Genomic DNA, 144179 nt, shown 5'->3' on the forward strand with positions numbered 1-144179 from the left:
AGAAATGGACCCTCAACTCTATGGTCAACTAATTTGCAACAAAGCAGGAAAAAATATCCAATAGAAAAAAAAAATGACAGTCTCTTCAATAAATGGTACTGGAAAAATTGGACAGATGCATGCAGAAGAACAAAACTGGACCACTTCCTTACACCATACCCAAAGATAAATTCAAAATGGATGAAAGACCTAAATGTGAGGCAGGAATCCACCAAAATCCTGAAAGAGAAAACAGCAGCAACTTCTTTGACCTCAACCACAGCAACTTCTTGCAAGACACGTCTCTAAAAGCAAGAGAAACAAAACCAAAAATGAACTATTGGGACTTCATCAAGATAAAAATCTTCTGCCCAGCAAAGGAAACAGTCAAGAGAACTAAAAGACAACCTACAGAATGGGAGAAGATATTTGCAAATGACATATCAGATAAAGGGCTAGTATCCAAGATCTATAAAGAACTTATCAAACTCAACTCCCCAAAAACAAATAATCCACTTAAAAATGGACAGAAGACATGAGCAGATATTTCTCCAAAGAAGATGTACAAATGGCTAACAGACCTATGAAAAAATGCTCCATATCACTTGACATCAGGGAAATACTGATCAAAACTACAGTGATAGACAACCTCGCACCAGTCAGAATGGCTAAAATTAACAAATCAGGAAACAACAAATGTTGATGAGGATGTGGAGAAAAGGGAACCCTTTTACACTGTTGGTGGGAATGTGAGCTGGTACAGCCATTCTGGGAAACAATATGGCAGTTCCTCAAGAAGTTAAAAATTGAGCTACCCTATGACCAGCAATTACACTACTGGGTATTTCCACAGAGATACCGATGTAGTGAAAAGAAAAGGCACCTGCACCCCAATGTTCATAGCAGCAATGTCCACGACAGCCAAATTATGGAAAGAGCCAAGATGTCCATCGATAAATGAATGGATAAAGAAGATGTGGTTTATATATACAATAGAGTATTACTCATCCATCAGGAAGGATGAATATTTACCATTTACATTGATGTGGATGGAACTGGAGAGTATTATGTTAAGTGAAATAAGTCAATCAGAGTAAGACAATTATCATATGATCTCAGTCATATGTGGATTTTAAGAAATAGAGTAGAGGATCATAAGGGAAGGGAGGGAAAATGGAATGGGAAGTCATCAAAGAGGGAGACAACCCATGAGAGAGTCTTAACTACAGGAAACAGACAGGGTTGCTGAAGGAGAGGTGGAGGGAAATGGGGTAACTGGATGATGGACATCAAGGAGGGAATGTGATGGGATGAGCACTAGGTATGATACACAACTGATGAATCATTGGACTCTACATCTGAAACTAATGATGTTCTATATGTTGGCTAATGAATTTTAATTTAAAAAATAATGTGATATTAAAAATGCAACTCCTCATCTCACTAACCACACATCTAGTGCTTAACAATCACACCTATATGATAGAACATTTTCATCATAACAGAAAGTTCTACTCCACAGTGCTAATCTAGAACATTCCCCTTGCTCTGAGCACACTCACTCTCTCCTTTTTTATATTTAATATTGATCTGTTGAAAGGATATGGCCAGTTGTTACTTGGAATGCCCACCTTCTGGACTCATCTGACTGTTTCTTTGTGCTGTCATTTAATTCATTTCTTTCCCCTCTGTATTGCTTATAAACTCTAAGTTAGAGCTAAAGTCTTTGTTAAATTTAATTATTAGATCAAGAGAAAGCAGCAAGTGTTGTTTCGGGTGGAAGGGTGGTTTCTCCTTAAAATGTGTGCTAGCAGAATTGTGAGATAGTCAAGAGCTCTCACCTCCACACTGAACTTGCCAGTAAAGGCATACACTATCCTGGCTTTATGGTTTTAGGATTCAAGTTGTTTATTCTGTTGCACATAGCATTTTGACTGCTTCATAAAATTTAGCACCTTCTACAAAATCCTAATTTGGCTCAGCAGTATGCTTCTACTATCTCCATCCATCAGGGGAAGGCTGGGCAGTAAGAGAGCCAAAGCCAGGAGGCAGGCTCCCCACAGCAGTGAGAGACACTTGCATGAGGGCTAGGGTCACATGTAACAAGCCCAGCAGTGAGCATTCTCATGTGATGGCAACTTGAAACATCCTGTGCACCCTCAGATTTTTTTAAATGCCTCATTTAAGGAACTCTGACAAACAAAAATCAAAAATTTTAAGACACTCATTTGTTTTGTTTCTTAAATTCCGCATATGAGTGAAATCATATATTTGTCTTTCTCAGACTTATTTCACTTAGCATTATACTCTCTAGTTCCATCCATGTTATTGCAAATGGCAAGATTTCATTCTTTTTTATGGCTGAGTAATATTCCATTGTGTATATATACCACACCTTTAACCATTCATCAGTCAATGGATATTTGGACTCTGTCCATAATTTTGCTATTGTAGATAATGTTGTCATAAACATCAAGGTGCATATATCCCTTTGAATTAGTATTTTTGTATTCTTTGGGTAAATACCTAGCAGGGAAATTGCTGGATCATAGGATATCAAACAAACAAAACAAATGAGCATAGAGAAAAAGAGAGAGACAAACCAAGAAAAAGACTCTTAACTGTAGAGAACAAACATGGTTACCAGAGGGGAGGCGGGAGGTGGGGGGGATAGGTGAAATAGGTGATAGAGATTAAGGATGGCACTTGTGATGAGCACCAGGCGTTTCTATACCTGAAACTAATATTACACTGTATATTAACTAATTGATATTAAAGGGAGAACTTTAAGAATTTTTAAGATAAACCATGAGGGGGATTTTTTTTATTTGAATTCCTCACCTTAAAAATTTATTACAATGACGTGAAAGGTAGAAATTATAAGAGAAAAGTCTCTATAAGGCTTAAACCAGTGCAGGGAAGTGACTGAATAAACTATGTTTCAGCCACACAAGGGAGTACTAAGCAGCTATAACTAGAAATGGGAAATATCTCTGTACACTGATAGGGAGAATAAATAAGGCAAAAGAAGTAAGCAAGCAGAGCAGTGGTTATAATATGATACCTTTTATGGAAGAAAGGGGGGAAACGAGATAGAAACATAGATAGATCATTTACTTATAGTATCATAAGAAACAATGGAAGGATAAACCAAAAACCAATATTTTTAAATGGTTTTTGAGGGAAAAAAAAAGAATGAAGAGGATAGCTATAAAGACAAGACTTCTGTGGATGTAATTGTTAGATGCTTTTTATTTTGGACTGTAAAAGTCTTAAATAATTTTTTTAAAGTTTAGACAAAAGAAAAACAAACAATCCCTTAAAATCTGAAAGTACACCTAAATGAAGGAGACTAACTGCATATAAAGTATGTGACAGAGCCACATAAAGAAAACAATTACTTGAAGTAGTTTTAAAACACAGCGTTTTGACTCTGCATCTCAATTTGGAGATATTGTATAGATAATAAAAAAGGAAACAAATGATAAACTACATTCACTAGCCATGTGATTAGTATTGATATTTGTTATTAAATGACTATGTTGCCATCATTAGTTACCATAATTTTCAGCATAAAAATGATACAGTACAAAATCAAGGAAGTTAAGTAAAAGTCCTACAATCTTAAAAATCAATCAGAAATAGCATTATGAACTCATGTTGTATTTTTCTCTTTAAAAATACATGTGTCCAACTCTGTTCACTGCAAGGCTAGAAGCAATAACCACCTAATAACAATGAGTAACTCTTAGAGCCAGGCTGTGCTCTCTAGATACCATTTACCGGGGAAATGGGCTAATTCCAGGTCTAGGGCAAAAAATGTACAAAATGAGAATGAGTCATCTTGTACCAGAGAGCCAGGAAGCTATCCAGAGACTGATGAGGTCATACAGAAGTGATACAGGACAGCACCTGCGGCTTGTAGCAGCTGCTCAGTAATGGAGGGACTCCACGGCGGCAAGACTCATCTGAGACAGGCGTGAGGACTGCAGGCTGGGAGTGAGACAAGGAGGAGTCCCAGCACCACTAGGGTGGGCCTGGGTAGGCACAGCAGGGAGAGTAGAATGGAAACTCAGCCCTAACAGGGAACAGAACAAGAATGAGGATGCAAGAACTTTGGTATCTCAGGGGACCCCACCAACCCCCGACTCTGGGCAAGGAATAGTGGCAGGGACCGGAGAAACCATTTGAAAAAAGAGCTCCTGATACCCAGGAGGAGCTGTAGTAAGGGGTGACGGGATCCTGGGCACTAGACTCAACCTGCAGGAACACCAAGAGCAGGTTTGGTACAAGAACCGGAAGACCTGGCGGGCAGGGGTACAGGGCGGGCCTGGGTGACTCAGTTGGTTAAGCAGCTGCCTTCTGCTCAGGTCATGATCCCAGGGTCCTCAGAGCCTGCATGCAGCTCCACTCAGTGGGGAGTTTACTTCTCCCTCTCCCTTTGCCCCTCCCACCCCATGCTCAATCGCTCACTCTCTCTCTCTCTCTCTCTCTCTCTCAAATAAATAAATAAAATCTTTTTTAAAAAAGAACCTCAGGACCAAATGCTCTTAAAAGCAGGGGCCATCATGGCAGCCAGGCCAATGGCCCAGAGCCTGTGTGTGCACACACATTGTCTGAGTCCCTGAATCTGCAGACCTCTGTTCCCCAGGGTCCCAGGTGTCTGCAGCACCCCTGTCCTACCCCTCCTTCCACTCCAGGGCCAGCTCCCCAGTAGCAAAACCCACTCTCTCCAGCCCTAGCCTGGGTTCAGGAGCCTTCTGCTTGGGATCCATACCAGAGTCAGTGTCATTCCTTGACCTGGCAGGGCTCCTCTCACCCAAAACCCCTTGGGGGAATCCTCCTTGTCCCCCAGGATGTCTAGATACTATAGGGAAGTTGGCCTAGTGGCTGGAAGGACTCCCCCAAACAGGACGTTTACTGAATTTCTGGAGGAGTCTCCTTGCACCACCCTGCGTGTGCTCCGGGAGCCCCAGGGGACCAGGTGCCCTCCCCCCCGCAACCTATGCCCAGAAGTGCCTGAGGCTGTGGTTGGTGGTCTTCTCCGTTCTTTACTCTTCCACAGCATAAGAGCACCTACCTTTATCCATCCAACCTGAGGAAGGTGAGCATTGCTTGTTTTTACTACGCAGCCGTAAGTGATGCTGCTAGGCGTGTCCCGCCTCATCATCCGGGGTCTTTTGGGTCCTACGAGAGCATTTGTGTTGGCAGCCAGCGCTTGCATTCAGCTGGGGTGTGGATATTTATATGGAGGGGAAGCTGCAGAGCTCTCGGGAGAGCTTGACAGCCTCACTGTCCCATCCGCCGGGTTTTCAGAGGGCACGGGATGCTCTGCCTCCTCCCTGACACCTTTGGGGGACTTTTCAACTTTTGCTATCTGCGGACTGCCTTCCTGGTGGATTTAGCGTTCATGTCCCGGAAGACAGAGAGGCTGGCCAGTTCTCACGTTTTGATCCGGCATTAGAAATCCTCATGCAGTGTGTGTTCACGGTTTTCTGCCCATCTTTCTTGATTTTTTGAATTGATTCTTATAGTGTCTTGGCACCTAATGTATTGTAAAAACTTTTTCCATTTATGAGGTTTTTTTCATTAGTGGAATTTCTTGATTTCTTGATTTTTGTGTTATTTATTTCAGTGTTTTCAAATTATCTGTGGTGACAGATCAGTTACTTTTTCTTTTTCTTTTTTTTTTTTTTCATTTCCAACAGTGGCAGACCAATAAAAAATAAAATAAAATAGTCAATACAAATTTTAAAATGACATTCACAATCTAAGATAGATAGGTAGATGATAGATAGGTAGACAAAGTGGGCTTCTAAGTCAACAAAATGAGACAAAATAGAATCATCAAAAATATGATGACAGGAAAAGATTTTTATTAAAGAGAAAATAGAAATAAAATTTTAATTACAGATGAAGCAGATATAAAGTATACTGTCAAAATGAAATCAATGTTTCTGAAAGCTGACTTCCAGTTTGTCTACTTGTCCAATCACAAACTAAAACCAGAATTTACAGATGCCAGCAGCCTGAGGTTTTCCACCTACTATGTTGAAAATAGCACAGTTTATGTTTCCCCTCTAGCATTAATGCTTCTTTCTTGTTTAAGAAATCTTTCAGGGGTGCTTGGGTGGCTCAATTGGTTAAGTGTCTACCTTCGGCTCAGGCCATGATCCCAGAGTCCTGGGATCCAGCCCCTCATGGGGCTCCCTGCTCAACCTCCTTCTCCTTCTTCCTCTACCCCTCCCTACTACTCTGCTCACTCTCTTTCTCTCTCTCTCCCTCTGACAAATAAATAAATAAAATCTCAAAAAAAAAAAAAAGAAAAAGAAAAGAAAAGAAAAAGAAGGGGTACCTGGGTGGCATAGTTGGGTTGAGCCTCTGCTTTCAGCTCAGGTCATGATCTCAGGGTCCTGGGATAGAGCCCCACATCGGGCGCTCTGCTCAGCAGGGAGCCTGCTTCCCTTCCTCTCTCTCTGTCTGCCTGCTTTTCTGCTTACTTGTGATCTCTCTCTCTGTCAAATAAATAAATAAAATCTTTAAAAATAAAAAAAGAAATCTTTCACTATCTCAAGGTCATGAAGATATTCTATTTTAGTTTCTAAGAATTTTTGTATAGCTTTACTCTCCATATTTAGGTATTTAAGACATCTAGAAGAGATTATGTATTGTGCAAGGTAGAGATTCCATTTTATTTTTTTTCTCATTGATTTCTACTTGTCACTTTATTGAGACATTAATAATTCATATTATCATAAATCAAAGGTCTATGAATGTTTGGGTCTGTATATTTGGGTCAATGGTCTAGATGTCTATTCTTTCACCAATAACATGTTGCCTCAGTTACAACAGCTTTACAATAGGTCTTGGTATCTGGAAGCTGAAGTCTTCCTACACTGTTCTTTTTAAATAGTGTCTTTGTTTGGCCTTTGCATTCCCATATAAATTTTTAAGTGAATCCAACCAGTTCTCCCAAGAAGTTTATTGGAATTTTAATTAAAATTTCATTAAATCTATAAATATATTTGAAGAAAATGACACATTTAACACTACTGAGTCTTCCAATCCATGAACATAGTTTATCTCTTCATTCATTTAGGTCTTTTTTTTTTTTAAAGTAGCCTCCACAACCAGCATGGAGCCCAAGGTGGGACTTGAACTCACAACCCTAGGGAAAGCAAGACCTGAGCTGAGATCAAAAGCAAGACCTGAGCTGAGATCTAACCATCAGAGCCAAGTGTTATAATCTGAAAAGAAAGAAGAGATGCAGTAGTCAATTTTAAAAGGCTACACTGGCTTAAGATGGGACCATTTGAGCACAAGTGAAGTGATTGTCATGGAATGAAACACAACAAATATATAAAAGTTCATGAGTCTATAAAACATTTTTAAAAACTCTTCAGTCAGGGAGCCTGGGTGTCCCAGTCCATTAAGCATCTGCCTTTGGCTCAGGTCATGATCCCAGAGTCCTGTGATGGAGTCCCACATTGGGGGGGGTGGGTCCCTGCTCAGCGGGGTGTCTGCTTCTCCTTCTGCCTGTCCACCACTGCCCCCAGCTTGTGCACTCTCTCTCACTCGGTCTCTCTCTCAAATAAATAAATAAGATCTTTTTTAAAAATAAAAATAAAAACTCTTCAATCATCATAGCAAATTGTTAGAACATCAATAAATAAATAAATTACATCAAGTAAATTACTCTGAAAATTGAAAAATTGATAAAGGGGCAAAATCAAACATCCACCTTTCTCTTATGAACTATATTCCAGAGGAACCAATGAATTTATTAGGTGAAACTTTGATGGAGAACTTTATAACAGAAGGAACAGGTTGACCCCACTTGAACCTGTGATCAATCTTATCATTACTAAAAGGACAACAGATATAATGAGCCTCCCAGCACACCACCACAGTGAGATGCGATAGAAAGCCACAGCACCATCTGTAAAAAGGGTTTTTGCCTTAAAAAGGAACTCTAACTTAATCAAGTCTCTGGATCCAACCACCATTTTATAAGAAATACGGGAGACAGAAGTTAAAGAGGCCCTCTATGCAACAATCAGCCAAGTCTAGGGTACAAGAGAGTCTAGAAATCCAATGAGCTAGTTTTTCTGACAAATCAATAACATTTTCAGTAATGATAATAATAATAATAACAAATTAAGTGAAAAGAACAAAGAATATTTAAGATCTATCCCAAAGTGATATGTGGGTCTTCTTTGGATCCTGATTCAGACAAATCAACTCTAAAAGATAATTTGTGGGAATGTGACCCTTACCTATGTACTACATGATATCAAGGAACTATGGTTTATTTAATTTGATAGGTGTGATAATACCTATCAAATGGGTTTTTTCAATGTTCTTGTTAGAGATGCATACTGTAGTATTTAGAGGTAAAATTACATGCTGTCTTGAATTTGCTTTAAACAATTCCAATTTTTTAAAATGATGTGAGAGAAGTGGTAGCTCAAATATAGATGGCAAAATAGTGACAATTATTGAAATTGATGTATGGGGACATAAGAATTCTTCATTATATTGTCCTCCTTACTTTCGTGTATGCCTAAAATTTCTAAGCAAATGTCTATTATCTGTGTAAGTTAAAGACATTCAATAAATTCAAAAACCAAGTAAGAAACTAGGACAAATATTTGCAATTTATATGATAGTCAAAAAGTCAATATACGTCCTAGATAAACAGTTGTTATAACATGTTAAAAGTGAGCTCTCTAATAAAAAGATAAGTTAAGGATAATGAAAAAGCATTTACCTAATTACAAATGCCTTGTAAACTTACAAAAATTAGAGAAAGTCACTAATTATCAAAGGAATTAAATTAAAAGTGATGAAATACTATTTTTCAATATTGTTTTAAGTCATCGCAGTGTGCTGAGAAACAAACATGTTCCTGGGTAGATTATAAATTGCGTAAACCTTCTAGCAGATAATTGGGCAACATGTATTAAAGACCCTTAAAAATGTGTGCCCAGGCACCTCAGAGAAATGGCTGTTTCTTTAACTGGGGCAAGAGATATTCAAGATGAGCTTGGAGCAAAGTGACGAAGAAAAAACAAAAAACCCCATCCAACAAAATAAAGTAGCATTGGGTAGTAACCCAAAGTATAAAATCAATATCCATGAGTCCATTCTGATATAAATGAGTGCATAAGTAGTTAAGTTAATGGGGAGAACAGGAAAATCTCCCATGCATCCCAAATTCCAATTCCTATGTAGTACTCCCCACCCAATGATGTAGAGCATAATTCCCCAACTCTTTTTTTAATTAAGATTCATTTATTTATTTATTTATTTATTTATTTGAGAGAGAGAGAGGGAGCATGCAAGATGGGAGGAGAGAAATGAGGGGAGGAGCAGAGGGGGGAAAAACAGAGGAAAGAATCTCAAGTAGACTCCAAGCTGAGTCCAAAACCCTTCGCATGGCGCAATCCCATGACCCTGAGATCATCATGTGAGCTGAACAAGAGACTGTCACTTAACTGCCTAGCCACCCAGGCACCCCATAAATCCCCACCTCTTAAGTGGAAGGATGTTCATAGTGACTTCCTTCCAGAGACCACAAAAAAAAGAGGGAAAAGAGTAATTTTACAGTGTTGAAACCTAACAAACACTACCTGTAGACAGTTATTAGACATATGAAGGGTGTTTCAGATATGCAGGTAGTTGATATTCTCCATATTTCATTTTAATTGCAAATAACAGATAGTATTAATCCATATTTGAAAGTAGAGATGTAGTGAAATACAGATAAATAGAAAAACCTCAAAGTATATGCACAAAATATTAATTGAAGCTGTATTCCTTTGGAGCATTTTCTGATTCTTCTATCAGCAAGTTGAAATTTCCATGAAAGAGCTGGGTTGGCCAAAATGATCTAATGGGTCCCTAACCTACATCCATTCTCATCTGTCAGCACAGGGACTTAATTGTCACTGTCTGTGCCATTTGGTCATTAAAAAGGTTTTAAGTCACTTCTGGAAGAAAAATAGTATATTTACTTTTGAACTACCATGATGTTCAATTCTGTATAAACTCTAATACATTCAAAATAAAATTTTATTTGTGAACAGTCTGTTCAACTTTCCAGAAAAATGAAGGGAATAGGGGGACACTTTACCTTCCTGAAGGAACCCAGCAAGCCCATGTCCTTAGCTGGTGTCCCCCTCCCAACTCAGCCCCCTTCATAACCCCACCCTCCCAACACTTACTTCTCTTTCCCAGGAAGAAAGGAAGGTAACTCAGAGAAGCCAGGGCATGAGCCAAGTCTGGACAATGCCCGAGAGTATACCTCCTTCCTGCCTGAAAACATTGTGGAACACCTGATGACTCCTAGCCACTGGACTTGACCAGCAGTTGTCATTTACCTGGCCTCCCCTCTGTGACAGGTACACTTCTTCATCCTTCTATCAGGAAACATACTGGAAGGGAAAAAAGATTACAGGTATCCTTTCAATGGAATGCTGGCTAGCAAACCCTCCAGGAACTGTCTGATTCTATGAGGATGTGTGCCTTTGGTTGTTTTTAGTTGGGCTGTTTAGCAAGCCTATAGAGAAATTAACTTTTGGAGGGTTGATGGTGATGGAAGACTTTTTTGTCCATAGCAATGCAAATGAATTGAATCCAGTGGAGAATATAATCTCTGTAAACCCAATTGTCATTTGAACTGGCTCCCTTGTTCACTAGTAGTTAAATAAAATCTTCCATGTATTTATATATGTATGAGAGTCGTAATTTCGCCTCTTTGAATATTATCCTATAGTAGTTTCACAGGTGCTATGAGATACCCAGTGGACTCACTGGACAGAGCCAGGTAAACAACATGCTGGAGAGGACCTTTCCTGGGCTACTGAGCTCTGAAATAGCCCTTCAAGACCGCCAGAGTGAGTCTCAATCAGCAACAGAACTTTGGCTTTGCTCATTCATCCTCTGCTTCTCTGGTTCTGTTTTAATCTTAACTGAATTTATGTTTGTGTTTTTAGTTCTGGTTCTTGCATGACTGCTAAGTTATTCTCCATTCTTGGCTATGGTGGTTGAAAGTTTGTTTTTACAGTTTGACCATTTGGTGACCTCTGTAGACAGATGATAAAGATCTATCCACTTTTGCATGAGAAACAACAGAAAATACAGCTTGTTGGTCTTTGTTTGTCTATTTGAGGATCAGTCCATTAAGAATTTAGTGCCCCCTGGGAAGAATATCTTTTTGAGATCTAGGATTGGTAAAAGTCTTTGTTTATTTTTGGCCTGTGGCTGAAACTGTGGAACTGAAGTCAAAATCTCTCAAAGTATCAGTCCATCCCTGTGTCTATGAGCCTACTGTGAGAAAGGCCTTGACCTCTTGGTGTACGAGTGTACAATACATTAGATTATTATGTCTCTTAAATCAAAGGAGCTCTATTCTGATTCTTTTATAGAAAAAAAATAAGCACTTATTAAATCTAATATTCCTAACCTGTAATACTTACAAATGTTAGGCTTTGAAAAAATATCCATCATAAAAATCTGCTAACTTAAAAAATGTTTTCTAAATCCATATACAGAGGGACCTGGGTGGCTCAGTTGGTTAAGGGACTGTCTTCAGTTCAGGTCATAATCCTGGGGTCCTGGGATCGAGTCCTGCATTGGGCTCCTTGCTCGGTGGGTTGTCCACTTCTCCCTCTCCCTCTGCCTGTCTGCCGTACCACCTGCCTGTGCCCTCTCTCTCTCTATCTCTCTATCTCTTTTTCATTGTCATTGTCGTTGTCAAGTATAATGCAAGTACACATTTCTTTTGGTTTGCTTTATCATGAAGAAAATAGTCCATTTGAACTTCCCAGATAGTTACTGATAAAAGATCAAAAAGCTAGCCTTACTCTTACATGGTACAATGAAAACCATAAATTAACGTTCTTCTAAATTGAATGGTTATTCAGACAAACTTATCATCTGTTTTGTAGTGTATCCAACTGAGTAAATTTCCAATATCTTCAGATAACTTAAAACCCTAAGCTGAGGTTGAATGGAGCTAATTGATGGATAATCATTGGCTACCTAGGTAATTTCTAAGATATCACACTACAATATAATTACTAAGCACAACTTTATGTTAGTTTGCTCTTATTTTTATATGCTACTGAAACACCATGTATTTAGGTCATGTTGATAAATGTATTCATGTTTGCCACTTTAAGAGGAGGTAAAATGGATGCTCGTGGCTGCCAAAATGTGTGCGTGTGTACTCACGCACACTGCTCACCTGCACACAGGCTGGCTGGAGATGGACCTCAATTTTCCACCCACCTCCCGGATTTTTTCTGTATAACAGAAGTTGGTTACTTCAGAAAACAGTTGTCTTTAATAAGATAGTTGATGCTATACACAAAGCAATAGTATCAAAGAAATAGAACTGTGTATGTGCTTTTGTTCTGTGAGGGAGTAAAGGGCAGTTTCCTTCCCAAAATGTAAGAGAGAACAGCAAAGGACAAACTGAAAAAGTACGTTTTATTTGTCTTGGTTTATAATACCTGGGTCTGAAATGAATCCATGAAATATGTTAAAGATTTGGCAAAACTCATTCGTTGTTGATGGGTTTGTTGCCTTTGTTCATGGATAAGTGCCTTTGTCTACTATGCGGAAGCGATTCTTCACTTTCATGTAATTTGCCCCCGTAGTAGATACTTTGTGTCCTACCATAAAAATTGCTGTGCTTTCTGTTGACTTTATTACATCCCTGATTATTAAAAAACAAAATACACACAAAACCTCACTTGTAAAAGAGATGCTGATCTTCAAAATTATATCACCTTCTATGTTCGCTTTACAATTTTCCTTTTTCTCTTTTTATTATTTAAGTTTTTATTTTAATTCCAGTTAGTGAACATACAGTGTTATAGGAGTTTCAGGTGTGACTCAATATAGTGACTCAACACTTGCATACATCACCCAGTGCACATCACAGCAAGTGCCACCTTAATCCCCATCACCTATTTCACCCATCCCCCACCCACCCACCTCCTCTCTAGTAACCATCAGTGTGTTTTCTTTCTTTTTTTTTTTAAGATGTTATTTATTTATTAGAGAGCAAGAGCCCAAGTGGAGGGGAAGGGAAAAGCAGGTACCCTGTTGATCAGGGAGCCCAACACGGGGCTCTATCCCAGGACCCCAGGACCATGACCTGAGTCTAAGGAAGTTGCTTAACTGACTGAGCCGCCCAGGTGGCCCCATCAGTGTGTTTTCTATAGTTAAGAGTCTGTTTCTTGGTGGTCTCTCTCTATCTTTTATTTTTTCTGTCTGCTTGTTTTGTTTCTTAAATTCCACGTATGAGTGAAATCATATGGTATTTGTCTTCCTCTGACTGATTTATTTTGCTTAGTGATACACTCTCTGGCTCCATCCATGTCCTTGCAAATGGCAATGATCTCATTCTCATTTTATGGCTGAGTATATTCTATTGCACATATGTACCACTTCTTTATCTATTCTTCAGCTGATGGACACGGGCTGCTTCCATATTGTGGCTACTGTAAATAATGCTGCTATAAACATGGGGTGCATGTATGCCTTTGAATTAAAGCTCTTCTATTCTTGGGTAAATACTCAGTAGTATGATTGCCAGGTCATAAGGTAGGTCTATTTTTAACTCTTTGCAGAAACTCCATACCGTTTTTCAGAGTGGCTCTACCAGTTTGCATTCCCACCAACAGTGCACAAATGTTCCTTTTATTCCACAACCTCACCAGTACTTATTGTTTCTTGTGTTTTTTATTTTAGCCATTCTGACAAGTGTGAGGTGATATCTCATGGTAGTTTTGATTTGTATTTCTCTGATAATAAGATGATGAGCACCTTTTCATGTGTCTGTTGGCCATCTCTAGGTCTTCTTTAGATAAATGTCTATTCATGTCTTCTGTCCATTTTTAAGTGGATTATTTTTTGGGGGGGTGTGGAGTTTGATAAGTTCTTTATATATTTTGGATCTTAACTCTTTGTCAGATACGTCATTTGCAAATATCTTCTCCCATCCCATAGACGGCCTTTTAGTTCTCTTGACTGTTTCCTTCACTGTGCAGAAGCTTTTTATCTTGGTGAAGTCCTAATAGTTCATTTTTGCTTTTGTTTCCCTTGCATTTAAAGACATGTCTTAACAAGAAGTTGCTGCAGTTGAGATCAAAGAGGTTGCTGCCTGTGTTCTCCTCTAGGATTTTGATGGAGTCCTGCCTCACACTTAGATCTTTCATCCATTCTGAGTTTATCTTTGTGTATGATGTAAGAGAATGATCCAGTTTCATTCTTCTGCATGTGGCTGTCCAATTTTCCCATCACCATTTATTAAAGAGACTGTATTTTTTTCTATTGGATAGTCTTTCCTGCTTTGTTGAAGATTATTTGACCGTATAATTGTGCATCGATTTCTGGGTTTTCTGTTTTGTTCTATTGATCTCTGTGTCTGTTTTTGTGCCAGTACCACATTGTTTTGATGATTACAGCTTTGTAATGTATGTGGTTTGAAGTCTGGAATTGTGATGCCTCTAGCTTTGCTTTTCTTTTTCAAGATTGCTTTGGCTACTCAGAGTCTTTTGTGTGAAAAATGCTATTGGCATTTTTTTGCCAGCAAAGTTTGCTTTGGGAGCTAAAAATACATTATATGTTTACAAAGATTGCTTTGGGTAGTATAGACATTGTAATGATATTTGTCTTCCAATCCATGAGCACAGAATGTCTTTCTATTTCTTTGTGTCATTTTTTATTTCTTTCATCAATATTTTATAGTTTTCAGAGTACAAATCTTTCACCTCTTTGGTTAGATTTATTCCTTAGTATCTTATTGTTTTTGGTGTGACTGTAAATGGAGTTTTTTTTCTTAATTTCTCTTTCTGCTGCTTCATTATTGGTGTATATAAATGCAACAGATTTCTGCACATTGATTTTGTATCCTGCAACTTTACTGAATTCATGTATCAGTTCTAGCCATTTTTTGCTGGTGTCTTTTTCAGGTTTTCTATAGATAGTACCATGTCATTTGCAAATAATGAAAGTTTGACTTCTTCCTTGCTGATTGGAATGCCTTCTATTTCTTTTTGTCATCTGATTGCTGTGGTTGGGACTTCCAGTACTGTGCTGAATGAAGTGGTGAGAGTGGACATCCTCATTTGTTCCTGATCTTAGAGGAAAAGCTCTCAGTTTTTCCCCATTGAGGATGAGGTTTGCTGTGGGTTTCTCATATATGGTGTTTGTCATGTTGAGGTATGTTCCCTCCAGACCTACTTTTTTTTTTTTTTTAAGATTTTATTTATTTATTTGACAGATGGAGATCACAAGTAGGCAGAGAGGCAGGCAGAGAGAGAGAGAGAAGAGGAAGCAGGCTCCCTGCGGAGCAGACAGCCCGATGTGGGGCTCGATCCCAGGACCCTGGGATCGTGACCTGAGCCGAAGGCAGAGGCTTTAACCCACTGAGCTACCCAGGCGCCCCCAGACCTACTTTATTGAGGGCTTTTATCATGAATGAGTGCAGTACTTTGTCAGATGCTCTTTCTGCATCTATCGAGAGGATCGTTTGGTTCTTATCCTTTCCTTTATTAATGTGACTTATCACATCAATTGATTTACAAATACTGATCCAATCTTGCAACCTATAATTTCCTTTAGTACTAAGTAGGTGACCAAGGATTATTTCTGGGGACCCATGATACCTTCTTAATCAAGCACCCAAATATTCTCTGACAACTCTTTTGATTTCTCCTTAGGAACAGATCCTGAATACAGAAAAAATAAAAACAAAACTTTCAGATATCTTCAGCTAAAACTTTCTTTGAAACTTCCCAGAAAGCCCCTGGAAACTCACAAGGATTTGTTCCTTCACCTTATAAAATGAGGACGAGAGATGCTAAGTCATTATGTTTGTTTACTGGGTTCCATCTTCCTTTATCAGTGCTGCATTGGAAGCGTTGTCACATCAGAAGAGACTCTCGGCCTTCCCTAGGTTAAGTTTGTCTCCGTGAATGTCATCGGCCTGACTATTACAGACACTGTATGCTTTACATGAAGGCCCCGAAGGCTTGTCAGTGCCCTCCCAGCGGAGTAGAGTATTTTACTCTCTTCTGTCTTTGTATTACTGGCTGCTGTAAAAAAAAAAAAAAAGAAAAAAATAGCCACGGTTCTGTCACAGGTTGTTCTTATTTAACTCTGTTTGTCTGGAAGCTCTGCCGTCAACTACAGGCCAGGCACGGTGTATGTGCCCACAAGAAGGGCAGCCTGAGTGCCTCAGGAAGAGACTTTACCAAGTGGCTCCAAACACCAACACTGGAGTGAGTCACCTCTGGGGACAGCCTGCTTAGCTGACCTCACCTGGACCAACTTTAGGTCACACCAATGGACAGATCAGGACCTGTAGGACACAGTTCAGAGCAGAAGCTTTCTGAAAGCCAACGACAAATGAGAATTAATTCAGATTGAATGAGATCATTTTACTGTGGTTGTTTTTTGGAACATTTTTGATATTGCTTTAGTTATCTTTCATTTACAGATCCATGAGGATGCCCTTTCTCTTCCTTCTTTTTTTTTTTTAAAGATTTTATTTATATATTTGACAGAAAGAGATCACAAGTAGGCAGAGAGGCAGGCAGAGAGAGAGGAGGAAGCAGGCTCCCTGCTGAGCAGAGAGCCCGATGCGGGGCTCGATCCCAGGATCCTGAGATCATGACCTGAGCTGAAGGCAGAGGCTTAACCCACTGAGCCACCCAGGTGCCTCCCTTTCTCTTCCTTCTTAACCTGCAATTTTATAGACTTTGCTTTTGTATATTGAAAAGAAACATTTTTTTTCCCCAGAAATTACTAAAGTCTCTGGGTGCCTTTTCTCCCATATACCTCCTTCCACAGAAGTGGCTATTCATCTGAATTTAATATTTATTATCCCCATGCATTTTTGAACACTTTGTTATAGATAGACATCCCTTAGTAATAGATGGCATAGTTTTCAAGCTTTTAATCTTCATAAAATTGGAAGCATGTTCTAACTCTCCCCCTGTAGTTTTCTCTTCTGGGAAGAAGGTGGTGAACATTGTTTCTGAAATTTGTCCATATTGATATATGTAGTTCTTGCTCTTCACTTTCCCATCGAGTGACTAGAGTCTATCCATTTCCTGTTGGTGGACATTTAGGTCTTTGCCGTTGTTTGTTTACAAATGACGCCGCACTAAACATCTTGTACAGGTCCGATGACCTACTTACTGAGTATTAGAACCTGCAGTGGAAAACTGGCACTGGTTTTAGCTGTTAAACAGCTCATAGCTGAGCACGAGAAGAAACATTTTCATCTGATTCCCACTGACCCGCCAGAATTCAGAATTACTTCGTTCTTTCAGCTTTTCATGGAAGTGTAGTTATCGTCATAGATTCAATGACAGGAGAAACTGTCCTCCTTTTTACTGAAATGTAATTGGATTGTGCATTTGGGATGCCATGCCTGGGGATAATTCTCATCTAACCAGGTGTGATGAGTCACTTTATGTACAGAATCAGTGCTGCCAAGTCCTCCGCAGAGAGTCTACCGGGTGCTGGTGGCAAATAAGGTGGCTTCCTGCAGGGCAGGACCATTCCCTTGGCTTAGGAACTTCGGTAAGAGAGGAAATCATCCAGTCACCTGGTGTGGACAGTTTGTAGGCTCCGTTTCCTAGCAAAAAACAGAAACTTTTAAAAATCCAGGCTGAGGGCCCTTATGAAAACTTCCCGACAGAAGCTAATTCCAGGGCCTTTGCAATCGCTCGATGATGCTGCATGGCTCCCTAGATTTGAAAACAAACTCAAGGAGGCCTGTAAATTAATGAACATTAATTTACTTACTGCACCTATGAAAATAATCAGGCCAAGCCTGATCAGACCCATTGGTTGGGATCAAGAATAATTTTTGGAGATTATTATGACCCTGGGTGGGTTGGAGACTGTCTTTTTTAAAAAATGTGAAAGACTTTAAATAAGCGAAAGAATTACTGTGTGTCTCTTCGCTAGAAATCTGGACATGACCTAGTGGACTCTGCGGTTGTCTGATTCTGTGGGATGCATGCCTTTGAGTGTCTGGGGTCGGGCTGTTTTGTAAAGACAGAGTGAGCTAATGCGGGCTGACAGAGATGCAAATAAGTATTGTCCAGGAGAAACTATAAATCTCTGTAAATCCTGTTCTCATGTACGATGCCTGTAGCAGCTCACCAGCTCCTCATTAATTAGTTAAATAAATATGTTGCATTTTTATTTCTATGAGACATATGTGGACATGTATGCCTGGCTTTACTTTTTTAAAATATTCTGTAATACTTCGAGGTGCCTGGGTGGCTCAGTGAGTTAAGCAGCTGACTTCGGCTCAGACCATGATCTCAGGGTCCTGGGATTAAATCCCACTCCATGCTCAGTGGGGTGTCTGCTTCTCCCTCCCCCTCAGCCCCTCCCCCTCCCCCTGATCATGCTCACTTTCTCAAATAAAATAAATAAATAAATTATTCTGCAGTACTTCTTAATTCCCACAACCACTCTGTGAATGAAGTGTTATCACCACAAACTGAGACCCAAGGCTGGGTCACACCATCAAGGCTAGATGCATCCAGTGTGAGAGCCCAGTTCTTAAGCACCCCCAGGCCTGTTTGCAGGTGCCTGGATACAGTCTGAACATCCATCTTGTCAGTGCTCTGCACCCTTGTTCCCGCAGGAATCAACCTTTCCTCTGCTCCTGAGTCAAGCAACTCACTGTCCCTTCCCTACATATTTTGAAAATCTTATTTCCTTCCAGCTATCTCCTAGGGCTTCCTTTGGGCAGAGGACTTGTGGGGGGAGAGGAGTGGCCTTTGTTCCATGCATAGCTCTGTGGGTCCTCTGCTCCCAGCGAGACTTCTGTCCCCGGTGGCCCCCCTCTCAGCCCTGGATCAGTTCTTGCCTGCAACTCAGCCCTGCTCCTTGGTTTCCTCAAAGCAACAATGACACAACTAAAGGTATAGGATTAAAGGTGGGATTTTCAGCCCAGAACAGAATTAGAAACAACTTAAATTGAATATTAGTCTTCAGTGTCTTACAAACACCAGGTGTTTGCCACCAGACATACAACTCACCTTTGCTCCTTGCCTGGCTCACTGCTCCCTCCTCAGGTCCCTGTCTTCTTCCAGACTCCATCTCTCCCTACCCTGCCCCTGGTAACATCCTCCACCAACCTCCCTCACCCCCCACAGGCAGAGGCAAAACTCCTTTATCATGAAGAACAACTCTCTTCTTTGGCTTCTGCTATCCAGGCCATGTGGGAAAGAGAGAAAGAATCATGTTTCAGAAGTAAACATGATCTTAGGGTTGTTGGTTTCTTCAGCCCAACAAATGACCTTTTGACTCTGTTAGAGGAGTTTTTTGTTTCCTGCTGGCCCGATCCTTTCCAACTTTAAACTGTGGGCAACTTTTCTAATAGAAATTGTTTTCTACCTATTACACAAAAATCGAATTCCGCGACAGAAGGTGATAATCTGTCAGCATGGAATGCACCCAAACAATGTTGCCACCGGCCTGCAGACACTTGGAGAGGAAATTCTAGAATGTGCTGAGCAACTGCAGTCTTTTGTTTGAATAAGGACACATACGCACACTATTTTGAAAGATCTTAAATGTAAATCTTGCCTATGGTCTTTCAAAAAATTCATGTGAACAAAACAGAGAAAGGTTTGCAGCTCACAGAACAGTGGGGCAGGGGGTGGATGTCACACTGGGGAAACCAACATTTCAGAAGAGACTATGAGCAAGTGTGAGTCTATGGTGGTGTGCCTTGGGGCTCACAAAATCTCAGTGACTGTCTTACAACTAATCATAGCATTGTTCTCCTGTCCACCATCGGGCCACCACCCTGGGTGCTAGGCTTCAGCCAAGACTGGACCCAGGCTGAGACGGAAGTCGGCTGTGACAGACGCAGAGCCCACACAGACTGCTGACAAGGTTCAGTCTTCAGGTCAAATTAAACAGGCAAATGCAGCCAGGTGAAGCCCCGGTCTGCCTTTGAGTATTTGAAAACCACACTCCCAGACAGGCAAAAACAAAACAGATTGCTGGGTTGGGGTGATGGGACTGGTGCTCCTTTGCTCCAGTTTCCAGCAAACAAGGCTCCCTGGCTTCTGCAATTAGCTGTGGTGGCCAGAGGGCAGGGTCCAAGAAGAGCATGGTGGAGCACCCGAGGCAGGATGCTGACCTGGATGGAGCCAGGGGACCCAGAGAGTTCCTGCTGCAGGGGGAGCTCAGGGGAGGGAACAGCTAAGCTCAACCCACTATATGCAGCATGACAAATGCCAGGACAGACAGAGGGACTGATGGGGGCGAGCTCAGAGGAGGTGGCTGACTCCCGGGGCTGGGCACTCTGCTCTAAAGGGGAGTGGGTGTCACTAGGAGAGGAGAGGGCCTGTCACTGAGGGCACTTGGCCACAGCACAGCAAAGAAAAGTAGGACAGCGAGAAGAGGCCAGGTGGCTCAACTATGTCACCAAGATAGTAGATTTGAGACAGGGAGTAGAGGAAGATGGGGTAGAGAGATGGTTGGGGGCCAGCTCCTGAAGGGTCTGGCTAAGGGATTTGGCTTCTGTGGGAAAACATAGGAGCCATGTGTTCAGGAATGAGTCTGAAAATTGCTTTGGCAGCCATAGTCCACTCCAGAGATGGACTTGGGGGAGATGCCAGAGGGCAGCAAGACCCACCAGAACACTGCAGCTTAAGTGCAGGAGGAGGTGACAGGACCTGAGCCAGAAGGAAGGGGAGATGGGCAGGAAGAAACCAATTATGAACATTTTAGGAGGCCAGAGGACTCGTGGCAGACCTGGGAGCTTGAAGTAATCAAGAACGCTTCAGGTAATGGAAACCCCCACAGATGTGATGGGTTTATTTGTTTCACATGCCACGTCAGGAAAAGACAGGCGGGTTGGAAATGAACACAGTTCTAGGAGGCTATCCCTCCACCTTTCCATTCCGCCATCCTCAGTGAGTCCTCCTCTGTTCTTATTCATGTGGCCTCAGGCTCTTAAGACAGCTGCTGTACCTCCAGCTTTCCTTCTAGACAGGGAAGGAGGCAAGGAACTTTCCGTTGAAAGAGCTTCGACTTTTTATTTGGGAAGGGATGCCATCCTTCATGCCATTGGCCAGGACGGCATCATACAGCCACCCATAACTGCAAGGAAGGCTGAGTGACTTTAGTGGAGCTCTTTGGTACCCTGAGTTTGGTTAGGGAGGAGAAACAGAAGAGTATTGGCTGGGTGCCTAGCAGTGTCTGCCCCTGGGGGAGGTGGCAGATGTCTAGGGGATACCACGGGTTTGACAAGACTAGCCTAGAGGCATAAACAGTTTGAGGTGCCCATTGACTTCCAGCGAAGATGGGCAATTAGATACACCCACCCAAAGCTTCAGTGAGGACCCTGACCTGAAGCCATAAACTTGAAGTCACCAGCGCATAATGACGGAGGATCCTCCCAGCCTCTTCCGCAACTCTGCTCTATAGAAACCACGAATCCTCCAGGACAACCAAAGTAAGAATGACAGTGTCATATCAGGCTTCTAGAGGAAGGAACCCCATGGCCTTGCCTCTAGGGCGGTTTCTGTGTAAGAATCTTGGCCCACCGTGCACTTATCATCTCCTTGGGGAAGAGCTGCACCTCCTTCCTGGTCGCCTCCAGACATTCATACAGAGCTGGGCACATCGAGGACAGGAGATAAACGCTGGAGGCTGACAGGCTGGCGGCCGGGACCTCTGCCACCCTGAGACTTGAACAAAGTGTTTCCTTGAGCAAGACTCAATGTCCCTCTTTGTCACTGTGTGTTGACCTTGGCCGGCTGGGACAGGGAATCTCCCCCCCCCTCCCGCCGCAGCCGGGGTCCTCATCTGTAATCAGGGCTGTTAGAAAGGCTGCTTCCTTGCTTGCTAATTATCCTTTCTAATTATGCTGAGAAGGGCCCTTCCTCAGTGATTTGCTCTTCCGCAGCCAGAGCTGGGCCTGGGATGCTGCTGGCAGCTGCCTGCCCTGTCTGCCAACAGGCTCACAGGGCCCCTCTTAGGAGCCCCAGCCTGAGAGCAGGCCAGGCAGGCTGTCTTGACTGCCTTGCCCCTCTCTGGCCTCGTGGACCATAAATGGCTTCTGAATGGGGCTTTTCTTATAGGGAGGTGTTTCTCAATTCCTCAGCAGTCCTGCCTCAAAACCTCTTCCTTCCCTCCTGACATCGGTGGTCAGGCCGCCCAGAGGCCCTCCTCCTGCCTCCTCTACAAACTCCCCCACGTGCCCTCATCGCTTCCTTCAGTGACCCTCAGCCTCAACCTCTCCCCTGAGCTCCAGGCTCCCCAGCGAGGCCCTGAACCCCCACATGCCTCTTCAGCCGACCCCCTCCTCTTGCCCAGGCTTGCCTCCTCTTCCACTTGCTTCTCCCTGTGTGGGCTGGCACCTGCCTGTTTCAGCTCCCAGAGACGCCTATCACCTTGACAGGCTCAGCAGAGACTCCTCCTCCCATGGGAAGCCAGGGTGCTAGCTCCTTTTTGTCCCCAGAGCCTTGAAGACACAATCACAATAGTCCCTCCTGTGGTCCTTTCTTGCCTGCTTGGCTGTGAGTGCATCAGAGGTAGGAACCACACTTCTCTGTAATCTCTGTAATCTCAGGGACTGTGCGGGAGATGGCTGGTGAGTGAGTGAATGAATGAATGAATGAATGAGCAAGTGAATGAATGCTCAGGAGACTGGATCTATACAGACTCAGGTGTATCCTCAACCACACAGGCTGAGGAAGACAACACACTGTCTACACCATCTCCCGTAGTGGGACAAGTTCTGGGGTGAGGCCTGCTGGAACATGGAGGAACACCCCCACATGAGTTATATTTCCTGATCACATACTGACCCTCTTGAGGTGAGTAATGCAAGGGTCTACCCAGTCTCACACACGTTTGCACTCCCAAACACATACACACACACACACACACACACACACACACCCTACTGGTAGCCTCCATCCAGTCACATTCCCTGGTCTCGTGGCCCCTTCTAGAAGACACCATGCAGTGCACACTCACTGGTTTGAGTTCCAAGAACCCATCCCCCATATCCTTGGAAACCATGACCAAATTTGTGCTCAGGTGTCCACCCTCTTTCACTCAGCTCAGCCCCACCTCTGGCTCAAGGCCTTGTAACTTTGGGGGCTGATCAGAGGCACCACCACCAGCCACAGAAACTGACTCAGCACTGGGGACTCAGGCCAATGAGACAAAACTTTGCTGAGGGGCTTCTGGAAAGGAAGACTCGTGTCCCTCTGTGGAGGTCTCTTCTGCACATTGCAAGTGACAGACATCAAACCTGAAACTTTGAGAACCTGTCCAAAGATGAAGCCAACCCCAGGCAAGAGGGGACCCAAGAGCATCACAGAAGGCCTAAGCTATAGCCTGAGTGCCCACTTACTTTAGATGCCAAGAATGCCCAGCCAAGTCTTGCTGAGCAAATGAACCCAAAGTTTGGTCACAGTGTCTCCGTTCAGACCTGGTATTTGGGAATGGGTGACACTAGGGGTGTGAATACTTAAATTCCCAGAGGCAAAAACCACAGGTGATGTCAGGGTTGGTGGGACTAAGAGAAGCAATGCCAGTGTGGTCTCCAAATCCAACCAAGGATGAGGAACAAGAGGCCAGCCAGAGCTGACCAGTGTCTGAGTCGCTGTGGAAGAGCTTGGGAGCTGGCAGGAAGGAGGGGAGACCAGGGGGACTTCCCAGGGATGGTCACTGTTTGTGCAGAGTCTGTGGCCTTGAGCAAGGAGAGGGGCCATTAGCCATGACAAGGTATGTGTTGTTCACCTCTAAAATTTTGAATTCCTCTCAAACAGACACAAACCTGGTAGTGTCCCAGCTCCCAGACACTCGGCTGCAGGCCAACTGCCTACCATTTGGGCAGGGGTACCACACCCAGGCTCCCTCCCTCTGGGAGCTATCTGTGCAGGGTCAGCTTCCTCCACCGCCTACACAGAGCTCCCTGCAGGCGCCACCCCTGGGAGACGGAGCAGGGCTTTTCCTGCTGAATGCAGCCCCACCGCAAGGGGCAGGACCTCCTTGAGGGTCAGGGGATGAAGCTCAAAGCCACCGTTTGATACATCCATGAATCTCATACTGAGACAAACCTAAGGCAAATGTTTTGTCCTGCACAATGTGTTTAAATTTCTCACCATGAAATAAAACGGAAGATTCTCACGGCACACCCCCGACCCCAGGTTCTGAAGCACGGTGGAGGGGACCAAGCCTGAACTTCAAGCCCACCTCTGCCAGCATGAGTGGTCAACGTAGGAGGAATGGACAAATGAATGAAGAGCTAAAGCTTCCGAAGCAGGGGTAACTGGAAATGAGCTCAGTGTGCCCCGCCCCCACCGTGCTCACGGAAACCATGGTGGGCAGAGCCAACACGGTCAGCCACAGACAAGGAAAGGCCACAGCAGTGATTATCCCCCCTGAAGCAAAGCTCAGGGGTTTTACCCAAAAATAAATCTAAGACTCTGACGTTCATCTCCTTCACTGGCTTTTCTCCACTATCCAAAGTTATGTAGGGAGACGTCCCTTCCACCTGGAAGTCCAGCGGGTCCCCAGGCCCGCGAGCATAGCTCCAGACCCAGGCCACCGCTGTGTATGTCACAGGCTTGTTCACAGCGGCCCAAGCTCACTGAGCAGCGGAAGAGCTGGGCCGCATGCAGTGGGGACCTTCGTGCTGGAAAGCGAGGCAGGTGGTGTGAACAGGGAGAAGCTGGCCCGGCTGTGCTTGTCCTTCCTGGCACCAGGCTCAGGCCTTTCCCATGCCCCTGAGGCCAACTGTGCAGATTCACAATCCTGTCCCACTACTCACCAGCTAGCCACCCACCCTCCTTGGGCCTCCACTTCCACATCTGGGAAATGGAGTCCTGGCACCTGAGCCCACAGTCCTCACACATATTAAATAATGTCACTTAGGGCGGCACCTAGCTGGCTCTTCCAGCTCCTTCCCTGCCTGTCTCTTGGCCCCCATCACCTACACCCCAACCGACCACCAGTCTAACGGCCAGGGTGCAGGGGCTGAAGCATTCAGTGGGGCCCAGAGCAACTCCATAGGCGATGGTGAGCACACCGCAGCTGGTGGGGCAGCTGGAAGAATGGAGCTGCCCGGGCAGAGGGTCAGTGGGGCGGACTGCCTCGGTAGAAAACCCACTGATAATCACAGTGTGGTCGCACTGCAGACAGGAACGGAGTGAGGACAAATAAATGAACACAAGTTTTCTGCGTGTCTTTGTCAGTTGGTTTCATTTTGTTTGGAACACTAAGGTTTATTTTCAAACAGCACACAGACGTTCTGCAGGGCAGGACCAGGCCAGGCCGATGTCTGGGTCCTGAGGTCTTTGGAGAGACCCGACCCCACCCACAGCAGCTGCCAGGAAAAAGAGGACCCTTGCCCGGGCTGCTCAGCCGAAGCTTCAGGCAAGCGTGGTGGCTCGGCAGTCCCCAGGCCCCGCCCTGTGGCCGGGCACACATGCGGGCACAGTGTGGGGGCGGGGGAGACCGGGGTGGCCAGGAACCTAACTAGGGGACACAGCAGCTTCAGGAACACTGGTGATTCCACTGGACTTGCCGAAAACAGGCTCTTTGGAAAACAACCTAATCTTTGGGAGAACACCTCTTGACTTGGGTCTCTCCTCTCAATTTCCCTTTTCTTTTCAAAAGTTTAAAAACAAAATCAGGAAAGAAAAAAAAAAAAAAAAGCCCACACATTTTTCAGGAAAAGGTGTTCTTCACACGCCCAGAGAGCTGGTGGCTGCTGCCCTCACTGAACCCGCTCGGTGAAGTTCTCGGGAAAGACGCCCCGGCATTTCTCCAGCTCCTTGTGCTGGTTCCAGTCACTCTCCTTCACGCCCATGAGCCAGCCTTCATCCTGAGAGTGAAGCGGAGCACCCAGGTCACACAGGGAAGGGGACAGAGGGCACTCAAACCCTGCAGGGCATGGGTCACACTGGAGACCTGCTGGGAGGATATCCCCTCATCAGGAAGACCTGATCATTTCCTCCAGCCTATCACACCCACCTGAAAGAATGCCTCCTCCAGGCAGCATTCCCAGCTACCCCAGATTCAAACCAGCCCAGGCTAGGAGCCATCTGCCTTTTATTTAGCAGGTGGATTTAACTCTGGCATTTGGGCGAGTCCTCCTCTCTCTAGAAAGGCAGCCTAACTGCTGCACTGGTCTGAATGTATCTGAACACCCTCAATCCCAAGCCAGGAGCTTCCCACTCTCTGGTGCCCACAGAGCACATCAGGGGTTCTTCCAGACTTCTACGGACCCAGAAATTTCTGGTGAGCATTGACCAGTTAAAGTTTCTCAAGTGACTCAAGGCCACCCCCTCAAGCCCTTTACCACACACCTGGCCTTTGCTTTCAAACTGACCCCTCACAGGGACCACCTACCCAAGCCCTGACAAGATCCCTAGCCCCAGACCCTGACCCCTGGGCCCACAGGAGCCATACATCCCTGCCCAAGGTGGAGGCCATCACTGACCCCACTAAGCCTGGGATCTCCCTCGGTCTTCGTTATGTCATGGCCTACCAGTCACAGAGCCTATGTATGTTCTCTGACCCATGTCCACCCACCCACATGACTCCCACTGCGGGCTGGGGGCCAGGATTCTGCTTCTTAAAATCCCACCCAGTCCAGGGCTGGCCCTGGGAGGACATGAGTGGAGAGCCGGGTTGAGAGGAATTGGCATGTTTAGCACTGGGCCCAGTTTAGCACTGGGCTAGGAGGTTTGTTACTCAAACCTCCTAGCCCTTGTGGCCTCAGTCGATACCTACTACACTCAAGTCTCAGCACCCACAGTGAGCTTCCTGCTAAGAACCCACAGTTACCCAAAGCAAGCAGCCTGTGGGAATTTAGGAGGGCAGTCCCTACTCTGTGCCAGGCCCAGTCTCCACTAGGAGCTCACTCTGAGATAGACTAACGAGGAGAAGCCACCGCAGGGAAAGGTATCTGGCCTGGGAAGCAGCTGGGGACACAGCTGGGGGTGTTTGGGGGTCCTGCAGGAAACCACACACTGTCCCTGTGGGCAGGGGGCAAGGCCAGCCTGGAAGAGGCAGCCCAACATGAGGCTGACGAGAGGACACCTCACCGGCTCGCTGCTGGGCCAAAGGTTTCACGGAGAGGTGGCCAGGGATCCTGTCCTAGGAGGGGAAGGAGACTTTGAAGGGTAGGGGAGGAGGAGGGGAGAAAGACACCTAGATGCAAAAAACCTGAGAGAAAGGCAGAGCCAAGAAGGGAGGAAGCCAGAAGGAAAGCTGACAGCCCGAGGAAATGGACAGAGGGGACACGAAGACCCAGGGAAATGTGACAGCACGGGAGGAGACACCAAAGGGAAGGGAGAGACAAGGGAGAGAGGTGAAGGGAGGGGGAAATGAGCAAGGGGAGAAGAGAAAAAGAAAGAGAAGGAGGGGTGAGCAGCTGCTCACTGGTGGGTCTCTGCTGCCCCCTGCTGGCCACTCCTGCCCCTTACCTGCTCCTCAGGGTTCTGGAAGGGGATCACCAGCACCACGTCACCAGCCTTGAGCTGCAGCTCATCCGTGTCGGTGGCCACATAGTCATGCTGGGCCTGCACCTGCAGAGATTGGGGGAGAACTCAACACCCCATCCTCCGAAGCCTCTGGTCCCACCTGCAACCTAGCGCAGAGCACCAGTCCTTGTGGTAGCTTCAGTGTGCCCTGGAAACATGGTGACTGGAAACACGGGAAAGCAACAGGACCAGGGCTCAAGATGCCACCTCGCAGACTGGGTAGCAGGGGTAGTGGGGGCAGGGGAACTTTGGGCAAACGCACGTAGCGTCCTTGCTCAGTGCCCTCATCTGTAAAAGGGCACTGTCGGGTCAGATGATGGCAGAGGCTGTGGGGTCAGCTGGCCAAGGCTTACCTTGAACATGAACCCCGGGGGCAGGTCCAAGCGTCCCGCCCCGCTGCCACCCTCCACGGTGCCGTTCACAGTTGCTGAGAAGGTCTCTACCACCACCGCAGGGAGAGAGCTCTGGGGGATGGAAACACAGTCAGCATGGGCAGGAAGCTGGTCCCAAGAGAGCAGGGGCCACAGGGGCAAGGGAAGGGGAGGGTCTCTGTGACCGATGCCAGACTGGTCTGCCTCCGGGTTCCTCGATAGGAACTGTAACCTGGACCAGCACAGAGCAAGGAGCATAGGCAAGACACAGGGCTGGGGAGCCACGAACGGGAGGGCAGGTGGACAGCAGGAAAGAAAAGACAGGGCCTTGGCCCCTGTCGTCTTACGGAGGCCGCTTCACTTGCTGCTGTCTCCCCGGGCTCCTGGGCTCCAGCCGCAGGTTGGGTCCCACCCGCCACCTCCGAGGCCTCCGCTGGCTGCAACATAAATGCCGGCATGGGGTCAGACACAGGACAGACGCTGTAACCAGGACAAGGAAGGGGGGCATGGAGGGCAGTACCCCAAGTGGTGTCTAGAGATCGCCAGTGCTACTGTGTGGTACAGGGAGCCCCTGGAGGAAAGGCCAGCTTCCTGCCCCGGGAAACAGCTGGAGAAGCAGCTGGAGAAGCAGCTGGAGAAGGTGCTGGCAGCACAGAGATGCCAAGTGACCTGCCACACAAGCCCTTGGGTGCCACCAAGACCCTCCCTCACAGGCCCTGCCCTCTATGCCCAAGACCTGGTCAACTCTCAGCTTTTTCCCACCTTCCTGGCCTGGTGGTTGAGCCAGTAGATCCCACACTCGGGGACAACAGTAAGCACCTGTTCCAGCCCCAACAACCCAGGGCAGGACAAGCAAACCCCAAGAAGGGGACAGCAGAGAGCTGGGCACCATGGTGGGGGCCCAGCCAAGGCAGAGTGGACACTGCCCAGGCTCAGTCAGGCTGACCTGGGTCAACACTCACACTCAGCCAGTTCCAAGCTCTGGGAGCAATCACTCAAGCTTCCTAGCCCCCACCTTCCTCATCTGTAAAAGGAGGAAATGTCTAGGTTAGGGAGAAAATTAAATGAGAAAATTCTGGAAAGTGCCTGCCATAGGTCAGTAGATGCTCTGACCACACCTGCCTCCATCTGCGGGAGGACTAAATTGGGAGGCTGGGGCTGGCGAGGAGGAGAAGGGCCCGTCTGGCCTGAATCACTGCAACCAGGAGTGACAAGCCCCATCGTGGGGCCTCCTGGCTCATGGCCCTGGCCTCACCATCAGGCCCAGAGGCCTTGTCCATCCTGTGCCCCCTCCTCGGGGCTCTTCCTCACTGCTACACCCCCAGAGACTGGGGACAGGTGGAGGCTGGCAGGTGGACACTTACTTGGGCAGGCCCCGGCTCGACTGTCTGGCTGGGCCAGGCCACAGCAAAGGTGCCCTCGGCAGCGCTGGGCTCCCTGGAAGGCAGGCTGCCAGCTGGACTCTCTGTGGGCTAGTGACGGGCCACCAGGGAGAATAGGGTCGTGGGGGGAGGGGGGAGACCAGGGAGGAGAGGTTTTGGGCAAGGGCACGAGACAAGAGAAGAGAGTCGTGAGCAGCCCAGTGTTGGCAGAAGGGAGACTGGGTACCTGTGGCAGGCAGCCTGGCCCAGCGGCGGACAGACATGGAACCCGTAAAGAGAAAACCACACCCACTTCCTTGCTCCTAGCACTGCCAAGGGGACGAGCAGGTGCAAATGAGCCGCACACAGCTCAGCGCCCACCAAAACCCACTTATCAAGGTGGCTGCCCACACCAGGCTTTCTCTGGCCTCCCCCAGAGTAAGGTTATGTGGAGCCTTGGAGCTGGCGAGAGACTGTGCTACCAGCAATTCCACACCAGCTGCCCCTGATCCTGCAGAAGCCGCACCGTGTTTGCTGATGATGTCCCATGCCCTTCCTGAGCCGCATACCCGAGCCACCCAGTGATGATGACACCCACCCAGCAGACCTGCTCACACAAGGACACCTGGGCTCACCCTGTTCATCCTGTATCTCAAGCCGCCCTCCCTCTCCCCTCTGTCCCAGCAGCTCCCTGATGCCACTGCCCTGTAGGGCCCCCACAGATAGACAACTCCTCAAGGACAAAGACCCTCCACCCCAAGGCCCCCCTCACAGGCCTCAGCCCAGCAGGACACCACATCCCTCCCAGGCAACTGCTCACAGACCCTGACTACGGAGCTGAACCACAGACCCTCTTCTCCAGCTAAGCTGAGGAGCCCCTTCCCCACAGGGCTTGGCTGAGAGGAGCTTCTCCAGACGGGAAGCCATGGGACAGCTGGAGACAAGCAGCGGCAGCCCACGCCCTGTGCGCACAAGCACTGGCCTGTGCGGGCATGTGCATGCACCTGTGAAAAGGCCAGGGCGGGACCGGACACACATAGAGAGCAGCCCCTCCCCCCAGGGGTGGGCACAGAGCAAACACCGCTTACCTCCCAGAGGTCCCATGGAATTGACTAAACGCAGCAGAGAGGGAGAAGGAGAGAGTTAGTACAGAGGTTAGTCGGGGAGAGGAGGGAAGCTGTCCCCAGTGACCCCCAACCCAGGTCCCTACAGCTCAGCAGGGACAGGGCAGCATGGAACCAGGCTCCTGGGTCTCCAGAGGGTCAAGTCCTGGATGCCAGCCAGGGGGAGGAGACCCCAGGCCAGCGAGCACCCAGACGTGGGCCTGCTGCAAGGAGAGGGGAAGGACGCTGACAGGGCCCCTAAGTTATCGAGTGAGTGTTCAGTTGACCCTCCTCTTGAGGGCCTTCTCCCTGACCTGTGTGTGCTCTTACCCTCCTCCTGCTCAAGGCTGGAGGAGATGACAAGAGCTGGGGGCCAGGGGAAGGGCAGTGAGTGTGAAGAGAGCCTGTTGACCCCACGACCCCAAAGGCCTGGCTCAGATGGGCACACATGGCCAGACCTGAGCCCATCACCCAGTGCCCCATAGACCCATGGGCCCACAGGTGCTGGTGGACTCAGACCAACCTGACCAGAGGGTGTGGGTGCCTTCACAGGGCTCGCCACAGGTGGGAGGGGGTCAAAGTCCAGGTCCAGCAGACTGGCCTGCTCCGAGAAAGGCCCCGGGGCCTCAAACTTGGCAGCAGTGGCAGAGGAAAAAGGCAGTTAGTGACCAGCTGGGAGCATTCCATGGGGTACACACGGCAGATGCACACACTCACAGACACCTCCGCCTCACACACAAAGGAGCACGGCCTGTGCACAACCCTGGCATGAGCTCCTCGCACACAAAAACAGCACCCACCACCCACCTCAGACACCAGCAACAGACCCACCAGGGCAGCCACTCACCAGCACCAGCCCCGACTCTGTCCTGCAGGCCGAGACGGTCTCCCAGCGCCTGCTCCTCCTCTCTGCTCCCCACATCCTCGGGCTCTTCCAGCCTCCCCACCCCCACCCCAGAAGCAGCACAGTCCACCACCCTGGGCTGGACAAGACCACACACACTCCCTCTAACTGAGAGGGGGCCCCTAGGACAGACCCTGGCCAACCCTTGCTATCCCTAGACAGACAGGTCATCTGCAGGGACACCCACCTGCCCATCAGCTCCTCAGAGTGAGGACAGGGCTGAACCAGAGCACACTGACTAGGAGCCCAATCTTAAGTGTGGGTTCCCCAACACTGGGGGCACCTATGCTCAAACTACAGGTCCTACCCCCAGCCACCCCCAGAGACTCCCATTCAGGGGGCCTGAGTGCAGCCTAGGAATATGCTTGTAACAGGAAACTGTGTTCACACTGAGAAGCTGGGCCAGACAACGCAGGGAAAGCTGCCCTTGAGGAGATTAGGCTGGGTCAGGCGGGGCCTGCTCAGGGGCACCTCCCGTTCACGCACAGGGTTGCCCTTTGGGGGTCAGGGAACACTTTGCCTGAGAGAAAAGGGCCCTGGCTTGGCCCTGGGTCCTCCTGCCCTACTTCATGCGTGCCAAGAGGGCCAGCCCAGCTTCCCATGTCTACTCGTTCTTGATGGCGCCCAGTGCCGAGAGAAGCACCTTTCCTGCCTGTGTCCACCTGAAGTCTTCCATCAACAAGGACCCAAGGCTTTGGTCCTAGGGAAACGGTCTCCCCAGAAAGACCTTCACACCTGAGCTGTGGCCTGCCAGGAGAGACCCAAGACTCTTAATTCTGAGAACCCAAAGTACCAGCTGTCCCATGGCTCGGAGGATAAGGCATCCACTCTGGGCCAAGCCACAGACAGAGCCCAGGCCAAGTGGTCTCACTTCCTCAACATGGGTCCCAATCTTCAAGCCTCTGCCCTAGGCTCACCCCTAGCCACTAACTTTCCTTAGGTTGGTCCTTATCTAATGGGCCAGGGCTGGGGTGGGTGGGGGGAGGGGGTGTCACTGCTCTGACCCCCAAACCCTGCCCTCTCTAAGCGAGAGAGCGCTCAAGACTCCATGAGTGCATGGTTTTAGGTGGCCTCCCACTTGATGGCAGCAGCATTTCCCTCCCCCAGGTAGCCCCAGCACCAGCCCCTTGTCAGAAGTCCATCAAGACCAGACAGCTGCCCTCTCATGCTCCAAGGGGACAAGGTCGCCAGGCCAAAGGCAGACCACATCCTCCTACCCTACCTCCCAGCTGGCCAGCTTCCCCCTCATGGAGGATCAGAAACTGTCCTTTGGTGTAGGGACACAGGCTACTCACCTGAGCCCTGCAGAGCAGCCCTGTTAGCACAGCCTCGCCAACAGCCCACCCCAGCCCCAGGCAAGAGCACCCATGGTGTACGCATCCCCTCCCCCTGGGACAAAGATCTGGCTCCCTGGAGTGGGCAGATAGGGTAGCAAGGCAGGCATGCAGCGAGCGTGAGAACAGAGAGGCCGACACACTCAGTGCAGGCAGGGCGGGCCCGTGGGTTCCTCACCTGTTAAATGGGGACAACAACCCCCTCCCGGAGTGTAGATGAAAACCCAACAAGCTCGTGTAGATAAGTGGCTGGCGCCATTCCCCACTGAGTGTTTACTAGCGCTCTGCATCCTCCTGTCTCCCCCGAGCACAGTGCCAGGGTGAAGCCCTACTCCGGCGTTCCAGCAGCACATTGCCCAAGACGCTGCGCCACCAGGTTTCCTCACGGCTCAGGAGCACCCCTGGACCAGCGCAGGCCACCATCTACAGAGGGGAGTTCGCCTGCCTCCCAGGGCCCTGAGCCAGGGTGTCACCCACCTGCCCACTGTATTGAAAGTTCCTAGTCCTAACTTGGAGTCTTCCTGCTGGGGCTTAAGGCCCACTCTCCCCAGGCTCCTCTGAGCAGAGACCACTGTCCTCAGTTGTCAACTGGCTCTCCCTCCCTCCACACTTACACTCTCTGGCCCTGCCCTTCCCCTCCAGGCATCTGAGCTTGGGCAAGGGAGCCTTCAGGGTGCAGAGCACAGAGGCCCTGGGCAGAGCAACTCTATGGCAGTGCTCCGGAGCAGGGGACCACAACCTGGGATTAGCCAGCCTGCACCACAAGCGAGGACCCTAGTGGGAAGGGCCTTGGCTGTAAGGCCTAGAGACAAGACTCAGAGGGGTGAGCCCAGTGTGGCCTCTGCGAGCTGATCTGACATGTGCAGCCCACTCCCGTGCCACCACAGTGACCTTCTGTCCCTCTGGGGACAGGCATGACATACCTTATGAGCAGCAGCCCTGCTCTATAGCCCAAGCACCATCCCAACTCCAAAGCCAGTCAGCAGCTCTGGGAGCTAAAGTCTAGGTGCCTTGGCCAGACATACCAGGGTCTTCCCAACTGTGTTCTCGCTGCCTCCTCTTACTGCCACACTGCAGCACTCTGCAGACACACTGAACTCCCAGAAGTTTCTGTACCCCTCCTGGCCTACATACATGCTGCTTTCTCTAGGTAAAGCAATGAGTCTCTCACAGCCACCTGGCAAATGTCACCTGCTCCAGGAAGCCTTCCCTGATGGCCTGAGTCCTCCCCCACCTCCCGCTCTGCCCTTTGGCCATGGCAACAGTGGAGGTATGAAGCCACTACTGAGCTGACCGGCTCCACAAGAACCACCTACCTGTGTCCCTGTATCTGGCCACAGTACATGCTCAGAGATGGAGGAGGGAGGATGGATGGAGGGATGGATGAATGAGCAAGGGGGAGGCTCTGGGCCAACCTCTAGGGCCAGATTCTGGCTCTTGAAGCAGAGGCGCAGGGCATGGGATGAAGGAAGAAGGCCATGCACACCCCGAGAGAGCAAGAGAGCTGGGCCGCGGTGGCCGCGGCTGACCTGGGAGGGGGTGGTCACGCTGATCTCAGGGACAAACGTGTCATCAAACAGGCTGAGGATCTGCTCCTGCTTGACCTCCTTGGACGGGGTGTGTTTGGGAGGCGGAGGGACTGGTGGCCCTTTCCGGAGCTGTGGGTCCGCGGGTGAGGGGCCGCACGGGGAGGCCCAGCAGAGCGTGGGGGGCAGGGCGGGGCAGACAGACAGACAGAGACAAAGCCACAGTTAGTCACACCCCAGACTGTGGCCCCACCCAGGCAACTGAAGGAGACGAAGCCAGAGGAATCACTGCCACCCAAGGCACAGACACCAGAATTACAGGACCACCCCCAGAGGGAGATTGAGGCAAGAGGTCCAGAAACAATGTACAGAGTGAGAGGAGGAGAGGAGGGGACCGAGGGGGGAGGAAGTGAAAAGAGAAAGACAGGGAGAGGATAGAAAGGAAAGGAGAGAAAAGGGAGAGCGTGCAGGCTGCCTAGCGGCCCCTGGAAAAAAAAAAACTAGGCTGACACCCAGCTGGGTGAGACACTGTAGAGAGGAGTAGATAAGAAGCCTCCCTCCCAGCCTGGGCTCTCCACCCTCCCTGGACCCTCCTTGCACCTCCCGCCCAAGGAGCTTTGGCTCGTCTGTCCCCTTTGGCAGAGCGGGAGCCAGCGCCTGGCAGTGGGGGACCTCAGGCAGGTAAGGAAACCCCCCAAGCCTCAGTTTCCTCAGATGTTGAGCTGGCCTGGGCCTCACAGAGTCGTTATGAGGATTGAATGGATGAAAATGTAGAACGCACTGGCACAGTGTCAGGCCCAGAGCAAGTGCTATTCAAGTGTGGGCTCTTGTCACACTCTTAACGTGGTTATCCTAATCAGCTGCGGGGCGGGCGATGGCCCACCACCAAGAGGGCTGCTGCCAGGAACTGATGGTAGGAGAAGGCTGACAGCTCAAACAGAGCTGCTGGCCAGCTCCTGGGGACATGACTAAAACCTGGAGAAACTGGCAGGGGTGGGGGCCAGGTTAGGCTGGGTGGGGGCCTTCTGGAAGCTCATGGCAAGTCCCTTTAGCTACTGCACACTCCCCTCACTGAGCCCATTCCCTTGCTGACCCTGTAAAGGTCCTGCATGGCCCCACACCTAGAGAGAAGGAAGGTGAGGAGGAGGGAAAGCAGCCACCTCTACAGATCTCGGTGCCCTGGGGCTGAGGGCCCTGGGAGCCCATAAGGAAAGGAGGAGGAGGAAGTCAGCAGCCCCAAGGGTTAGGGAGAAAGGGAAGGAGAGGATGCTGTGGGGGTAGAGGGAGAGACACAGTCACAGGTGCTCCTGAGAGAAGGCAGGGCACCCTCACTGAGGAGAGCCCAGGCCAGTGCTGGGGATGGAAGACTGGGAAGGAGGGGGACACCGGGAATGCAGAAGGAAGACGAGGAGGGGGAGGAGGGGACAGGGTGCCTACCTGAGATGGGGACTTGGGGAGGGATGCCCCGGCTGTGGCCGAGCTAGGCGGCTCAGGCTCGTGGTTGACTCTGATCTCTGGGGTGGCTGCCGGGGAGCCATCTGGCGGAGGCGAAGGGCTCTTGTTCCCTTTTGCAGGGGCGTTGTCACTGTGGAGGTAAGACCAGAGAGGAAGCCTGATGGAGGGAGGTCACTGCTTACAAGAGGCAATGTAGGAATCCATAGGTGTGCATGGGTTGGGATGTGTACCCCAGGAATCCTTGTGTGAAAACATGTGTCCATGTGGGCATGTGTGTCCACCAATGTGTGAAAAGGAGGGGGTATGTGTGTCCACATAGATTTGCTGTGAAAATATAATGTCCATGTGTGCATGAGTGTATGTCCCCATGCTTGCATGGGAGAAATGCATGTGCACGTGTATCAGAGTGGGGAGAAATGAAGGGGTGTGGGCACAGGGCCTGCCTCAGAGACAGTGACAGCCCCAGGCGGAACTCCAAGCTGGAGGTCTTCAGTCCCCAGGGAAGCCACCCCACAGGCCGCTGCCAGGCTCCACCAGGGAGCCCTGCTCCACAGCACAAGAAAGCCAAACATCCTAGAGGCAAATGAGTCTCATCCCACACGTCACACAGCAGCCCCAGTGCCCAGCCTGGGCCCCACTCCTCAGCCAGCTCCCCAAGGCCTCAGCTGGCCTCCCTGCCTGTCCACCCACTCACACCAGGACACCAACCACTGCCCCGTTCCCAGGGTCCACACTGCCCACCCACTCCGCACCCACACCGCCATCACCATCTCCACACCTTTGTCCCCCCAGGCCCTTTGGGGGAAAACAGAAGAAGCCAACCAGAGGCACAGCCAGAGTGGCTGCTGGGGATGAGAAGGGGAGGTCTCCCAGCCATATGGTTCAGTATAGAACAGAAAACAAGGGCAAACGGTGTGCGTCACCAGCCACTCGGGTGCGAGGGGGCAGAAAATAAAAACGTGTATTTGTCCTTGCATTAGGAAGCTCTAGACCGGCCCTGATGAAGAAGAACCACTGGCCACAGACAGCCGTTTGAATTCATATTCAAATTAAGTGAAATTAACAGTTCAGCGCTCAGTGGCCCTGGCCACATTTCAAGTGCTCACCAGCCTCTTGAGGCGAATATCGTACAGGGCAGCTGTGGAAGGCTACAAAGAGCTAGCGACCACATCACCTCGGGAGCAGGGGGTCAGATGATGGGACAGGTGACAGGTGTGAGGGACATCATGGTCTCGCCTCATCTCTAGTCAATTTGTGTTTCATGGGAATGTATTTGCCTCCTTAGAGCATGTATAGTAACACAGTACACACACACACACACACACACAATTTTTAAAAACCCCACCTGCTACCAGAGCCCTTCCCCTGAGGCTCACCAGGCCTCCTTTCTGGCTACATTCCCTCATTAACCTCCTGGTCTGGGCCACAGCCTGGTGGACACACTGTGGTACAGAGAGGAATAGACTCAGCTGAGCTCTGGCCATGTGCCCCCCTTGCTCCCACCCAACAGCCCCCAAGCCCTCTGCCCCCACAACACACAGAGGACACAGCGCAGCCTGCCGCCCTGCCGGCCCCCTCCCACCAGCAGTCCCACCCATAGCACCGCACGCAGGAGGACAGGTTAGGGGTTAGTGGTACCCTCCGAGAAGGGCTCTAGGCGCATGCACGGGGCCGGATGGCCGGGGTGCTGGCCTCGGACACCCCCACAAGGCAGCACTCGGTGCTGGTACCTGTTCTTCTTTCTGAGCAGCCGGGAGAGCAGTTTAGTTTTCTTTCTGTGGGAACGGATGGGACGCGGAGGCCTTCATTTCGGGCATGAATCATGCCTGATTCAAGGCTGGCTGGCCTGTTCCCTTCCCTCATCAGCAACCCCTGTGCTCAGAGGAGTGCCACAGAGCCAAGCCTCCCCTAATACTCAAAGACCATGAAGAGGGCCTGACCTTGCCCTCAGAACCCCATCACCTGGTCCCTGGCCTCGGCCTGCTTCCAGGTGCCCTGGGACGGAGCTGAAAAAATGAGCAAAAGGAGCAGCCCCAAAATAGAGCATGATGAGCTGGGGGAGACTACCAGCCACCCACTCGTTCCTGTGGTTCAGCACACAGGGGCTCTGGGGGCCCACAGTGCCAGTAGCGAGCGGGTGGGGTGGGAGGGCCACTGGCCGGTGTGGGGGCTGTGAGAGGAGGCAACCAGGCACAAAATGAGCCACCGTGGTCAAGGAGGTTCGCAAAGTTCCCCATGCCCCCCTCAGCTCAGACCAGCCTTCTCCCACAGGAAGCATGGATCCGGCCACCCAGGCCAGCTGCTGCTCGCCACCCTCCTCACCCATCCTGACCCTCCCACCGTTACCCAGAGGCCAGGCGGGAGCAGCGCAGGGACCTGGGAAATGGCCTTCTGGCCTTTATCCCCACCCCCTCCTGGCCCGGATGCAGTCCTTGGCCTCAGCCCCCCTCAGTCACACATGTCCAGTCTTATTTTCGGGGAGAAGAGAGCAGCAACACCCACTACCTTCTCAGTCCTGGGGGATCTCCCAGCGACCTCAGGCACAGATATATTCACCAGTTCTACAGACAGGACAGCGAGGTTCGTCCATGCTCGCCACACTGTGCTGCCACAGGTGCAAGCCAGAAAGGAAGGGAAACCCCAGACTCGCTACTGTTTCCCCTGAGCCGCAGCCAGAGGGCAAGGCACGTCCCCGCTCCCTCATGGCTTCCCCTCAGGAAGCAGGAATCTCCTGGACGCTGGAGGGGCCCTGAGAGGCGGGCCGGGCTGAAGACAGCAACAAGGATGCTTTTGTGGGTATGCAGAACGCCACTCTCCAGGGACTCGCCCTTTCCCAGGAGCAGGAGAGGGGAAAGGTTGCACTGCCTCCCAGCTCTAGGAGGAAGGCTCACCTCCCAGGTGGCTCTGCACCAGCACTGAATCATTTAGTTCCTGGGCCTCCCCTCCAGAGCCGCACAGCGTCCCTGGCTACTCTGACTCCACCAATGGGAGAGGCAGGCCCAGGCTCAGGGCATACACAGACTGCCCAGGAGTGCTCTTTCCCAGTGGGACACACCGGAGGGACGTGGCATGCAAGCCTCGCCCTGGCCTGGCAGGTATGAGCCACCCAGGACCACACCTCCCCCCAGCCATCTGCAGCCGGACCGCAGTGCATGTCACACACCTGGGCTGGGCCTTGACTGTGAAGGTGTTGCTCCCGTGCTGCTTCTCCAAGCTGACCAGCACATCGTTGAGGCTCTCGTTGAGCTGCAGGAGAAACAGCAGGCAGGTGGGCAGTGCCTCTGGGGCCACCAAACAGCCCCACTGTCCCCAGTCACATCCCTGCTTCTCCCACACCCTGGCCCCTTCCTGGCACCCCTGTCCCTGACCAGGAATAAGCTTTCCTTACTCTATCAGTCGGAACTGGGAAACGCACACCAGACCCAGAAAACCAAAGGGGAAAATGGAGGAAATGGGCTCCATTGAGAAATCGTTACTGTTTTGGAGGACTGTCTTTTCCTTCGACTCAGAGAAATTTCCTAAAATGCCTCACACAGCATGTACTGTTTTTAAATGTTTTTAATTGTTTTTGAAAACTAACTTCAGATTCTAACTGTTAAGGTCATTTTGCCAAGATGTTTCCAGGCCACATTATGACTGCCAGAGATTTCACCAAAAGCACAGGCAAGATAAGAGGTTTCCTTTCCTCAAATGCCTTTTTCTGTTTGTTTGTTTGTTTGTTTGTTTGTTTTAATTTTTCATAAGTTGTCTCAAATCTTTAAAGGGAGAAAGGAAAAGAAAGGGAAGACCTAAAAGGCAGGAAACCATGGTCAGGGTGGTGACTCAGGATAGGCCCCAAGCTGCTTTTTCTCCTCCCACTCTGGGCCTGGAATCCACTACCATCACTTTGTTCCTCTGGGGCCAAGAGACAGAGTCAGACCTGCTGACAGCATAGAGGGAAGGGCTGCCAACACTGGGTTTCTCCAACTCTGCTTTGCAAGTTTAATTGCCAGTTAAGTTAAAATGAACATAGCACAACATAAGAATTTAAGCTAATCAGACCCCTTCTTATACCAGATTCTGGCAGATAAAACAGATATGTTTCAATGTCTTAAAAAAGATGAGAGAAAAATTGAGAAAATTCCAATACTTTATTATTTGCCTATGAACTGGGAGAGGGTGCCACCATTCTCTGTCTCTGAGCTCGCTGGGTCAACATTGACAGCTGGAGAGGGGCTGGCTCTGTCCAGGCAGGAGGATTGGACTGGGGACTGGAAGGAGACAGGGGCTGGGCCTAGGGGTCCTGCTCACAGCCTCTCCAGCACTCCAGCTGGGCCTGGACACTCAGAATGGAGAGCTCCTGGAAGGCAGGGCTAAGTGGGACCAGGGCCCAGAGGTGGCGCTGTGGTCACCAGTGTGCACCAAGCCCCAGCAGGAAAGAGGGCACTTGACCGGCCCCTTGTACGCCTCTGCCCCTGGCCGTTGGCACCAGAGCACAGCCCAAGGCCTGAAGTACACAGGGGTCACCAGGACCTACCTTACTCATCTCCTTGTGGAAGTTCTCCTCCAGGCCCGCAATGCTCTGAAACGTGTTCACATAGAAACCTACACGGCTGCGGGAGGGAGGAAGGGAAGCAAAAGGGCGAAGTGAACACACAGATCAGTGCAGACAGCCCAGGAGAGCCGCACCTCCACCCTCCCCAGAGACCCAAACCATGGGAAGGCATGGGGCCCAGTGGACAAACACAGGAAGATACCACCTGAAGCCTCAGGAGGGAGGCCAAGGCTCAGCCCCACGACCTCCCGGGACTTACCTGTTCCACAGGGATGGCAGCTCTTCCTGCAGATCCACGTTCATCTCCTCAAACACTTTCTGGGCTTTGATGAGCTCCTCCTCTGCCTGAGGGGCGGGACTGGTCATTCCCCTCTGCTGGGCCTCAGTCCCAGCCAGCCCAGGCCAGGCCAAGCCCACCCCCAAGACCTGCTGCCCCTAACCTCCCACCCAACACATTAGGACCAGGGCTCTGGGCAAGATGGGGTTAAACCAGATGAGGACACTCAAGGGGATTCCCCATGCTCCCCTCTCAGGACACCTGCCTCCAGGTCTGCTCCAGGAAGGGGAAAGGAGAGCAGCCCATTAGCCCCACGTGGGCCAGGAGAGAGATGAAAAGTGAACAGGGCACTCCAAGAAAGCTCAAGACAAGGGGCCCAGGGCCTGGGGCCCAGGAAGGAGGCAGAGGCAGATCCCAGATCAAGCCCAGCAGGGATTCTGCCCACTTACCTGTAACCCCCTCTCAGGCTAAGCATCAACCTGCTGCCCAGCTCCCTTGGCCTTGCCCTTGCTGTCCCTGCCTGAGTGTCCCTTTCTCAAAGCAGGTCCTACTCTGCCTCAGCCACCTCCAAGTAGGATGTGGCAGCAGTATTTCCTATCCCTACTCCTCTCTCCTCTGTGATCTGTCCCCACCAGCTGGAGGCCAGAGGCAGCAGCTCAGGCACATCCAGGAAAGGCAGGGGAAAGATGGGGGAGAGGGCAGGGCCAGGGGAGGAGGGAGCTAGGCTGCTGGGCAGGATGCCTGTGCTCACCCCCAAAGCCTTCACCCTTCCCGGGGCAGGCCCAGTGCCTTCTGGGCCTGCTCATGCCCACCATCAGGTGGCGCTAAGTCCCCATCCCACAGCCAAAGACTGTAGGGAATAAGGCAGCGGGCTGAAGCTGAGGGAAGGGTAGGGGTGAGTCACAGACCTGGGCAGAGAAGGAGCTCTGCTAGCTCATTTGGAAGGGGCTGCTGGAAACAGTGACTCAGGGGGGGTGACTTGGATTCAGGGTCTGAGTCACAACCCAGGAACGTGGCAGGCCCCGCCCTAGAGAACACTTCCAGCCAGCAACATTACATTCTCAGGCCTTCTGGCAAAGGCAAGCCAACTGGCCAGAACGCCAAACTGCCACAAAGCACAAGATTTCCACGGCCCACCCAGCTGTCCCATCCAGCTTCAGGCACCAGCCCCAGTCAGCCCAGCCTCAGTGACATGGGTGGTGGCTGGAGGAGAGAGAGGCCACCTTCCTCCTGACTACAATTACCTTCAGGTTACCAGAACTTGCTAGAAGGAACATAAGCTCCACACCTAACTTCATAAAATCTAATTTAAAAATTAAAAGTGGGGGGGGAATAAGAAAGAAAAGAAATGTCTGTTTGAACATGCATGCCTGGTGCAGCTCCCACAGAGGATCAGATCCAGAGGGCCTTCCCTGCCTTACCCCACGGGGCATCCTGGTACCTGAGTGGAGGCCACTAACATGAGTCTACAACCCCTAGAACAAGTGACTCCCACAGAGGTAACCAGTGCCAGCGCTGTCACACACCCCTCCGACCCAGCTGCCAAGGGTCTGGCTCAAGGCCCATGTTCCCCAGGAACCTGCCTTGGTCTGGCTCCCATACCCCCAGAGACCACCTCAACATGGGGATTCAGCCACCTCCCCAAACGCTGGCCATAACGCCTCGGATGAACATCCATGACAATGATGACGACAGGGGCACAGCAGCCCACGTGGGTAGCTCAAGCCCTATTCACACACCCAGCGATGCTGCAAAGAACAGGGTGCCTCTATTTTAGTGTTCCTGGAACTCAGGGCCTCTGTCTGTTATTCCCTTTGGGTCCCATTCCTCATATTCGGGCTGTTTCAGAAGCACTTGGGGTGGCAGGAAGTGGGGGGAGAGCTGTCCATTGTTGGGGAGGCTTTGTAGCCGCAATGGCTCAACTAGATGCAGATGGACACACGGAGCAGCCACAACAGGCCACTGACCAGGCTGCAGGGCACCAGGGTCCTGCAGGCAGGTTTGAGGGGACTGTGGCCAGTGTGGAGAGCAGCTCAAGATGAGCCAACAGGGTATGTGGTGCTGGTCAGCTTGAGAGAGCACAGCTTCATCAGGTCACACTCCCTCCCCAAAGTCAATTTAACCAGCAGGACAGGCTCAGGACCCCAGTGCCCCAGCTCACAGCCAGCCAGCTGCCCATGAGAACTCGGAGGGCTGCCCTGCTTCCAGCCAGGCATAAGGCAGGGTGGGGGCAGAAAGAGGATATGCTCAAATAAAAACTGGGTCCAAATGGGAAAGCCAATTTGGCCGAAAGGCCAAACATCTGCAGTCCAACATCCAAAAATGAGATCATGTGTGTTAGCCTCCCTAGTGGCTCCCCTGAGGTAGGGGTGTGGGGCCCTCCCAGCAGGATCCCCCATCCACACCCATCTCAGGAGCCCAAAATCAAACCATAGGCACTACCCCCAAGCCCCTACTGTCCCTGTTTCTCAGGGACAACAAAAATTTTCACCTGGTCTCCCACGAAACCCATTTCAGGGAAAATTATGCAGACACCCTGGCACTGGGTCAGTGGCCCCTTCTCCCTCCAGCCAGATGTCCTGAACTCTACAGGTCAGGCTGGTGCTCCAGCCCCAACTCTTCTCCATTTCCCATGGACCATCTCCCCCAGACTGTGGAGATCCAGGTTACCCCAGCCTCAGGGTGGGACTGTCACCAACTCCAAAGTCAGCCCATAACTATGGCCTAAAAGAAATCAGGCAGCAAGTCAGGTAAGAAATTGGGCCGTGATCCCATGCTGAGCCCAGAGCTCTCCACATCACAGGCATTCAACACATGTGGGTTGAAGATGATGAAATCAGGAGATGGCCCAGAAAACATGGGGCAGCTGCCCAAAGAGAAACCCAACCTTGTGGGTCAGGGCTCCATGGCCCATCCCCACCTCAGGACCATGAAGGGGTGCTGGAGTCCTGTCAGTTTCGCTGGAGAGGAAACCATGATGCAACCTCTCCCAGGGTGTATATAGTGGTCCTCGGACACACTGAGCTCACCCAGACCCCAACCCATCCCAAGGACAGAGGGCTGAGAAGAGTGAAGTACTGTCAGAGTATTAGGACCAGTCAGGAGTTTTGTACAAAGACCCTCCTCCAAGAAGCCCACCAGAACCACTGTGGTGCATAGTTTGCCCTTCATGGAACTCCTAACGGGCAGACCATTTAGGCCCCAGGTCTCAGCATCCCAGCCACACTTGAAGAGCCCTGCCAGGGCTCCCCATCCAGGAGCATCATGAGGGTCCACAGGTCCCAAGGGTCCCTTTGAGCTGGGGATTTTGCCTCTCTGGACAGATTTGTCTCTTTGGTAAATTCTGGATAGCCTTCCAGCTTTTATGAGGCTCGAAGGACCATACATGTCAGGACAGGAGACCTCAGAGAGGACAAATGGCTCAGAGGCTTTCCTGTGTTCCCAGAGGCTAGGATTTCACAGAGTCCCAGGACTACCAGAGACCTGGGCACGAAGCAATAGACTGGGGCCCAACCCAGGTTAACCAGAGCCCCAGGCCTCTCTCAGCACCTCCCCCCCACCAACATTTGACCTCAAGTCTCATCTAAATCAGGCACTCTTTTCGGTTCAGGTCATGATCTCAGGCTCCTGGGATCAAGCCCCGCATCAGGCTCTCTGCTCAGCAGGGAGCCTGTTTCCCCCTCTCTCTCTGCCTGCCTCTCTGCCTACTTGTGATCTCTGTCTGTCAAATAAATAAATAAAATATTTAAAAAAAATCAGGCGCTCTCTAAGCAGAGGCATTTGAAAACGGCCCTGCCCCCCAACCCAGGAGAGTGACTGAGCCCTCCCCCGCCCTGGGCAGCGCAAGACAGGCACCCAGCGCCAAGAACAGGACAACAGACCAGAAGGCGCCAGCACGTGCAAGGTTAGAAGCCAGTGTCACCTGATTTCGGAGCAGGTTAGTTTGAGCTACGAGATGAGCCTGCAGTTTGCCTTGGCACCACTGGGGGGCAGCTTTCTCAAGCAGCGAGACAGGCTGGGGGTGGGGAGGGGAGGTCAAGGCAAAGGAGAGTGGAGAAACAGGAGGGAGATGGGGAGAGAGAAACAGAGACACAGATATTAAACACCAAGTCCAAACGTCCCAAATGCAGTGACAGACAAGCCGGCCACCCCTCCAGGGGTCCAGCCCCCCAGCAGGTAAGATCCCTTGAGGCTAAAAGAATTAAGGGGAGCCTTGGGGAAGGGGCAGAGAAAGGGGTGAACTCCAACTGCAAAGCAAAATGTGAGAATCATTAGCAGGGGCTCAGCAAGCTTGTAACTGCCCCAGGATGGACTGGGGAGGGGGATCCACCCTCAGCCCCTCACTTGTGGACAGTGTGACCAGCTCAAGCCCTGTGCCCTCAAGCTTGTTCCAGCGGAGACAGGGTCACGTCGGCTCCCATGACAGAATTCCACTCAGAGCACGCCAGGTCGGGAGGGGCCGCTCCAGTGAAACCCAAGCCAGGCCTGTTCTCATCCTGGAAAGTGGCTTCAGAGCAGGGCAGAGGGCCCAGGGCCCAGGGCAAGCACCACAGGATGGGCAGGGTGGGCCCTCTCCCAGGTGCCCACAAGTGCTTTTCCCTCACCTGCCGTGGGCCCAGCAGCATCCCCTACCCCACTCACTACCTGGGACTAGTCACCAGCTGTAAACCCATCAGTGAGTGGGGTTGATGATTCCTGCCCCAGGGGAGCAGTGAGACCCAACAGTGCAAAGGGGTGAGGTGAATACGGCCCAGGAAGAAGGCCCCTCCAGGGTACCTGGGTACCCCCCTCTGACTCTCCCCCAGCCCCGCCCTCCAGCCCTTACCTTGGCAATTTTGGCTTCATCCTTCTTTTTGGCGGTTTGGAGGGACTCGTAATGGTGCCGGGCACTGTCATAGTCCACCAGCTTCCGCCCTCGCTTGGCAATGCGTGACTGGAGGACAGACGGCGGTTGGGTGGGGGGAGGGTTGCTGAACAGGGCCTGGCACCCACGCTGGGATGCTGACCCAGGCTGGGCTCAGAGAAACTGGGCTGTGGGCACTGGGAACTGGATGAAGCCGAAAGGCGCAGGGCAATTGACCCCAGGCTCAAAAGCACATCTAATGCATGCTTGACTTGCTTGCTCCAACATTTCTGGAGGCAAAGAGCTCACCCCTTCAAGGCAGCCTATGACCTTGGGGTCCGTCCTTATCCAGAGGTCAAACCACTGCCTTCAATATCCAGACACTTTTGCCAGTACCCACCAGCCATAATGTGTCAACAAGCCTCCTCCCCACCGGACCCCAGGCTTCTCTACTCCCAGGCTAGCACCACTGCCTCCCTCCTGCCCTCCCCATAAGGCATCTTGAGGAGCGCAAGGCATCTGCGTTGGGTGCCATGGGGGCCAACATGAAGCCCAACCCCCAGGGGATGAGGTCTAGCACAACAACCACCAAATGGCCTCAACACCTCTGCTTCCACGTCTGCAGCACCCAAGGCCCAATGGCCACAGCAGAGGGCACCTATTAGGCACCCGTGCTCAGGCCTCACCTCCCCTTATATACTTCCTACAACCTTATAGTTGCTCCACAGTGACGCGGTCAAACAGATACACATGCATCATGCGGTCTCTTCCCATAGTCTGGAGACCCAAAGGCCTCAGCTCAGAAAGGCCCAGGTCTGGGGGCCGGTGGGCTGGCCTCAGAGGGAAGGATGAATTGCCTGGTGAGAGAGGTGCCCGCCTTCAGGACAGGGTCACCTCAGCACCTGCCTCCCCTGCACAGGCTACCGGGCCAGAGCAGGACAGACCTACAAAGGGTGCCTCTCACCTTGATGTCAGGGAACTGGCCCAGGTATGTGTCCATGGTCAGCAGCGCCTGGTCCACCAGCTTCTGGTGGTAATCCAACCAGAGGAGGTCATTGTTCTGAAGGAGGTGAGGGCTCATAAGAATATGGCCAGGGGAGCTGGGCCATGCCCAGTCCCCCGCTCTCTCCTCCCAGAGACCTGGGGTTCACAGGCCAGAAGCTTCTCAGAACCTCAGGTAAAATGGGGGTAATAACTCCTGCCCAATAGCCTCTTCCAGGGCCCATGGTAAGGAACAGATAAGCCCGGAGCTGGGAGGGTCGGGGAGGGGAGGTGATTTGCCCAAGGGCACACAGCATGTGAATGCCCGAAGACCAGAAGGGCTTGTCCCGGAGCATAAGGCAGGGCGGGACAGGTCTGGGGCTGAAACCAGAGGGCCCTCTGGGAAGGACGGAGGTCACCTGCCTCACGCTCACCTCAGCTATCTTGTTGGCGTCATCCCTGCCAGGCCAGTCGGGCTCGTACACCTCCTGCAGACATTCATTCAGTTTCTTGGAGGCCTCGTGCATGGCTGTGGGGCAGAAGGGCCATGCTGCAGCCAGGGCCATGGGGGATGAAGACGGGGGCAGGGGCGGGACACGGAGGGTCGCCCTTGCCCCCAATTCCGAAGGCCCAGGAGGTATGTGGGTCCCCACTGCCAGCGCTTACCCCTTCACCACAAACCCTGGTCCCCGTCCCAGCTCTGCCCCCATCAGCTTCATGTGGCAAAGTGTCCCATGAAGCCCATCTACTCAGACCGGGTCCTCTCCTGCCCCTTACCCTTGACTGAGGCCAGGTAGGTCCGGAGATCCTTCTGCAGTCGAGTGCCCTCAGTCTGCAAAGAGAAAGATAAGGCCAGGGTGAGGGCCTGGGGCACACGCTGTGCCTGACCCTGTTCTTCCTACACTCCCATGTGGAGAAACGCAGGCTGCACCTGATGGCCACCCCAGATCAGCTGTCCTCATCGGGGCACTGGCAGGACTTGAGAAGACAAGACCTGTGCAATAGTTCCTGGGCACAACCTGGCCCAGAGCACCCCTCGGAGCACGGCAGCTCCTTCCTCTCTGGATGCAAATGCATACGGAGCATCCCATGCTCCTCATCCCCACCCCTGCCCTGGAGCCCTGAGCGCCATGGGATATTCCTCCTGGTTTGGCAGCACCTATCTTTTCTGGACAATCTTCTCAGTCCAGTAAGGAAGGCAGGAAAGTGGAGACCCCGCCACGCCAAATAAGGCACAGCCTGAATGATACAAATGACAGCACACATGTATAATGGGACTGGCGTATGTCCCAGGCGTGCCCTCAGACAACCACGGACCGGGGGACCAATGAGCACAGAACAGGGGAGTGGAACACCCAACACCTTGCCCCAAAAGCTTAGGCCAGCAGGCTCCCACTGCCTCATGCCAGGGATGGAGGATGGCCCTGCAGGTAGACTCTAGAAGGTGGAAGGGAATGGCTTAGCCAGGCTGCACAGAGGTGGGGGGTGGGGGTCATGCCCATGACTCTCAGGACACTGGCCCAGCCAAGGGAGGATATGGGATGTAAGAGGAAAAGATTGGCCAGGGGACTGGGCCAGCTAGGGAAGGCCCTGAGCTGGGGAGGCAGCCCCAGGGACTTGCTGAGACAGCAGTACAAGCAGAAACGACACACCCATAGGCAAAGCCTCCACTTCCTCTGGATTATCAATTCCACACAAGGCAGGAACAGCAAAACTGAGCCCCAGGTGAGAGAGGGGGTGAATAGGAGCCAACAGGTGAGGTATGGGAGCACCAAGAGTGAGATGCTGGAGCTTCCAGAAGTCATGTACAAAGGGGGAGAGAGCACACTGGCTTTGAGGTTATGAAGACCCACCCAACTCTGGCTGTCACTGGACATGTAGTCCTAAGCAAGTGACCAAACCTCTCTGAGCCTCAGTCTCTTCCTCTGTTAGCTGGGATGAATGACCCCTGCCTGGCAGACCACAGGCTGATGCATGCTCAGGAAGAACAGCACAAGTGAGCCAGGCCAGGCCCCTAGCCTTGAAGGCCTGCTGCCAGAGATGGGCCTTATGCTGAGGATGGTGATATGGGGCAGTGGGAGGACAGGAGGAGAGAGGGCTTCTGGAGGGCCAAGGACAGCAGTGCCAGAGGCTGGCTTCTGCAGGGGAAGAGCACCCTCCTGGAGTGTCCCTGCCTGAGGCTCTCACATCTCGGCAAACCCCCTGCCCTGGTAGAGCGCTAGGCAGACACAGACCAAGCAAGATGTCCCCCTTCTGGCCTGTGGCGCCTCTACAGGAGGTGAAAGGTGGTCTCCATGGTAAGCAGGGGCATAACCAGCCTTCTGGGCACACCCTAGGCACCCTCAAACCTCTCCTGCACCTGCCTCCCCACCCCCTGGAAACAGGCTCTCCCTCCTCATAGGCAGATCCTGCTCTTCCTCTCCTGGTGTCTTCAGAGTGTCACACAGCAGTGGTCCAGTGGGGCTGGCTCTTGCCCTGTACTCGTCTCCGTAGCATCATTGTCCCTGCCTGACCACTGAGGGAGCTGAGAGGTTCGGTGACCTGCCCGGTGCTACGCAGACTGGTAGAACCAGTGAGTAACCCCACAGCCTGGGCACTCAGGCCCCACAGGCAGCAGCCTGCTTATTATGATGAAGGCTTCCAGAAGACAGAGAGGTTTCATGCAGGGACGGTTCCAGGGCGGCACATAAGATGTTCAATGTGGCGGGGGGTGGCGGGGGAGGGAAGGGGCCAATGCGGGGGGAAAACAAGGGGTGGTGGAAAGGAAAAAAAAAACACTCTCCAAAATTCCATCAATCCCCACAGACCACAGACTAGCCTCTAGAACCCTAGCCACACGGAATTCTGAGGAACTTCAAAGCTTGTGGCCTGCTGATTAAAGATAAAGGAAGAAACAAGGGCCAGTCCACAGCATTGAAACCTCTCTGGAATTCCATCAGGGCTCAGATGTGGGCCCTGTGAGACCAGGAATGGGGAAGGGCCCGTCCCACTCTTGATGCTTCAGGCACAGAGATGAGGATTCAAACGTGCTTCTGACTCGAGGCTATTGCATTCATCTGATGCCACAGAATCTTACAGACTCGGTTTCTCTTCCTGCCAAGCTACCATCATCTCCCTCCCCTGCTCATCATCCTGCGAGAGCCTGTCTCCTCTGCACCCCGAGGAAGGGGTCTCCCCAGGGGCGGGCTGCTGTGCTTGCCCGGGGCTTCAGGCCGTACCAGGACCCCTTGTGCTTCCCAAACAAGGCCATGCTGTGATCAGGCACACTGGGCACAGATGTGCAAGGGGCCACCCCCGGAGCTCTGCCTCGCATGTGCCAGCTGCAGCTGGGCCCCTCAGCCGCACTCCGCAGTCAGTGCCCAGGATGAGGCCCAGCCCTCCCCCAGGCAGCTGCCTCCCGCAGGGCAGCGCCCAGCAGACCAATGCAGAACCTGTGTGTTTGCTCCCAAACTGGCTCCCTTGGCCCCCCCACAAAAGGCACCTGAGAAACAGCTCTCTGGAGGTGCCTGGGGCTTTAACATTACTCCTTGCAGAGCAGCTGAGGGAGCAATAAAATTCTGGAGCACGATCCCTTCAGCCTGCTCTCCTGCCTCTGGACTCGGAGTCTGGAAGGACACCATAACCCAGTACCAACACCTAGCGTAGCTCCACGGGGGTGACTTGGCCCACACCCCACATCCCTGCTATACCTCCCTTCAAAGGGTGCTCCCCTGCCTCCCCTGACACCAGCCCCCACCAAGGGTCTGAAGACCCAAGCCCTCATCTTCCCAGCGAGTCTAGGGGGAAAGGACATCCCTCCTGCAGGACTCCCTCTGGCTCCAGCTGACTAGTGCCCTCGAAGTCAGTCCCAGAGGATCTTCACACAATAGCCTGGGATCCCCCCCTTCAACCACAGTGGGCCCTGAGAACAAAAAGGAATCCCACCTGGCCCCACCTCAGCAACAGACAAGCCAACAGCAATAATGAGCCCCTGCATGCAAGCTACAGGTGGTACCAGGAGGAAGAGCCTGGTCCACTCCACTCCCCTCCACAGCCCCCCAGCTCAGGTCCTACTCAGGCCTTCCCGGGAGCCATCCCTCTGAGTGGGCCAAGCTCTGTTTCTCTGTGCAGGTACAGAGGGCAGAAGTGCCAGGACTGGTGCTGAGTACACCCAGGAAGGGCTATGAAACCTGCCTCTCATGAGAGCCAGCGACCTACAGCCTCACCTAGGGCACCTATAGGAAAGGGTAGCAGATTTGCTTCCTTAAAGGCCATATTCCCTGCCATCCCAGTCCCCAGCTAGGACGCTGTATGTGGTCTTCACAAATAAAAGAGCAGGAGAACACTCAGCTTGCAGACTTCCCATGCTCAATATCCACCCCATCTTCCCCAGGGTCTCCCAAGCCTGGGGGCCCAGCCTCGCCCACACACCCATCAAATCCAGAATCACATGGCTGCCTTAACCCCCCAAGAGAATGTTACCCCAAGTCTCAAATGAGATCTCAAATCTACCCCCTCTTACTTGGCCCCTGAAAAGCCAGCCACCCCACCCGACCTGAAGGCAAACAGAGCCCCAGCTCGAGTGACCACTACGTGTCCACCTCCGGGGGGCCACCAGCACTGACTGTCTTAAGTGCTGGCCTCACTCCCTGGTGGCTCTGCCCAGAATCAGAGTGACTCCTCATCCAGAGCCGGGGCCCAGAGGGGGTGACTCTGAGGGACGAAAGCAGGGAGTAATGTTCTAGTTCCTGCACTGGGGCCAGACCGCGCGGAACCTCAGCTCCCAGACGCGTACATTGCTCACCTTCCGCCAAACAGTCCAGCTGATGAGGCAGCCCCATCACCCCCCTCCCAGATCAGGAGCTGCCCCAATCTCTCTCCCCAGCCCAGCCAGTCGTCCTCAGTACCAGGACTCAGCTCCAGAGAGGGAAACTGAGAGTGGACAGATCTGGACACCATGCGTTGTGTGTCCTTGGAAGAGTCGCTTAACCCCGCTGAGCTTCAAGCGCCTACTCTATGAAGAGAGTATCAGCACCCGCCTCAAGAACACAAGGTTCGGGTCTGTGACACACAAGCAGTACCTCGTCCACAATAGGGATCTAGAAACAGTGATTCCCTAAAGGACTTTCAGAGCATCCCACACAGCCTGAGGAAGCCAGCTGAGCAAGGGACCTACCACAGGGGCTTTCAGCAGAAAGAACCAGAAGCAAAGACATCAGGCTTTGCTTGTCCAAGCCTCCATTTTGCAGGTAACAAAAACGAAGCCCAAGGAGCCGGACACCCAAGGGCACAGGGCCCATAGATGGTTCTGACATGGCACATACCTGGGCCTTGAAACCCCTCCCATTTGTGGCCTGGGGGACAAGCAACCTTGAGTGCTTCCATCCTTGCCCTAAAGAGACTCTCAGTGAGCTCCACTGGCAGGCAAGGGTGGGCTTGGCCCTGGAGACTGTCCCAGCTGCTCTCCAAACCCCTCTCTTCCATCAGGTATCTGCCCAAACCCGGCACTCTACCAGCTTACCCCTTACTATCTCTTAGCATGCCCCTCACTCTCACCCAGCTTGCCCTCTACTCTCTCCCAGCATACCCCCAGGGCCTCTCCCAGCTTGCCCCCTACTGTCTCCCAGCATGCCCATCACTCTCACCCAACTTGCCCCCTACTCTCTCCCAGCATACCCCCTGGGGCCTCTCCTAGCATACCCCCCCACCCCGTCTCCCAGCATACCCCTCCTAGCCCCCTGCCAGCATGCCCCCCACTCTCTCCCAGCACACTCCCCAGCCCTCTCCCAGCATGCCCTCTGGCCCTTTCCTAGCATGCCCCCCACTCTCTCCCAGCATGCTTCTCAGCTCCCACCTCCTGGCCAGTGAGTGGACTGTCAAAGTTCTCCAAAGAAGGGTCTCCCAGGTTCCATTCCAGTGCTTTCAGAGGCCTCGGGCATGAACAAGGAGCAGGGAGAACCTGGTCCTTCCCAGCCCCAAATCTGGGTCTATTTGGCCCCTTTCCTAGCACAGCTTAGACGATGACCCCACCCCCCATGCCCATTCCTTGTGGCCCCTGCTTGCCTCCATCCCCATCTGTTACTCACTGAGGGCTGGCCTGCAGAAGCCACAGGGCCATGGCCCAGCTCTCCCTCACTTCCTGCCACCAGGCCCTTCCCAGAGAGGGCAGAATCACCAGGGTCATCTCATTCCCCTCTTCTATATCTTCAGATTCAGCCACAGAAGTGGCTAATTCTAGGGGCACCTGAGTGGCCCAGCTAGTTAAGAATCTGACTCTTGATCTCAGCTCAGGTCTTGATCTCAGTGTCATGGGGGGGCGGGGGGAGTGGCTAATTTTAGACTTAGTAGATGTATGTGAGGGAAAAGTTTTCAGGGGCATCCCCATTAAGGTATTCAGGGTCCTTCAGTCAGGAAATCCTCCCTGGTATCTAACCACCGCCCCCAGGCTGCCCACCTGATTCAGCCCCTCCTGTCACTGGTCTCTTAACTATCGAAAGGAGCTGGTAAGGGGCCATTGCAGTCTTTGGAACCAAACAAATATGGCTCTAAATCCACTCCCAAAGCAGGATGGCCCTGGGCAAATTACCCAACTTCTCTGAGCCTCAACTGCTTCATCTCTAAAAGGGGAATGATGATACTAGATACCTTACAGGGCTGCTGGGAGGCATCCAGAGGCCATGCTCAGCAAGTGCTCCAATCAGATCCTGTCTGCTCTGCTCCCACGGTAAATTCTGTAAATGCCACTCTCCTCACAAGAAGCTTCTTTAGCTCTCACTTGCCTTGACATTCGAGGTTTTCCAGAGTTTGGCCAAAATCTACTGTCTACTCCAACCCAAACCCTCCCACCCTCCCACCAATCCACCCCATATGCCTTATCAAAGACCTACAGCATACCCCCCAACCCTCCCTCCTATTTCCCTTGGTCCACACCCTAAGCCAGTATTCCCTCTTCCAGGAAGTCTTCCATGACCTTGCCAGCCCACACTGGCCCCTTCTCCCAGCTCTCTCACTCCACAAACTCAGCTCTTGATATTTTTTACCTGGCAGCCTCACTTCTACTTTGCACAAGCTAAGGCAAAAGATCCCAAAGGCAAAAGACCTTGTCCCTAAGGCAAAAGGTCACCCACACTCACCAGCTGCTTGTTGAAATTCTGGACACACTGTTCAAACTGTTCATCCTTTGTCTCATCCGCCTTTCCCAGTTTCTGGAGGACCTGCCAAGGCAGCAGGAGAAAGAGTAAGAGGGTGGCCAAACCAAAAGCGCCCAATCACCAACACCACAGATGGCTTCCCACCCCAGCCAACGTCCTGGAGGCCCACAGCCAGCATCACACAGCCCAGGGCACTCGGACCATCAGAAGGTCTCGTGGCTGCTGTGATCCCCAAAAGCCACTCAGTCCATCAAGTCTTGAGACCTCCTCATCCTCTATCGGCCAAGAGGAGGAGCTTAGGTCAGGCTTGCTGGAATGACTAAAACCAGGAGGGGGACACCCTTAAAGACAGCTTGAGGGGTCAGGTACCCCTCCTTGCTATCTCACACTGCACCCCTGGGGGTTCCACCCAATCCTGGTGGCTAAAAAGTGATCTGAGCAAAAGAAGGGCCAGGTAAGGGCAGCCACACCTCCCCACATGACTCCATTTCCTGGTCCCAAGACTCCTGAATACCAGAGGAAGGAGCAGAGCAGCCCTGAGCTGGGAGGTAGCCACCCCAGGACATGGAGGGCAGTGAGGGGTGGCCAGGGGTCAAGCTGTTTGTATCACTAGGAGCCAGCTCGCAATCTGACTAGATTTTCAGATGTGACCTGCTCTAGCCACCCTGCTCCCTTCTCTACAACCCAGCAGACCATCCTGGGCCCACTCGTGGTACTCACACTCACACTAACACACCTACATTCACACACACATGCACACACACATACAGCTCAGAGCCACCCACTCTACTCCCAACTAGACATCTCAGAGGCAGACTCTTCTGATGAGTTACAACTGTGCTTTCTCAGCTGTGTGGGGAGAACAGGAGGGGAGGGCAGATGTGGGGAGAGAGCTGGGTAGAGGCAGAGAGACCCAAGACCAGAAAAGGGGGAAAGACCTAGAAAAAGAAGGAGCTGGATCAGGAGCCTGAGAGGAAGTATCATGAGAGAGATAGAGGGGTGGAGGGAAGAAGGGGTAAGGGCAACAGTGGAGGAGAGGGCAGGGAAAGAGAAAGAGGACAGAAAGGCTGCAGAAAGGGGAAGCTGAGGCAGAGATGGGGAGGGTTTGCAGGAAGAGAGGGCAGCAGAGACCAAAAGGGAGACAGAGACCCCCACTCACAGCACCTCCACAGGAAGAAGAAGGACAACACAGAGATGCTCAGCAAAGGCAGTGGCCAAAGCCCAAAAAGAAGGAGAAGAGAGCCTGGGCGGCTCAGTGAGTTAAGTGTCTGCCTTCAGCTCAGGTCTTGATCCCAGGGTCCTGGGATCCAGCCTGGCACCCAGCTTCCCGCTCAGTAGGAAGTCTGCTTCTCCCTCTCCCTACACCCCTCCCCACTGTTCACTCTCTCTCTTTCTCAAATAAATAAATAAAATCCTTTAAAAAAAAAAAAGAAAGAAAGGGAGAGAAGGAAAGGTGGCAGTGGGTGGGGGTGGCAGGCGGAGGGGAAAACGGCGGCCTGGACGAAGGGATACTCTGTCCCAGAACAGAGCCTGGACCCTTCCCAGCCCTGACTGGCTGTAGGATGGCCCAGGCTGCCATGCTGCAACCATCTCCAGCAGGCTTGGGGGCCACAGCCAGGCCCATCGGCTCTCAGACCTTCTCTCGGCGTGTACATTTAGCACATCACCAAGCGCCCGCTCTGTGCACAGCCATGGGCACCTCTGCTGTGGGAGCAGATGCTAATCAGACATGGATCCAGCCAGAGAGAGGGCAGCATGTGGCACTGCAGAAGCCTGGGTGGATAGCCATATAGCCTGGACAATCAGAGAAGGCTTCCTGAGGGAAGTGGCAGCTGCTCAGATGGCAGGGAGAGAGCATGCAGCAAAGGCGGGGAGACCAGAAAGATGTAAGGTATGTTACCAGGGAATTTCAAATAACTTGAGGTGACCAGAAGCCACAAAGGATGGTGAAGGAGGATATGGGCAGCAGGAGGAGTAGGAATAGGCATGGGAGAGCAGCCCGCCAACAACTTTGTGCTATAATGGTCACAACACAGTTTATTGGGCAAGTGCAGCTGTAGGCCAAAGGCTGACACTGAGGTGAGAGGCAAAAAGCAAAACAAAACAACCATGAGCAAGAAAATCAGCACTTCCTGCCAGCCACAGGCTCCCGCCACCTCCCCCTTGGTAACCAGACACAGATGGTCCCATGGAAATGGGGTGGAGCTGTGGAAGCGCCTGGCCCTCTCTGCACGGAGCTTCAGTGGGTGACTCACCCCCCATCAGACACCAGCCCCTTGGCCCCACCACCTCCAAAGACAGAAATGGAACACCAGGTGGGAAAGAACTTCCAGAAGTCAAAAGAGGTCACTGAAGTGAGCATGAAGCTCCCAGGAAGCAGGGTCAAGGCCAGATCGGCCCTTAAGACAGGAGGACTGGGAAGGTGGCCCTGTCCACTCCCTATCTCTCTCCTGAGGAGATGTACTCAGTCGGCCAAAGGTCGCTAGTCCTAGTCCTGCCACCAGAGCGCCTGAGGGCCCCAAGACCCCAGAACCTCACACACACATGCACACCTGGCCCCAGCTCCCCAGCCGGGATGTAGGTCTTGCACCAGACAGGTCTTCACACCAGCCACAGCAAGCAGGCCAGGCGGTGAGAAGACCACTGAGAAAAGGGACTTTCTCTAAGCCTCAAGGGCATTGTCTGGGAAATAAAGAGAACATTAGCACCCACCTTAAGGCTTGTGTCTGTAAAATATATCTCTGTGTGTGGCACACTCGAGTAACCACAGTCTCTTACCAGGCCTTCAGAGCTGCTTTCACACAACGGGGGGCCAGGCCTGACACCAACCTTCCTCCAAGATGGATAGTAAACTCCTATCATCCTTCAAAACTTGGCTCAGATGACACCTCCGTGAAGCTGCCCCCGTCCCCTCTTTCCCCAACACTTCCTGTACCACTTAGGGCCAGGGACCTACTCCCCTCACTGCTGCGCCATGTGCCCAAGTGTCTGCCTCTCGCTGTGTCCCAGCCCATGAAAAGTCTGAGGTCAGAGACAGTGTCCAGTCCTTTCCATGTCCCCAGCTCCTGCAGAGGGCTGGGGACAGGGCAGACACAGAACTTGCTCTTGGTGGCTGCTGGCTAATCTAAGCCGTGAGCTTTGAGGACAGAGTCAAGACCTTGAACAAAACATCCCATCTCTCAGGCAAAGTATCCTCTTATGCAAAAGGGAAGGCTGTGTAAAGTACTCAGCCTGACACACGGACAGAAAGCTGAAGGTTACCCTTAGAACTAGGGTTTGAGGGGGCACTTCCATCAGTCTGAGGTCTGGTCTAGGGTGACATGTGCCAGCGCCAGGGGGTCCCAGGCCTGAAGAGCCAGGGTGCAAGGGGAGTGATCGGCACAGGAAGGTGGCCCGGCTCCCCACTCTGCACGACCTCAGGCTAACAGCTTAACCTCTGTGGCCAAGGCTTGAGAAAACGCCCGGTGAGTGCGTGCTGGCCTTGGCCTCATTAATCCTCACTGCACCCACCCCCATTTAACAGATGACAGAAGGAAGGACACGCAGCCTGGGTCCCTGACCTCAAGGCGCTGCTGGACTGGCTAAAAACAAGCTGGACATGCCTGCCTCGGAAGAGAGACCAGGACAAAACTCGGTCCAGTAAAATCCCACAAATTCCCGCTACCAGCTTCCATTTTTTCCAACTGCTGTAACTGGAACTCCTACCACGGCCCAGCCACTCGGTAAGAGGCCTTTCTGATCAGCTGCTGGCGAGCCCCAGACCATGACCACGGCCAGTCCCCTCCCAACGGTGGCCGTGGGCTTCAGCAGCACCAGAGCTCTATCCATTCAGCACGCGGTTAGTGGGGCCTCTTGGCTCTTGTGCCAAACTCACACGCAGACCACTGAGAGCAGAAGGGGGACTCTGGGTGTCCAGAGGGGCCTGCTCCCAGGGGCTCAGGGAATGCGGGACAACCAAGGTGGTTACAAGGGATGAGCAGGAGTCGGTGGGCAGGAAGGCCTGGAGGCAGAGAGGCAGGATTTCCACTGCCTGCCGAGGGTTATGTAGGGGGAGAGCCCCAGACACTCTGGTGTCACACTTTCACACTTGTCACACACTATGTCACACGCTTTCACACTATGTCTGCCTTTGCAATAAAATAAAAGGAGAGCCTTTCTGATTATGGGACAGAGGACAGGTGCACAGGCCCTGCCACACCTTGGTGTTAGCCCAGGGCGGGGACGTAGAGATGGTTCAGCAGCCCAACAGCCAGCAGTCCAGAAAGCCTCATCAGGGCCACCTCTTCTCAGCACGTCCTCACTCCAGCCAGAGGGCAGTGGAGCCCACGTGCCCCCAAAGGGACTGTGCAGGGCAGGGCAGAGACGAGCAGCCGGTGGCAGAAACAAACCTCCTTCTGAGAGCATCCACACTCCCACCTCACTGAGCCTGGGCCATGACCCAGCGCCAGCAGCCCCTCTCTGAGCAGCGGAGGAGGCCCACCAGGGCTCAGGGGGAGCTTCGGAGGAAGGAGGTGCCCCTCTCCCAGCCTCTGTGCTTTGACCTTTCTCACAGCCCAGAGCATCCCACTCCCACAGCCAGCATGGGGCGTCCTGCCAAACCCTCACCTCTCCTCCTCCCAGCCAGCAAATGGCCCCTGGGACAAGACACCTGTGTCTCTGCACAGCCATGTGCAGAGCCATGCAGAGCCCCTCCCGGAGGCTCTAAGCCCTCCTTCCTCCAGAGAGTGACTGAGTTCTCCTGCACTGAGGGGACACACACTCACATCTGAATGGCACGGCACAGGGCAGGAATAAGTGCTTTCTAGAACCCAAGGCTAGAGAGAAGGACCAAGTCCAGTGACCTAGGAGGGAAACCCCAGGGAGGCAGGTCCCATGTTCCCAATCAGCCCTGGTCCCCAGGCTCTGGGCCAGAAAGAAAGGCAGGGGGCCCCTCCAGCATCTACGGCACACCTTGTCATGGCTGCTACAGAGGCATCTCACACAGCCAAAGAAGATGGGGACCCACCCACACCTTACCCCAGTGTCCCCAGAACCCCAACCCACACACATACACAGTGGGGAGAGGCCTCATCCGGCTTCCCTCCAAGGACCCACCACCCAGCTGCTGAGACCCCGCCAGACCTTCACCTTCCTCATCATCTCCTCCTGGCACCTGCCCAGTGGCTGCCTCTGTCGGGGCTGGTGGAGAAGTGAGCTGTACCCCGGGGGCTGGGCGTCACCACTTCACTGCTTCCTCCCAGGAGAGCTTGCGGTCCGGGGGGGACCACAGCAACAGGATGCACGTCCTCGCACCTCACACAGAGGCTCCCAAACGGGCAGGACACACAGACCGACACACAGAGGGGCAGGCAGGTATAAGGCCAGATTTTCCCACAGAGCACTCAGTACACACAGCCGGGCCCTGTTCTGAGGAAGACACCCCAAGAGGGAAAAAGCCACAGCTGCCCCCTCCCCAGGCAAACATGCCAGTCTGGCATACTCTGCCCCCTCTCCCCAAGGGGCCTCTGGGTTTCTGGCTCACTCCCTGTCACCCCAGGGCTTTCTCTCTGTGGTCAGCTCTGGCTGCCTCCTTCTGCACCACCTCTGCCACACACAGCAGGGGTGGGCCAGGCAAGGCTGGGGAGCTCTGTGGCCCCACAGAGCCAGCCCCCTGTTCCTTCTGCTCCTATGCTGCAGGGGCCCTCAACCCACGTGACGGACTCTGACACTAGTGGTGTGAGCTTGTGGCCATGCTCCTCTGAGACCCTCTGGCAACCCAGGATCTGGGCAGGACCCCAGCAGCACCCACAAGAGAGCACAGGAGAGGAAGAAGGTAGGTCCCCAAGCCAAACACTTTGCATATGCCTCACTGACACACTGCAGATGACTCCAGAATGAGCCATTTCTCCAAGGAGCCCTGGCTGTCTTCAGGGGCAGGTGTGTTCATTGCTATTGGGTATCCTTGCTCCTGAGTATCTCATTTAATCTTGAGGCCATTTCCTGAGCTATTCTTTCCCCAAACTTTAGAGATAAGAAAAGTAAGGCTGAGACATTAAGTAATAAGGTCACATGGCTAAGAAGAAGCAAAGCCAGGACTCTGTGGCTTTTCAGTGGCCGTGAACAAGTGTGGCTCAGATCTCATCTGCTGTGGCAAATGACCTAGACCTCTAGGTCCATCACTGTGTCCCCGCTGAGGCCATACAGTCCATGGGCTTCCCTAGCCAGTGACTGAGTCAGGGAGGGGTGTGATGGCAGAGGCAATTGGCTCCAATAGGTGAATCTGGCCTGGGGATACCCCACCAGCCTCGCTGAACCCTGCTATGCTGCCCTCCTTCCCTGGCCCCTTCTTCCAAAGTGAGCGCCTGGCATTCTCACTTAATGAGAAAGAAGACAGAGGCAAAGAGTGCCAAAGTAGCCTGGTGCCTGGCCAAGGCTAGAGCCAGGGCTCCTGACTCCTGGGTCCTTTCTCCTGGGCACAAGGAAGTAGCTGCATCTTCCCTTCTAGCATCCAGCCCCAGCAAAGTCTGCCCCCTCCTTCCAGAGAGCCCCATGAACTCACTCACGGAGCAGTCAGTTAGCTTTGCCTTCAGAGCAAGCAGCTGTGCTTCCCCCAAAGGCTGAGGGTCTCCCAGTGACCAGTTTGCCACTGAGCAGCCCCAGGCCTGCTGCTGTGCCTTTGGGGTTTGCCAAGGAGCGGGGGGAGAATGAGGGGCCTGACCTCTCTGGGAAGGAGTCTGGTCCCACTCCAGCCCCGCTTCGACCAGCAGTAGGGAGAAATCACTGAGGCTCCTGCCTGGGAGCAGAGCCCAGGGTCTCAGAAAGCAAATCCAACACACGGCAGAGTGTCCCTGGCCAGTAAAACTCCTTAGCCCTCCGGCAGCCCCAGGCTGGCCACACATCAGGCTTTCCCTTACTACTTCCCAGAGGCTCAGAGACTTTTGAAGAAAGATAAACGTTGAAACACGAGCCTTGGGCAAGAGCCAGGAGCAGGATTCCATCCCCGGGAGAATGCTCCCCAGCACCGAGGCCCCCCACGCAGCACCCAGCTGCACACTCGCAGGCTCCCATGCACGGGCAGCAGGCACACCTACTACCCTCGTGTTCACGTGCTGATGCTCGCCCACGTGTCTGCACACACATGCTCACACATACTTCCTGATGGGGCCCCTCAGTCGCCCCCAGGCACAGCAGGAAGGCAGCGGGAACCACAAGGAGGCCACAGAGCCAGGAAAGAAGCAGAGGAGAGACCAGGAGATGCTATGTAAGAAGAAGCCAAAATGAGGAAGGAGAAATGGAGAGAAAACCAGAGAAAGGGAAACCAGCAGGAGCCCAGAGAGCACAAGAGCTGGGCTCTAGGCCAGGGAAGGGCCCAGCAGCTCTAGGCAGGTGGGTCTCAGTGAGGAGAGAGACACTCCAGACACCAGATCCCTCTCCCCACCCCAAACACACACACACACACACACACACACACACACTCAAGCACACACACACATTTCTGCCCCCAAAAGACAAGCCTGGCCAAGGGGCCCTAGTCCCTTCTCTTGGTCTCACTGCACCCCCATCCTAGGACCTCCATTTCCCTAGGCTGGCTGCAAGGTGGTGGCAAGGGAGGCTGGCTCTGGGGACTAGAATCTGGCATTCTGCCTTCCTCCCAGGGGAAAAGAGATGCCAGCCCACCTCCCACTCCGGAGGGGTCCCCTCACCATCAGATCCCAGCCCAGCGGGGCTCCCCAAGGGCTCCAGCTGTGGGCACTGCAACGGCCCTCCCCCAGAGCTCCACAAAGATCACACTACTAGGCGTCACCCCAGCAAGCCGGGTCCAAGGACCCACCTTGACGGAGGCCCATCACCTCTGACCCTCGCTTTCACTGGGCTTACCGGACATCCTGAGGTGGGAACTGTCATCTCATTTTACAGATGAAGGAACTGAGGCTCAGAGAGGTCACTTAGCTGATAAGTGGCAGAGCCAGGCCCCAGACCCAATGGACTCCAAAGCCCAAATTCAACTTGTAATTCTCCAGTGAGGACTGCACAGATGCCCAAGAGTCACAGGCAGCACACTTAGGGTTTACTACAAAAGATTCATCTTGCTGCTACTCCATCTTGATGCATTCCAAAGATTTAACTGGCAAAGAAAGCACTTTTGAAGGAGCACCTGGATGGCTCAGTTGGTTAAGCATCTGACTCTTGATTTTGGCTTAAATCCTGATCTCAGGGTTGTGAGATCAAGCTCTGCACTGGGCCAGGCGTTGACCCTGCTCAGTATTTTCTCTCTCCTATTCCCTCTATCCCAACTCTCACACTTTATTTAAAAAAAAAAAAAAAAAAAAAAGCACTTTTGTGACATACCCAACACAGATAGACAGATTGTGTAGCAGAATGCAAAGTTTGCAAAGATTTTTGCCATGAAATACAAAACTAGAAAAACAGTTCCAGGTTCCCACTAGCCCACTGAGGTTGGGCTGGGCTGGGCTGGGCTGGGCACATCCCTGCCCCTCCCCCAGCCCAGGAAGCTCCTCCCCTCATCTCCGCTTGGTGATCTGTTTTTTTTTAAACAAGTCCTCGTGTTCTGGAAGTCACTGTTCCCTGACACCAGTCTACAAAGAGTGACTGGCCTTGTTTGGGAGATGGTCACTCTAAAATTACCTCCTTCCTCTTTTAGTGATTTTCCCTTTCCTTTACAAAATACTGGTGAGAGTGAAGAGTGATGTTTGGTTCTCTCTTTTACATCCCTAACTGAATATATAAACACTTTGCCCTCACGGATATCAGCCCCACCACAATGCCTTGAAATGTGACTGGTTGGTGAAAAGCCAGAGTGCAGAGAGCTCCGTGGCCCATGTCAGTTGTCTGTCCATCAGTCCTTCAGTCCCAGGGCTGGAAGCCTAACCCCTGAGACAGGAGGGGGGCTGGGGTCTGCTATTCCTCCATACCCACCTCTCCGGATGGAAGGGAAGGCTCCCTCTCCAGGTGCCTGCAGCCGAAAGCCACCCCCTCCCCTCTCTCCTGGGAGGGGAAATTCCAGTCTGTTCAGCAGATAAGCCTATGGCCAGTGGCCAGGGTAGGGCCACCCAGAGCCCAGGGGAAGCTAGGGTGCAATGGGGCGGGGGAGATAGGAACAGCCCACAACAGAGCACAGGGGAGCAGAGGCAGCAGGGGCCCACGTCAGGATGGGGAAGGAGTTAAGGAGAGCCCAGAGGGCCCAGCTGAGCTGGGGTAGTTGAGGTGGAAGACATAAAACAACAACAGTCACCCATCCAAAGGTGTCTAAAAGGCTTACAGGAGTTCCCCACATCTGTGAGAAGAGGGAGGTGTTCCACAGATGAGGAGACTGGGGCTCAAAGCCCGGGATCTCAGGGCGAAGTCAGGCGAAAGGAAGTTTAGGCTAAAAGAAGCACTGGAGCCCCAAGGGAGTGCTGGAGGGGCCCTGGCTGGGGACAGGCTCCCCTCCCCTCAGGGACCACCCACCAGGTTGAGTCCATCCCTAGTCAATAGCAGAATCAGGCTTCCACGTGAATAGTTCTTCTGGAAGGGCCAGAACCACCCAGATGGAGGCAGGCCACCCCCCTCCACAATCAGAAACCACCCAACTGTCCAGACCTCCCCAAAGAGCCCTCCACTCCTCCCATCCATACTCCAGGGGGAGAAAGGAACTTTTTACCAACTTTCCAGGAGGGCTCAAGCTGCTCTCTTCTCAGGAGCTCCCACTGGATTTCGACCCTCACATACAGCCCACGGTGAGCAGTCCCTACTCCTGGACTCCAGGATGTGGCCTCCTGGGCTGGGAGAGCTGTGGCGGGGGCTCATCTTGGACACCCTCCCCCAGCCTCCCTGGCTCTGTTCTGCAGGGAGCAAAGCAAGATCCCTGAGCCAACACTTGAGAGAAGGCGTGACTGGTGATAATACAAGTCTCTAAACAAAAACACAAGAGTGCACAGAAAAAGTGAGGCAAGGGAGGTGCTGTTCTTAGGAAGTAGCTCAGGGAAGTGACAGTTGAGACCTGATGAAGGAGACAGAGCGGGCCAAACAGAGTACAAACAAGTGCAAAGGCCCTGAGGTGGGAAGAGCAAGGTCAGTGCAAAGGGAACTAAGAGGGTGGGTGAAGGAGGAAGAAGTCCTAAAATGCCATGCTGAGCTGAGCTGAGCTGAGCACTCCACACAATTTACCTATCAATCTCCCGGAATCCTCACAAGGGAATAGTAGTAGGATCCCCCACTTTGCAGATGAAGAAACTGAGGCACAGCTTTAAAATCTCCCCAGGGTCACAGAGCCAGTCAGCAGGGTGGCAGGAATCCAAACCCCAAGCCTGGTTCCAGAGGCCACGTGTTCTCACCACTGCACAAACTATCTTAGCAGCCAGGGCCAGACCACAGGGCCTTAGCTGGGGGCCTCTGCTTTGAAGCTCTGCATGGAAATAGGAAGCCCTGGGGATCTCTGCTCTGACCCACGTGCTAGAACACTAAGGCTGCTGTTGGGGACAGACCCAAGAGCAGGGTGAAGCAGGGAGCCCATTTAAAAGGTGTCCTCGGGGCACCTGGGTGGCTCAGTGGGTTAAAGCCTCTGCCTTCGGCTTGGGTCATGATCCCAGGGTCCTGGGATCGAGCCCCACATCAGGCTCTCTGCTCGGCAGGGAGCCTGCTTCCTCCTCTCTCTCTCTGCCTGCCTCTCTGCCTACTTGTGATCTGTCAAATAAATAAATAAATAAATAAATCTTTTTTAAAAAATATAATTAAAAAGTAAATAAAAGGTGTCCTCAATGACCCAGATGGAGCCAAAGGCAGGAAATGCCAGGTTTGGCAAAGGCAGGAAATATGAGCAGTGGCTGAATATGGGATGACAGAGAGAAGTGAAGGAGACTCCAGGGTCTGAGCAACACAGAGAAGGAGGAGTCATTACCCAAGATAGGGACATGGTGAGTCTGAGGTGCCCAAAGATGTCGTGGAGGGCAGGGCAGTGGGGACACAACAGCCAGGACCCCAGGGCAGCCAGGGCAGAACCCACCATCAGGCTCCTGAATCCCCATTCCCTGTCCACTTCCCCCTCAGTCACTCCTGTTCTGGGACATCCAGCCCAGAGTGTCTAGTCTGGACAGCTGCAGGGGAAGGGGAGAGAGGGAGGAACATCTCCCGCTCAGAACTTCTGATATGAGAAGCCCCACAGCAGAAGATTCAGGGAGCAGGCCCAGGCTGTGCAACCCTGGGCAGGGAGTACCCCTTTCTGAGCCCTGAGTTTCATCAGTAAACGCGGAGCAAGACAAGGGAGGATTAAGTTTGGCTGAGTAGATAAGAGGGCCCAGCCCAAAGTGGTAGCTGATTTCCTTTCAATTCCTTCGCCTGCCCGTAACTTGACCTGGGATTCCTTATACCCAAGCCAGAAAGTTCAAGCAGCCTCTCCCACCTAGTCCCCACCCTACCCCACCCTCTCACCCCCCACTCCCCAGTCCACACATGCCTTCCATGGTGCCTGCCACCAAGCGCACCTGCTCCCCATGACTCACCCAGGCTTAAGCACGACACTCCTGGTGGATGGCAAACACTAATCCACCCCACCTCCCCGCAGCAGCCTCCTCCACCCCACAGCTCTGCAGAGGCCCTGCAAGCCACCCCCTTACCCTGCCCCTCTTTGGCAATCAGAGGGCAAAATGGTAGATCCTGTGGAAACTAAACATCAGCTATGAGCAGTGGCAGCCCCCACTAGCAGCCCTAATGCGCCTGACATTCCTGGCATAGAGCCTGGGAGACAGCCCACTCTACAAAGAGGTCCAGAGAAGGCCCACAGCCACCCCATCTGAGTGACACAGGGCCTCCTGTCATGCTGTGTGAGGCCTGAAGAGGGCGGGAACGACTCCACCCTTGGCCCAACACCCCATACCACCTGTTGAGAGATGTCAGCACAACCACCCCCAGAGCCATCACCCACCCCATCTGTCCCCTCCATGCAAGTGTGAGTGCTATTCTCAGCCCCAGGCTCCAGGACTTGGGCCATGGACGGAGGGGGGAATCTGGCCCTCCAGTGCACCGCCTCCCACAGACCCCTCATCAGCTGCTGCCTTAGCTCAGTGGGGGAACAGCCTGCGTGCAAGAGCAACCAAGCATGGGCCCAGCCCACAGCTCAGCAGAATACAAACCCAGAGCCGGGGGAAGAGAGGGTGAAGTACCCACATGGACTGGAGCCAAGAAAGTTCAGCCCTGGGCACCCACAAGCTCCACAAGGAGACTCTGCTTCCTCATGATGTCAGCCCATGTTGGCCTTTCACATCACCTCTTCCAGGCAGGCTTCCCTGACTCCACCCCAGCCACAGGGACTCACTTGCCCCTCCGGATGGCCTGAGCCCTTCGCATATTTCTGTTTCTATCAGAGAAGCTCGACCTAAATATGCAAACAGGTCATTCATTTATTTCACCAACTGGAATCCTCCATGTCCACATCTGTGAAATTGTAACTATTAAACAGTACTTAATGGAGATAAGATACGTGATATTTTTTCCAAACACATTATTGCTACTATTTTGGTTCTTGTTATTTTTGTTATTCAAAGGAGCAATGCCCACGATCACTTTTAAATAACTCATACCCAGTCCGGCCCACCAAAGTGCAGACAACTCACACTTGGCCCAGGATTCAGTGGGAAGGGGGAGACTCAGCCTGGCCCCTGTGCTCACTCCCAGGCCTTCATCAGCCCAAAAGCTGTGCTCGAGACTTCCCTGCCTCAGCCCTGGACTGTCCACAAATCCCCAGTACCTGTGAGAGCACCACAGGGACCCCCAACTTCACAGATGGGGAATCAGTGGGTGAGGACTGGCTCATTCAGTGCTCCCCAGCAGACAAGGACTAGTTCCACGGCATTTCAATAGAGGAGGCAGGGGGTAATTTGGGAAGGAACCTGAGGGGAAGGGGTGTTTGACTACTTGGTAAACCGGTAAGCCGGTAATCTGGTAGAGAGTGAAGGCTGGGGTCAGGGAAGCAAGAGGGACTACCAACGGACTGGGGGACGTCACATGGCTGCCCCTGCCCCTGGGAAATGGAATGAATATTCAGGGGCTTTTGCAGGCTTCCTTCTGCTGATCCTGCATCCTGTTTTTCTGTGCTTCTGGGGGGAGGTTAGAAAAATAGGGTGGGCAATGGGCAGGCTGAACAGGGAGGCACCATCCCCCCAAGCCCCAGCAGACACAGGAGGTCAGTGCACAGGACCAGAGCCCTGGCGGCCTCCCTGTTGCTAGGGACAGCTGGGGGGATGATGTGGGGCCCACCAGAGGCCTAGGCACGTCATCACTTTCCAGGTCTCAGAGTCCTACCTCTGAAATCAAAGGAGGGAAATAAGGACCAAGTGAGCATGAAAGGCCTGTCCATCTCAGCTTCCCAGGGCTCATGCAGACCGCCAGCCCTGGAGTCCCTGTCTAACCAACTAGGGAGGGACCCCAGGATCTGGCCCACATCCCTCCACTCAACACATCTAGGCTCCCACCAAGGTTCCAGAAGGGCTGAGACAGTGAGGACAGGGAGGTGCGGCAGAAACCCACACACACACAAAACCATAGCCAACACCAGAACACCCTCTGTGCCTGTTGGAGAGGGGTTCATGCCCACCTCCCCTTCCTCCCCTGGGGCTCTCCTTACCAGAAGAAACACAATTAAACACGGAGGGTAAGTTGAACAGCCAGACAGAATTATAAATCCTTTTTTTAAAAAAAAAATGTTTTTAAATCATGGGAATGTGCCCAAGGAGGCACACAGGAAAGATCCGAGTAGAGCAAGGCCTAGGAATGGACACCCGATCCCAGATTCTGAAGGTCGGCCCCTGGCCTTCCCCTGCTATAGCTCTGGACACTTCTGGATCATCTAAACGCTGGAAAGGATTCTGTTGCCTACAGGGAGAGGAAATCAGAGTGGGAGAACTGAAAGAGTGGGAAATAAAGGGGGGGGGGTCCATGTTGTCCCCCGGCGTCCCACCCCTGCCCTCATGAGGCCATCTCCAGGCAATGCCTCCTTCCTTCCTTCCTCCTTCCTTCCTTCCTCCTTGGAGGCCTCAGACCCAGCATTCCAAGCTGGGCTGGACTTCTGCACCACCAATGGCCCAGGATGGCCCAACAAGACACACACAAAATGCCAAGGCACAGTCAAACACCCACACCCACCCAAGGCACCTCAGCACCCCCACCCCAGAATAGAGCTGGGTCCACAAGCTGGCATCCCAACTTTCAGTGTCCTTGGTGTGAAATGGAGACACCATTCTCCCATTTAATCCTCACAAATAGGAAAACCGAGGCTCAGAGGGGATAAGTAACTTGCCCAAGGTCAAGGGCTTGAGAGGAACAGAGCTGAGATATGAACCCGAGCCTCTCACCTTGCCACAATATATGAGGTACTATGCAAAACATTCACCATTGCTTCTGCACTGGAGCCTCACACTCCAACTCACTTAACATTAGGTGTCTACTACGTGCAGGTGCCCGGGTCACAGATCCACCATGGGACCAGCCTCCACCCTCAAAGACTCTGGATCTAGTGGGGAGGATGGTTACCCCATTCTACAGAGAAGCAAACCAAAGCAGGAAGGATTAAGTAGCTAGACCAAGTCCTAGATAAAACAAGGAGACCAGGAGCTAGAATCCCGGGACTCAGGGTGTGCTGAAAGCACTTGACTGCCTGGAGGCTTCTCTCTCTACCGCATTGCTCAGGAGCAGCACTGCACTGGCTGCAGAATGTGTTGGCGGCCTCCCCAGCTCTCCTAGGGTGCACAACGTCCAGGGTGACCTGTGAGTGCAGCCGCACAAAGCAGGGATGCAGGCACTGGATGCTGTCCTGCCGCTGACCGTGGGTTTCCCACAGTGCTGACTCAGCTCTCCCTCCAGGTAGCTTTTGCAGTGCCCTGGGCCAGAGGTGCCAGGATCAGACGCCCCTCCCCCCACACCCACGGCCCCCGGTCCACCAGATCCAGACAGAGCCTCCCCCAGCGTCCTCAGGAAGGGCCCAGGACCCTGCCTTGGTCGTGGCCTCCTCCAGACCCACAGTCCACTCAACCAGGAGGGCTAAGTGGTCAACTTGGGGAAGGTGGTGACATTCTAGCTGAGCCAAGTCCACTGCCCGAACAGACTGCTAAACTGTCCTGTTCGGTGCGGAGGGGATGCAAATAAATAACACACTAGCTTAGTTTCTATTTCAGAAAAATAACAGTTATTTGTGTCCTGTCCCAAGTTTAGTAAATGTATCCAACTAATTGTGGATTTTGTTTCTCATTTTGAATCAGGACTCAGCTCACACCCTAGCCATTAGCTCATTCTTAAGTGTTCCCTGCCCCAGGATCCCCCAACTCTTTCTTCATGGGAGGTGTGAGCTATGGGGCCTGTGCTCAGCTCTACCTTTGGGTTCCCTGATCAGGCCAGCTCTGTCCAAATCTGACCCTCTAGGGTCCCTAGATTCCTGGGGGCAGCCGGGTTCCCACCTCCCTCATGGAGTGGGTTGGTGGACACCTGGCTATGAGGGAACCCCAGACTCAGGGAAGGGCTTGCTCTGCAGCTTCAACTTCTCCTCTGATGTGACAGCCTCCTGGGGCAACCAAGAATTGGCTTCCCCACCACACACAAACACACACACACAGGGCACAGGCATGAGCATTTATCTGCACTTTAGTATTCTCCCCCTGGGGGAGCCTGACTGATCTGACTGGCTCAGTAGCTAGAGCTCTTGACCTCAGGGGTCGTGAGTTCAAGACCCTTAGGTGTGGAGATCATTAAAAAAAAAAAAAGTCTCTCCCCACCCCTGGATTCAGGGATGAGGGTGGCGGCAGCACCTGGGAAAGGCCAACCTAGAGCCAAGTCTGATAGCAGGAAGGGAGGAAATTCCAGGGTTTCCCTGAGCCTCGGTGCTCTCATCTGCCAAATGGAACCATAATCCAGTCCTGCCTACCTCATAGGTCAGCAAGACAATGAATCAAATGAAAAAAAGGTGGGTGGGAGGGTTCTGCATAAATTACACAATGCCACAAGGATAAAAAGACTTTGTCACCCTCCCACCCCCAACCCTCTGGAGCCAGCTGGACCTAGCACAGACACAGCTCTGCCCCCAGCAGCATTCACCTTATCTCACTAAGAAGAGGATCTCATGCTTCTCAAATTCCCAGATGGGCACACTGAGGTTTGGGGGCCGAACTAGGGTTCAAGCCAGGTCTCTAAAGCCTGTGCTCTTCTGTTGCACATTAGGCTCCCTGAGTGGAATGATGGGAGACCCCTCACCTCTGTCCCCCTGCTCCACATGCCTCATCTGGTCCCTGGAAGCACAGCCCACCTGGAACCCTGCGTCCTTCCCTGACCTCATTCAATGGGGCTCTGGCTCAGGGGCCTCTGACTTCCCTCCTCGAGAAGATGACACCACGACGTCCCCGTTCAGCTTTTTCAACCAGCACAGGAAAAAAGAGGGAAAAAATGTATACCGCAGTTCAACTTCAAGAATCCTCTCATAAGCAAAACAAATAGTTCAAAACACAAAAGCCAGAATGGTCCCTACCTGTGGGTTCACAGGGGCTTCCCCAAAAGCTCCCCAGGAAAAAAACCCATGTGCCAGTGCCCACCAGGGACCAGGCATTGTCACATCACTTCCTCTTGTTCCCAGGTACAGAGGAGGAAATGGGGGCGCAACTTGCTCTGGACCTCAGAGGAGCCAAGTTGTCACCGGGGCCACACTCCACTTTCTCTGTTAGGGTCTGTCTTCCTCCCATACACACCTCTTAAACACAGATCAATCTGTCCTCTGACCCTGCCCAGCTGCGAGTGTTCCGGGGCCCCGGGTTAGCATTTGCATCTACCCACCACCTGTATCTGCCCTGGAGATAGTGAACATGTCCTGGCAGAGCGGATGTTAACCCAGAGCAGAGAAATAGGGCACCATGGCAGATGGGAAGTGGGAAGTGGGGGTCCCCTTGAGGGGCCTCTCCCGGCCCAGGTCTCCTGTGCCAGGTCTGTCCCTGGTGCCCAGTGGCGGGCCCAGGCTCATCCAGTCCTCAGGCACGTTGGTGACGGTCCTGGGGAGATGCTGAGCTGACCAAAGGGTCCAAAGAAAGTAGCAGCAGCTGTTGGAAAAGGGGCCAGTCTGACAAAGGCTCTGCTGTCACCTGATACCCCCATCCAGCCCCACGGCCTCTGATGGCTCCTCCAGCCACAGGCCTGAATGGAAACCCCAATGAGCCAGAGCTGCCCCCAAGCCTCCTTCCGTGCATTACTAACATTACTGTTCCTGTTGTCCACTCCTCTCCCAGCAGTCTGCACTTAGAGCCAGAGGCCCCCACCTGCTGGCATGACCCCTCCTTCCCTGAGGACGCTCCTCTTCTGACGACCCTCCCCTGCTCTGACCCAGGAGCTGGGGGACCCCCACATGGCCATCTCACAAGTGGCCTGGCCACGAAGGGCAGAGCACACAGGGTACCTGGAAGAGGGGTGAACTGATGCACTGAGGGCCTCTCCCAGCTGTTAGGCTCTCCAAACTTAGCAGTGTCACCCCCCCCAGTGCCACCTTGGGACCCCAAAACAAAGAAGCAGGTGCACATGTGGGGTGGGGAGTGTAGGATGTTATGTCTTTCTAGCAAGCCTGGGGAACAGACATCACCCAGACCTGTGATCCCAGCCCTGAAGGGTAGACTCCAGGACGGTAGCCCAACCCCAGACCCCCTTGTGTCTTCCTGGGCACAGCCAGATCCTAACCTGGCCAAGCCTGAGGACATTCCCTCAGGACTCAGGACTCACCCCCTCACCCCGGGGCTCCTCCTTTTCCTCAGAAAGCCGGGGGTTTCCTCGGCCCTGGACGGTGAGACACCGGGTTCTCGGCTAAGCCCAGACTGGAAGACAGACAAATAGACAAATGGCTCAGGCAGCACATGAGGAAGGAAGGTGAGCAGGCTGAGGCACATAGGGGTCTGGGGTCCCTCCTGGCCCTCCGGGGCCTGTTCTCCCCCGACCTATCCTTTCAGTCTCGGGCCTCACTAGACCACCCTCACTCACACACATTCCAGCCACCCCAGACAGGCTACCAGAAACATCCCTGTCTACCCCACAACCCACCTTTTCTGCCTTTCAAATCCAGCTCAGGGTTTGAAAGTGCCTCCTCCAGGGAGACTTCCTGATAGCCTAGGCTGGAGGAGAAGTACTTCAGGCACCAGCACCCTTGCTTTGATCTCTCCCTACTGCTGTGATGGGCCCTGGGAGCTCCTTGAGGTCAGGGGCAGGTTCTCTCTTGGTACACCAAGCACCTCAGCATCCTGTCCCACAGTGGGCAAGCCACAAACAGGGGAATGACAGAATAAATAAGGTCACCACAACCTGAGGGAACTAATTCAATGTAAGCTGAAGCATCTAAAACAAGGAGCCAGCAGGGATGTCCCTACAAAGGTGCCCTGGGAGCTCCAGACAGGGAGGCCTGCAGGGGCCCAGGAGGCCCTGAAGCCCTGGCCTGGCACCAGCCGTTACGAGTCCCTCCCTGCAGCCATGTGGTGGCGGGTGCTGGCAACCGCCCACTCACTCCCCAGCCCATGGGGCTCAGCCCAGAGCCACTGCAGCCCTCGCACTGCAGAGGCAGGCAGGTCTGCATCTCTCCACCCTTCTGCAGAGGCAGCAGTGGGGGGCTGGCCCATGGCCCCAGGCTTGCGCACCGCATGTGAAGCACAAGAGCCCAACCCCAGGGCACCCCGGCTCTCTGTTCCCTGAGGCCACTGTCTGCAGCCAGGCTCCAACTCCCCGTCTTGGCGTATGCTGGGGCTCCAATCCTACCCCATCGGCTGGGCAGCAGGGCTGAAAGGGAGGTCCAGAAAGCGGAGGGAAGAAGGCCTGCAGACAGTCCAGCGGAAATGGGTCTGAGGGCAGCAGCTCACTGGCCCTAACAGTGAAGTCATGGGTCCAGCAAACCATACAGACCCCCAGGTCAGCGATCCCTGGCATTTCTGTCACCCAAAAGCTGTTCCCAGTTGGAAGAAGGCTCTGGCAGAGAGAGGGGTTAGGCCAAGCCCTCTCTGGCATCTGGCCTAGAGCCAGGCAGGGCTCCTCAGCAGGGCCCCAGCCCACTCTTGAGGACCTCAGTTTCTGGGACCAAGTGCTGCAGCCCCCGTCTCAGGGAAGCTCCACCAGAGTCCTAGGCCATTTTACTGTGGGAGACGGTACTCTGCAGTGATGCCTAAGTCCCTCAGAAGGTGACTATGGCAAGGGGGAGGTGCCCCAGCCATCCGACTCTAAGTCCTGAGCTCTAACTATGGCCTCTTCTGCTCCCTAAAGTCCTGAAGTCCTACAGCCCCAGCTGCCCTTCCCCACCCACCACGCACCCTGAAAACCCAGGGGATCTCCCAGGCCTCTGCCAGCCCTGCCTGAGGAGTCCGTGCATCCTTGCGAGCACACACCCAGTGCACTGAGCTGGGAGAGGCCACGGCCACTGCAGGAGGCAGGACCCACCCTCAGGAAGCAGATACTCTAGGGGGCTGGTCCCAGGCTACCATGGCCCAGACTCAAGCCTGAACCCAGGAGAGCTGCCTTCCCACGCCACACAGCCAGTCTGCAGTGGCGGGCAGCAAGCTCCCCAGGGGCAGTGGGTCCCAGACTTTTAGATTCCACTCCATGAAAAGACTTGAGAGAGAGAGAGAAAGAGAGAGTGAGAGAGAGAGAGAGAGAGAGAGAGAGAGAGAGAGTGTGTGTGTGTGTGTGTGTGTGTGTGTGTGTGTGTGTGTTTGGTGTCTGTGTATGTGTGGTCAATCGCATGACTATTTCTTCCCCAAGAACATTAAGAAATAACTAGTACTAACATTATTTCATAAAAGAAACACTGTTGCAACAACTTAAACAAGAGTAGACAGACTCTCTTAATAAAGGGGGTTTGTTTATACTGAATGAATTGGATGCAACTTTTATGTTTGGGAAAACACATATACTCACATACACACCACATTGCCTCCTTTGTCCTCATTTTCTTGCAGAAACTCTTGCATTAGACTGCATCAGGAAACCTCAGGCCATCCCCTCACCCCAGAGCCCACCACACATCCCAAAAGGATAGAGGTCACACACAGGTGAGAATCTAGTGGGGGACGAGGGCCCTCAAACCTCCTTTAATGGGGGAAGAAGACCCCTCCTTTAATTTGGGGACCCAAATCTATCAAATGATCCCCCTCATAGGCAAGAACTTCTTGGTCAGGAGGGGTCAAGAAAGGTCACTAGAGATTCCTATCTCATTTGCATGGTTCCACCAGAGATGTGGTAAGCCAGATAGTTGACTGGGAGAGCCCATGGCCAAGTCACACCACTGCTCAGCCTCAGTTTCTTCACCTGCTCAATGGGAGTCATCATGACCTCACCTGGCTGAAGTCGGGATGAGAATTTTTACCAAGCAGGTATAGAATAAACCATGGCTGTTATTGCTAAGTTAATATTTGACAAAGGCTTCCCTTAGAGCAAAAAGAATGTGCCTTTCCTTTTTCAACTGCCCAACCCTGACCCCTATCAGCCCTCAGCACAGAGCCAGCTCTGCTGCTCAGTCCACAAATGGGTGGCCTCCTTGGGAGATGGCAGCCTCTTTGGGGAGGCCCCAGACACCCCAGGTACCAGCCAGTTCCCACGAGAGGGCTCCTTCCATGGCACAAGAACAGCCCTCTGGGGACCGATGAGCCCTGCCCTTTGCTTCTGACCACCAAATCTGCATAGCATGCTGCATGGCATTTGTCCCCTACAGCAGGTGAAGAAGCAGGCTCAGAGAGGTGAACCAGACTTGCCCAAAGGCAGGAAGGCCTGGGGAGCAATGCAAACTCAGTTTTCTAAAAAGTCTTACAAGTGCCTGCCCCCAAGTCTGGGCCATATTCAGTGCCTCCCTCTTCCTCTTTCAGGGACCCCCTGCTCTCCATCCTCCAATCCTACATCCAGAACCCCTGCCCAGGCTCCTCCGAAACTGTCCAGGCCTGTCCTCTGTCAGTGCCCTGCTGAGTTGTTTTAACATTGGGATCCTTTTCTTTGTACCTTTAATCCGAAAAGGAGACTTGCCAAAGAGGCTCCAGAAAAACACAACATACCAGGGTGACATCCAACAGAAAGCCCTCTTCCCCCAGGTGCCCTCTTACCTGGAGAACAGAAGCTTCCACTCAGCCTCTCTCTAGCTGATCCTATGAACTGCGTGAGCACCCACGTTCACAACACCACCTGAGCCCTCAGCAGGGGCACTACGGATGCTCAGGAAAAGCTGCACCCATTAATCAGACTCCCCCGAGGAAAAGTGAAGGGCCACCTCCTGCTTCACTAGCTGCCAGCATTTCCCCCCACCCCACCCTCACCCCCACCCTCGCTCCCTGATGGGTCAGTTCCCTGAGGGTAGGGTGTGGTTTTGTTCAGTCCTATACCCTCTGTCCCTAGAAGAAGGCCCAGCACCTAGAGGGTGCTCAATGTTCATTTCATGAGTAGAAGAATGAATAAGCAACCCCCATCACTCTACTGACCGCCAAAGTGAAGAAGCCCAGAGTGAGGGGAGGGGGGGACTTACTTGGAGCCACCGAGTTTATGTGTAAGATGAGTTAAGATTCACTCCAGAACTGTCTGATTCCCTCCCCTGCTCTAGGCTGCCCCTCTATGCGCACACGTGTACGCACACGCACATACACACACACGCACCACCGCCGCCACCACTACCCTGGCACTGAGCATCATAAGCCCTGATCAGCTAGGGCTCAGCAGGGATTAGCTGTCTATAGAGGCCTGAAATGGACACTCACAGGGGCAGGGTTGGGAAGCAGGACTAGGCAGGGATGGCAGGCTCCTGGGTGGCTTCATCGTACGGCCCTGCCCCACAGAGCAGGCATCTAGGGAGCACTTGCCATGTGCTGGGCCCTGTCCAAGGCTTTACTCTCCAAAACCAGTATGTGCAGAGGAACCATTATTGCCCCAGTTTATACATGAAGGTCCTGCCACTTGCCCATAGACAGGGAACTGAGGACTGCCTGCCCGCCTGCCAAGCCCACGCATGTTTGTCTCTCCGACGTGCCCTTGTACTCTCTTCTGTGGTGAGAAAGAGGCCTAATGCTGAGAGTAGGCCCCAGGGATCCTAGAACCTGATGGAAACAGAACCAGGCAAAGCCTGGCCTTGGGTTAAGGCAGCAGGGAGGGAAAGAAGCATTCTCTTCATATTGTCCAAGTCACACAGCTTGTAAGGGACAAGTTGGATCAAGATTGCCCACTCCAGAGGCAGGGACCTGGTTGGCTGCCAGAAATCAGAGGTGGAAAGGGGGCCCCTGATGGGGTCATCTGCGAAGAAGAGAGAAGAGTTCAAACCTCGGCTTCTCTGAGAATCCAAGAGATACAAAGATTTACCCACAAGACTTGATCAAATATGGCCCAAATCTACCACCCAGCCACCCCTCACCACTCCCAACTGTGCCCCTTTTCTTCAAAGGAACTAATGGCCTCCTGTGTTCACTCTCATCCTGCACCTTGGCCCACATGGACCCTTCCGAAACACCTTCTCCATGTCCCATGCAGCCCAGGAAGCACACCCTTCTCTGCACGCCCCTGGGCAAAACAGCCTTGGCCTCCCTCTGAGTCCAGGCATGAGCCAGCAGACTCTCCTAGGTGGGGACTCAGCTCCCCACTGGGCCCCAGCCCAGCCAGGGCACACTGGAGCTCGGGAAAGTCTAGAGGCCATGTTTCCACCCTCTCCATGCCCACATTCCCCAGCCAAATGTCTCCCGAGTCCCCACAGACACCCTACCAGAGATGATGGCTAGCTCAGAAGCCTTCCCTCAGCGAGCAAGGTGAAAGACCTACACCGATAACTCAGATTCAGGGAGAAGTTGCTCTGAGGGAAGAGGTCAGAGGGAAGAGACACAGAGCAGGGAGGTAGAGAGAGGCGGAGGAAAAGGTTACACTGGGTGGGGTGTGGGCAGAGAAAGAGGGGCAAGAAGAGTCCTCAGATACCCAGGGACAGAGAGAGGAAAGATGTGGAAAGAGAAATGCAGAATATGGGGGGAGCACAGGCCCTCCCCCAGACCCGGATGGGCCCCCTTCCAGGGCACCTGCTCTTCTGTGCCATGTGGATCCTCTTACGGCTGTCGTGAGGGTAAGGATTGGTTGTACAGGCCTGGCTCCAGCTGAAGCCGATGGGACTACTTTGTTAGGAGACCTTGACCAGCAGACGAGCATGGTGCCATCATGGCCATGTGTCAGGGTCCTATAAATAACTGCCATTGCGCCTTCCCTCTGCTGGGCATCTACTCCAACTCGCCAGCCCTGGGCCCTGCCCCCTCCCAGCTGGGCCTCCCCACTCGCACCAGGCTTGGGGCCTGCCATGAGGGAGAGAAAGAGTGCATACTCCCACCCCTGCCAGAGCCTTCTTCCTTTGCTCATCATCAGCCCAGCTCTGGCCCCCCTCTGTGAGGACTCCTAAGCAGTGGGCCTCAGGGGCAGGGCCCAGCAGGCCAGAATCCACCCCCACCACAGCTGTCCCTTCTCCCCGATCTGCCCCTCCCCCAAAGGGCCCAGGCAGCCAACCTCTAATCCTCTGTCATCTGACCCAGGCTCCACCCTACATTGGCTCTGCCCAGTCACCCTACTGAGGCCCAAAAATGGACAAAGTCATTCACAGAGGGTCCAACAAGCCAAACGTAATAGGAAGATGACATGACGCCCAAGCTAAAGGCCCACGCTCTGCACCCCAGCACTCTGGGGGCAGCCAGGGGCTAGCAGGCGAGAAGTGCGGTGCATACTCATACCCTGGTGACCCTTCCAATACACTCTTATGTCTCCTCAGGGCCAGAGGCTGTGGGACCTTTCGACAGTAAGCTCCACAGCAATCAGAGCCTCACACATCCCGCTCTGCACTGCACCCAGGGCTCTGCCCAGGACCAGGCACACACCACATGTCCAAGGCAGGATTTGCTGAAGGAGGGAAAGCAGAGGAGCACACAGCACAAATCAGCCCACCCACAGGCCTGCATCAGGGCTCCCCAGCCAAGCCCCCAAATGCTCTTTTGTTTGTCCATAAACAGTCACTCTGCACCTGCTGGGGCCAGGTAAATGCCTGGATACACACACAGATCTGCCCTCCCCTCAGGGGGAGCACCCAGACCAGTGATGCAGGGTCAGGGTAGGATGAGATGGTAATGCCAAGCCAAGACCCATGGAGAGACATACTCAGCGGGGGACACAGGAGAGCTGGCCCCATGGGCACCAGAGGGCAAACTTTCCTTGACCCCATTGTCACCCTCTGAGTCCTGGTGGATATTTGGGCTGAGAGGGGAAACTGGGAAAGAAGAAAAAGAGAGATGAGGCCCTCCTACCTATGGGGATATTATCCAGGCCCCACACCAAAGCTACTGCTTGTCCCTGGTCAGGAAATGCCCTCCTATGGCAACACAACTGGAACTGTCCCTATTACTCATTGGTTTGCCTGAGACGAGGCAGGGGCAGGGGTGTCTGTGAGACCACTGGCAATGTGAGTTAGACGGGGTCCTGAACACCACCAAAAGATGCTGGGGAGTTGACCCATGCTGCAACAAACTCTGAACCACAAGAGGGCAAAGGGGAGAGGCTGGTGTGCATTGAGGCCTCGGGCTTCCCCAGAAGGGGGTACTGCAGCAGGGCCAACAAAGGAGAGGACTGAAAGAAGGCTACTCTCTGGCTTCTGAGAATAGGGGAGGGTTTCTTAACCAGTGCGCGGTGCCAGAGGGGAAGACAACAGCAGTACCACTAAACAACTCCAGTCCCCTGCAGCTCAGGCTTGCGAAGGGCCAGCCTTTGGCCAAGGCCAGGCCAGCATCCATGGCCGATCAGCTGCCAGCCAACTGTCCATGCCACAGACCAGGAGCTAAAGAGAGAGCGGTGGCAGCAGCTCAGTGGGGTCAGTGATGACATATTGCCACTTACAAGGAGGGGACAAATCTCATGCCTACTGCCCCTGAAATTAGCGAAAGATGCTGCCGCAGAGACAAGACAACCAGGGCAAAGGGGACACCAAAAGAGCAAAGGGGAGCCAGAGCAGAGTAGGACATCAGTGGAGTGGGGGCGGGGAACTTGTCTCACCTAACCTGCTACCCATTCATCTTCCTTAGCCCCTAAGGAGCAGGAAGTCGGCTTAGCCCAGAGCTGCCAGCTCCAGGCACCTAGTGGATTACCCGGTCCTGGGCAGGAGGAGGATGGGGGGAGGAAGCAAGGGCAGCAGCATCTGCCCCTCTCCACCACCACCAGAGCTTATTGAAGTCTACCCAGCCCCCAGCCAGTATCTGCGGTGCTCTAATCCCTCCTCCCGCCTGGGGCAGGAGGTGGGGGAGGAGGGTCGGTAGGAAGGGTATACAGCTGCCGGAGCAGGCCAGATCTGGAGCTTGGCTGATGGCCCTAACCTCCATGCACACCACCCATCTCCTTAGGCTGGGACTACAAGGATGAGCAGCGGGACTCGAAGGGAGGCGCTGAGGAAGCTCTAACCGACCCCCCCCCCACACACCATCACGTGACTGCATCCTTAGGGAGCCCGAAGGTCTCAGCTGCAAAAGTCATTGTTTATAAACAGCCACAGTCTGGTTGGAGGAGGCCGGCCTGTCCTCGGGTTCCCACTCTTGCCTGAGTGTCGGGTGGGAGAGACTCCGCTGGGGGGCACTGGGGGACCACCCTGGCTGGAGCACAGAATCTGCAATCCTAGATTTCAGAGTCCCAGTCGGCAGGGGAAGTGGCGTCAGCAGCTGGCGTGATCCAATTCAATGAACCAGAGGTGGCTTGGGATAGAAAGCTGAACAGGCGCGGACCCCCGCCCGCCAATACTGCATTTCCTGCACTGTCAGGGTGCCACGGGAAGCCCAGGCTCCATCCCCTTCGCCTGCTGCCGGTTGCTGTAGACACTGAGGGGTCGGGTTTCCTGCGGCGCCCCCCACGCCCCCGGTGTGGCCCCAGCTCCTTCGGGCCAGCTCCCCACCCAGGTGGTGGGCTCCCGGAGCCGAAGCCACCACCCCCTTCACAGCCGCGGGAAACGCAAAGCCTGGGCTCGGAGGAGGGCACCTCCCGGAGGGGCGCGCAGTGCTGTGCTCCCCGGGGACCCGGCCGGAGCGTCCAGGCCTCCGGCACTTCTCAGGAAAGGAAACCCGATCCCTCCTTCAGCCCGCGGGGACAGAAGGTGGAAAGGCGGGTGGGGAGGAGGAACGGCGGGCGCAGGAAGCGCCCAAAGGCCTGGAGCTAGACCGCTGGCACCCGAGGGCTGAGGGACAGCCTCGGGATTCCCGGAGCAGAGCGGCCCTGGGACACAAGGGGCAGGCTCCCTCCCCCTAGCAAGGGCCCAGCCCGCGTGGCCCGCGCAGGGCTGGGGTACTAGGGGCGCCACCTCGCCTCCCAACCGCCTGGCCCTCGGCCTCCAGGGCAGGATTTACTGGACCTCGCGCCCGAAGAAGAGCGTGGGCCGCCTCTTCTCCGCGGACAGGCGGAGAATATACAAAGCTGGGGGTGGGGAGAGCGGGGGGGTGAGGAGGAGGGGGTGAGAGGACAGCTGCGCCCTCTTCTGCCCCCGCTGGGGGTGGGGAGACAGAAGACGCGGACGGGAGAGGCGCCCAGAACGTCGGGGGCCGCAGCCTATGGAGCCCCGAAGGCCCTCGGCAGCGGTCGTCCGGAGGTGACAGCGCCCGATCCCGGGTGAGGACCAGCCCCAGCGGGGGGAGGGACGGGAAGGGGGGTACAGGTGGCTTGGACCGCGCGGAGGCCGGGGATCGGGCTCGCTCACCTTCTCTTGCGCGCGCGTGAGCTTCTTCTGCACGTTGCTGGCGATCTTCCCTGCCGTCACCCCCTTGCTGCCCATCTCAGCCATCGCGGCTCAGGCCTGGCCTCCCAGCCCCCAGCCCCTAGCCGCGCGTCCGGCCCCGGCTCCAGCTCCACGCTGCGCGCTAGACAGCTGAGCCGACTGACGGAGGCGGAGCGTGCGCCCGGCGAGCGAACGAGGGGGCGAGCGACGCGGGGACCCGAGGAGGGACGGACGGAGGGAGGGGCAGGGAGGAGGGGCCGGGCCTCGGACGGCGGTCAGCGCCCCCCGCCCGCCCCCTCTGGACTAGACTCTGCCTTTTAAAGGGCCATTGCGGGCCCCGGAACGCTTGGCTAAGAAGGAGGGAGCGGTGCGCGCGGATGTCGGGAGCTGCGGCGAGTGGGACTCCTGGGACACTCCTATGACACCGCCCCGGGGCGGAGACTAAGATGCCGGTCCTCCCCAGAGAGGAGGCCACTTTGAAACCAGTGCGTTCAAAGACCAGGGTTTAAGAGCGACGATTGGTGCGTGTCCCTGGAATCAGAGAAACACCGGCTGCGAGCGCGCGGCCGAAAACCGCTTTCCTGCCTGGAGCTGGGCTCTGGCCTCACGCCGGACGTTCTGCCTCCTCCTGGCCTATAGACTCACCGGTTTCCACCTGGGTTCTCTGGGGGCCTCTGGGACAACTTCACATCTCTGTCCCTGGCACCTAGTTCCATGCCAACCAGGTTCTCCATCTTAGCATTTGCTGAGAGTTATTATTATTACTACTACTAGTACTGTTACTACTACTACTATTTAACATTACTAAGCGCTTACTGTGTGCCTGACACTCAGCTAAGTGCCTCCACGACAGCCCTAAGAGGTGGGTGCTATTATCATTCCCCTTTTACAAATGAGGCACATGGGGCACCTGGGTGGCTCAGTGGGTTAAGCCTCTCCCTCCTGGGATCAAGCCCGCCTCGCTCAGCGGGGAGCCTGCTTCCTCCTCTCTCTCTCTCTCTCTCTGCCTACTTGTGATCTCTCTCTCTCTCTCTCTCTCTGTCAAGTGGATAAATAAAATCTTTAAAAAGGGGGGGGGGGGCGCCTGGGTGGTTCAGTGGGTTAAAGCCTCTGCTTTCCTTTCGGCTCAGATCATGATCCCAGCGTCCTGGGATCCAGCCCCTGCTTCCTCCTCTCTCTCCCTGCCTGCCTCTCTTGCCTACTTGTAATCTCTGCCTGTCAAATAAATAAATAAAATCTTTTTTTTTTAAATAATGAAGCACAGACTGGCCTGAAACCAAATCTCTTGATTCTGCATCCCAGGGTCTCAAACACTATACTGTGGGCTGTCTTCTCTTCTGTGCTGGGGGGAAAAAAATATGATTGATGATCATTATTCAAAAAGAGGATAAAGTTATTGCTAACCAGCTCTGCCAACAAATCAATGACACTCATTCGAAATTTATAAATATATATTCAATCTACTGATTCCTCTCACACCCCTTCCCCAAATCACATCAGAGGCTTTGAAGGATGCCACAGCCCTTTGCTGTCCTGGAGGCCAAGGACAGCCCTGGAGGATTTCTCAGAGACTTGGTGGAGCTGAGTGGAGAAAGGAGTCCTGGAGGCCCTGCTGAGGACAATGGACAGAAGCCAGGGAAGGGGCCCCTGCGAGGCTCCTGGGAGGAGCAGGAAAGGCTTTGCAGATCGTACACCAAGACCCTTCCCCATACAAGTGGAGAAACTGAGGCCCAGGAGATAAAAGGTTCTGGCTTCCCTCTGCCTGGAAGTCCCCCCAAACTCTGGCTGCTCCTTCTGGTTCTTCCCATTACTGCTCAGCACCCACAGAGGATGATCATAACCTCCCTCCTGGTCTATTATTACTCCTATTTTGCAGAAAGATAGACTGAGGCTTGCTGCAGGTCACAAGAGATAAGCAGATTATCCAAACCCAGATTTTCTAGCACTAAAGCCCTCAGCTGAGACACTGAACTGCTTCCCAGAAAAAACACCAAGCACTGCACGAATGGAAAGCATTTTGTCAAAATTATTATTATAAACTCATGATCGATTCACAAGTTACAAAAACAAAACCTAAACGACCTGGCCTGAGTTGCTAAAGCAACTTTCTTCTAAAACCTCAACATGCTTTCACCTCATGGTCTCTTTTCCTAATTTTATGATTGCCATTTCTAACCATTCCCTAAGAGTGATTTCTCCCAACACTCCTCTGAGGAAAGGAGGAAAGGAGCAGAAGTCAAACTGTATTCCAGCTGGCTCCCAGGGAACAGTGGGAGATTCTGCTTTGCTGGACTTCGGTGTTTCAAAATATCACTTGACAAAAAAAAAATAAAAAAAATTATAAGCAACTTACGCGGTTATTGGCAGAATAGAATCAGTTAGCTTGCACAGCAACCGAAGGGGCCAGTGAGGGATCATTCTAAACAACCGTTACAGGGCTATAGCAACATGAAAATAATGCTTACGGTATAATTGTGAGTGAAAAGGAGAAGACCAAAAACTGCGTGCACTATCCTTGCAACCACTAAAAATAAATACAAGTGCTCATGATCCAAGACTCAAAAGGACCATGCACAAAAGAAATAGATGTGTTTAAGGTTAAAGCATTATGGCTGATTCTTTCCTCTTAATTCCCTAAATATTCCGTAATATGCTATTTGGCCTTAATAACTAAACACACACACAGCTCTATCTTTAAACACTGTAATTCTTTTTTTTTTTTAAGATTTTATTTATTTATTTGACAGGCAGAGATCGCAAGTAGGCAGAGAGGCAGGCAGAGAGAGAGGGAGAAGCAGGCTTCCTGTTGAGCAGAGAGCCTGTTTCGGGGCTCGATCCCAGGACCCTAGGATCATGACCTGAGCCGAAAGCAAAGGCTTTAACCCACTGAGCCACCCAGGCGCCCCCTAAGGAAATATTTTTGAAAATAAAATAGAACTCTCATAATACACAAGAAAAACACTAAGATCCCAATATAACTGGGCAAATAGCACAAATGGACAAGTCACAAAACTGGAGATTCAAATGATCGATAAACAGGTTTTAAAAGTTCAGTCTTAAAAAAAAAAAAAAAGTTCAGTCTTGGGGCACCTGCCTTGGGGCTCAGTGAGAGGAACATGTGACTCTTGATCTCAGGGTCATGAGTTCAAGCCCCACATTGGGTATAGAGATTACTTTAAAAAAAAACAAAAAGCAAAACTTTAGATGTCCAGTCTTACCAGGAAATTTAAAACGCATTCATTAAATCAATGAAAATATCATTCCTTCCTCCACTTTCATCAAATCAGTGAACAGTTTTTTAAATTACATTACTTAAAACCAGAAACACAGACACTCACATGCACTCTTCTGAGAGTATGACAGAAAATGGAATTTCTGGAAAGTGATCTTGCAGTATGTATTAAGATTCATCAAAATGCTTTCATTCTTCAATCCTAGAATTTCAAGTCTAGGAGATAAATAAAAATTCAGCAAAGTTTAATCACACAGACTTCTGTCACCTTAATTTATGATCATGCAAAACTGAAAACATGAGTGTTAGCTATTTATTCCCCTATTTATTACCATTGTTGCTGTTATTATTCATGTTTGCTCTGTCCCTCAGTCTCCAAACAGTTCTGAGCACCTCCTAGGTACTGGTCCTGAGCTGGGCTTGGCAGAAACGGTGGTGGGTTCCATAGGGCTCCTTTCCCAGGAGTGCACCACATCTGGGACAGGATGGGATCTGGGAAGGGGCAGGGAGGCTCTTTAAGAGAGGGATGTTGAAGACCTGAAATGGGCATTGATAGGAGAACAGGAAGGGAAACTGGTGCCTAATGGAGCCTCAAATATTAAGGCAAGAATAAATGAACAGACAAGTAAATTTGCAACGTGTTCTGGGCCTGCCTTTCCTTCTGCCCCTTCAGGGCCCAGGTCTCCCGCCCCTGCATCCCTCCAGCTCTGCACAGAAGACCGCGAGGGCCCAGCTGTCCAGCCCACTCCCAGACCTCTGCGCAATGGCCTGTTACCCTGTGCAGTTAACTATAGTACAGCAATGCAAGAAATGTCTGCCGAAACAATGTTTATGAAGTTTTTTGTGATGGGGAAATGCCACTAATGTGTTGATAGCAGAATAATGCAGAATATTAAGTTGTATATGATTCTAGTGTCAGTTGCTATCCAAATGTGTTTTGTATCTCTGGGTGGAGCAATTCAGGTGAGTTGTTTTTTTTTTTTCCTCACTTTTTTATTTTCCAAATTTTGCACAAATACTATTTTTGTGATCAGAAAGAAATGCTATTAAAAATACGAATTGAAATGAGGAAGCTGTCCCCTGGGGTAGTGGTTGGGAAACCACAATATGGCAGCACAGAAAGAGTAACCATAAAGACGAACTACGTGTGCTGTGCCTGTGTGCGTGCACAGCTGAACTCTGAGGTCTGGGAAAATGATTTTCCAAATCGCCAAAAACTCACACAAGCGGCAGTCCTCCTTTCCCTTGAAGAGAAAAAACACTGCCCGCACGTTTTCCCTCTGTTCTTCAAGAATTGAATAAGAAGCTCTCATGATCGTCATCATCATCATTGTTTTATCTTACAAAACAAGATTTTTTATTTGTATTTATATGTGACTATCAGAAGAACCCTGTGTGCAATAGCAGTAAGATTTTTGCCAACATTGTATAACGATGGGGACTCAGAGAAGATAGGGTGGGTTTACCCAAAGGCACAGGGCACAGTGTAGGTCCAAGGCTGAGATCAGTCAGCACCTAGCCATCTCCAGTGACTGGAATGGGCCAGCTTCCTACCTGCCTCCTGGCACAGCAGCCTTTGTCGCCTACAGAGATGGAGCATCCAGGAGAATCTACAGGCAGAACCAGAAGGGGATTTGTCTTTCCAAAAGCATTATTTCAGGGCAGCCTATGTGTGATCTGTGTCCAAGAAGCCCCCCCTGACAGATTATCCTCACTCCCTCTCAACCATAAAAGGCCACCAGGATATCGTAGAAGGAGCAGACAGATCTGGAGTCAAGAAGTCAGGTCCTCTGTTGACAACGTTTCCATCTGTGGCTATATTATTTAGACAGTTCAAGCCTCATCTATAATGTGGGGGTGAATCTCTTTACATAACTGTGAAACGATGAACATTATACGTAAAGCCCCTGAGGATCAAGAGGTGACCATGTAAATGATGGCTGTATATAGTGGATAGCGGATGCAATTTCATCAGCTCAGCTGATTGACCTACTTTCTTTAGGGACTCTTTCCTCATTTGGTGTGGTTTGGTGCAGCCGTGTCCCTTTGCCATTATGTGTAGGTACCCCAGGCAAGCCACTCACCCAAGCAGTAACAACTGGCTCAGGATGAGCACATGACCCAAGCAGAGCCAATCAGAGTCTTCCCTGGGCATGAAGGGATATACGCCTATAGGAAAGGAAAGTTCCTCTTTTCAGAAAACTTGCTAAGATGAGAGGATGTGAGTCTAGAGTCCTCAGGGGCCACTTTACCCACCATGTGGACAGTCCTGCCTAGAAGATGAAACTGACAAGGAGTTGGAGAGTTGGGGACAGTGAGAGAAATAGGACAGAGAGACAGATGTAACAAAATTGTTTGAGAACTTGGTTCCAATCAGCCTTGGGTCCTGCACACCCCTCAGCTCCAACAGTCTAGCTACATGAACCAATACATCTTTTTCTTGCTGAGGCCAATTGGAAGTCACTTACAATCAAAAGAGTCATGGCTAATGTGTGTTCTCATAATAATGCCCTTCTGAGAGACAACCGTATTGACTCCCTGATGTATCAAGTGAGAGTTTCTCTGAAGTGCCTCTCCCTGGTCCATCTGTATTAATATAAACCGAAAGGGGTTGGGAGGGGGGTGGATTCCAACTGAGAGTAGACACAAACCAGGAGTGTTCTGGGCAAATCAGGATGTATGAGTACCTAGTGAAGGGATAGGAGGCAAGACTAAAGGCGGAAAAGGAAGCTGAAGACATGCAGTTCACAATCAAGCTGGTGCTGAGTGGACATCTGTCCACTTTCCCCGGCCTGTGCAGCCATAATTTAGGAGATCCTTGCAGAAATGTCAGGGCGACCTTCCAGAGGAACTTTTGACAGGAGACTTGTCCCGGGATTTGCCTCCTGGTTTCCAAACCTACCACCCCAGATGTTTAGCTCCAGCCTTGATCGGATTTAACCAGGTGCTGCAGGAAGAGTCTGGGGAGTAGGGCCGTCACTGGGCCACCAAATGCCTCTGAGATATTTCCAAGGCTTCTGGGAAACAAGATTTCCAGTAAGAACCAGTTATCCCTTTTGCCACCAACAAATGAAGTCTCCAAGAGCAAAGCAAAATTTTTAAGATAATCAACTTACTTGTGCTTCTCCTCCATATTTTAAACTTTTGCTGTCATGTGTGTGGTTTGCAGTGCAGCTAAAATGTAGTAGAGCAAGAAAATGACAACATCATAGTCTTCAGAGCCAGAAGGCAGAGGCTCTGTCACTGTTAGTCATGTGACCTTGGGCCAGTCACTCCCTGTAGCTTCTAAGTGAAGCAATAATACATACAGGGCAAGGCTGAGAATTAGAGGTAACATAGGGCTTAGTGGTCTCAATAAATGGTAGTTACTATCATGACACATTTTCTTAAAGGCCAACAATTGTGTCTCTCAGTTAACCTGGACTGTGGCTGTCTTTGCGGTGAGACATAGCAGGATGACCTTTGCCAGCTTTACCGACGGACAAATAGAGATGCAGAAAAGCAAACAACCCTTTGCCCAGTGCTCCTTCAATAAATCACTGCTGACTTCCTTTGGAAATAAGATTCCAGACTTTGGAAAGGCTCACTGGAAATTTACTAGCATTGCCTTTGTATTATCTATGAAAAAAAATGGTTTCCCAAACAGAGAGCAGGGACAAAATGCCACATGCACGTTTTCAGACATTTCTAGAGTTTCATTTATTTATAAACAAACTAACAAGCTATTGGACTCTTAAGAGGGAGGATTGGGTGGTCCCTTGAAACTGAGCTTCATGTACAAGTGACCAGGAGCCCCCTAGGAAAGACATTTCAGAGCATGTAACAAAAGACTTGCAAGCATTGGCGTCCTAAGAACAGAACACAGGTTTAAGTGTGACGCTTCTCACAACAAGTGAAACAGTAAAAATTGGGAAGCAGCCTCAATATCCAAGCATGGGCTGGTTAAATGAGTAAATTTCTAAGTTTTGGCATATCTATATTTTGAATATTAAGCTCCCACTAAAAAGTGATAAATGGGACTTCCTCAGCATTTAAAAAGTCTGTTCTTTCAAAGAGACCATTATGAGGTCATTCAGTCGCATAAAATCCACTCATCATGCATACGAGGAAAGGACTTGCATTGAAAACATATGAACAACTGTTATAGCTCAGTTACAAGAAGGTAAACAACCTGTTTTAAGAGACAACAACAAAAAGGCAAGCAAATGATCTGAAGAGACCCTTCATCAAAGATTGCAAAATGCACATGAGAAGACAGTAAATTTCATTAGTTTTTAGGAAAATTCTTCTCCCCTTACACCAGATTCCTCCTTCCTTCTTTATGATGAATTTTTCTCTTCTCATCTTTTTCTCCTACTTATTCTACTCAAGTTCGTCATATGTACGTGAAACATAATTGTGGCCCAGCTGAGTGTTTTGCTTCCTGAGCATCCTTGTGTCTGCAAGCAAACACCTGGGTGGAGGGGGCCTCCCTGATGCGTGTCACCTTGTCCAGAGAGCCCCCAGTTGTGCTGGGCCTTTGAATGTACCCTTCCTAAAGTCTCATATGCATCTGCTGCCACGCCCAGCCCCCAGCCCCGTGTCTTCACCTGGCTACCCACCAACCCCTCCCCACCCTTCAGACCCAGCTCACACGTCATCTCCTCTTGCGAGTCTTCCTCCACCCACCTAACTCAGGCAGGGCTAAGTGACCCTTCTCTGCACTTCTCTGTGCCTGCTTTCTCACATACCTGATATCTCCCAAAAGTCAATCCGTGATTGTAAGGGGAAAACACTTTAGGACCCAATGCTTAATTTTGACAGTGAGCCGGGATGCATCCAATGTGCTCCTCCCAGCCTGATGGCGACCAGAGCAGAAGTAGAGGTTATGCATCTTCATGGGGAAGAATCATTTCTTTCTCAGACGACGAGCTGAGAAATGACAACCTCCTACACAGAATTGTGGTGGCCTTTGAGTGGAGGCCATGCTCCATTTGAGAACCACAGCTCCAGCTGACACTCCTGGGCAGCCGGGACTGGGTCTGGTTAGCTCTGACTCCCGACGCTCTCCGTGAAGCACGGATCAGACACTCAGCAAATCCCTGCTAGAATGTTGCCACTGCACCTGGCTCTGGGCATGGTCCACCCAAGGTCAGCCCAGGCACTCAGCACCAAGGCAGGGGAGACCTACCTGGAGCTCGTGTCTCTTTAGTGGGCAGGCTGTGTTCAATCAAAGTCGCCTGCCTTTCTGTCTTCACATAGGTCCCACCCTTGTCACTTCCTCTCTCTCTAGCTGACGCTTGCTGCATTCAGGACGCTGTATTTACTTATGGTTTTATAACTCACTGGCCATGCTTCTTCATTCACTTATTTCCTGCTGACCCGCATTGCATTTAAGCCGGTTTCTACCACCCAGCCTCGTTCCTGGCCCCTGGGAGCTGGTAGAGGCACCGAGGGTCCAGCTGAGCTCTGACTGGCGGGCCTGCCATGTGGGCTGTGGCAGCGCAGACAGTGATCCACATTCACAGAGTGCAGGTGGCCTGCAGCACTCTTGCCATGAAATCATGTTTCTCGTATTTTATATTTTACGGAGTGGGACACAGGACATAATAGTTTTTGTTCACTTTAAGTAAACATCTGACAATGTCCAATTCAATGGCTTCTGCCTCCAAAACACAATGCTTCCTTAAAAAATGGCTTAATATATGCATATTCATAGGTAGTAGGGGCAGAGCTCAAGCCACAGTCTGGGCTGTGCTAGAACTAACTGACTTCGTTGATTCTTCCCTCTCAAGCCTTATTTCACCGAGAAGTCATTCCATCCCCCTTTCTCATTTCTCCAGACTTAGAAAGCTCTGGTCCTCACATTTGTCTTCTGGCCACTTCCACACCATAGTGTGCCTTCTTCTTCTCTTTCCAGCCTGGGTTCTCTGTGTCACCCACACGGCTGCATCCCAGGTCTGATCCAGGGCTTGAGAGAAACATCTTACATCCTTCATGATTGAGGTCCTAGGATACCTCTCAGGCAGTGGGGCAGACATAGGAATCTTTTTGCCGGCCCCTCCCTCTTGGGGCCGTGGGTAACCTTCTGAGGCTTCCTTAGCCCACTGCCCAAACAAGACAGCAGAGCTTCCCGTGCCTTGTGCATGACTTCTGGGAGGACTCTGTGCAAAGTGTACTATGCTCTCACATTCTTCCAGACCTGGCTGGGATTTCTGTCGCCCTCCCTGTGCCTGGGCATTGGTCTCCATCAGAACCTAGAGCATCTAATTTGTGTTCACTTTCCCTCTGACTCTCCACAGTCCCACCCTAAGAGTAACTTTCTGGTCTTATAGGAGACAGACTTGTTCTAGGCTAACTCATACGTCACTGTCCCCAGTATACTGGCTTATGAACAGGTCCCGGCTTTCAAATGTCAGAAGCCAAAAATTTCACTTGTCCCTTGAAGCAATGAAAGCAGAGCTCATCTGTCTGAACCATGAAAGGTCGGGAGCAACAGAAATGCCAAGGGGCAAAGCAGTGGTTAGCATTCCCAATGCTATCCTGTATATATCATACACAGTTTATGTACATATATAGTTTATGCAAATTATGTGTGTGTAGGTATATATAATATATATAAAGTTTATGTAAACCCCACCATAAACATGAAGCAGGGAGGTGTTTTTTACAGCCTAATTAGACCCCAAAACAGCCTGCCTATAAGTACAGAAACAAAGGCTGTTGGAAGAACTGTCAGCCCCCAGGGAGTGAAATCTCCAGATCACCCATCATCAAGCACTAGGCGGGCTGGCCCCAGACACTGGGGACACACGAAGCAGAGAATACAGCAGGTCCCTGCCTGCAAGGAGTCCTCAGTCTGGAAGGGTACAGGTAATACCCTACGAACTACCCATAGTAAATGATAATTTGTAACATAATAAAATGTTGCTTGTTGCCCAAAATTCTGTAAGTGGGAGGGGGAAGGAAACGTGAACTAGGTAGGTATTTCGAATTGATTGACTTCTACAGATACACAAATGTAGACACCTCAGGAGGAAAGCAACTGCCTTGTGTGGGCCCTGTGCTTGAGGTCTTCACCAGTGCAGGTGCAGCCCCCCTGGAGAGGGAGAGGTCCCTGCAGTGAGCACCTTGACATACCCATTTTAAAATTCTGACATTGGTGCAAGTCATCTACAGAAATTAAGACATTCCCAAGCCATGACCAGGCTCTTGGCTCAGCATCTCCGAGAATGCTATGAGGTAGCCTGGGGCTGGACCCACGCTGCCCCAGGGTCCAGACGGGGACAGTTTGGCAGCCAGGAGGAAGCTGTGTTCCAGAGATTCTTGAAAGGGACCTGGCTTGGGCTCTAAAGCCATTATAGCCACATTGTGTCTACACAGCCCTGGTTAACTTTGCCCCTCCAAACTGTCTCCCTCTGAATCCTCTTCCCTGTGCCCAGAGCCTGTCTTCCTTCAGGCCTCCCACCTCCCATCTGCCTTGCCCTCCTGTCTGGACCCTGGCCTTTCCCCTCCCATCTGCCCCCTCCTCTGCCTGGGGAGATTTTTCTCAAATGTTACTCTGACAGTGCAACTCTCCTGCCCTCACTGCCTCCTGAGATTCTAAAACAAATTCCAAACACTGTATATTAATGGGCAGGGTCTTGGTGCCCCAGCTCCCACCTGCCTCTGTACCTTCCTCTCCCTGCACACCTAGGCTCAAAGCCAACCCCAAACCTTACCTGCCAGCCCTGCCCTACAGGCCTTGGCACAAGCTCTTCCCTGGGTCTGACCCGCATCCCCCTTTGACTCACTGTTTCTAGCTCAACACTAGACCCAGTTCAAGAATCCCACCACCCAGAAGCCTCCTCTGGTCAACCAGGCGGCCCAGTGCCCTTGCTCTGCAATCCCATAGCACTTATTTTGCCTTATTGTTTGTCTCTCCAAGGAGAGGTCAGGGCCCACAGCATCTGAGGTGGAATGCACTCAAATGCATGGGAGAAGCTGAGATGAGAATGAAAGGGAGAGCAAGGGCTATTTTATTATTTGTACCTTTTTTGACTAGATGAAGCCTTTCTCTGGGACAAGCTCTGCCAACCATCAGGGCCCCCCTCCCCAGGGCAAGCAGACAGCATCTGCACATATGAGGACTCAAACCCAGCCTCTCCACCTCTCTGATTCTCAGACTGGGGTTGTGGGCTCTGGAGGGGAGCAAAGTCTAATGAGGTGCACAAGGCAGTCCATATCCTTTATTATAATTTCTTTCTGGAAAAGTCTTGATTTTGCTCCCATTTTTTCTTTACTTTCAACCACGAAATAATGGCAAATTCACAGGAATTTGCAAGATAGTAGCGAGAGAGCCTGTGTACCCTTCACCCAGTTTCCCCCAGAACTAACATCTCACATCTCACATTTCCCCCCAGAGCTAACACCCAGTTTCCCCGAGATAACATCTCACATACAATATAAAACCAGACCCTGGGGCACCTGGGTGGCTCAGTCTTTAAGCATCTGCCTTTTGCTCAGGTCATGATCTCAGGGCTCTGGGATCAAGCCACATATCGGGCTCCCTGCTCAGAGGGAAGCCTGCTTCTCCCTCTCCCACTCCCCCTGCTTGTATTCCCTCTCTCACTATGTTTCTGTTAAATAAATAAATTAAATCTTAAAAAAAAAAAACAAAACACCAGACCCTGACATTGATACAACATGTGTGTGAAGCTCTGTCATTTTGTCACATGTGTAGGTTAATATAAACCACCACCATGGCCACTCGTGTCGGTCTATTTCTGGGTTTCTCTATTTTGTTCCATTGATCTATGTGTATCTCTCTTCACCAATACCAGATGGTCTTAATAACAGTAGCTATATAATAAGCCTTGAAAAGAGATAAAGTGGTTCTTCCCCCGATTCTTCTTTTTCAAAGTTGTTTTAGCTATTACTAAATAATATATATAAAGAAATTTATACATATTATATAATATACTATAATATATAGTATAATATTAGTTATTATATAATAACATATACAGAGAAATTTATACTATATTATGCAATATAGTATAATATAAAGTATAATATTAGCTATTATATAATAACATATACAGAGAAATTTATACTATATACATATGCTATATACATTTATACTATAATATACTAAAGAATTTTACTGGAATCTGTCCCTTGTTCCTAGACGAAAACGTAGATCCTTGGAATTTCCAAAGTAGTAGGAATGTCTGTTATTCATGAACCCTTTGGATCTCATCTGAGTTTATGCTAAGAGATAAATGACTCTTGAATAAAGGCTGATCACCGAAAAGACTAATCATGTGATTGCAGGCCTAGGGCTTTGGGCCAAATGATATCAGCCCAAACTCTGCTCTCAGGGAAAGCAAGGGAACCAGAGATTGAGCTCATTGACATGGCCAGTGATTCAATATATAATGATACACCAATAAAAACAATGGATACTGAAGCTCAATGGATTTTCCTGAATGGTGAGCACATCGATGTGCCAACAGTGCGATGTCCCCTGATTCCACAGGGAGATAGCACAGAGGCTCTGCATTCCCTCCCAGACCATGTCCTACTTTTCTTTTCATTTGACTGTCCCTAATTTGTATAATAAAATTATAATCTTAAGTTTCATACTTTCCTGAGTTCTTTGCGTCATTCTAGTGAATCAATGAACCTGAGGAGGCTATGGGAACCCCCCAGTTTGCATCCAGTTGATCAGACATGCAAGTGTTTTGGGACCCCACTTGTGGCCAGCATCTGCAGTGGGAACAGTCTTGTTGGGGACCATGACCTTTAATTTGTGGAGTCCAACTCTGCATAGCTAGTCTCAGAATTGCATTGAACATCCACTGGTGTAGAATAGTTGGAATTAAAATGGAATAGCAACTCTAGCTCCTTTGTCTTTTCACATAAATTTTAGGATAATCTTGCTTATATCTACAAAATTTCTTGCTGTGATTTTGATAGGAATTGCACTATATGTCAATCTGGGGAGAGCTGACATCTTTTCAATGTTTTCCAACCCATGACCACTGCAATGTCTCTCCATTTATTTAGATCGTCTTTGACTTCTTTCATCTGGATTGTCTATGTAGAAAATCATGTCAATTGCAAATAGGGATAGTTTTATTTCTACCTTTCTCATCGGTATGCCCTTAACTTCCTTTTCTTGATTTATTGCCCTGGCTAGATCTTTTAGTACTATGTTGAACAGCAGTAGTGAGAGTGGGGAAAGCATCCAGTCTTTCATTACTAGGTATGATGTTGGTTGTAGGTTTTTTAAAGATGTTCTTTATCAGAGTGAGAAAGTTCCCTCTATTCTTAGTTATCTGAGTTTTTATTATAAGTATTGAATTTTTCAAATGACTTTTCTGTACCAATGGAAATTATATAATTTTTCTTCTTTAGACTATTAATGTAATAGATTACATTGACTGATTTTTTTAGTATTGAGCCAAACTTGCATCCCTGGAATAAATCCCACTTTGTCATGGTGTATATTTTCTTTTATATATTGCTAAATTCTATTTGCTAATATTTTGTTAAGAATTTTTGCATCTACATTCATGTCATATATGGTAACCTAAACATCTAACATTAGTATATTCAGAATGAATCATACAGAGATATATTTATTTGCAAGTTAAGCCAGTAAACACCAGCTTAAACACATAAGCGTATATTTTCTATGTAGAAAGCAGTCCAGAGAAAAGCAGTCTAGGGCAGATGCAACTATTCAAAGATGTTATCAAGGACATAGGATTCCTTCCATCTTCTTTTCTTTTCTTTTCTTTTCTTCCATCTGCTGGCTAAGGTACTCTAGTTAGTTTATCGGACATTTATGCTCACAGCAGCAATATGGCTACTGCACCTCCAATTTTAGCCAGGGAGAAATGGAGGAGCAAAGAGTAAAAGACTGAAGCCTCATGCCCTCCAAGTGTGTACCTGGTACAGAGATTCTTCAGGAGCCTCACCCCATGAATGACTTGCTTCATCCACTGGCTAGAACTGGGTCACATGTCATGCTTTGCAACAAGAGAGTTTGGGAACATGAGCATTAAAGCTGGCACTGTGGGGCACCTGGGGGCTCAGTTGGTTAAGCCTCTGCCTTCAGCTCAGGTCATGATCCCAGCGTCCTGGGATCAAGTCCCATGTCAGGCTCTCTGCTCAGCGGGAGCCTGTTTCTCCCTCTCCTGCTCCCCCTACTTGTACTCTCTCTCTCTCACTCTGTCAAATAAATAAATAAGATCTTTGGGGGCATAAAAGGGGATGACACTGTGCTAGGGGCACCTGAGTGCTCAGTCAGTTAAGCATACCACTCTTGATTTCAGCTCAGGTAATGATCTCAGGGTCATGAATTGAAGCCCCACCTCAGGCTCTGTGCTCACTATGGAGTCTGCTAGAGATTCTCTCTCTCTCTCCCTCTCCCTCTGCCTTTACTAAATAAATGAATAAATAAATAATTTGTCTTTTAAAAAGCTAGCACTGTGCTGTCATTAATGTGCTGATAAAAGGGAGCCAGGCAGGCAAACACCAGTGTTGGCACCTGGATTATCTGCATGACCGTCTCATAACTGAGTGCTGTCAGCCACACCAGGCTAGAATCTCTGGATTCTGTTTCCATTTAGAATCATGCTGGCACCAAGTAAATTACTGTGTCTAATGATAAATGGAAGGGAAAAAAGCCAGCAGATTTAACATGTCAATGTTGACATTAAGTTGAGAGAAGGCCAAACACTGTCATACTGCCCCATGAAAAGTTTGACAATAGTCAGAAGAGAGAAAGTGGTTGGAGAATTGGGTCTTCTCCCAGAACTACTTTCTATGGGAATGCTGCACGTGAGAACTAAAACAGCAGCAAGAGCTAGCATCCAGCTAGCCACTCTGGAGAGCATGACTTCTTTTTTATAAAGCAAGGTCCTTTATTATGTTCGATTTTTGTTGTTATTTTGATTTTTTTTGCTTTTACGGGTTTTTTTTCCAACTTTCCCTAATGGAAAATTTCAAGCATAAAGAAATATAGAAAGACTAACACAACCATTCCAGATTTCAAGCTATAGTACAAAGCTATAGTAGCGCCAGTAATTATGGCACCGGCCCCAAAACAGGCACATAGATCAACAGAACAAGATAGAGAGCCTGAAAATAAATCCTCGCTTCTATGGAGGCCAGAATGTGCAGTGGGGGAAAGAAAGTCTCTTCAAAGAATGGTGCTAGGAAAACTGGCCAGCTACATGTAAAAAAAATGAAACTGGACCATTTCCTTACACCACACACAAAAGTAAACTAAAATTGGATTAAAGACCTAAATGTGAGGTCTGAAACCATAGAACTCCTAAAAGAAAACACAGGCAATAATCTCTTAGACAACCGCCTCAGCAACTTTCTTCCAGATCTGTCTCCTCACTTACTGCAGGCAAGGGAAACAAAAAATAAATAAATAAGCTGTTAGAATTACATTAAACTAAAAAGCTTTTGCACACTGGGATGCCTGGGTGGCTCAGTCCGTTAGCTGCCTGCCTTTGACTCAGGTCATGATCCCAGGGTCCTGGAATCCAGTCCCACATCAGACTCCCTGCTCAGCAGGGAGCCTGCTTCTCCCCCTGCTGTGGCCTGTTGCTTCCCCTGCTTGTGCTCTCTCTCTCTCTGACAGATAAATAAATAAAATATTTTTTTAAAAAAGCTTTTGCACAGAAAAAAGAAACCATTAACAGAATGAAAGGACAGCCTACTGAAAGGGAAAAATATTTGCAAATGATATAGCCAATAAGGGGTTAATATCCAAAATATATAAAGAAATCCTACAACTCAACACCAAATAAATAAATAAATAAATAAATAATAAAACAAATCCACAAGTAATCCTATTTAAATTAGGAAAGGACCTGAATGGACATTTTTCCAAAGAAGACATCCAGAGAGCCAATAGACACATGCAAAAATGTGCAACATCACTCACCATCAGAGAAATACAAGTCATAACCACATTGGGATATAACCTCACACCTGTCAGAATGGCTAGTATCAAAAAGACAAGAAATAACAAGTGTTGGTGAGGATGTGGAGAAGGAACCCCTGTGTAGTGTTGATGGGAATGTAAATTGGTGCAGCTGTGGAAAACAGTATAAAGGTTCCTCAAAAAACTAAAAATAGTTAATTCCACTGCCAGGTACTTACCCAAAGGAAATGAAAACATAATTTGAAAAGATGGACTCCTATGTTTATTGCAGCAGTATTCTCAAAAGCCAAGATATGGAAGGAACCCAAGTGTCCATGATAGATGAATGGATAAAGATGTGGTATATACACAAGGGAATATTATTCAGGCATAACTAATATGGAATCTTACCATTCAAGACAACATGGATGGACCCTGAAGTTATTAGGCTAAGTGAAATAAGTCAGAGAAAGCCAGGCATCATATGATTTCACTTACAGGTGGAGTCTAAAAAATAAATCAAATACACACACACACACACACACACACACACACACACACACACAGTGTCATAAATAGAGAACAACTGGTGGTTGCCAGAGGGAAGGAACAGAGGAATGGGCAAAATAGGCAAAGGGGATTAAGTAGTACAAACTTCCAGTTATAAAATAAATAAATCACAGGGATAAAAAATACAGCATAGAGAATATAGTCAATAATATTGTGATAACTTGTATGGCGCCAGATGGTGACTACCCTTATTGCAGTGAGCACTGCATAATGTATACAGTTGCCAAATTACTATGCTGTACACCTGAAACTAATACAAGGTATCTTAACTATACTTCAATTTAAAAAAAATGTGTTTCATTAGCATCAGTCTTACATTTATCAATAAATACTAGAATTTCTTTTGAAAAAAATAACACTCATATATCCATCTCCTCAATGCAACAGCTGTGAACACTTGGACTTACATAAGTAAGTTATATATATTCTATATATTATATGAATATCATGTATATGTAATGTTTTACTACATATATAATATGTATATATATATATACATATACATATATAATATGTATATATATATATACATATACATATATAATGTGTATATATATAATTTTCTATATATATAGATAATTTCTATATTATATATAATGTATACACAATTTATATATTACATATAATTTAAATAAATATATAACATATATATGACCTATTTGAAGTGTAGCTGCGAGTATCATGACATTTCACTTATAGAGGCTTCCATGTGCATCTCATAAATTAATGACCATTATCGTGCCTAAGAAATTTAACAATAATATGTCTATAGCATCTTACATCTAATCCATATTAAATTTAATTTAATTCTACCAGTTTTACCAATTTAATTTTACTCTCACTGGTTTTTTTTTCTTTTCTTTCCCTTTTTTTTTTTTTTTTTTTTTGAAACAGGAGTCAGTTAAGTTTCGCATATTGCATTTATTCCCTGGGACATTTTAGTCCATCTCAAACCATCCTCCTTTGGGGGTTGAGGGTATGATATTACCTGTTTGAAGAAACCAGGTCAGTTGTCCTATAGACTGTCCCATATTCTGAACTATGTTTCCTCGAGGTTTGTTTGACTTGTTCCCTTGAACTTACTATCAACTGGAAGTTGAGTCTAACCACTTGTCAGCAGGTTCACTTGACCCCTGAGGCTGTGTACCTCACACCATATCACAACAGGAAGTACATGATGTAGGCTCATGCCGTTATTATTGATATTTCATTTGGTCACTTGGCTAAGGTGGTGACAGCCTACTCTTTCCATTGTGGAGCTCTGCTTTTGCTTTGCAATCAGCAGATGAACTGAGAAATGTCATGTAAGTATCCTGATCCTAACACACTTTCAACTAAATGGTTTTAACGTCTACTGATGAGCTAAGTCAGTTATTTCACTGGGGATTGCAAAATAATTTTTCATTCTAACATTCCTTCTACACTTTCTGCTAAAAAGATAGTTTGAATGCTTAATTCTTTCTCTTTATTTCTAGGTTAGGAATTGGTCCAATAACCATCTAGGGTAGTAAGTGAAATGGAGTTTTCCTCTTCTTCTTTCTCTCTCTTTCTTTTTTTTCCTTTCTTTTTAAGGGTTTTTTGTTGTTGTTGTTGTTTATTTTATTTATTTTATTTAAGATTTTATTCATTTATTTGACAGACAAAGATGGCAAGTAGGCAGAGGCAGACAGAGAGAGAAAGGGAAGCAGGCTCCCTGCTGAGCAGAGAGCCAGACATGGGGCTCCATCCCAGGACCCTGGGATCATGACCCGAGCCAAGGCAGAGGCTTTAACCCACTGAGCCACCCAGGCACCCCTGTTTATTTATTTTAGAGAAAGAGCGAGAGCATAAGATGGGGGAGGGTCGGAGGGAGAAGGAGACTTCTCTCTGAGCAGGGAGCCTGTCATAGGGCTTGATCCCAGAACTCCAGGATCATGACCTGAGCTGAAGGCAGGTCATGAGCTGCCCAGATGCCCCTCTCTTTAATCAACTGAGCCACCCAGATGCCCCTCTCTTTCTTTTTAAACATTACTATGGACTCATGGGTTTTTCCTTATTGAGTGTTTTCAGTCACTTCAGTCCTTTTATTTGATACTCGAATTGTCCCAAATTTGATACTCAAATTGTCCCATCTAGCTGGCTCCTTTTTCTTTTGCTATGCCCCTATTAGTCTTTTTTTTTTAAGATCTTATTCATTTATTTGAGAAAGAGAGAGAAAGGGAGATAGAGAGCATGAGCGGGGGGGGTGGTGAGAGAGAGGGAGCAGCAAACTCCCTGCTGAGCAGGGAGCTCAATGCGATGTGGGAGCTCAATCTCAGGACCCTGGGATCATGACGTGAATGAAAGCAGATACTTAAAGGACTGAGCCATCCAGGTGCCCATCTCCTTACTAGTCTTTAAAGGGATATCAGTCAGGGTTCCAAGAGAAACCAAACCAATAATTTATAATATTGTTATAATTATTATAATTATTTATATATTATTTAAATATAGAAATGTATTTAATGTGTTAATATATATTACTGTATATTAATTTAATATGTAATTATATATTTGTATATAAATGTATACAAATATTTAAGTGTTATATATTTGTTACATAATCGTAATATAATTCACACAATTGGACAAACAAACTTGAAATCTGTGGGATAGGCCAGTAGGCTAGAAACTCAGGCAGGATTTTTATGTTATAGTCAGGCAGAATCTCTTCTGCTCCAGGAAACCTCCATTTTTGCTCATAAGGCTTTCAACTGACGGGATGAGGCTCACTCACATTATCAAGGGTGAACTCCCCTACTCACAGTCAGTTGATTCTAGATGTTAACCACATCCACAGAACACCTTCACAACAGCGCTAGATTAGTGTTTGATCCAACAGCTGGGCACCATAACCTTGCCTAAGTTAACACATAAAATTCACCATTCTTGTGTAAGTATTGAAAGCTTACCTTATATTTTCTCTCTCCTTTCCTACAATGAGCCAATTCTCCAAAAGTTCTAATTTGTTGCAGTGGAAAATGGCAGCAAAAAACAAAATCTGGTTGGTCAGTTTGCCCATTGCCCATCGAGATATGATTGTTCTTTGGGCCTCTTTGTGGTGGAGCTAGAAAATTCACATTTAAGAAAATCATGCTTTCTTACTAATATTTCAAATTCAAATTTAATATTGCAAATATTACATATCCTCATCAACTTCTTTGATTTTGTATTTATATCTTTTTTCCCCTTAGGCTGAAAATCTTGGTTTTAATTAGCACATTTACTTATTCACTTTCTCCTACACCATGCATCAAATAAGTCCAAATTACGTTACTAATATTACCTGGAGGACTAAAACTCTTAAGTAAAAAATTTAAGATTTTTTTTCAATTCTTTTGAAGTGTAGGCATGTTGAACAAAGAATAAAACAAAACAAAACAAAACAAAAAACAAAAGTAAAGCATTTTATGTCTCCCAGTCATATTGTAAGTTATTCATTTTTAGTAAAATATGAACACCCTTCATGTTAAATTAATATTGTTTTGAATTTTACTGGTTTTGTCATTTTGTTTATGTATGGTTTCTTTTTTTTTTAAGATTTCTCTTTATTTATTTATGAGAGACAGAGAGAACAAGCATGAACAGGAGAAGGGGCAGAGAAGGGGCAGGGAAGTAGCAGGTTCTCTGCTGAACAGGAGAGTCCTATGAGGGGCTCAATCCAAGGACCCTGAGATCATGACCTGAGCTGAAGGCAGATGCTGAACTAACTGAGCCACCCAGGTGCCCTCTTTATATATGGTTTCTAAATTTGCTTTGATTTTATAGCAGTATAAGAGCCATAAGCATAAGGAGTTTATGCTTAATTTTATATTTTATATATGTAAGAAACATTATAATCAAAACCATTTAGGTCATAGTTTCAAGTAAAGATCTCACAACAAAACCTGTTATAGGCTCTTCTTTCTTAAGCAACAAGAAAACATATAAAGTTAGTAAAAAAGAAAAAAAAACAATTTACAAATTCAGTTTTTGTATTTTTCTACAGTGAATGATTTCTTTATAATTAGCCTAGAGCATTCTCACAAACTAAAAAATAATAATTAAAGAAACAAAGCTATTTTAAAAATGTAATTTAAGCCCGCACTTGAGGTAAGGGAGAATTTCTTCCTTTAAGAGATGTCAAACGTAGCTATAAGCCCAGACCTGGCTTTTAGAAAAGGTGGAAAGCACAGACAAGCTCAAGAAAGAGATTGCTCTTGGAGCTAATACTAAAGAAGTGCCTTCCTGGAAGGAAGAAGGAGGAGAAAGGAGTCCAAGACACCCTGACTCATTCTTTTTTTTTTTTTTTTTTTTTTAAGATATTATTTCAATCTCAAATAGGTGGAGAGGCAGGCAGAGAAAGAGAGAGAGAGAGAGAGAGAGGAGGAAGCAGGCTCCCTACTGAGCAGAGAGCCCGATGCGGGGCTCGATCCCAGGACCCTGAGATCATGACCTGAGCCGAAGGCAGAGGTTTAACCCACTGAGCCATCCAGGTGCCCCCTGACTCATTCTTTTATGATGAGGGCCCGTGCTGCCCTCTTTTCCCCACCAGGCTAGATCAGCGTGGCTGGAGCCCTCTCTGAGGCCCAGGACTGCCTGCCAGGTTCATACTGTCACAGGTAGAAACCCACAGCTTTCTCACTCCTGCCTCAGTTGACCAAGCGTGGGGAATGCTTCAAACCAGCATTTCTGTTCCTGTTGTCTACAAATGCATCTATACCTATGTGCACATAATCATACATAGTATTGTTTTTAACTCTTTGCCTTCCAGCCTAGTATTCCTTCCTCTCTGGACTCATACAGTGATTTCATGAAGCTAGACCATAATAAGCTGCAGGGGCTCTCAGACACCATCTTGTCCAGTTAGGCTCTTTAAGGAGCCTGGAAGTCAAAATCGAGAGAGAAGGATGGACTAAATGATGGCCACACCTGCTAGTGAGACAAACCTCTGAACCCATCCCGAATCCCACACTTGACTTTCTCTTTTATGTACTCTAGGCATTAACCTGATGAGCTCACAAAATGCCTCTATCCCACAATTCCATCAGAAGGCGGAGGGCAGGAGCACTACAAACTGGAGCAGACTGCAGTTGTCTAAACCAGTAGGATTTCTCCCGTCTCTTGCCACCTCTCTTAAAGTGCTTGGGAAAATTAAATACTTTCCAGCATCCCCTGAAACCAAGTGGACATTTGATATTAGCTCTGGGAAATGAGACTTAAGTGAAAATTCTCTGGGATTGGGAAAGTTTTCTGCTTTTCTTGATTGAAAGGAAATTGCAGGGCACCTGGGTGGCTCAGTGGGTTAAAGCTTCTGCCTTCGGCTCAGGTCATGGTCCCAGAGTTCTGGGATCAAGCCCTGAATCGGGCTGTCTGCTCAGCAGGGAGCCTGCTTCCCTTCCTCTCTCTCTCTCTCTGCCTGCCTCTCTGCCTACTTGTGATCTCTGTCTGTTAAACAAATAAATAAAATCTTTTTTTAAAAATAAAAAAATAAAAGGAAATTGCAGCTCTTCCTCCTTCACGCTGCCTTGAACACAATGAAATGTCTGGAGCACCAGCAGTTATTTTGTTATCACAAGACAACAAGCAAGAGATTTGCACATAAGCTTCTACTGATGCTGGGAGTTACAGAACCAATGCAAGCAGTTGCATGATTTGGAGAATCTTTTTATGTGACTAGGGCTCTACAGAGAGCATTTTCCATTTCTTGTAGCAAAAAGTATTCGTGTGTGTGTGTGTGTGTGTGTGTGTGTGTGTGTGTGTGAATATTTTATGCAGAAAGCACAAGTTACAGTGATACTTATATGAATCACAATTGATAAATATATTTAAATATTATCATTTTAATCAGAATATCTTTTTATGTCTTATTTTTATCTATTTACTTTTTAATTTTGAATTGTATTGAATACAATATTATACTAGTTTCAGGTGTGCAACATTGTGATTCAACATTTTATATACATTGTCAAGTGATTACCATGATAAATCTAGCTGCCATCTGTCACCATATGAAGTTGTTACATATTATCAACTACATCCTCTATGCTGTGCTGTGTATTCCCAAATCTAATTTATGTTATAACAGGAAGTTTGTGTCTTTTAATTTGCTTCTCCTATTTTATCCTTCCCCCAACCCCAGAAAGTATTCTTAACTGATATATACATATATACCACCTAGAAACAAGTTAATTCAACAGCCAAGTATTGAGCACTTACATGAACCTGAATCTAAGGATTCAGACATAAATAAGACATTGTCCCTGGTCTCAAGGAATTCCCAGCACCTGGATTATATTTGCGTTCTTCACATAATTCTGTAAGATAAATATCATTGTCCCATTTGGCAGATTGGATAAATGGAAGCTCAGAGAGGTGAAGGAATTTGCTCAAGATCACCCAGTACTTAAACTGACACCTGACCCATATAGGGCAATCAGTTCACGAACAGGCAGCAACCAAAGACAGGAGCCAAATCAACCAGAAACTTTCTCAGACCTCCACCCTCCAGGTGTCTTCTTCTTTGAGCTGGGAACCTGGAGAAGTTCCTTCAGTGAGGGGTAGAAGGGGTAGAAGGGTGCTGAGAGGAGGAGGGAGGAGTGGGGAGGTGGGGAGAGGGGAAGAAAGGAAAGGGGAGGCGAAGGGAAGGAGGAGAGGGAAGCAGGAGCAGTGCCAAGGACCCAGGCATGCCCAGGCCCCAACTCTGACCACTGGCCCCAGTTAGAGGGATTTGGAGCTGGACCTAGAGCAGTTACAGGAGAGGCAGAAGCTATAGTGACATCACAGGAAACAAGCAGAGCTCTGGGGCACCCAACCCCAGAGCAGAACTGCTGGGGACCCACAGGGAACCCCTCCTCGGTCTATAAGAATGTGGGCAGATCGCCGCTCCCTGGAACCAAAACCACTCATCTGGGATTCAAATAACAGGAACTAACAGAAGTCGACTGGAGCAAGCAGGAAGATGTGTGACATGGACACAGAGGGAGCCGCCGGCCTTCCTGCCCCGCGGGCCTTCCTGCCCCGCACTACGAAGTGGATGACGCCCGTCTGCTTGCTGTAGCACCTCCTGACCCACAACACTCACCGAGCAGACACTTGGAAGAGGAAAGGCCTCTGAGCAGAGAGGTTCCCAGTGCCCTAGGCTCTGACCCCCCATAAAGACAAGCTCTTCTATTGCCTGCACTTACCCCATGATCTTTGCTGACTTTTCTGGAAACCAGGATTTTAAATACGCTTAAAAAGCAAACAAGATATAAAACCAAAACCTCTGTTCTGCTTTTTAAAAATTCCTTTTCCCCTTTTCATTTTCAGCAGAAGGAACCAAAAAAGACTAGGGGCGGATGCCAAGGGGAGGTGGAAGGAGAGAAGGGGAAGTCTAGGTGCTGACTGGGAGGCCCGTCACCCTTGTCCATGTCCTTGGAGCTTGCTGGGCACCAGCCCCACTGAAGTCAGCACCACCAAGCCTGTGAGGGTCCTCACTGCCCATGCCCGCCTCTGTGCCAGGTCCAGAGCAGATACTCGCTATTTAAAAAAACAAAAAACAAACAAAAAAAAAAAAAACAGTAACAACAGCCACCCATTTGAGCATGTGTTCTAAGTATACACTGTGCAGAGCTTTTCATGCGTTGTACACTTCAGCCCTCACGTCAACCCTGTAGGTCTTACCCTGTTTTACAGATGAGGAAACTGAGGTTCAAAGTGAGTGAATGACTTGGCCTGAATCTCTCAGCTAGCCAGTGCTAGAACAGGCCCCTACCCATGCCCAGTATAACTTGGCCATAATAACAGGTGGGAAGTCCAGGAATGGTGAGGCTGGTTAGACATGCCATGGAGCAGATGCCCCCATTGGCCCTGATGCTGGCAAGAGTTGAAAGGGGAGAAGCAGATCTTCAGTGAATAGAGAGGGCTCAGGTTTGGGGAATGGGGAAAGATGTAGAGAAGCTGGAATGTGCAGTGGAGAAGGAGAGGTATGAGGAATAAATGAGGAAGCAAAGGCCTGAAAATGGCCATGAGAGAAGCTGAGAGTCTGCTGGCCCCATCTCCCCACCCCCAAGATGGAACGGGACAAAGGAAAGGGTGACCAAGTGAATCGTATGGTCTAGAGACCATTCACATCCATTATGAGAGGGAAAGGTTGGAAGTTTACACAAAGGTTTGTGATACAGGCACATCTTGGTTATGGAACAGGAACTCCAGGTGGTGGGAGAAAGAAGGAATGGGGTAGGGAGGATGGGCAGAGAGGTGCCTTGCAGGGTTGGGCATTACTCTGGCAGTATGGAGGGGTGTGGGAGGCAGAGGGCTGAGAGGAGAGCTCTCCTGTGGGGGTTGGGGGGCATGATTAACTCCAAGGATGAGCTTGGAAGCACTCCTGGTCCAATATCCATGATAGTGTTGATGGTGTCGGAAAGCCTCAAGCCTGAGTCTCCCAAGTGCCAGGTCACCCAAGAGGTCTAATTTAGAGTGGAAGTTGGTCATGAGGCTCATGACAATTTTCCCCTCAGTCTTCGAAGTCACTGACACACTAATAATCTCTTGGTGGGGAATCTGACTGAAGCTGCTCTCCATCTAGAAAGACAGGAGGCAGTTTAGGGAGGACTTGCCTCTCCCATCAACGGCCAAAGCATGCTATTCTCTCAGAGCTCCTGCAGAACTAAGGTCTGGTGCCCAGTGTTGCTGCCCATGAGAGCTGGAAGAGATGGAGTGGCCTTGGGGAGCTGGTGGACATTCTGTGCAGAGGTGGGTGGTCTCAGTCAGGCAGGCTCAGAGGCCACCTGACATCATCCAGTTCCAAGGACTGGAGGAGGAAAATCTAAAACGTTTTATGCCAAATGCTGACCCAAACAGCCTGAAACCATAAGGGCGTTTATCATCACCTATGACAAGATCCCTGGAAGTAACACAGTCCCCAGGGCGTGCCGATCCAGCAGCCCACCCTGTCATATGTGACCAGGTTTGCCCCCTTTTTTCTGCTCTGTGTTTCTTACTCTTGGCTTCTTCCTCAGGCTGCTCTTCTCACTGTGACACAAAGGAGAAGTGCCATCTTCTTTAGTAAAACACACGTAATGAAACTTACTATTAACAGCATTTAGTATATTCCCAGTGTTGTGCAATCACCACCCCTGTCTAGTTCCAAAACATTTTCGTCACCCGGGAAGGAGCCCTCATGACCAGTGAGGGATAACTCACCATCCCATGCATTCATGTTGTAGCATGCATCAGTATTTCATTCCTTTTTACACATGAATGATCTTCCAGAACTGCTAGATTTTCAGAAGCCTCACGCCCAAGACTTCTCAGGTCTCATTGAGCAGAATCGGGTCACATGCCCATTTCTGAGCCCACTGGCAAGGGCAATGGGGTTACCCTTCAGTAATGACTGTCTTCGCTGCACATTGGATCACCTGGGGACCTTCAAAAAACCATGAGCTTGGGAACCTATCCCAAGAAATGTGTATTGAATTGGTGTGGGGCATGGGCAAGAGCATTTGGATTTTTTTTTTTTTTACAGATTTTATTTATTTATTCGACAGAAAGATCACAAGTAGGCAGAAAGGCAGGCAGAGAGAGAGGGATAAAGGAGGAAGCAGGCTCCCTGCCGAGCAGACTCGATTCCAGGACCCTGAGATCATGACCTGAGCCGAAGACAGAGGCTTAACCCACTGAGCCACCCAGGTGCCCGGGATTGTTTTTTTTAATTGGTTGTTGCCATCATTAATGGTGGAGATGAAAAGATGATGAAATAAATGAGTAAGTCAGAAGGTGCAGAGAGCAGGTGATGGGACCCCAGGAGTGAGAAGATGTCGGAGAGAGGACAACCAACACACTTCCAGCAGCTGGACCTCCTGGGGGCCACCGTGGTAGAAGAGGTCCCCACCCCTGCTTATGCATGAGTTTGGGGGCTGGGTTTCCCTGCTTTGTTGCATACCAGAGCCCCTCAGGACTGCTCAAGGAGGGCTCCTGGGTGGGGGGGGGGTTGAGGAGGAGCCCTGGTAACTGCATTCTGCAGCACCTCCCCACTCAGTGGTTCTTGGGGTACAAAAGGCTGAGAAGCACTGGCTTAGGCATTAACCCTTCTTTTGGAACATATCCTCCCATTTCTTGGACTTTGCCCTGCACTCAGAGGCTCCTGATGAGTTCCAGCCAGGGAAAGCAGAGGCGTGGAGGAGGGCTGTTTCCACCGGAGAGCCAGTCCAGTGCGACTCTGGCTGCAGTCCCATCAGAGATTACTTAACCTCCTCTCTCTCCCTGCGTGGCCTCCCCGCCCTCTTGCTGCTGGCTGAAGGCTCCTCAGTGCTGCCAGCTTGCGTCCTGCCTAAACCAGCAGCTCTTCCAGGGTAAGAAGATTCGTCCCCTTGTTGCCTGCACTCTTTGACTCCCCATGTCAGCTGGGCAGGCCTCTTCCCAGCTGTTCCCTGTACTCTAGAGAAGAGCCATCCAACCTGGGACATTAGGAGAGTAAAGATGGCTATCCTGGAGCTTCATTTAGAGGGCAGTCCAGAAGAAAATGCTTTGGTGGCATTTTCAACCTGATTGTTCTCTGGGACCTAAGAAAGCGCCTCATTCACCTCATATAACCTAACCAGCGTGCTACATCCCCTTATTCACTTTAACCATTGCCAAAACAACACTCCTGGTGAACCAGGTAGAAGGCTGTACTATCCACCATCGAGAACAGTTTGTCTCTTCCTTTCCGGCACATTCACATTTTATTTCCTCTTTGGGTCACAGGAATGTGTATTACAAGAGGTACTAAAATGGAAGGGCAGTCCCAGGTCCCCTCCCTGGGAAGTAGCCACTGTAGCCAGTTTTTTGTGGGTCTTTCGGAGATAGTTCACGTGGGTACAAACCCCTCCATGTGTTCGTCCCCTCCTCCCCACAAAAAGTGTCTTCCAGGTACTTATAGTCAGGTAACAAAATACTCCAAACTAGGCATAAAATAACAACCATTGTAGAAAGCCACAGATTCTGGGTGAGGAGTTTTGCAGGGTTCTAGGGAATTGGTTTTCCTCTGCTCCAACCATGTCTAGGATCTCCCCAAAAAGCCCCCAGTGGATGCAAGCTGGAATTGCTTCGAAGTTTCTTCCCTCACACGTCTGTCTGGTCCCTCTGTGCAGTCAGAATAATAAGTGTCGTTGAGGACGTGAAATTGGAGCCTTTGTGCACTGTTGGTGGGAATGTAAGACAATACCACAGCTGAAACCATGGTAGGGTGGTTTCCCCAAAACTTTGGAAAAATAGACTTACCATATTTCATCCAGCATTTCCATGTCTGGATATATAGCCAAAAGAATTTAAAGATTGACTGACTGATTGATTGATTGATTGATTTGAAAGGGGGGGTAAGGCAGAGCAAGAGAGAGAATCTCAAGCAGACTCCCTGCTGAGTGCAGAGTCAGGCTCCAAGGGCTTGATCACAAGACCGCCAATTCATAACCTGAGCTGAAATCAAGGGTAGGACACAACTGACTGAGTGACCCAGGGGCCCCCATTTGCCTATTTTTTAAGTCAGGTTGTTTTGTTTTTGTTAAATTGTAAGAGTTAAATATATACATATTCTGGATGTTTTATGTGTATATATATCCTGGATGTTAACCCTTTATCAGATATATGATTTGTAAATATTTTCCCCTCTTCACCTTTTCACCTTTTCACGCTGTTGATTGTGTCCTTTGATTCACAAAAGTTTTTAAGGTTGATATAATCCAATTCATCTGTTTTCACTTTTGTTGACTGTGTTCTTCATGTCATATTAAGATATCATTGCCAAATCATTGTCAAAAGGCTTTTTTCCCTATGCTTTCTTCTAAATTTTAGCTCTTACTTTTAGGTTTTTATTGATTTTGAGTTAATTTTGGTGTATAGTATAAGATAAGGGCCCAGCATCATTCTTTTGCGTGTGAATATCCAGTTTTCCCAATACCTTTGTTTAAATGGTTATCTTTTTCCCTATTCAAGTCTTGGCACCATATATGCAAGGGTTTATTTCTAGGCTTTCTATTCTATTCTATTGATCTGTATGTGTGTCTTTGTGTCAGTACCACATTGTTTTGATTACAGTAGTTTTTGTTTTGTTTTTTTTTAATTTATTTGACAGACAGAAATCACAAGTAGGCAGAGAGGCAGGCAGAGAGAGAGGAGGAAGCAGTCTCCCCGCTGAGCAGAGAGTCCGATGCGGGGCTCGATCTCAGGACCCTGGGATCATAACCTGAGCCGAAGGCAGAGGCTTTAACCCACTGAGCCACCCAGGTGCCCCTGATTACAGTAGTTTTATAGTAAGTTTCAAAATCAAGATATGTGAGTCTTCTAACTTTGTTCTTTTTCAAGATTGTTTTGGCTACTCAGGGTCCCCTAAGATTCCATATAAATTTTAGTTGTGGATTTTTCTATTTCTGCAAAAATCATAGTTAGGATGTTGATAGGAACTGCAGTAAATCTGTAGATCACTTTGGGTAAAGTGATATCTTAATAATATTAAGTTTTCCAGTCCAGGACCAAGGGATTTTAATTTATGTGTTCATTTATTTATCTGTGTTTTCTTTAATTCTTTCAGCAATTTTTTGTAGCTTTCAGGGCACAAGTTTTTTTTATGCTATTGTAAATGGAATTGTTTTCTTAATTTCCTTTTTAGATTATTCATCAGCATATAGAAATGGAACTCAGTTTTGTGTGTTGACTTTGTATCCTGGAACTTTGCTGAATTTATTAGCTCCAACCAGGGCTTTTTATGGAATATTTTAAGGTTTTCTACCCTAAAAGAATTAAAATAAAAATTACATCTCCAGTGTGTCTCTTCTACTCTTAATTTGTTACTACCACACTACCTCACATCCGACACCAGATACATGTTTTCCACACACCAAACAAGCCTGCATGCAACACCAGCTGTGTGTCTGTCCCACAATTTAACGCAATTCTGACACCATCTACCTTAACATTTCATCTCTTTTATTGCTGTTGTAAATTAAGTCATTTCTTCCATTATAACTTTTGATTGTTGTTTATATATATGTAGTTTATTGTGTTCTGTATATTAATTTTACACATACCAAACTTATTGAATTCTCTATCATGTGTTATAATTTCCCAATAAATTATCTTGAGTTTCCCCAGTAATCAACAATGTTTACAAGTAAAAATAATATTACTTTTTCCCCATTTTTAGAGCTCTTATTTTATTCTCCAGTTCAATTATGTTAGCTGATAAATCCAGAACAATATTAAATAATATTACCGATATGGGGCAGCCTCTCTTCTTCCTAACTGTAGCAAGAACATTTCTAAGCTTCCCCTTCTTGGTGGCAATATGTACATATTTTATCATGTTAAGTAGGAGTCCATCTATTCTTAGTTCGTTAAATTATTCTATTAACAACATTGGATTTTATCAAATACCCTTCCAGCATCTACAGGAAATGTAGTCTTCTGAACTTTGAATTTATTAACACATTATATTTATTAAACAAACCCCATTTGGTTGTGGCTTCCATTTTTTTAAAGTATGCTTTCTTTTCTATATACTAATGTTAGGTAGTTAGGTGAATAAAAGTTCGTAATTGTTATACCATTATGTATGAACTTTTTTACTCCTTGTAACATTCATTTTGCCTTATATTCCATTTTTTTCTGATGTTAATATGATTAGACATTCTTTCTTTTTGATCATATCTTCTACCCCTTCATTTTCAATGTCTCTGTCATTTCGTTTTAGCTATCTCTCTTAGAAACATTATGAAGCTACATTTTGAAGACTTCTTTTTCTCCTGATCTGCTATTTTTTTTCATAAGTCAATTTAACTACTCACATTTATTATAATTACTGATGTATGCATGCCTATTGTTGCCATCTTATTTTATATTTGTGTTCATCATGTTTTCTATTTTTCCCCACTTTTTTTCTTTTTGTCAGTGGATTGGGTTTTCTTGATTTAATTTCTGATGTTCAAGTGCTTACTTTTAAATTTTACTCCAATATCTGGTCATTATTTTTTGTCCTTTCTTGGCTTATATAAGTGTAGTGCCTCTCATGAGCAGCCACTACACACCTTATAGACCTTTCTCCTCTCATATTTCTTTCTTCCTCCTCTCTCCCCACCTACAATGGTACATTTTAGGATTTCAATTCCAGATGGTGAAGTTTTGTTTTTTTTTTCAGTTAACACTTATTTAGACATCTACTATTCCTATTAATTTTTTTTATTCATCACTGCTACTTGAATCCTATAGCTTTCTCTTGGATTTATTTTCATTGTGTTGGATTATCTCCTCTTGCAGGAAAAACTGAAGGTAATTTATTTAATCATCCTTGGATGCCTGAAATTGTGTTTATATATTTTGCCGTCACACTTGAGAGATAGCTAGGCTGGTTCAAATCATTTTTTTCTTGGATCTCTGAAGATATTCCAGTGTGCAGTGTTGCAGTTGAATCTGACATTTATCTGCTTTCCTTTATGAGTAATCCGTTTTCCTTTTCTCTATCCTTCATGTTCCAAATTTCACCATAGCATAACTATTCGTCATATTAAGATTTCTGTTCTGTTTGTCATGTGGTGGATCCTTTCAGGATGAGGACTTTTGTTTTTCATCAACTTAAGAAATTTCCTCCTGTACTTACTTCAGTCTTCCTTGCTTCTAGTCTCTATTTTTCTTTCTGGAACCTCTATCTGATGGATATTGAAACTTCTGGATCTACTTTTCATATATCCTAACTTGTATTTCATGCTTTCTCCTTTTTTTGCAGTATATTATAAAAGAATTCCTCAATTTGATCACTTATATGCTATTGTTCATCTATGTCTAACCTGTTCATAGCCCATTTATTGAGGATGCCTTTGAGAATTTTATTATCTTTTTATTTCTGAGATCTCAGACTTTCTCTAATAATTCTCTGAGGATATTTCTGCTCATTCTAAATGTTTAATCTGTCTGTTCTGCTAGTTCTGTTTCTTTGGGAGCTAGTATTTCTGTTTATTGTACCCTGTGCCTGTGTCATTGTAGTGGCTTTTCTCAGTGGCCAGTGGTTCTAGGTTGTGCACTCATCTTGGATTTGAGATTCTTTGTTACCCAATCTATGGGTGATGTCTCCAGTCATCACATGGGACAGATAATAGAGTGTAAGAAACAAACTGATTAAAAAAAAAAAAACTGATGTCTGTTCCTAGGTGTTGCTTTGCCTCTCCAGTTCGAGTGCCCACATTTGTATGATGGGGGCAAATATCTCTGATGTTGCTGTTTGGCTAAGGGGGAAAGATGGGGTGGGAGGAGTAAGTAGCTGGTTGGCTTGACTGTTCCTACCACAACATCTGAGCGCATTACCCTGTCAGCTACCACCAACCCCAGCCCCATCCACTGTCTTCAAGCTTGAAGCACCATCAAAACCACTCCCACCTTTCATAGTGGTCTTTCCTGCACATATTTTAGACACTGCTTTCATTCCTCTAAATCCGGCATCTTTTTTGCTTTCATCAATTCCTCACAATTTCAGTTCCACTGAGATTGCCCTTTCTTGTTTGCCAGAACATTATGGATTATATAAATTTCTTTTTTCTAGTGCTTCTAAATATTTGGAATAGGAAAAAGTGGCTAGAGTTTAGTCTACCATTCTGAACTAATTTCTAAACAGAGTGTTTAAATGCTCAGAACAACCCTGAGCTAAGTGTTAATTATTACTCTCATTTTACGGATGAGAAAACAAGCTCAGAAAAAGATATAAAATTTCAAGATTTCATAGCTGGCAAAGAGCAATATAGGAACTGGAACCCAAGTCCATTCAATATTAAGCCCAGAGCTGAACCAGCTTCCCAAACTGCCAAACTGAATGTAACAGAGACCAGTCTCATGATTATTTCATGGTGTGCACAAAAAATCCCACAATCTCTATGTCTTCTGCCTCTGGATCGCATTTGAGGACAATTGCTGCATGCCATGTCTCTGAAACTCTCCCACCCACATAGCCCCGAATTTTTAAATCTCTTATCATGCGTTCATTAATTCACTACTTAGTAAAGCCTGCATTACAAACATTTCTAGGACAAAATAGACATGGTCTTTACTCTCATGGGTCTTCCTGTCTACTAAGCAATCACTCATGTTACAAATGAAGATGCCAAAACTCATAAGGAAAAGGACTTGCTCAAAATAAGTCAGAGGCAGAGCTGGAATTAGAACACAGAATTTCCTTATTTCCAGACCGGTATCCCCTTTTCCTCTGTCTTTTTTTAAATTATTATTATGTTCAATTAACCAACACATAGTACATCACTAGTTTTTGATGTAGTGTTCGAGTCAGATGTGTATAACACCCAGTGCTCATCACCTCTGTCTTTTTATAAGCAATACACAGATACTTTGGAAGACAAGAAAATAGAAGTGAACAATGTAGAAGGAAATAAAAATCACCCACAATCCCACTTTGCAAAGGTCTAAGACTAATATTTTGGCATTTATACTTCTAAATATCTTTCTTTCCATACATTTTTTTTAACCTAACAATATTTGTAAGATCTTAGAACACTTGTTTTATCTTTCAGAAATAGTATCATACTATATATTTGTCCTTGAGAATATACTGTGAGGGCACCTGGGTGGCTCAGTGGGTTAAAGCCTCTGCCTTCAGCTCAGGTCATCATCTCAGGGTCCTGGGATCAAGCCCCACATCGGGCTCTCTGCTCAGCAGGGATCCTGCTTCCCCCTCTCTCTCTGCCTGCCTCTCTGCCTACTTGTGATCTCTCTGTCAAATAAAAAAAAAGAAAGAAAGAAAATATACTGTGAAAACATCCCATGTCAATAAATATCACACTGCCAATCTTACTCATTGTACAATACTCCATTGTATGGATGTATTACACATTATGTAATCAATATGCTATTGTTGGAAATTAAGGCCAATTTCCAATTTTTTGTGATTATACATCAATCTTGCAAATAGTATTCTCAGATTTCATAATACTAATCTCCAAGACAAACAAACTGTGACTGATACTAGCTTTGCCATCTGTGTGAACTTGGGACAAATTTTAACCTCTTTGGTTGTCAGTTTCCTCACCTGCAAAATGAGATAAATGACATATATTGCACATGGTATTTATCATTATTAAATGGGATAAGGTACGTAAAAGGTATCGCTCTTGGTTCATTGTAGGTGTTAAATTAACAGCTGTTGTGTGATGGTGATTATTAGATTTGTCACTTTATCTCCTAAAAGTCCTGCCTGGTGTAAATGGGAACCCGAGGTCCACTTCAAGCATTCTCCCAAAGGAATTAGCTTATTTGAGCCTTATGCCCAGGGATGTTAGAAATTAAGCCAGATCAAAGCTAAGGAGAATCCGCTGTCACTAGCTTTCCTCTGCCACCATCCCCTGGCCTGTCTCAACACCAAGGAGCAGCTGGACTGGTGAACTTCAGGGAGTGGGCAGTCTGGGCACTGCAAGGAAGTAGGCATTCAGACCCCTCCATTACAGAATGAGTAAGGCATGCCAGGACCAGGATCTTACAAGAGTTAGTTCAAGCCTTAAGCATACTCTCCAGAGAATTCTACACAGAACACACAGGAAGTCCTGTAGGCCCTCAAAGAGCCCATATCCAAGATCAGGGTGGATAGGAGCCCACTCAATCAGGAGACATCCTTACCCTACAAGAAAAGTTCCTTTTCCTTTTTGTCTTTCATTAGTTTCACCTCCTGTTCCTCTTTGGTGGGAAAAGCAGGATGCTGGGAGAGAATGTAAAGAGGGAGATGAGGAGGTAAAGAGGATCCAAGGGAGTGTAAGGAGTTTGCCCACCTGGGGGCAAAGGGGGGGGGCGGGAGGCTCCTGAGACAGCCCTGAGCTCAGAATATACCCACGGGCGCCCTCTCTCATTCCTACTGTGAACTACATGTTGGAAACATGGTTCTAAATGACTAGCCACTAATACCAATTGCTACTATTTATGGAGTGCTAATCAAATGCCAGGATGCTGTCAAACTCATTTAATTTTATGAGATAAATATCATAATTATTCCTGTTTTGCTGGTGCTTTAACTGAACCTGTGCGAGAGAATCTGAAATAGTGTTGACCTCTAAGTTGTTAGGACATAAATACTTAAGTTGTTTGGACATAATTACTTAATAAATGGAACTATTATGTGCTTCCTTGGCCTAGGAGATGTGAAAAAATTTCTGAGACTCTGAAGGCACCAAGAATCAGAAAGTTTGGGAAGCTGTGCTCTAGTATAAATTCCTACAATTCATTTGCTGCCTCAAGTGGTATGCAGGATTGTTTTTTTCAATACATAACACCAAATTGCCTTCCAGAAAATTCTTATTTATAATTTAACCAACAGACTATGAAAGTTAAAGACAGTTTAAAAGTAACATTGATGTAGAGACTCTCAATATCTGATTTCTTCCCTCTAGGAGACTGTCTTAGATAAAGAATCCAAAGACTTTCTTGGGCTTACCATTTATGCAACTTATGCCTTTTTATTTTTTTTAAGTGTGTGGAATTTGAGGATTTGTTAAAAAACATTAGGAAAACTTGCACCAACATGACAACAATTATTTATCTCTGGATGACAAATTTCTAATAATTATTACTTTCTTCTTTAGAACTTTCTGTATTATCTGATTTTTTACAATGATTATATACAACTATTTTAATTGAAAAAATAACTTTAAAAAAAGCTCTGAATATTTTGGATTAAATTTGTACCTTAATTCCATTAATAAGAACTAAGGACATGGTACTAAAATATCTACCGCCTGTCATCCTCCTTTTGAGAAATGAAACCCCTGGACATAAAAATAGCCTTTGCTTGCAATTGGAAGGGAAAGAATTTTAAAAGAAAAGAAGAGAAAAAGCAGAAGGAAAACTGTCTGTTAGCAAGTTTAAATTCAGACAAATGTCTGAGGGGCTGAAAAATGGAAATGGTCCAGTCCCAGCTCCCCCAGGTTCCCAAATCCTCCATGGGCAAGGAGGGAGCTGGTGATTTTGTGTGAGGTGCTGATTTTAGATGTAGCTGCAGATTAATTTTAGAAGGTCCTGACATTCAAACTGAGTCATCCTGGCCTGATTGGAACTAACCCGGCAAGCCCATTTCAAGCTTGGCTGTCTCCTCAAGTGTCCCAGACCTCTGGGGTTCTGCCAGCTCCTGGAATTGGGAGGCCTTGTTCCCATCAGCAAGTGGCATGTCACCAAAAAGGAGGACCTAGATCATTAGCTGAAAGTAGCAGGACCACCTCAAAACACATCAGGGGAGTCCTGGCAGCTCTATTCCCACGGGCAATTCAAAGATGGGTAGTATGATCACATCTGGAAAACTGACCCCAAGCTTTTCCAGTATACCAGCAGCCATAAATTACCTACTGTATACAAACATAGTGGAGCAATGATACCCAAACCCAAACATCCCTATTCACTAGGAAGCTTATTAAAAATACAGATGCCCAGGAAAAAAAAAAAAAAAAGACGATGACAGATAGATAGATAGCTGCATGCCAAGGACCAACCCCACATTACAGATTCTTTACATCTGGGAAGGAGTCCCTAAGTGTTTGTGAGGTCATCCAGGTCTGGGAAGACTGCTGTGGAAGACCCAGCACTGAGTGACACACAGTGCCAGCCCCGAAGACACTCATAGGAACCATCAAGGGTAGCTGGCCATAGGGCTTGTTCTATGCTAACTGACCAGTCCACGTTATGGATCGCACTCCTCACTGGGCTGGAGTCCCATATCAACACATTGGCTGGAAATAGGAGTAGAGTAGTTGCTCAGAGGAAACTGCAGTGGTTGTTATGGAAAAGGTGAATGAGTACGTGTAGACAAAAAATAGTAAATATCATTCTTGGCCTGCTATACCAGGAGTTTATCAACCTGACCAGTTTCAACATCAAAGAATCCAGTCAGCATCATGTAACAGAGGTCTATTGTCTTTCTGCCTCTCATGCTCCTGTTCCTCTAAAAACAGCACTTCTTTCCTTGGAGGATTTTTCCCTCCTCATATCAGTGTAGTCTGACCCACCTTCCAGCCATAGTTATTAGGCTCACAGGTGAGCACCTGACTCAGACTGAGCTAATCCGAGCCCTTCCCAGGGATTTTCTGAACTAGGAGTCAGAAGGACTCCTAGAGTCAGAAGGACTGCCCACTCCTCTCAAGTGGCAAATACATGAGGAGGAAATCCTGTAAGTTTCTAGGGCCATGCTCTAGAAGAAAGACAGTGTGCCATAGAAAAGAATGAAGGCAATGCTATAAAAGAGAGCAGAAGCCACAAAGGAGACGATGTCATTGTAGCACCGCATCCCTAGATCCATCAGCCCAGCTACTACTCAAGTTTGGGTTGGGTTTTTGTCACTTGCAACCAGAGAGTTATAACTAATATTCATGTCATATATTATTTTATCCAAAAAAGGGATAACTAGGTTAAAGAAATGTTGGGGCCAGCGTCCTCCCTCATATAGCCTAGCAGACCTAGTTTACAAGCAGCACTGGCTTATTCATCAGCCAAATTCAGGTTTCATCATTCCAGAAATTCAATTAGAAGGCTGTGGTGAAATCAGGATGTGATTCCTGGAGGACAGGAATTTAAGGTTGTGTTCTGAAGAGAGAGACCACTCAGAGCAGTACTGCAGGCTGAGGATCTCTTTATCCCAGGAAAGCTTGTAAATATTCATGACTCCATGGGAAGATCTTCAGAGGCACATATACTGTACTTTCACTATTCTTAGCAGCATGCTATGGTTCAGGAAGGGATCAGGATCTCCGTGGCTGCACGTCCTGGGGGAAAGATGAGCTGGTCCTTCAGCTGTGCTACCCTGCTTAGCTCATGAGTTTAGCAGAATGAACTTGACTCACATTGCAGCTGGGGATTAAAGCTTAGGGGCTCCAGGAGGCCTTTCTTGAGCATGCCTGAGTTGGATGTGTGTCCTATTGGCATACCTCTTAAAGCCTGAAAGTTGGAGCTGATGCATCCTGACAACTTGGAAGGAACACTGCCCCCATAGTCTATACAACATTAGCAAGTGAATCTTCATCACAGTAACTTTGCCTGAGATCCTGGACTCACCTACCCTTATCAGTGTAGTCTGGGTTACAACATGGGTTACAAGATTACTTGCCCACTTTTAATTGGGTTATTAGTCTTTTTATTATTGAGTTGTGTTCTTTTTATATTGTAGATACAAGTTTCTTGTTACATATATGACTTACAAATATTTCTTCTCATTGTGTGGGTTGGCTTTTACTTTTTTTTTTTTTTTAAGTTGTCTCTACACTCAACATGGGGCTCAAACTCCCACAACCCTGAGATCAAGAGTCACATGCTCTACCAACTGAGCCAGCCAGGGGCCCCAGCTTTTACTTTCTCCATGGTGCTCTTTGAAGCACAGGAATGTTTAATTTTGATGAAGTTTAATTTATTTACTTTTTATTTTGTTTTCTGTGCTTTTGATGTCATATTTAAGAAACCATTACCAAATCCAAAGTTATAAAAGTTATGCTTTCGCCTAAAATTTTTATAGCTTTCACATTTACGTTCGGTCTTTACTCCACTTTGAGTTAACTTGTACATGTGGTATGAGGTAGAGGTCCAATTTCTTTCATTTGTGTGTGAATATCCAGTTGTCTTAGCACATTTGTGGAAAGGACTGGTTTTTGCTCATTGAATTAGTTTGATCCTTTTGTATCAATTAATTAGTTGTTTTTGTTTGTTTTGTTTTGTTTGTTTAGTTTGTTTATATCAACTAATTAGTAATCAACTAATGTAAATGTGAGAGTTTATTTCCAGACTTTCATCTATTCCATTGATCTATATGTCTTTCCTTATGCCCACACCACACTGTCTTGATTTTTTTTTTAAAGATTTTATTTATTTATTTGACAGACAGAGATCACAAGTAGGCAGAGAGGCAGGTAGAGAGAGAGGAGGAAGCAGGCTCCCCACTGAGCAGAGAGCCCGATGCCAGGCTTGATCCCAGGACCCTGAGATCATGACCTGAGCTGAAGGCAGAGGCTTTAACCCACTGAGCCACCCAGGCACCCCCCACACTGTCTTGATTAATGCAGCTTTGTAGTAAGTTTTGAAATCGGGAAATGTGAGTTGTCTGACACTGTTTTTTCTTTAAAGATTATTTCGGCTATTCTGGGTCCCTTGGGCTTCCACATGAGTTTTAGGATCAACTTGTTAATTTCCATGAAAAACCCAGCTCAAACTCCGGGAAGGACGGTGTTGAATTTGTAAATCTATTTGGGGAGTATTGTCTTCTGATCCATGAATATGGAATGTGTTTCCATTTAAGTTTTATGTAATTTCTTTCAATGATATTTTGTGGTTTTCCATGTGCAAGGCTTATACTCTTTTTGTTAAATTTATTCCAGAGTATTTTATTCCTCTTAATACTGTTTTCTTAATTTTGTTTTTGTATTTTTCACTCCAATGTATGGAAATACCCTTGGTTTGGTTTTGGTTTTGGTTTTTGTATATTGTGCTGGTATCCTGCAACCTTGATGAACTCATACATCAGTTCTAACAATTTTTTTGTGGATTCCTTAGAATTTGCTTTTTATAAGATTATGTCAGCTATAAACTGAGAAACTTTTATTTCTTCCTATCCAATCTGGATTCCATTTATTTCTTTTTCTTGCCTAATTTCCCTGGCTAGAATCTGCATTACAATATTGAATAGAAATAGTGAAAGCAGACATCCGTGTCTTGTTCCTGATCCTAGGGAAAATGTATCCAATCTTTCACTATTAAGTATGATGTTAGCTGTAGATTTAGGTTTGTTTGTTTTGTAACTGCCTTTACTAAGTTGAGGAAGTTCCCTTCTACTCCTAGTTTGTTAAATGCCTTATAATGAAAGGGGGTTGGATTTTATTAAATGGTTTTCCTGCTGTCTAATCTGTTAACAGTTGATAAATAAACATGTGGTTGTTGTTTTCAGTGTATTGATATGATGTATTACATTAATTATTTTTTGGATGTTAAACCAATCTTGCATTCTGGGGACAAATCTCACTTGGTCTAAGTGTATAAATATTTTCATGTGTTGCTCAATTTGGTTTGCTAGTATTTTGTTGAGGAATTTTGCATTTATAATCATAAGAAATATTGTCTGTAGTTTTCTTTTTTTGTGATGTCCATGTCTTATTTTAATATCCGAATAATACTAACTTTATTGGAGCATCTGGGTGGCTCAGTCAGTTAAGCATCTGACTCTTGATTTCAGCTCAGGTCATGATCTCAAGGTTAGGAGATCAAGCCCTGCATGGGGCTCCACATTGGCATGGAGTCTCCTTATGATTCTCTCTCTCCCTCTCCCTCTGTCCTCTCCCTGACCCGCTTCCCCTCTCTAAAAAATATATATATATTGACTTTACAAAGGTTTTGTTCCTTTCCATTCCATTTTTTGGAAGGGTTTGTAAAGAATTGATATTAATTCTTCTTTAAATGTTTGGTGGGATTAAACCATTAAAACCATCTGGGCCTGGGTTTTCTGTGTGTATGGTTTGGGGTTTTTATTATGAATTCAGTCTCTTTTCTTGTTTCAAGTCTATTTAGATTTTCTATTTCTTCTTGAGTCAGTTTTGGTGGTTGGTATCTTTGCAAAAATTTATCCATTTCATCTGTTATCTAATTTATTAACATACAATTGTTTATAATATTCCTTTAACATCTTTTTTTATTTCTGTCAGTAATAATATCCCCTATTTCTTTTATGATTTTGGTTATTTGAATTTTTTCTCTTTTTGCTTGACCAAAGTAGGAAGATTTGTCCATTTTGATGATCTTTCTAAAAGACTAAGTTTTGGTTGTATTGATTTTTCTCTATTATTTTTCTGTTCCCTGCATCATTTATAGTCACTCTGTTCTTTGTTAATCACCGTCTTTTGCTCGGTTTAGATTGGGTTTGTTCTTTTTCTATTGTCTTAAAGTGAAAGATTAGGTTATTTGGTTTTAGGTCTTGTTTTTTTAACATCGGTCTTTAAAGCTATAAATTTCCCCCTAAGCTCTCTTTTAGCTGCATCTTATAAATTTGGTATGTTATATCTTCATTTATCTCAAAGTATTTTCTAATTTCACTTGTGATTTCTTCTTAGATTCCTTGGGTATTTAGAAGTGTATTGTTAATTTCTACATATTTGTGAGTTTCTCAAATTTCTTTCAGTTATTGATTTGCAATTGCATACCATTGTGGTGAGAGGATATATTTCGTAGAATTTCAATCTTTAAAAATTTATTTCAGTTTGTTTTATGGCCTAGCATATGATCTATTCTTCAGAATGTTGCATGTGCAGCTGGAAAGATTGTATATTTTACTGTTGTTGGGTGGGAAGTTCTATAGATGTTTGTTAGTTCTACTTGGTTTATAATAATATTCAGGTGTTTTATTTGTTGATTTATGGCATCGTCCTATCTATTACTGAGTATGACATATGAAGTCTCCCAATTATTACTGTTGAATTGCCTATTCCTTCCTTCAATTATGTCTTGCTTCATGTATTTTGTGGCTTTGCTGTCAGCTGCTTATATGTTTACAATTGTTACACCTTACTGATGATTTGACTCTTTATCATTATAAAATCACCCTCCTTATCTCTAGTAATATTTTTAAAGTATGTTTTGTCCAGTGACTAACCACTTCATCTTTCTTATCTTTGCAGATGTTTTCATCACATATCTTTTTTCCTATTCTTTTGCTTTTTTCTTTTTTTTATAATTTTTTCAAATTTTTTTATAAACATATAATGTATTATTAGCCCCAGGGGTGCAGGTCTGTGAATCACCAGGTTTATACACTTCACTCACCATAGCACATACCCTCCCCAATGTCTATAACCCCACCACCCTCTCCCTACCCCCCTCCCACCAGCAACCCTCAGTTTGTTTTGTGAGATTAAGAGTCTTTTATGGTTTGTCTCCTCCTGATCCCATCTTGTTTCATTTATTCTTTTCCTACCCCCCTAACCCCCCCACCACATTGCATCTCCACTTCCTTACATCAGGGAGATCATATGATGGTTGTCTTTCTCTGATTGACTTATTTCACTAAGCATAATACCCTCTAGTTCCATCCACGTTGTCGCAAATGGCAAGATTTCATTTCTTTTGATGGCTGCATAGTATTCCATTGTGTATATATACCACATCTTCTTGATCCATTCATCTGTTGATGGACATCTAGGTTCTTTCCATAGTTTGGCTATTGTGGACAGTACTGCTATAAACATTCAGGTGCACGTGCCCCTTTGAATCACTACGTTTGTATCTTTAGGTCTTTTACTCTTTTCGTTAAAGATTTATTTATACATTTGAGAGAGAGAGAGAGCATGAATGAGAAGAAGGGCAAACAGAGAGTGAGAGAGAGAGAATCTCAAGCAGACTCCACCCTGAGCACAGAGTCTTACACAGGGTTTAATCTCACAACCCTGAAGTCATGACCTGAGCCAGTATCAAGAGTCAGATGCTTGAACAGTCACCCCATCCATTCTTTTACTTTTAATCAATTTGTATCTTTGGATCTAAAGTATGTCTCCTGTAGAAAGCATATAGTTGAATCTTGTGTTTTCTTTTGTTTTGTTGATCCAGTGTGAAAATCTATTCTTTTTGATTGGATTGCTTAATTCATTTACATTTAATGTGATCACTGATATGGTTGGAATTATGTCTGGCCTTTTCTTTTTTGCTTTCTATATTTTTTATATGTTTTTGTTCCTCTATTCCTCTGATACTATCTTCTTTTGTATTAAATAGATATTTCCTAATGTATCATTTCTATTTTCTTAGTGTTTCTTTTACTATATACTTTTCAAGTTCTTTCTTAGTGGTTACTCAGGGGATTACAATTAGCGTATTAATTTATATCAATCTAATTTGGATTAATACCAAGTTAGTTTCAATAGTATATAAAACTTTGTTGCTATAAAGCTCCATTCTCTTCCCTCTGCTTTGTGGCTTTATTGTCATTTATTGTCACAAAATGTATAAAGATATAATTTGTATTTGTATTGTATATGACAATAATTTCTATTGTCATACAAATTATATCTTTATACATTTTGTGATCATTGACACAGATTTCTAATTAGTGCTTTATGCAGTTGTCTTTTAGGTCAGATTAAATAAAGACATTTATAATCTTTTTTATATGTACCTATTAGTTACCTTACCAGTGATTTTTATTTCTTCATACAGATTCAAGTTGCTGTCTGATGTGTTTTTTTTTTTTTTAATTTCAGCCTAAAGGACCCTCATTAGCATATCTTGTAAGGCAGATCTCCTAGTGATGAATTCTTTCAGTGTTTGTTTATATGGAAATATCTAAATTTCATCTTTAAAGGCCAGCTTTGCTGGATATGAGATATTTGACTTTTTTTTTTCTTTCACAACTTTGAATATATCATCCCAGTTTCCTGGCCTCCATTATTTCTAATGAGAAATCAGTTTGAATCTTATTGGGGATCACTTATACATGATGAGTCACTTCTCTCTTATTGCTTTCAAGATTTTCTTTTTTGCCTTTGTTTTTTGACAGTTTAATTATGATGTTTATAGGTGTGGGTCTCTCTCTCTTTGAATTCACCATACTTGAAGTTTGTTGACCACTTGGAAGTTTGTTGAGCAGTCATAAACCTAGATTATATTATATATATATATTTCATGTAAAATATGAAATGATTTTTTTCACCAAATTTTGGATTGTTCATCCAATATATCTTCAAGTATTTTTTTCTGCCCCTTTTCCTCTCTCCTCTCCTGCTGAGATTCCCATTATGCATATGCTGGTTTGTTTGATGGTGCCCACAGGACTCTGAGAATCTGTTAATGTTTCTTCATTCTTTTTTCTTTCTGTTTCTCAGACTGAATAACCTCAGTTGAGTTATCTTCAAATTCATTGGCTTTTACTTCTGTCTGCTCAAATGTGTTGAGCACTTCTGGTGAAGTTTTCATTTTAGTTATTGCACTTTTCAACTGCAGAATTTATAATATATATACATGGCTGTGTCATATTAAAAGAAAATAAGAGAATGTTGATGGCACAATGAGTATAGAACACCAATAAAGTGGTGGAAATGAAGTATATGTTTTCTTTTAGTATAACATGCTTTCTAATTCTTTGAACATATTTAAAATAACTAATTCAAAGTCTTTGACTAGTAAGTCCAACCTCTGGACTTCCTCAGGGACAGTTTTATTGATTACTTTTCTTTTTCCTGTGACTAGGTCGTGCTTTCTTATTTCTTTCCATGTCTGACAATTTTTTTTTTTTGTCTCACAATTTTTTGTTGAAAACTAAATATATCAAATAATACGCTATGGCAATTCTGAAAATCAGATTCTCCCTCTCCCCAGAGTTTGTTGTTTCTGCTGTTTATTGTAGTTGGTTTTTTGTTTTGTTTTAATGCCTTTTTTTTTTTTTAACTAATCCTTCATACAAGGTATTCTTTGTCATATATGGACACTGAAGTTTCTGTTCAGTTAGTCTGGTGGTCTGGAGAGAAAGTTCCTTAAAGACTTGGAACCAATAAGTTCCCCAGACTTTGTTGAGGGGCTCTGTATGTGTTCAGCATGCCTTCAATACTCAGCCAGACAGTTTACAACTAAGCCAGGAAATTGTTCAACTCAGTTCTTAAAGCTTTTACTTCCTGCTTGCAGAGCCTCAAGATCAGCCAGAGGTGAGAGCTTAAAGCCTTTTCAAGTCTTTCTTGAATGTGCATACAGCCTTTAATATGCGCACAGCCCTACACATAAGCATGGCCTTCTAGATTCCCAAGAATATTTTAGAGCTTTTCAGTATCCCATGGACATTGCACTCCCCATAATTTCCTCTTAAACCTCTACTATTTGACCCAAATGTAATCAATTGCCTGTAATTGTTTTCTTTTAAGATTTATTTTTTATTTGAAACAGAGCAGGTGTAAGTGGGGGGAGGGGCAAGAGGAAATAGAAAGCATCCCAAGCAGACTTCCCACTGATGCAGGGGTCAATCCCACAACCCATGAGATCATGACCTAAGCCAAAATAATGAGTCTGGTGCTTAACCCACTGAGCCACCCAGATGCCCTGCCGGTAATTGTATTTTTAAAATGCTCCCTAGGAAAAGGCTTTTCACACAGTGTGTGCTTAGAGGTCAAATACATACAGCCTAGTAAATGAGGTCTTCCAAGGAACCATCAGCATGTCAAATTATGACAGTTTTCTGGTGATGGGGCTTTGGAAGTGTTCCAGGTCAGTTCCGCTCTGTTAGATGGCTGCCAGCCTGCTGATTTTCACTGCAAATGTGGGCTGTTATTTTTCAAGGCTATCCAGAGGGTGGGATTAGGGCATAATAAAATGCCACAAAGCTTACCATTCTTACCAAGATTCAGGCATTTGTCTTAAACAGACGGTCCCCAAATTTCTGCAAGCTTGTAGTTAATTCCCAGAGTTCTAAAAAAGCTGATTCTGATCATTTTCACTGTATTTCTCATTGCTTTTATAGAAAGAAATGTCAGAGGTCTGTATTTCACCATTTTTGCCAACATCCACTTCTTATTTTACATTCAACTCCACAGTATAGCTGAGTGTTTTTTTCCAAGTGTCTTAATATAACATTATCAGATTTTAAATTATTTAACATGGAATGAAATCAACTCTCTAGAAAGATACACTGAGTAGTCTATTCTGGGATTTCACACCCACCAACATACTGTTAAGAAGTATAATGCATTATAACGTTCTAATTATGCGTTGTCTGCTGTACCCAACTGTAACCTTCCTGTGTGCAGAACCAAGTAGCCTTCATTTCTGTCAATGATGCTTGGCACAATAACTTGAAATAAGGTGATTAGACAAGGAGCACCTGGGTGGCTCAGTTGGTTAAGTGTCCAACTCTTGATTTTGGCTGAGGTCATGATCTCAGTGTTGTGAAATCAGTCCCCACATAAGGCTTCATGCTTAGCATGAAGTCTGCTTAGGATTCTCTCTCTCCCTCTCCCTTTGCCCCTCCTCTCACTTGCTCATGTGCTCTCTCTCTCTCTCACTCTCTCTCTCAAATAAATAAATAAATAAAATCTTTAAAAAAAAAAGAATATAAATAAAAATGAAAATAAATGTGGAGCCAAAACTAATAGTCCATGTTCTTATTTATCTGGCGATACCAACATTGGGCAAGATAGCCTAATAACCTCTAGGGGAAATGCCCTGTTAACCCCAAAAGACTGAGTTCAATACTTACTTCAAGCTCTGACATAAACGTGGTCATTCCCAAGCTGTATGTCCTCTGCCACAGGTTCCGAAATGTTTCCTGGTGGAAATTACCATCTTGAAGTTTTAGGTTAGAAGCCTCTGATGCCATTAAAAGAGAGACATTTCTTTCAAAATGAATAAAATCAAGTAGTATATATGATGTTATATTTGATATATGTAATTATAATATATAGTATATATAATATTATATATACATATAATATTCAACAACATATACATGTATATATACGCAATTCTTTTACTAGTCATTTCAACTGCGTGACTAAATAACCACAATCTCTTGGCCATTGTGCTGGACATTTGATATTTAGGGATACTCAGCCAGAAGAGCGATCTTCTTATCTGTCTGGTGGAAGCCAGGTTTGCCACCCACTGTGCGGCTGGAGGAGGCCAAGCCCTCTTCCTCCACACTCTCTGGTAGCCAGGAAAGGTTACACAACCCAGGCTCAGCTGACTGGATGCTTCTGCCAGGGTCACGGAGCCAGCGAGGTCATGTATTCCAGCAGAGGAGCTGAGGGTCCAGGGAGGGTGGCACCATCTCCAGATGACTTCTGGGATGAAGCTTGGGTAGTGATCAGGCCATCCATTGTTCCTGCCCACGCTGCCATTGCCTCCCCTGTCTGCCTCCACAATCCTCAGTGCTCTCCAAACACTCAGTGCTCTCCCTGCTCTACTTCAGCAGCCAGTGCACTACATTCCCCTCTTGGACCTTTGGCCAGTCCCCATTTTTATTATTAACAGTCTTGTACATTTCCTTAACAATCAAGAATCAAGAATCCACTGCATAGGATTTGTGATCCTGAGTCTAGGCAGTATCATTTCGAATCTTAGAGAAGGTGGGCTAGTGACTAGTTTCTGCTTACGAACTCCAGAGCACACACGTATCCTCTGGATCCCAAAAGCTTTTTGAGGACCCCCGATGCTGGAATAACCAGTCCCTGCATATGGGGATTCTTCCCAATCCTCCATCGGAGCTCAGGTCTTAAAGTCAGCCTCATGGAGGCCTCACAGACACAACTATATTCATGCACACCTGACATTCTTTGTGTGCTAAGATACTAGGACCCTAGGGGACCCTCAGGGGAACCACACTGCTTTCTTGCATACATGAAGAAGCACCTCCCTCTGGGCTGGCTAGGGGATTCCCCAGAGGGGAAAAGGAGCTGATGATGGAAAAAATGAGCTCCTTCATGGTCCTGCCCCCACTGACCACTGGGGTCTAGGTCGAGGGCGGGTCAGCCCATCAAGGACTAGGAAGGGTGGTCCAGGTGTGGAGCCCCTCGAGGCCTTGCTAGGAACTTGGAGGAGTTCTCAGGAGCTTCTCCTGTGGGTGGAAGTCCAAAGGCCTTGGTCCCTGGAGAGGGAGGGAAGGAGCAGAGGCCAGGAGAGCCCCGGTGACCAAGATCCCAGGTAAAGGGTATTGCTTCTGCATGGCTAGCTTCTGGGTTTCCATATAGTGGCTCTTCTATTTCGTTCTCAGCTTTTGCCTTAATGCAAAGTCCAAGCCACAGTCCCCCCGCCCTGTGCCACCATGCCTGATTATGCAGATCACTAATGAAGACACTCAGTGCCAAGAAATTGTGTAACAGCTTCTCCAGCCCCTACTGTGACTGATTCCAAACACACAAGGAGCTCTGCCAAGAAGACCTAGCACTGCAACACAAGCCTCCAGCCCTCGTGAGAGCTGGATTAACACAAGCATGTTGAGGCTGCAGGGCTGGCGTGAGGAGCCCTCGGGAAGATGGGGAACACGGTCACACTGACACATTCTAGAAATCGTAGGCAAAACCCCAAAATAGAAGAACAGGAAAGAACCACAGGCCCTCAAACACATTTCATGAGTTAGGAAAAGTTTTCAATTAGCAATAATGGCACCTCAGGTAAACGTCTTTGGCTACAATACTGCCACTGTGCAAAGCTCATATTTCATGAATTAATATGATTTTCTTTATAAGTTCAATACTGAAATACTTACCTGTTGTGCTGCTAAGGTGGTGGGGCTCTGGGCCCCTCGGTGGGAGGCCTGGAATAAGGCTGTCAGGGAACCCAGCTCGGCAAGGCCCAGACTCCTGACCACAGGCATTGGGGGATAATCAAGGTGTGTTGTTCTCCTATTAAGTTGGACTTAATTCGTAATGCAGCAATGGATAACTAAGACAGAGATCCTCTCTACTATGATCCTTATGCAAAAAAAAAAAAAAAATTTTTTTTCTTTTTAATTCTTTCCATTGTCAAATTGATTATACTCTTTAAGAACATTTTAGGAGGAAAGACAAATTAAAATCACCACATTTGTCACCATGCAATTGTCATCATATTAATCATTTGATTCTATATCTTTTTATTTTTTTTTCTACTTAGAAGGTATTTTGCCTAGTTATCAACATTCAGTATATATTACTTACCACTTTGGGGTTATTAACATTCATCCTTATTAATTTTATTTTAAATGAATATATGAGGTGTTCTGAATCTGAGACAGATTTCTCACTAATGATCTTACAGTAAATAACAAGCCAGTGGCCTCTCCCTGCTCCAGCCAGGTGACACGAGGAGAGCCATATGGAAGATCTCCAGGGAGCAGATGACATCCTTTGGCTGATGGGTGGAGAGTGATGCATCATCTATAGTCCCTCTTCTCCTACAAGGAGGGAAAATACCCTTGCCCCTTAGAGATTACATGGCAGGTAACCTGGAGTGTAAATATAGCTGACCTTTGCACAACACCAGTGTTAGGGGCACTAACTCAGACAAACAGTTAACAACCACCATATAATTTTTGACTCCCCCAGAATTTAACTACTAACAGCCTACTGTTGGTTGGAAGTATATTTTATGTACTATATTCTTAAAGGATATAGCAAATACACAGTAAATAATCCATGTACAGTATATTATAAACAAAGTAAGTTAGAGAAGAGAAAATGTTACTAAGAAAATCATAAGGAAGAGAAAATACATTTATAGAACTGTACTGCATTTCTCGGAAGAAAACGCACACATTAATGGACCCATGCAGTTCACACCTATTTTGTTCAAGAGCCAGCTGTTTACCCCTCCAGGACAGATAACCTGGAGTCAGTTGTCTCCAAGCCCAGGCCTCATTCCTGGCTGAAATGTAAACACATACCCCCAGCTTAGAGAGGTAAGTCTAAGGTAGCCTCTCTAAAGTCTTCTCACTACCTTCACAATTGTAAATTAACTTCTAAGGCTTGTCTTATAGAGAGAATGCTTGCCTACCCTCCAAATTCCTGTGTTAAAGTTCTAACTCACAATGTGATATTTGGAGATTGGGAAGCTGTTTAGGGCAAGATCAGCTTGCTCCGATATGGCCCCAAGATAGCATTAGCACCTGTATAAGGAGACACCAGCGGGCTTCCTCATTCGCTCTGCCCTGGGAGGACACAACAAGATGGCAGCCGTCTGCAAGGAGGAAGGGAACCCTGGCCAGAGACCAAATCAGCCACCACCTGGATCTCTGACTCCCAGCCTCCAGAACTGTGAGAAATACATTCCTGTTGTTTAAAACCCCCAGCCTGTGGTAGTCTGTTACAAGAGCCTGAGCCCACTAAGACAACCAATTCCAAGTTTCAGCAAAATTTGTTCAGAAAGCCTACAGAAACACAAAAATGTTTTCTCTACACGCCACAACATTATAAAATAATGCTAGTTTTCTTACAAGCCCATTCTGCTATCGAGAAACTTGGTCCTCAAGATTTCATATACTTCTTTGGCATTGATCACAGAAAGACAAACATAATCAATGAAATTGTTAACCAAATTTTAACTACAGTTCTGGCTTGCTGATCTATATAGGTAAACTGCATAGAAACACACTCGTTTGTTTTGTTTTACTGCATAACCACATGTGGGGTACATATCTCTGGTTTCCACCTGGATCTCAAAATAGCTTCCCTAGTCTTCCTACTGAATAATCAATATTGAAGAATGAACAAACAAACACACAAAACCAGGGTCTCCCCCTGGCCATGCATTAGAACCTGGGAAGGTTTTTAGACATACAGCCCTGAGTTGCTCTCTGAAGGGCACAAGACACTTGCAAAAAAAGAAATTATAAGCATCACCACGAACAAAAATAGCCTCTTCACAGCCACAGAAATGGGCTCAGGAGGGAGGCTCAGAGATGTATTGTGGAGCCTGTAGGGCTCCAGGCCTGTGCTTGGACAGAGAGTGCCCAGGGCTAGAGAGCAGCGATGCTGCCCTGACATGGGACAAGGACACCGAATTAGAATCACTCCCACTTGGGTGACTTGCTAAGAGTCCCTTGGGAAGAAGTAAGGCCAAAGAGATGGTTCTTGGACTTTTGGGGAGAACTTTCTCAGAATGAGAAGAGCAGACAGACCCCCAGCGGCGAACTAGAGGCAGAGCTGCATAAACAGCACCTTGCCCGGTGTGGCTCCAAAATCTGTGGCAGAGCCAAGATATCTGCCCTGGGGCCCCATCCGCTCCTGGTACAAGATTCCATCCGCCTATGATTCCAATAGCACCCGGAGGAGCCAGCACCCCAGTCCCTCCAGGGCCTCTGAGAGCCCACCTCCCTCCCTCTGACCCCTCTCCACCCATTCTGCAGGAAGGCCCTGAAGTCACCTGACAATGTCCAAGACTGCATGGTCCAAGATCAAGATGCTCCGTCTTGATTGTGTTAAGCAGAAGCGAAGGAAGGGAAGAGATGCCTATGGGTTTGCACCCCTTATAGTTAGGTTGCCTTTCTGCTCTTGGCCTGACAGTCCTGGAGTTAGTTCTCTTGTTGCAGGATTTTTCAGTGTTTTAAATGTTTTAAAAATACCAGTGCCTGGGGTGCCTGGGTGGCTCAGTGGATTAAACCTCTGCCTTCAGCTCAGGTCATGATCTCAGGGTCCTGGGATCCAGCCCCACATCAGGCTCTCTGCTCAGCGGGGTGCCTGCTTCCTCCTCTCTCTCTCTGCCTGCCTCTCCGCCTGTGGAGGCTGAGAAAATTAAGGCCATCCCACCTCAAGTTTAGCTGATGTGGGAAACAGAGGGAGAAGAAAATCATTAAAATTCCTCACCTATCGACAAGCCCTTGAAACAGACAGAGTGGCTCTCCCCTGGGGACTTAACTGCCCTCACCTTGAGATTTTGCTAAGGACAATCCTAGCCTGACCTACCCCCTACCCCGACAGGTCCGACCAGAATCCTGTAAGTCTACTTTAACAATTCCTTTAGGAAACTTTATCTCTAAACCTCCAAGATAGTGTCGAGAATCATTCCCAAGTATATGACCCACCGATATACATCTAAAGGGTCTCACAAGAAGATTTTTATTATTGGTAGTGAATAACCTTTTCCTCAGACAACAGCTAGCCCCTCAAGGTCCTGGAGACCTCGCTTCCAGAATTCCTTAGAGACTTACATCATCCTTAACCCCCTTTGTCCTTACCCACCGCAGAATCCACCCCTGCTCTGCCTTTAAAAACTCTGACTGTAATCTGGCTTGGGGTCCAAGTCCCTACTCCGCTGTGTCGGGTATACTTGGGCCCAAGCTTAAGCTTGTCAAATAAACCCTCGTGCGATTGCATCGGTGCTTGGCTCCTAGGTGGTCTCTCGGACGCGAAAACTCAGGCATAACACTGCCTACTTGTGATCTCTGTCAAATAAGTAAATAAAATCTTTTAAAAATATATATATATATCAATGCCTAGGCACTGTCCCAAACCAACCAATCTCCAGGGAGACTCTCTCAGGCTCTGGGCATGAATGACATGTACCCCCATAACAAGTACCTTTATCCAGACTCTATTCCCTAACCTTGTATCACAGAAATGCCAGACATTCAGCCAGCAAGCATTAGTGGAACTTCTGCTGGGTGCCCAGGCCACAGGGACTTGGAGCCAGGGTTAAGAGAGATGGAGAGAACATACCCATCACTGGCTTGAAGATGATTCCATCTACAGGTGTTCAAAGTATAGTCCAGGCAGGCTGGAAAGCCCATGAGACCTTTATGAGAGTGCAAGAGGTCAAGATTATTTTATCAGCATTTGCGTTGATGATCACAAACACTGGTGGGTAAAGCTGCAGGGCCTTAGCATGACTCACCCAGTGGTTCCAAACTATAGTCATTTCCTTCTCCACCACTCACACTCACAAATTTTTAGAAGTGCCCATTCTCCTTAAGATTGTCCTTCATAAAGCAGTAAAATATATCAGTTGTATTAGATTCAGTTTGGCACAGAACACTTGTGGCACACACACAAGGGTGATGGTTGTCCTGAGGAAAGCACCTGTGGGTTTGTGTGCCTTGCAAGTCTATTCAGCCTCTTTTTTTGCATAGAATACCATTTTTACTTGAGAGAATGAAATCTCATTTTACTTGAAAGAATGACAAACAAACAATGGTTATTCAGAGTTGAGCATTTGACAGACATTTCTTGGAAAATGAACAAAGTAAGCCTGTCATTTCCAGGGAAACAATGACAGTATTTGTTGCCAATGATAAAATTTGAGCATTCAAGCAAAAATTAGAACTTTGCAAAACTGTAACTGTCATCCTAAGCTTGTCAGCCTCCAAATATAGGAAGACTTTTCTGATGCGATCAGTGGCCGTGTTATCCATTTTGATTTTTTGATATTGCAAAACTGTAAAAAAGGTCAACAGTGGGGAAGCACTGTGTAGCTCCATGAATGTTGCCAAGGACTCATGCTTGACGGTGCACACCTGGGTAAGAGATCCTTTCACAGATCCAGTTAGACCAGTGGGTTAAAAGCAAACAGAGGATAAATGGTTTCAGATTCCACGTAGAAATTAACCTTTAAGAAACCACTACATGGGGCTCCTGGGTGGCTCAGTGGGTTAAAGCCTCTGCCTTCGGCTCAGGTCATGATCCCAGGCTCTCTGCTCAGCAGGGAGCCTGCTTCCTCCTCTCTCTGCCTGCCTCTCTGCCTACTTGTGATCTCTGTCTGTCAAATAAATAAATAAAATCTTTTAAAAAGAAAAAGAAAAAAAGAAACCACTAGGTGTCACGTTTTGCGCAGTAGCAAGGAAGCAGATCTATAACTACCTGGAAAGTTTATGAAAGAAAATCCACCCCTGACTCCAGTGGCACATTTTTCTTGACACCTTCAACCAGAACAACCTACCACACCGCATTACCTGCAGAGGCTGCTGGGAGAACCCAGCTGTTTCCCATTAAGCCAGATATTAAAGAGACTTGGCAAAACTATTTTTTTAAATGCCACTAAATTTATTTTTGAGACGTGTAGTTATTTTTCACAAAAATGTGTTTTTTATGTTTATATGCAATGGCTTTATTTTTTTATGGATTAATAAGTAAATATTTGAAACTTGCTCAGGTTCAAATGGGAAAAATACAGATATTGCCCACACTTAAAAGCTCATTGGAGTCTTGAATCATTCTGAAGATTAAAAAGGAACCTAGGACCAAAAAGTGTGAGCCCTGCAGCTTTAATGCAAACTGAAACCCATGAGGCAAGAGGTGAAGCCCAGCTGTGCCCTCCTGGGTGTCCTGACTTGCGACAGGCACTTGGTTTGTCAGCTCCCTGGCTTAGGTGTTGGTATGGTGCCTATGGCAGCACGTCCATTCATGACTAGACACACTGGGGGCTCCAGGCCACACTGGGGAAAATCGTTTTAAAAGGGCTTAAAGTGGAAAAGTAGAAGCAGCTCTGAAGAGCAGAAAGGGTCTAGGAAAGTGGAGTCTAAAGACGCCCACAGAGGTGGGTAGAATGTTCATTCCATTGTCCTGTTGCTGGAAGAGCCAAAGAAGGAGAGAATTATTTGTATTAACCAGACCCATTTTCTGATCAGGTTCTTCCTAGAAGGTATGGGGGCTGGCGGTCACGTACACCTTCGTAAGACTTACTGAGGAAAACCGTAGCTTTCCGACCTTGAGACCAGCCGCACTGGCCAAGGGAGACTTTTGCTGCAGGCGGAGAAGGGGCGGAACGTCCCACAGCCTTCAGCCTTGGAGCGGGGAGTCAAAGTACCGAGCGCCAGAGAATAATAGCACTCGATGGAGAGATTCATATTTCTAAACGTTCTCTTTTAATTTCTAATATGCTAAATACTATAAATATGATCAACAGGAGCTGACGCTCTTCGGGCCTTTTATAACTTTTAAGAGTTGAATGAGCTCCTGAGACCAAACAGCTGGAGCACCGCTCCTTTACGGGGAGGCCAGGCACCCCTAGGTCTCACTTTGGTGCCATGACCAGCTCGCTCATCAGCTTCCAGGTGAGCATCTGAGGGGGAAGACTACCCTTCCCAGCAGTCAGTCCTCCACCACCCTCGAAATTCCATCACGGCCAGGCTCACCAACACATGGATACAGGAAAGCTTGTTCGTGAGCTCCCTGCTGGTCCGCCCATCCCACGTGGAGGGCAAGAGTGAACTGCGGTGTGTTTCCAAAGAAGTTAGGGCAAGTCTGCAAAGAAAAGGGGAGACACCAGCTGCTCTATGTCCCCGGGGCTATTTCTTAGATAAAGGACCCTGGAAACAACCCTGCGTACAGAGCACGGGGGGATTCTGCTCAAATGGCACATACCAAGAGACTCAGGCCTGTGTCCTTACAGGGCATCCCCCAGGAGAGTACCAGGGTGGAGAGGAGACCAGCGAAGGCAGGCTGGGGCATCGAGGCAGGAGGACCAGGTACCCCAGGGCACTGAGAGTCTAGTAAGGCCCATGAGCTGGGCACACAGGCCCCTCGGTGCTGTGCACTCTGGAGCTGAGACACCTCCTAGGCCCCTCCCCACCTCTGAGGTGTGGGATCTTTGCCAAATATCTATGCTCTATTAGTCTGGAATAATTCTTGACAGTTTTATAATACCTGGGTGCTGGGCTGAGAGTATCTATGTGTTCTTTTCTTTATTTTGAGAACAGTTTGAGTGTGTGTGTCTTCCTTCTCGGTGTGGCAGGGCCAGAAGGAGCATGGTATGCATTCAGATGTCAAGACAGCTGAAAACCAAGCTTGGCCTCATGGTGTGCAGTCAAGCACTGCCCAAGATAGCTTGAGGGGTATGGACAGAAACTCAGAGATCCTTCCAAAGGCCACTGAACATGCAAGCAGCAACCTAGAGAGGGTTCCTGACCTCCCCAAGTTCTGCCTGTCCTCCAACAAGGACCAGCTTTTTGTAATAGACAGTCTTCTTGGCAGGGCTTAGGGCAGTGGCCCCTAGAAGCTTCCATACAAGCTGGGGTCTACGTGTTCTAAATGGAAGTTTTCCTTCCGAACAAACAAACAGCAGCTCTTCCCTGCCCCTCATGTGCAGGCCAGCAAGAGCTGGGTCTGGAACAGTGGGCCCTCAGCCCAGCTCTGCACCCTGCCTTCTCCCCCATCCTCTCCACAGAGAAATGTGGTGACAAGCCGCCTCTCCAGGGCTCCCACTCCCTTTAAGGAGAAGGAGTGCTTGGCATGCCATGACCCCAGTTCTCTGCTTTGGAAAAAGACGTTTCCTCAGTGCTCTGCCCCAGCCACCACTTCTCTGAGAATCACCCTTCCAGGTGCTTTTTCTGGAATCCTGGGACAGCTGAGCCGCTTCCTGCTCCTGGAACTCTCAGTGGTCTGTGCCTCTGCATTCAGACCTCCTGAGCCCTGGCCTCTGGGCCTATTGGCCATGTGGTAAGCCAAAGCTGGGCGGCCGCCATATCCACCATGCGCAGAGCTCCCACTTGCAAGGCCCCAGCAGCTGTGTCTTTTGTAAATCCACCTTTTGGTTTGGGTGGGGGGTGGTCAGGCACAAGTCTGTCCTCGGGAACACCCAGTCTAATCCATAGCCAAGCCTAAAAATTTCTCTCAAAGCACGTGAGGGAAGGCTGAATCTTTAAACTGGCTTCCTAATGTACTCATTCTTGGCAACCAGATCTCACTGGGAATTATTCAAGTTCTTAAGCCAAGTACATTTTCCCTTCTTAAAAAGTAATACCACCAAGAACAACATCAGGGTCGTGTCAGAGAATGTCCTTGTCTTTGCGGTAGACAGGTTGAAACGTTCAGAGTAGAAGTCCCATTTTGGCAACTGACTGTTGCGTGGTACACACACACACACACACACACACACACACACACACACACACACAGTATGAGAAAGAGACCAGCCAGGCGTGGCCACATGTTACCAAGTAGTGAATCTTGATGAGACAGAAATGGGTGTTCACTGTACTACTCTTTCAACTTTTTCTATGGCTTGAAATTTTTCAAAATTAAGTTTGCAGGAAAAAAAAAAAAAACTAAAAAAGTAATCCCACAGTTCCAGGGTCATCTCTGTTGACCTCCTGTCAGTAGAAGTGTAGCTCAAGGTCTATCCTCCAGCATCTTCTTGGGCTCACCCACCTTCTGGAGTCTTCTGGAAACTTCTAGAGCTGCAATTTATGAGAAATCAAAATGCATGTCCTGAGTCAGGGGACTCCAAGTCTCCTCAGCCTCCAGCTTTCCAGATGCAGTAACTCTCTTGGTGGCTTCCTGGACGCTCGAAAGTGCTCTCCTGGCATGACTGGAGTGTCCCTGCTTCCAAGAACGAGGGCCTATGAAGGGGTTGAGTATGGATCGCAGTTTATCCATTCTTAGCCTCTGCCGGTTGGGCCAGCAGCTCCACCTCGTGGTGAGACCGGGCCAGTGCCTCCTTGAGGGCGGGGTTCCCACACCAGGCCTCCTTTCCCCAAGGGTCCATCAGCAGCACACTGCAGACAAAGAACGTGGGCTTTGGAAGCAGCCTGCATAGGTGCCCAATAAATATCTGTTGACTAGACCCTCGACTTACCGTCCGTATAATTTTTGAGCAAGTTATTTAATATCCCTGAGCTTCTGTTTTCTTATCTGAAGAGTGGGGATAATAAACGCATTCCAGGTGGCAGTGGTGAAGACTAAGAGAAAGATGGAAGCCCTGGAAAAGGCAGTCATTTTTCAGCCGTGATTGTCCAAACGAAATACAGCCAGAGAAGCCCCCAGACAGTGAAGGAGAAAGCTTTGTGCAGCATTCCTGGAGACAGAGGCAGGGGAGACATGACCCCGGTGTCTGTGCACCATCTGCAAAGGCTCAGGGTGAGGGACCAAAACAGGCTCTGAGTGGGGGAGAGAAGCCTTCTCCCCAAGTCCATACTAATCCTGATAGAGCTCTGCACAAAGGGACAGCTAGAATGCAGGGTGGGGGCTCAAAGCTCAGGCAGTCAAGGGAGAGGACATTTGAGGCAGATGGGGCTCGCTGTGCAGGCCAGCAGCCCCCTGTACCTGGAAGCATCCAGAGGGCAGGGAACCTAAACCGAGGTTGGAGAGAGCAGTAACCCCAAAGAACTGGAGACAGAGGAGAGGTGCAGATGCTCACAGGGTCTCCAAGCGGTGAAGTGTGGAGAGCCATGCACTAGAGCCAATTCCCACCCAGAGGCTGAGGATGTCTACAACAAGCAGTTCCATGTGTTTTTGTCAGTGACTTGCACAAACACAGGGTTTGTGGTTGCCAAGATTGTGACCCACACAATGCCAGCCGAGCCATTAAACATTTCAGTTAACAAAACCAGGATATAAAAGTGATCCAATGAGCTAAACAGATTAAAACCAACAAAGATCAAATCTGGCAGGGACAGAATAGTAAGGGGCGAGGGGAGGACCCCTGATGAAGGGTGGTTCCTGTGGGAGGACAGACTGGGCTACATCTTTCTCAGGCTCCCAGAGGGCTGACAGGGACAGGGTATGGAGGAGGCTAACCACATTCTGGCTGGATCAGTGGGTGTACCGTACTCCAAACAAGGTAGGTATTGGCCATCCTGATCTTGGAGTTGGCCACATCTCAGGCTTCCCCTGGGTCCCGGGCCCAGCTCTGAAAACCATGCTTTATGAAGGACAGGCACACATCAGATGGAACATATATGAAGGAAGAAGGAAGGGGCCATGGTGGCAAAGGGGCTGAAAGCCACAGCATGTGTCATGGACAAGAAAATACCTGGAGAGGAAAAGACTTCTCAGAGACAGAAGTGACAGCATCCACGCATGTTGAAAAATAGGTAGAAGACATGAATAGACAATTCTCTGAAGAAAACATATAGATGGCTAACAGATACATGAAAAGATGTTCAACATCTCTCATTATCAGGGAAATGCAAATCAAAACTTCAATAAGATATCACCTTACTTCTGTCAAAATGGCTAAAATCAGAATTTCAAGAAATAAGCAACGTTGGCAAGGACGTGGAGAAAAAGGAATCTTCTTGCACTCGGTGGGAATGCAAGCTAGTGCAGCCACTGTGGAAAACAGTATGGAGATTCCTCAAAAAATTAAAAATAGAACTACCTATGATCCAATAATTGCAACTACTGGGTATTTACCCCCAAAATATAAGAACACTAATTCAAAGGGATACACTTGCCCCTGTGTTTATTGCAGCATTATCTATAATAACAAAACCATTGAAGCAGCCCAAGTGCCTGTCAACTGATAAGTATATAAGTATATAAAGTGTATAAAGAAGATGTGGGATATATATATATATATATATATATATATATATTACTCAGCCATAAAGAAGAATGAAATCTTGCCATTTGCAATAATGTGGATGGAGCTAGAGAGTATAATGTTAAGCAAAATAAGTCAGTCAGAGGAAGACAAATATCATATGATTTCACTCATATGTGGATTTAAAAAAAAACAAACAAATGAACGGAGGAAAAAAGAAAGAGAGAGATAAACGAAGAAACGGACTTTTTTTTCCCCCGGGGGGTGTAGGGCAGAAGGGGAGGGAGAGAGAAAATCTTAAGCAGGCTTCACACCCAGCATGGAGCCCAACTCTGGGCTCGATCTCATGACCCTGAGATCATGACCTGAGACGGAATCAAAAGTCAGATGCTTACCAGACTGAGTCACCCAGGTGCCCCAAAGCAGATTCTTAACTGTAGAGAACACACTGATGGTTACGAGAAGGAAGATGGAGAGGGGGTATGTAGAGTAGGTAATGGGGATTAAGGAGTGCACTTGTCATGATAAAAAAAAAAAAAAATACAAGTTCCCAGGAATGCTGGTGCTGCTGGTCTGTGGAACCCTACCTTGAGTAAACATGGCTCCATTGTGGAGTGCTAAATAAATATTTAATGAATAACGTAAGAAATAAAGTAAAAAAAAAATGTGGAGAAACAGGAACTCTCATACATTACTGATGAGAGTGCAAAATGGTTCAGCCACTCTGGAAACAGTTTGGTAGTTTCTTATAAAGTTAAAATTACAATTACCATATGACCTTGGAATCCCACTTTGAAGCAGTCATCTAAGAGGAACTAAACTTCTGTTAACATACACACACTATATATATAGACATTATATATACGTGGGTGTGGCAGGAAGCCTAGAAAGGTGTTTCCCATCTCTCCTTTAGATGTTCTGTAAAAAAGATTACATGGTCAAGTACATTTGGACATATCCCACTTTTAGAGATTCATGAAGCCTAATATGCTTACATAGTAAGGTCCTGAGAAGTCCTGCAGTAAAGAAACCTGATTGTTCCCCAAATATATTTGATCACCGATAATTCTGATACATTAACAAGCTTATACAGACCGTGCATGAAGTGAGCTAACTTCATGGGAGCTAACACACTGGGAAGCCTTAGCCCATACAACAGACACTAGTCTTTGTCGGCTGGATACAAACTTATGATTTCCTCACTAGAATTCTGGTCAAGCCGGGTCAGGAGCCAACTTACCATCTTCATCTGTATCACTGCTTCAGGTCTCTGAGAACAGAGAATAAGCTATTTATTAATCACCTGCTCCATGCCATGTAGAATCTCATTTATCCCTCCCAACCACTCTGTGTAGGTATTTTATCTATGTGCCACTAAGGAAGAAACAGTAGCTCTGGAAGACTGGTAACTTGCCAGGAACAGTGGGGCATATACACACATGTACAATTTATGAAATATAAACACATTAAATATATTATAATATGTAATATATTATATATTTATAATATATATAATATATATATAAAATAAACATGTAGTTGTGTTTCTAGTATGGCAGCCACCGACCACAGGAGGTTGAGCATTTGAATTGGGGCTAGTCCACACTGATAGAAACATTATTAATGTGGTATTTCACAATTTTTTTCAACAAAAAATTTTTTTCAGTAAAAATTGTAAAATATGAGTGCCTCGGGTGGCTCACTCAGTTAAGTGTCAGCTCAGATCATAATCTCAGGGTCCTGGGATCGAGCCCCATGTCAGGATCCCTGTTCAGTGGGAAGACTGCTTCTCTCTCTGCCCTCGCCACCCCCCCCACCCACTGCTCTCCTTCAAAAAAATCGATCAATCAATAAAATCTTTAAAAAATTGTAAAATACCAGATTAGTAATGTTCATATCAATGACATGTTAAAAAGACAATATTTGGGAATTAGTATGTTCATATCAATGTTCTTATTAATGACATGTTGAAAAGATAATATTTTGGGTATAGTGGGTTAAATAAAACACATTATTAAAATTAACTTTGCCTGTATCTTTGTACTTTTTTAGCATAGTTGTAGAAAATTTTAAATTGCTCGTAAGTTTTACCAAAACATCTACTTAACTTCTTTCATTTATACCATTCCTTCAAATGTAAATGGTGCCAAACAAAAAAATCCAAAATTGCACACATGGTTCACATGTTCTTTCTCTCAAACAGCACCATTCTGGAGTTTTATACACCTCTTCCTCCGTGTGACCTGCTGCATAGCAGGTAGTTCATAATATTTGCCATTTTTGAGACCAATGTTGATTGATGTCTTGATTTCTGAAAATACACTTCGTCCAGTCTCCTTGGCCTGGGCCTCAGAAGAGTGAACGGCAAGTAGGAAGGAGGCCTTACAGACTGGGCTGTGTGCAGTGTGCCATAGACTGAGAACACTCATGAAGAAATTTTTAAAAGGACATGTGTACACACTCACACACACACACATGCAGTATCAGCCTCCCCTGGGAGAAGAGTGTGATGTCAGAGCCCTTTAAGAAGCCAAAATGAAAACCACCCCCACCTGATCCCTTATCTGACATTTCTTCCCTAAAGCAGCAAATACACCAATCAGGGAGCCCTAGTGATGGGGAACAAGCCACTCCGTAGCTGGAGCTGAAGACAAGGGCCAGGTGGTCACGGTTTATACCCTATGACAGTCTTCCCTTCTCCCCCACCTCACCCCCCTGATTAAACCAGTGACACCTGATCAGAGGCTTGCTGCCAACTTGAGACATTGCCTGGTGAGGAAAGAAGAGTCTGGTCCATCCAGTGCTTGCTCTTAGAAACACAGGTGAAGAACCACAGAAAGGAGCAGTGGTTGGAGGGACAAGGGGCACTAACTGGGAGTGTATTATATGTAATAAAGAAATGGGCTGGCCTTTGCCTCCAGTCCCCAAGAGGCAGCCCCTAAACACTTGGAATTTCCCAAGCATTATTCATGGCGGATCCCTTGGACCACACCTGATGGTTTATGCTAAACAAGGTGGCTCAGGAAGGAGGCTGGTCACCTCGGAAAGACCAAGCACATGGTTACAGGATTGGGACTTTGAGCAATGTGATATTAACCTCGCCTTGGGGCTAAAGGAGTAGGAGACAGAGTCACATGGGCCCCAGTTCAATCAGTCATGACTACATAATAAAATCCCAATAAAAACTCTGACACCAGAGCTCAGGCGAGCTTCCTCGGTTGGCAGAGCTCTGCATATGGTCACACTTCTGATTAGCATCCCTGTGTCCTAATAAAACTGTAATGGGAGTACAGCACTTTCCTGGGTTCTGTGAGTCTTCTAGTAAATTACTAACATGCCGGGGTTGGTGAGCAACCCCAAATCTGTAGCCAGCTAATCAGAAGTGAGGGTGGCCTGGGGACCTTTGAACTTGGGGCTGGTGTCTGAAGGAAGGGCAGCCTTGTGAAGGACAGTGCCCTTAACCTGTGAAGTCTGGCCCATCTCCGGGTGGCCGGATGAGACTCAGGGACAGAAGCCATGAAGAGCATCAGGGCCATGCGGGAAAGCCAAGGTGCTGTGTCGTCAGGAGCTGCAGGTCAGCCGAGGCTCTGGTAGGGACAGGACGTGCAGGGAGGGGAAGGGAGGAGAGAAGCAGACTCCGAGAGAGTCATGATAATACAAACCTTCTTCCTATGGCCAGGCAGCCACAGAGGAAGCTCCTAGGGGTCAACACTGTCACCAGAGGGGAGCCGACAGGGAGCCGGAGCACAGGGCAGTGGGGGGGAGATGAGGTCACTTCACAAGCTCTGCGGCGTCAGCAGGGAGCCCCGGACTCAAGCCCAGGCAGCCCACTCTCCGTGCTGTGCACTTCAATGCTACCGGGCCTTCACCTCAGCCATTGTGCCCTTTTCCATCTGGGCCATGACTTTATAATGGCTCAGTCCCCAAGGACCAACCGTAACGGGACACACAGTTCCTGTCCTCAGAGCCAGCTTGCTAACCTGCGGCTCAGAACTCAGACTGAGTCCCACTCCCTGCAGCAGGCAGTGCTGAGTGGTTGTCCCAGGAGGCCTGCTTCCGGAAACCCCATGGAAGAAACCACGCCGTCACCCTTTCCTGAGTCCCAGCTATGTGCCAGGGGCTTCATGTACATGACCTAACGAATCCTCACCCAGCAAAATAGCCACGACATTCCTCACATCTATGTGAAGGCCTCAAGATCCCTGAGTGCTTGCCAAGGTCAAGTGCCAGACAGACCTGAGGTCTAGACAGACCCTACCTGCCGTGTGTCTGCATCAAAGCTCAGAGGTGTTTCCAGCGTCCAGCTACTCATCTCAGAAGCTTCAGGGCGGGGTGAGGATGGCAAGCATTTGGGGAAGCCTCCCCTGGCAGTGGTGTTCACGACAAGAGCAAGGAGACAGAACTCTGGGACCGAGCAGAGGTCTACCTGCCAAGATGGATCCCATTCACGGCACTCTGTCCCCTGGCCTCCTTTGAAGCAGGGCTCACCAAAAGTCATTTGTTCAGGGAGCCCCATGCTGCCTTTCCGGAAGAATCCATTTATGGAAACTGTTTCCACACCCTGGAGGAGGGTGTTTCTTAGCTCTTTCTGTCTCTACCAAAAGCCAAAATGCTTTGTTTGTTTTCATTTTAAAAACTTAGCTTTAAAAGAAATATGTTCTGGCCCTATTTTCTGTCATACAGAAGGCACTTTCACACATTCCTGGGGGTCCCTGAGAGCTGTCTTAACATCCTGTTCCAGGAGCAGCCCACTCGTTCTGGCCCCTCTGATCCCACTCGGGCTCTGCAGGATCCAGGAGGGCCTCTGCAAAGAATGCAGTAATCCTGTTTTCACTGAGACTGTAATTTAAAACCCATATGGGTGGTAATATTAACACAACCACCTACCACATGTCTGACATTTAAAAGCCCACGCTGGGCATCCAGGGAGCACTCATGGTTTTACCACGCCCACAAACGCAGACCTACTGTGGCAGCCAGCACTCACTCACAACAACAGGCTCGCTCTCTGGGGGGGCCTTCCACTCCTGCTGCACAGCCCATCCAACAGCCAAAGCAGGACCAGCTCCTCGGCAAACAGCCAAAGGATGAAACAAGCCAACAAAGTTCTAGAGAAGGTTTTTTATTATCCAAAAGCTAAATTTGAGCCTTTAGAGAAAACAAGCATTTGTCAGTGGCTAAAATCTGCCTCTTCTATAGGTCAGCCTGAGAGATGCGCATGATGGAACCCATCAAGACCGTTCTTATTCAAGGCCTCACTTCCTACATTTGGCGTTTGTTCCAAAATGTGCCCTATATGGAGAACCGAGCCATCCTTCTTGCTCTTATGGTCCAGGAGCATAAACAAGACACACCAGATTGAGAAGGAAGAGTACAAGGAAGGGAGTCCTCCTGCAGTGAAGGCAGAACTATGTCCTGAGCACAGAGTTAGAACTGAGCCCCCAACCCCCAAAGCCAGGGGCCTTGAAGGGCTACACTTTCAGAGATAAATAAAAATCCTCCCAGTGGCAAAATGACACAGAAGATTGTCCAGACTGTCTCATAATGTTCCCATGAGAATAACACAGCCATGGGGCTGTGCTCATGCATTGTTCAGGAACCCCACAGCTGAGAAATAAGAGCTGTGCCAAGCTGTTAATACCCTGGATGTGTCTGGCGAACACAAATGTAAAGCTCCTTTGGAGGAACACGCCCTCATCTGGGCCGCATGTGCTCTACAGATGAGACACAATCAATGGGAA

General features: G+C 48.2%; 1 protein-coding gene across 17 annotated transcripts; it reads right to left on the reverse strand.

Moving 5' to 3' along the window:
• Positions 1-25238: 25238 nt before the first annotated feature.
• On the reverse strand, positions 25239-80222 carry LOC111160844 (bridging integrator 1). 17 transcript variants are annotated; one of them, XM_022524216.1, is made up of 19 exons: positions 80054-80197; positions 53350-53430; positions 47015-47069; positions 46672-46766; positions 46221-46316; positions 45239-45346; positions 44336-44428; positions 40396-40481; positions 40119-40194; positions 38766-38848; positions 35585-35732; positions 34151-34279; positions 30907-31014; positions 30369-30392; positions 29284-29391; positions 28267-28356; positions 27902-28012; positions 27492-27593; positions 25239-25885 (listed from the first exon to the last, which is right to left on the reverse strand). In XM_022524216.1, exons 1-19 carry the CDS (start codon positions 80135-80137, stop codon positions 25778-25780), a joined length of 1785 nt encoding a protein of 594 aa, XP_022379924.1. In that variant the 5' UTR covers positions 80138-80197; the 3' UTR covers positions 25239-25777. The 17 variants fall into 17 exon arrangements, with proteins under 17 accessions (XP_022379924.1, XP_022379925.1, XP_022379926.1 ...); XM_022524217.1 differs by lacking the exon at positions 44336-44428 and having other exon boundaries at positions 80054-80222; XM_022524218.1 differs by lacking the exon at positions 34151-34279.
• Between the last annotated feature and the right edge of the window lie 63957 nt (positions 80223-144179).

This window comes from Enhydra lutris, unplaced genomic scaffold (assembly GCF_002288905.1).
Source record: "Enhydra lutris kenyoni isolate GAN:26980312 unplaced genomic scaffold, ASM228890v2 scaffoldscaffold78, whole genome shotgun sequence".
NCBI lineage: Eukaryota > Metazoa > Chordata > Mammalia > Carnivora > Mustelidae > Enhydra > Enhydra lutris.

What these genes read in the sequence shown, in the direction of transcription:
- LOC111160844 (XM_022524216.1), bottom strand. Translation starts at nt 80,137, where the DNA reads ATGGCTGAGATGGGCAGCAAGGGGGTGACGGCAGGGAAGATCGCCAGC. An exon ending in CCCCGGGGTTCATGTTCAAG is followed by an intron (nt 27,594 to 27,901) that starts GTAAGCCTTGGC and finishes CAATCTCTGCAG; the next exon opens with GTGCAGGCCCAGCATGACTA. An exon ending in TCCAGAACCCTGAGGAGCAG is followed by an intron (nt 25,886 to 27,491) that starts GTAAGGGGCAGG and finishes CTTCACTCTCAG; the next exon opens with GATGAAGGCTGGCTCATGGG.